At 40.6% G+C, this 143593-nt stretch overlaps 5 protein-coding genes and 2 long non-coding RNA genes across 14 annotated transcripts in view; 3 read left to right on the top strand and 4 right to left on the bottom strand.

The window, feature by feature from the left end:
• BMX (BMX non-receptor tyrosine kinase) overlaps positions 1–22600 on the top strand; it is a 27209-nt gene extending 4609 nt beyond the window's left edge. The window contains 16 exon segments of the mRNA XM_051795017.1: positions 2809–2888; positions 7374–7459; positions 8982–9025; positions 9515–9582; positions 10910–10969; positions 11741–11779; positions 14061–14146; positions 14149–14172; positions 14571–14657; positions 15387–15549; positions 16401–16518; positions 16520–16609; positions 18329–18392; positions 19307–19417; positions 21295–21447; positions 22447–22600. Coding sequence (XP_051650977.1) covers positions 2809–2888; positions 7374–7459; positions 8982–9025; positions 9515–9582; positions 10910–10969; positions 11741–11779; positions 14061–14146; positions 14149–14172; positions 14571–14657; positions 15387–15549; positions 16401–16518; positions 16520–16609; positions 18329–18392; positions 19307–19417; positions 21295–21447; positions 22447–22523 — 1350 coding nt within the window. The 3' untranslated portion in view covers positions 22524–22600.
• Positions 22601–25254: 2654 nt separating this feature from the next.
• On the bottom strand, positions 25255–50428 carry ACE2 (angiotensin converting enzyme 2). Of its 2 annotated transcripts, XM_051795028.1 has the most exons (19): positions 50098–50428; positions 47107–47265; positions 45109–45202; positions 44371–44514; positions 42929–43041; positions 42291–42399; positions 41498–41595; positions 39871–40040; positions 38599–38825; positions 37669–37813; positions 35991–36089; positions 35209–35331; positions 34681–34853; positions 33706–33764; positions 29326–29426; positions 28208–28324; positions 26755–26949; positions 25973–26098; positions 25255–25583 (listed from the first exon to the last, which is right to left on the bottom strand). In XM_051795028.1, exons 1-18 carry the CDS (start codon positions 50284–50286, stop codon positions 25978–25980), a joined length of 2436 nt encoding a protein of 811 aa, XP_051650988.1. In that variant the 5' UTR covers positions 50287–50428; the 3' UTR covers positions 25255–25583; positions 25973–25977. The 2 variants fall into 2 exon arrangements, with proteins under 2 accessions (XP_051650988.1, XP_051650987.1); XM_051795027.1 differs by having other exon boundaries at positions 25255–26098.
• A 9678-nt stretch (positions 50429–60106) lies between these two features.
• On the bottom strand, positions 60107–81636 carry CLTRN (collectrin, amino acid transport regulator). The gene is made up of 6 exons (XM_051795053.1): positions 81483–81636; positions 81061–81119; positions 75263–75348; positions 68621–68737; positions 65328–65522; positions 60107–61280 (listed from the first exon to the last, which is right to left on the bottom strand). Exons 1-6 carry the CDS (start codon positions 81547–81549, stop codon positions 61124–61126), a joined length of 681 nt encoding a protein of 226 aa, XP_051651013.1. The 5' UTR covers positions 81550–81636; the 3' UTR covers positions 60107–61123.
• A 6655-nt stretch (positions 81637–88291) lies between these two features.
• Positions 88292–107036, top strand: ZRSR2 (zinc finger CCCH-type, RNA binding motif and serine/arginine rich 2). The gene is made up of 11 exons (XM_051795041.1): positions 88292–88386; positions 90087–90166; positions 90315–90411; positions 90708–90816; positions 91131–91217; positions 93461–93499; positions 95596–95711; positions 98518–98731; positions 100972–101027; positions 101207–101316; positions 101971–107036. Exons 1-11 carry the CDS (start codon positions 88340–88342, stop codon positions 102450–102452), a joined length of 1437 nt encoding a protein of 478 aa, XP_051651001.1. The 5' UTR covers positions 88292–88339; the 3' UTR covers positions 102453–107036.
• LOC127474394 (uncharacterized) lies at positions 95725–99914 on the bottom strand. Its single transcript, XR_007905838.1, has 3 exons — positions 98989–99914; positions 98036–98086; positions 95725–97136 (listed from the first exon to the last, which is right to left on the bottom strand). It is a non-coding gene; the product is annotated as an uncharacterized LOC127474394 (long non-coding RNA).
• A 64-nt stretch (positions 107037–107100) lies between the features above and the next one.
• Positions 107101–138470, bottom strand: AP1S2 (adaptor related protein complex 1 subunit sigma 2). 6 transcript variants are annotated; one of them, XR_007905830.1, is made up of 6 exons: positions 138281–138469; positions 137108–137286; positions 129523–129631; positions 128474–128611; positions 120792–120886; positions 107101–109092 (listed from the first exon to the last, which is right to left on the bottom strand). XR_007905830.1 is itself a non-coding variant. In XM_051795054.1 (5 exons), exons 2-5 carry the CDS (start codon positions 137284–137286, stop codon positions 109045–109047), a joined length of 474 nt encoding a protein of 157 aa, XP_051651014.1. In that variant the 5' UTR covers positions 138281–138469; the 3' UTR covers positions 107101–109044. The 6 variants fall into 6 exon arrangements, 2 of the variants coding, with proteins under 2 accessions (XP_051651014.1, XP_051651015.1); XR_007905833.1 differs by lacking the exon at positions 107101–109092 and adding an exon at positions 109285–109467; XR_007905832.1 differs by lacking the exon at positions 107101–109092 and adding an exon at positions 112819–112841.
• A 2742-nt stretch (positions 138471–141212) lies between these two features.
• On the top strand, positions 141213–143045 carry LOC127474393 (uncharacterized). Of its 2 annotated transcripts, XR_007905837.1 has the most exons (4): positions 141213–141308; positions 141818–141863; positions 142217–142620; positions 142798–143045. It is a non-coding gene; the product is annotated as an uncharacterized LOC127474393 (long non-coding RNA). The 2 variants fall into 2 exon arrangements; XR_007905836.1 differs by having other exon boundaries at positions 142217–143045.
• Positions 143046–143593: the final 548 nt, after the last annotated feature.

Genomic DNA, 143593 nt, shown 5'->3' with positions numbered 1-143593 from the left:
GATGACTGAAAAGAATGTACATAAGGGAAATTAAACCCTAACCTAACACAGCCACATACACAGAGTCAGCCCAGTACTAAACAAGATCTAAAAAGCAAAGCAGATGTTAGTAATTATTCGGTAGGCATCAAAGGAAGATAGGAAGATAGCAAAGCAAGCTGACTATCCATATTGGGTAGTTAAGCTGCAGGACTACTTACTGAAGGATGTTATAGATACTAATTATTTGTTTAAAAAGGCAACTGAATGAATTAACAGAAGAAATATACCTCTCAAAGGGCATTAGGTATAACTGCATCACCTTTGGATCAGGATTCTCTGATTCTGTACAGCTGCCCTGAGCATATACTTTGCCTCAGTATTTGTTAGTGGATGCTGTCAGAGACAGGCTCCTGGACTTGGTGAGGAGTAACACAAGCTTGGTGTAAAACAAGCCAGAAACTGGAGGATGAACATGGAAAAACTGTAGTGGAAAGAAAGAGTTTACATGTGGACTCTAAGGTCTTTTGTACACAGATAATGGGAATATCCGGAAATATTTGATGCCATCCTTTGTTTCTGCAGCTTTTCTTTAGGACACTTTGATTAAGAAAGTACATAATTATATTATTTATATTTATACTTACACCTTCCCATGTATGTGCTAAGCTTCTTTTAACATCATAGCTGCTATACAATGTAGTTTACAGTATAACTGGGGGAAATAATACACTAAATTATATCTGCTGTATTTGATAAAAAAGTTAGTGATGTTTTTACCTACAAAATAAACTAGATGAAATTATTTTTGTCTTTATTCTTAATATCTCTAGCTAAATTCTAGTCTTTTGTTGTAAGACCATTCTAGTGATTATGTCCCATAAGCTGAGTGGGTAGCGATAATAGAAATTCAGCACAAGAGAATATATGGATGAGTGTAAAACAATACAATTTTACAAGCTAAGTCTTATATTAATATATTTTCTCTAAACAATGTTATTTCTTTTGCATAATTTATTATAACATGTTTTCCTGAAATATTTTCTGTAGAATTTAGTTGCAATTATTCCAGGATTTCAGTTTTTATCTGTAAAGACTGAGACAGGAAAATTTGTACAATAGTACCCTCCTAGGTGCAACTTTTTCAGAAGGGAATTCTCTCATATCTGTGTACATACTTGACAGTGAAAGACCGTGTTTGGTAGAGGGAACAGTAGTTTATGAGTGTTTGGGCTTCAACCTTTTAAGGCTTGATTTTTTTAAAGCTTGGTCTTAGTAATTTATAGTCAAAAATTAAAAAGTATGAACCCAAAATTAAAAATTAATCCAAAAATGTAGATGTGAGCAACCAGGAACCTAATTTAGAATTGTGAGACTGCCTGTATCAGGCATTTGTTTTGAAAATTTAAATTAATCATGAAGGCTTATCTACTACTACCACAGGTTTCATCATTATGGAACACTTAATAATGTACAGAATTATCAACTGATTTGTAACACTAATTTGAACACCTTCATGTAGCTTCAAAACCACTTGTCACAGCAGCAAAAGAGCCATGAAACCCCCAGCCAGTTGCAAGGACAAAGAAAATACCTTATTACCAGTCATGGATGGCTTAGTTGGGAGAAGACCTAAAAAGAGAATTTTTGTATATTGAACTCTTTGTTTATGTCAGATAACAACATGCATGATAATGTGCTGCATCTACTCTAAATTTGTTCCTAAATAAGTTCCTGATGTTGCTAACAGAGATGCATAGAGCACAGGGAGACTGTTTCTGTCGGCATGGATCCAAACAGCCTTGAACTTGTGACCACTGGGTAACTGAAAGAAGTATTTCTTAATAATTTCTTGATTCATAGACTAAAAGTGCCAATGAGAAAAACTTCAACAAAGTAGAAGCTGGCTGAACACAAGCCAGCAGTGTGCCCAGGTGGCCAAGAAGGCCAATGGCATCCTGGCCTGTATCAGCAACAGTGTGTCCAGCAGGACCAGGGAAGAGATTGTCCCCCTGTACTGGGCACGGGTGAGGCTGCACCTCGAGTCCTGTGTCCAGTTCCAGGCCTCTTGATGCAGGAAGGACATTGAGGTGCTGGAGCATGTCCAGAGAAGGGCAGTGGAGCTGGTGAAGGGTCTGGAGCACAAGTCTTATGAGGAGCAGCTGAGGGAGCTGGGGTTGTTTAGCCTGGAGAAAAGGAGGCTCAAGGGAGACCTCATTACTCTCTACAACTACCTGAAAGGAGCTTGTAGGCAAGTGGGGGTGAGTCTCTTCTTCCAGGTAACAAGTGACACAGTGAGAGGAAATTACCTCGAGTTGCACAAGGAGAGGTGTAGAGATGGATGTTAGGAAAAATTTCTTCATGGAAACGTTTGTCAAGCTGTGGAACAGGATGCCCAGGGAAGTGATGGAGTCACCATTCCTGGAGGTATTTAAAAGGCATGTAGATGTGGTGCTTAGGAACATGGTTTAATGGTGTACTTGGCAGTGCTGGGTTAGCAGTTGGATTTGATGATCTCAGAGGTCTTTTCCACCCTAAAATGTTCCATGATTCTAAATAAACTGGGAAAACCACAGAGCTAAATGCAACTGCAAATTTCCATGGATTATTTTTTGCATAAATGAAAACAATATTGATGGGGTTTGTAAAGATATTGAGATGGTGCTTAAATTAAAACAAGATTGGAAAATACAGAGTTAAAGTATGTTGATACCTCAGGGAGGTGAAATGTCAGCTGTCATGGTGCTGTTGCTGCCACTGTATAAATCTGCAAGAGAGACAACCTCAAGAGGTAAAGTATTACTTAAATTCCTGCTTTTTTTCTTTAAGTCTTCCTCTCTTCTAGATGGGATTCTGTGTTGTACAACTGGGTCTGTGAAACCACTGCCTCCAGTCCTTCAAACTCTCTTTATGTCAGCCATTGTAGAAGCGTCTATAAAGTAAAAGTCTTATGTCCAGTGGGATCAGGGAATACCAATAAAATTAGCTATCTAGTGTGTAGGAGGTCCCCATTCCAGGAGATCCTAGATCTTCCCTCCACCACCCTCCTCGGTGAAAACAGTGCTTGAGAAAACATGGTAACTGACAATATGAACAGATACACCTGCTCTGCCTGGGTGAGAAATGGTGATGAACTGCATTTTTCTCAGGCAAGTCCCAAGTTGTGCTGCTCTGGGGTTGGGTCAAGAGGTCAGATATCTATTTGGGAATGTCAGTTTAGCCCAGCTTCCCAGAGGCAGCCTCTAAGGTAATGAACTGGAAAGTGTTTCTGAGCTCTTTATGTGCTCCTGCTTATATCTTTATATCAGACAGAAAACCAAGAGTGTGGTGTCCCATCAGCACCCACTGGGCCTTACTGTCCATCTGAGAAAGGCAGGCTTTCACAGACCTAAAGAGACAAACAGGACATCAGGATGACAAAAAGTACTACTTGTGCTCAATTCAACCTGAGTCCTCTAGCACAGCAGTTGCTTGATAAAGAAGGTCAAGAGTTGTCAGGGTTAAGAATAAAGTAAACTGGAAGATCTGCTTCTATGTTTATTTACTCATCTATCTCCTCCTGGACAAATGCAACATCTGACCTTAGTTTTACTGCCCAACTTAATTATTGGCATTTGTAGGTGGGAAGGAGGTAACAACAACAATGACAAGAGAAGCCACCAAAGTGGTGTGAGTTTTTATGATATTTTTATCTCTCAAAAAAAAGGACTAGCAGTATGGTCTGACTGTGTATGCGCACGTTGTTACACAGCCTCTAACAAATTAAACCAAATTGTGTTTCAAATGATGAGATTTTTAAATCCATATTTCCTGCTTTATTTTGTCTTCTGTTCTATATCTTTAGATCTGGATCTATTTCCTAGTTTCTCTCTGTTAATCAGAAAGTAACTTAAAGGAAAAAGAAAGAAAAGCTCGAATTTTATGTATGGAGTTAATATGAACAGCCAGGGCTTTAAGAAACACATAGCTTGACAAGAGACAGAAGATACAAATCACAAGAGCTATGCAATGGAGCTTTAAGAAAAAATAATAATAAACCCTTGGAAAGAAGCTAGGAACAAAGAAGACTTTGACTTTTTTTCTGATGTTCAGATTTGAAAGCAATAGCATTGTGAACACGCAGCAGCATAACTTGTTTTGAATATCATGGTCTGTTATGCCTGGGTTTCATCAGGAGATGCTTTGTCTATATGGAGAGATCACCAGTCATGCAAATCTGCTGCTGAACATTCTGGGTTCCGTTAAGCCTTTATGATTTCTTTTTATTATGTGCTTCAGTTCAGAGAACATATTTTGAAGAGGAAATTTAAAAAGCAGGGCACAACAGTTTTCCGATGGGTACTTCTAAAAGAGGTTCAGTAAATGAAGATATAATTACCACATCTGGATAGAACAACTTGACTTCATTTTCCCAAGCCATATGATACGATCAGGTTAAGAAGGCCAATACTGACTTCTCACAGTGAGGAACAGTCTATATTTAGTCACAGAACTGCTTCTATAAGCTCTCAGCACGTTTTTACTTTTCCTTTCATGTACTCATTTTGATCATCAGAGGTATCACCATGCCCCCAGCCTTCTTTCTGCCTACCTCAGTTCATGTCACTCACCTCTCCAGCCTCTGCAAGGCTTTCTCCCTTCTTGCTTCCCAGCTGACTCGAGATATTACTTTTGCATGAGGCATTACCTTTGCACACTCATGTCCTGCACCTTTGATACCTCTATTTCTTTCATCAGTTCACCATTATACCTCTAGTCTCCCACAGAGGAGCTGGTTCCTGAAGCGTGATGCCATTATAAGGAATATTGGGCACAAAAGGTCACTTCATGGGAAGCAGAGGGCACTTCCTCTTGGCTTTGATAACAGCAGGAAGCAGGAGCTTTCTGCCTGAGAAATACTTTCACTTCTGCTGGTGCCTGACATCCACTGTCTTTGCACTGGAAAATGGCTCACGTAGGTCAGACCAACACTGCAGTAGATCAGATGGAAGATCACTGAGTGCACACACATATTCTCTCGTTAGTATGTATTGGACAAGCTTTATGGGAGCTGAAGTGATTTAGCACATGCCATACGATAGGGGTACAGTTTTGCAGATAGGAACTGTTCCTCATGTGCACATCACAGCTGAACCTCAGACCATCCCCTATGGCTCTCTTTAGATGATAGTGACACGATCATCAATACAAAACCCACAAAAATATCACTGCCAGCATAATGGAAATAATAAGATCCACTCAGTTACTCTTAGGAAGTGTTCTGGGGCTTTCAGCCAGTGTTGGACATGGAAAGCTGTATGTATGGACACAAATCAGGATAATAATCTCCACCAGATTACAGATGAAGTCTGTCTAAAATATTGCAACAGTTAAATATACATCCAGCAGTGAAACACAAACCTGATGTGCTCAACTTGGACTGGTTATTTTCCCTGGCAGATTGGACAAAGCAAAATTAATTTCCATGATAATAATTCATTTATTTTTGGCCAGTGCTTTGCAGTTTCTTCTGTTCATCCAAAAAGATGACAGCTCCATCAGAGGATGGCACTCTGATCACTTCACACAAAAAACCAGAAAAACAAAAAAAACCAAAACAAACAAAAACTCAAACAAAACAAAACAAACAAAACCCCAAACAAACAAAAACCAAACCAAACCAAACCAAGCAAAACAAAAAAAAACACAAAAAAAAAAAAATCAGGAAATGAAGGAGCAATTTAATCTCCAAAATTACCAAGACCAAATGTCAGAGGTACACACCAGCTCATAAGCATGTTACTGCATATCAGTTTGGTCTAACATCACTAGATGCACTAAAGAGAGAAGAGCTTAATCTCTGTACTATATTTTTTCCCCATCTTTCTGAAATCTGCAGGCAACTATAGTTCTGTCATTATTCCACAAAGCAAATGGATAGTGTAAAACTTGAATCCTGCCTAACTCAGACCATCAAACTATAAGCTTCTCTCCACTAAAATCAGATACAGCCAATAGAAAGCACCAAAAAGTATAACAGAACTACTTCTCGTCAAATGAAGAGGACTGTTCTGTGACTGACACCTCTTTAAGGAATGGAGCTCAGACTGACGTGTTTTGTGTGTGCAGAAGAGATCATATATGTCTTCTGGCTCAGTGGATTTAATAAGGTGGTTCTGTGTTTTCTTCTTGTTTAAATTAAGGAATGCCAATATATAGAAAACAAGTAAACACACAATGACATGGTCACTTGGACTTGATTTAAAGGAATCATAGCCTGCTTCAGGACACTTGCCATTATTTACTGACATTGAATTACAGTGGTTTTCAGTAATACGTAAATAAATAGGTGCCATTTGCAGCCTTTTCTTATAAGTCGTTTTTATTTTTCCTTATCCTTAGTTGTCAGTGTTTCAAGTGTATCTTTCTCTCTTCTTAATTAAAGAATTGTGATGTCCAGATTTTCTCAGTTATGACATTCCCTGATTTCTAAACACATTTCAGTGCCTTAATTTTAGATACTCTTCTGTCCATGATCTGATTGTTGTCACCTAATTTTAATGCCAGGCTTCTCATCCAAGTAATTTTGCAGACATCCTCAACAACCCATGATGAGAGGTAGACACTCCTGTAGGATGACATATTTCACGTGAAGACATGGGTTAAAACCTGATAAGATGAATCCCATGGTTGCATACCTACACGTGTTCAGCTCTCCACAGGGAAAGTGAGGCACCAAGGAGTGAGATTACATATATCCAACATGCTTAGCTGAGAAACATCAAAAAAGTATGTTAGGAAAAAGGAATAATTTAGAATTAGCATAGCTTTTATTTTGCTTTCAGTGATTAGTAGTAACAGTTGACTAATGTTTGTTGTGCTTGATGGTAACGTTACTATTGATCAAAAGCCATTAAAAAGAACCTCAAAGTTATTTTTAAAATACTGTGATGGGATCTTTTGATACAACAGGACATTAGTTACAGTAAAAAACAACTTGGTCAAGTGGTGTCCAAAGCCCAGGAATTGCATCTGTTCATTAAGCAGTATCAGCTTCAGAGAGGTGTCAGGATTTTGATACAAGTCAGGTCTATCATGTAATTCTGGTAATGAGAGCTTCCTATTACAGCAGTGTCAGCCTCCACTCAGAGTTAATTGCTGCTGGTGTCCTTATCACAGAACTTGGCTCTGTTCTCACCTGTCTCTCAAATGTGGACAACAGTGTCTAGGCTGTCCTTTTAAATGGATGAGAAAAAACTGCCTGTCTGTGCCTTGAGCTTCTGAGCTTTGATTAATTTGCCTAATATCACTATAAATGTTCAAGATATAACTGATTACATAAATGCCATGTGTTATTTCTTACTGTAGTCTGTTCTACATCTCCTTATCATTTATTTCCTCTGTCTTCAAAAACGGAAGCGTGGAAGCCTGCCCCAGAGACTATCACCAGAGAAGTCAGTCCCGAATGTGGCTGTGGCCCAAGGCAACTACAAACCTGAAGGTAATTCAGCTATCCAGCTTGTCAGAAGCAATAAATATTGTGTATCACAAGAAAAATACTCTGACTGGTGGAAAATAATGGATTGGGAAGGGTAAGTATGCCCTGCAGAATGCTTTTGTTCCATGATCATGGTCTTCCACATATCTCATCTTTGAAGACAAGACTGCAGGCAGTCCTGGTGTCTTTCAGGATCTATGTTAGAATTACCTTGGTAACTTTTAAACATTACTCTAAAAGCCTCGTTGTCTCTGTACAACTCCGTTTTCATTACCATCCCTGGCTGGCAGGTTGAATAAAATTTACAGCAGTCACTGCCTAGTATAATAGCTAAGATAGTATTCAGTGGCCTTAATTATTGTATGTGCCTGAAGAAGGGCTTGTGTACACAGAAGCTATCCATTTTTTTCAGTATTTAGTTTAAGTGACAAAAAGATAAAATCTCTCCTAACAAATGTTGTCTCTCGTGTATGCACAAACCTTCTTTAGACCACCACCATCACAGATACAATAGCAGTGACACCATGGGAGACCAGTGTGAAGTGCTGCAGTACAAATCCCTTATCACTTCAGTCTCTCCTCAGCTTTAGTAATACTTTTGCACAAAGACAGGGCAGCCCCATCCTGCATAGGGTTTAATTATTCTTTTTGAGTTTTACAAGCAGAGAAATCTTCTTAAGCAACCAAAGATATTTTTCATTAATATCAAGTTGGAGCAGAAAAAAAACACCTCTTCCCAAGTCATTAAATGAGAAATGGTTTTAGGAGGTACTGGAGGTGAAGGCAGTGCAACAAACAGGAGTTGTCTGGAAGAGATAAGATTCCTTGTCTGTCTCATGATTAATACTAGATGAGTTTGATTTTATGTACTTGATAGAAGTGTAGAAGGGAAGAATTTTTGAGATAGGGATGCCCAAATTACTTTGGAACAGACTGAAATTACTTATCTACTGTTACAACTGTAAGAAAATCAACAAATAAAGCAACCTTAACTTGACGTAAAGTGTTTGCAATTTATAACTAAGGAGATCACACACTGTTCTGGATGAAGAAAGCAGCACACAACCCCAGCAACTTGAAGAAAATAGTAAATTGGTAAGCTGAGATATGGACCTGAATGCCCTCACTTATGATTATGTAAAAACATACAATACAGGCAGCTCTTCTTATAGAGCCTGAGCAGAGGGCTCTATCATGAATAAAAAAGCAGAGGGAATCTAGAAAAGGGAGGGACATTTACGGGTTTTTCCCTTTGGGTTGAGAAACTGAGACTTTTGTAGTATTGCTTCTGTAAGGACAAGTTACTTATGCATCTTAACAAAAGCTTTAAATTCTGCTTGAAAAAAAGAATGAAGATCTTCCTTTCTTGAATGTAACAGGAACAAATATCAGGAGTCATGTTTCTCCTGTTTTAATGCACTCTCAGTTTTCTTCTTCTGCTACTGAGATCTATGTTAAAGATTCCTTTCTTTGTCCATCCGTACTCAAATATACAATTTATTTCTCTCGTTTATTTTTCTGATAGGCACAACATACAGCCCACCACCTTACAACTACAGATGTCTGTTGGCCCCCATAACTTAATCCATCATGCCATGCTGTAAGTGGTATCTCAGCTGTCCGTGTTCACTTAGTTTAGCTTCTCAGTTTCATCTGGCATTGTGTCAGGAAGAGTGCTGAGCTTGGCTATTGACTCTGTGTTCGATCTTGGACAGTTTGCTGGCATCCATTAGTCTCTGGCATCCTTCATCACAGCAACTGAGACAGAATGTAATGATATTGTTGAACAGCTGCTCCAACCTTCCATAACATGAAACCAACCACGGAGGAAGAAACCATTTCAATGACTAGCAGAAAGAGTACTCCACTGAAATGTAATTTTCTCAAACAAATTGCTTCTGTGTTTTTCTGCGTGGTAAGTAAAAGCAGGAATGTTTTAATCATGAGCATTTCTGTTAGTGGCATTCTGAAAAGTGACTTTCCATTTAATCCCTTTTCCTAAGTGACCAAATTTAAGATGCAGTCATGTACAATAGCTAAACTGTGAACTATTTGTTTTGTGGGAATAAAGGATTTGTATTGAGCACTTACTTGAGAAAGCTGCTTCTGAATGATGATAAGCCCAGGTTAATCAATACGCAGCCATCCACTGCTTAAATGTTTTCCACACTAGCCTAGCAAAGATTAGGCAGTTTTTCTGGATTCTTTTTCTTTTTCAATAACATTCTGAGTACTAATCATAAGGTTTCCTGAAATGTATAAAATCAGATACAATTTGTCTTCTTGTCTCATACATTCATGTGAAAAACATACTGGTTTCATTTAAATCAAGTCAAGGGTTTTGTCACTGACTTCACTGATGCTGGTATTTCAATTTTTGTACTCTTATTTCAGCATTAAATCACCCTTCCTAGCACTCCTGGGCCTTTGTATGTCTGTGAGTAGTCTGGTACAGGATAAAGGGAGTCCAGGTCTGTCAAAGTGAGACATCAGATATATATTTCCCTTTTTAGTAAGATGACGTGACATTGTAAGCATTAAATGCATGCCAAGCTATTTGAATGAAAAATTCACAGAAATATAACATATTTTATCATAATACACCATACTGGACAAGATTCAGAGATTTCCTTAAAAAATCTCTACTTTTATAGTATTCTGTGAAAGGAACCATAAATAAGAATAATCATTATTTCTGTACAAGGGGTTATTTTAGAGGTTACTTTTTCTGCCATATGGACTCCTGTTGTCTCTCATGCTAAGAACATTTATTTGTAAAGTCTAGGGTTGTGCAGTTTTGGAAAGTTTCCATGTACATTTTGAAAATGTAGATGCAATCTCTGCATAAGGTCACTAAAGGCATATGTAGTTTCATTGCTTGTTACAGCATGCACAGAGAATATTTGGCTTTCTAACACATTGCACGGTGGAGGAGAAAGATTGTTTAAGTATTTACCAAGTGATTAAAAAATCCAGACAACTACATATGTCTCACATTTTTTAAATACTCATCTTAGATCACAGCATAGCTACTCAAAAAATACATGTAGCATGACTTTTAACCCAAGGAAGGAATTTTTCATAGAATCATCAAATCTTATAATGGTTTGTGTTGGATGGGACCTTAAAGATCATCTAGTCCCTACCATGGGCAGGGACGGTTTTCACTAGATCAGGTTGCTCAAAGCCCCATCTAACATGACTGAATACTTCCAGGGATGGGGGATCCAAAAGTTCTCTGGCAACCTGTTCCAGTGTCTCACCAACCTCCCCATGAAAAATATCTTCCTTGTGTCCAGTAAAAATCTACCAACTTTCAGTTTAAAACCATTGCTCCTTGTCCTATTACAATAGGCCTTGTACAAAGTATGTCTCCATCTGTCTTATAAGCCCCTTCAGTATTGAAAGGCCACTGGGTTTTCACAGTTTTATCATATTGTTTTGTCTTTGCAGGGAAAACTCCAGTGTCAGCAAACAGACATTGGCAGAAGAGCAGAGTATTGCCAAGCGTAAGTGAGTATGTAGAACAGGTCTTCTTGAGAACCAAAAGATTCTTTGGGCAGAGATTGTCTTTCCACCCTACATGTCCACTGTACCTGCAGCAATGGTATCCTACATATGGCCGTCATAATAATTATAATAAATATAGGTATTTTCTTCAGCAATATCATCTCCCACAGACTTCTGAAGGTATAAATATATTTACTTTCAGAGAAAAAAAAAAGTCATTTAGACAAATCAGTCTCTTGTATGTTAAAGTAATGCTTCATAAAAGGGAACTCTATTGAAACAGACTTCATTGGTACTCCCTGAACTGATCTGACAGAGCATGTTTGGCTTGTTTCATCCATCAGGGAACTCTCAGTTTACTTAAATATTATGAAAACAGAAGGTTCAAATTTAGAGGAGAATTATGTACCTCCCAGCTTTTGGGCAGACAACTACGTCATGGTCTGCATGAGACAGAGCAAACTACTTCTGATAGAGCTCCTGGCAGAACTTTAGGCAGTGGGATCCTCCTCTAAGGCGTTATTGTAAAAAGTCAGTGTTACAGAGTAGACCCAGCTATTTTGGGGCAATGAGAGCCACTGGACGAGAAAAAGCAGATAGGAACTAGTGGTTTCCCTGTTATCTCATGACCTATAATTACATATACAGGACAAGCCCAAGTCTATCCTCTGACTTTAAAAAGCAGTTTTTACAATGCTGGGATTTTTCATATGTCTACTGAATCTTATTCAGAAACCAGCCTGTGAATAACAAACCCAATATTTCTCTTTATAGTTGGGATGCTGATATCTCCTGTGCCCAGTCTGAGTAGCTGCTCTGTCTGAAGGTCCTACACATCCTTTATTGTTTGTATATCAACAACCACAGAAATGTTTCTGTGTCTGTTGTCTTTGCTATACAGTGTAGCTAGAGGATGCTGATGCTCTTCAAATAGCTGTAGTATTATAAAGTGCTAGAAATCCTTGTCCTAACTTGGTATGGATAAACAGATTTCAAAGAATGCCTCTTCCACATAAATGAGCAAACGACTCACCTCTAACATAGGCTTGGAACAAAGCCACACTGAGTGCATTTCCCCTCAAAGCTCTATTTTTCCCTTTTGCTAGTCCTGTGTTGTTTGCTCCACTGTGACTTTTTCTGCAGGTGAGTGTAGAGGAATCCTCAGTGGTGGTTTTACAGCTCACCCAGACAGGAACACAACCCTGAGCAAACTCAGTGTTATGCTCACTGAGTCTTGACTGGATGCAGCTGACTAGGAGCCAGGATGGATAGCACCATAGTCAGGGGTACAAGCAGATGACTGCAGAAATACTTGTCCATATACTTTCCTGGAGGAGACACAGCCCCACACATTTTTTCCTCTTGGATGTGCTGTGTAAACATTTTCCTCTTGTGGCTTGCTACTTTCTCACACTCAGTGTTATAGGTACCCAGCCACTAACAACTTTGATGGAACATGATCCTTTGGGAGCCTTGACTCAGTGTCCTTTCCCTTGGACCTGCACCATAGGTTCAGGAATGGAACTCAAGTGTGGATGAACTCTGGAGAAAGGCAGTTGTGTTTCAGTCCCCAAGTGTGCTGGATAACACTTAGTCCAGTTAACTTAGGGGACATGAAATTTCCTTCAAACTTCACAGCAGTGAACCTCTAGATGTCTTCCTTTACTCCCTGCAATATAGAGGTGTAGCTGTTTAAGGAACTCTGAAAGTCAGAATTTCCAGCCCAGTATGGTAATCATTAAGAGAAGTAAAACTGGAGAGTAAAAGTTAAGACTGGAGTACCACATAGACTAAAAATAGTGCAACTATAATAGAGTGCAGTGAAAATCTTTTTATTTGCTCAGCAATGCAGAAATACTTTGGCAATAAAAATATATCAGTCTAATTCTTCATGTAAAGGAACTGAGTGTGGTGGGTAGAACTCTTTTTCAGATAGGAAATGTGTGTGTCAGTGTTAGGGTCTTATGACACATAGAGCCTCTGGAAGGGACATGAGGAAGGAGGTGGGGTTAACAACTCTCAATCTCCCCAGTTATAAATCTGCACCAAAACAGAATTGCAGATGACTGGCTTCATGTCTGGGCTGGAGTAGAACTCACCTAATTTTAAATATTTATAGTGGGATACCACAACCTGTTACCTAAACCCTCTTTTTACTGGAAAGAAAGATTTCTCATGCATTATTCATCTTGTTCTAATGAAGTCCTTAAAGGAGTTCAGATGAGTCATATCTCCTTTCTGGACATTACAGTGTAAAAGGCTAAAGTTCACTGAAATTAATCCCAACCTTCTTGCTTCTTGGAAATTATTCATTCTTTTTTAATTTTTTTTTTATTTAACTGGGGAAAAGAAGGTGCTTTTATCGTTTGAAGTTTAGCCAAATGTATTACAAAGCAGGAATGTGTATTACATCTGTATTCAGCAAGGTTCCTGAGAGGATATCCCAAGAAAGTGTCACATTTCTATGAGCATGCTATGGACATGCTGCTTGCTGTGACAGGTCAACAACAATCTCTACATTGTGTTAAAAAATGAACCTTGGGCACATTCAGCTCATATTGGTTCTTTGAATTCATAGATGGCAGTGGCTCCCTGAGTGGGGGAACAGAGGTCCAGAATCTTCTCATCTGAACAATGCCGTGTAACAGGCACATAATCCAGGGGAACAGCAGAGATTCAAGTGTGAGAGAGAAGGAAGAGAGTGGAAAAGGGAATGGGAGAGGGAATGGGAAGGAGTAGGGGAAGATGTTCCAAAGTGGATGTAAGAACTATTGCAGGGGCAGAATATGAAAGTCTTTTGCTTAAGATGTAACTGTTGGGAGACAAGTCCTAACCATCAGACTACATTAAAGTGTATCACAGAAGTCTCCAATGGGTTGAGCCTGTACTGCATAGCCAGGGGGGGCTAAGGAGAGGAAAGTAGGTTGAGGCAAATGTAACAATTTTCCTGGAGACATTTACTACATATTTTGTTATTTGGCCAGTTGAAGTGTTGTAGCTCATGACAACTATTCTATTAACACTTGGACTGGAAGGCACTTTGCAAGGTCTTGACATATACTGCATATTGTGATGTTTTTAATAAGTAAAAAAGGAACAGTCAAATATTACATGTGTATAAAACCCCTGAGCACAAGTATTACCTTGCTGAAAATTATTGTTTTGAATCAATTCCTAAACTGACTACCATCAGCACAACTTCACCAGTTATCCTATGTACTCTTTCTACTTGATTGGTTTTGGCTTAGGCATCTGGCCTTCTCAGCATTATGGTGAATCTCTTCCAATACTGAACGTTCCAAATACTGAACCATCTTTTGGGAGAGTTTAGGTGTAACTTGATCTAACATATTCACAATCAATGTAGTTGCTTAACTTTGCTGTACAATGGTTTTTTGGTATTGAACTACCCCATCTGCTGAAACAGCCCTTAAGCACAGAAAATTTTCAATCTGGTGTCACGATGCAGCGGCTGCTGAATATTGAATATTGACTCTCTGTCATTACCTGGATGGTTGTAATATGGTAGGGAGAGGGAGGTATTTGTTTCCCTTTATTTTCTTTTATTTCAGAAAACCCATGTATATACTGTGACCTTTAACAGTTTTTCTTTATAAATATGTGACAAGGTTCCAGCATGCAGTATCTACAAAAGTAAATAAGGTCCCAACCACAGCTTCATCAGGAAATTGTATGAAGATAATTTTCCTTTTTGAAACTGGTGTCTTGGCCGCCAAGAAAAGAATAACCAGAGAACAATGACCCTCACTGCTTTCAGTCTTGCAGTTACAGTCAGGAGGTTACAGAATCTTTGTTTGGTGGCCATTTCTGCTTGTCCATGCAAGAGGCAATGGGAGAATTTGGTGAAATTGGTCTTTCAGTCAATAGTTCCTTCTGAAATTTTCTCTTGCAGAGAGTAACATTGAGATTTTATGGTTCTATGAAATAGTGTATCCCTTCCTACAAGTGCATTTTGTCCACATTCAGGGCATTTTGTACAAAGGCATTTTGTAGCAGCTTTTATGTTGTGCCCTTTTTAAGGCATTTTATGCCACGTCTTATGTCAACTGTGCAAGTCCTTGCAAGGTTCCTTCCCCAGCCCATCTGAGCCATGGCCATTCTTTCCCTTTGCCACATCACCTGGCACAGTAATATTTGTTCTCCGATATCCTGTATGAAAACACATTGTGATTTCATGCATAAATCTTGTTCAAATCTATAGACGTAAGCTTAAATTTAAGCACTAGCAAACAACACTCTTAGGAAATTTCCATAACTCAAACACAAAACTGAGAGACAGGTATGTTACTCCAGTGCTGCAACTCTCCAGGGAAAACAGCATTGCCTGGGAGGGATGCTGCACCTGCATTTGTCCATTGTTTGTTGTTTTTTCACTAAAGGAATTTTTTTTTCCCACTAGGAATTTGGGAGTTGAAATGAGAAAAAATTGTCCTGTTGAGAGAGCTAGAGAGTGCTCAGTTTGGAGTGGTGCTTCAGGGAAAGTGGAAGGAAAAATATGAAGTGGCTATAAAGAGGATTAAAGAGGGAGCAGAAGATGAACTCATAGAAGCTCAGGCCATGATGTAAGCTATGGCATTGCTTAATAATTTGGAAATAATGATCTCTCCAAACATTAATCAGTAATGTATAACACACACAGGAAAGAGTTCTTAAAAATAGCATTAAGTAATGGTGAGTACATTAGAAACAGGCTAAAAGGAGTCACAAAGGATATTTGAAGTATTATCAAAGGAACTTTCAAAGATCAATAGGGTAATCTACAAAGTTTTCAATTAACATCTCTTTCATAATTTCAGAGCTTTCACATATGCCACGTAAAACTATGCTTCATTAGCATTTATACATAAACAGTTAGAAAGCTGTTCCTGCAATCCCACAGGCAGGAATGAGATCCCACAGGTAGGAATGAGAGACCAACAAATAACCAGGAAACACCAGAAACAAAACCATGGGACTTGAAGTTTCAGTCTCTGACTCCAAAGAGTTAAAGATGTTAGAATTTCCAGTGAAGTCCCACAAGATGATAGTTGAAGCATATGAATTCAAGAATATTTTGGATATCCTGTATCCTGAAAGAAGGCACTACATTCCTGACAATTAACTAGTTGATAGGATCTGGATTCTGAATGTGAAAATTTTGTAAGGCCACACTTTTGTGCTGCTAAATCCTATTTCAGGTTTTGGCTACAATACTGTCTTTTCATCAATACTTTTGTTTGTCATCAATACCAAGTTTCAAAATAATAATAAGAAGGACGCTCAGTCCTTCTTGAAATGGAGTATTTGAAGGCTGAGCTGGGACTGTATCCAGTTTCAATAATTTCTTTCAATACATTATATTGATATTTGAAGAACAAAACTTAGAGAAATGTACAGTAATATCTATTTATTAATTATTTTTTCTTTATTTCAGGAAAATTAATAATAATCCCAAACACTTTTGACTGTACAATGTACGCTCAAAATTATATCCTGCCTATTTAGTGACTGACTATTTGATCAGCCACCTAAGGAGTCATGGAAAGGAACCCTTCCTACCCTTTAGCTTTTTTGAAAGTATGTTATGATGTTTCTGATGCTATGGCATTTCTGGAGATCTGTCAGTTCATACATGGAGACTTGGTAATCTATCCCACAGGAGAAGTGGAACAGGGAAAGCAGGGGCATGACCCGACATTAATCAGTTCTACGCCTCAGTATCAGCCACAGATGCACTGGCTCTGTTGGCACTCACCCCAAAAAGCATTGTGGTGTGCTGAACAGAGACACAAAGCTGGCTCAATACAAGGCAGCTCTGGAGAAGCAGCACTAAAGTCACATGTAAACAGCACTGCCCATGTGGGTCCCTTCCAACTCAGGCTATTATATACTCAAAGGTGCTCTGCTTCAGGGCAGAGCCGACAGGTTCTAGAGCACTGCATACTGTGCTGCCTGCATTTATGGGCTCTGGGCTCAAGCATTAATGTGTACACAGCACAGACATCCAACTGGAAAATTTGCCCACTGAAATAAAGGGTTCTGTCCAATGATGCTGTAGTCCTCCAGGAGAAAGAAATGCAATGTTAAAGATTTGGGTCACTTACATTGTTTCTAATGAGTTAGGGATTTATCTAATTGGGAACTATTTCTGCTAGAATAAAACGAGTGTGAACACTACTAGGATAAACTGGAATTTGATGCATTATAAGCAGGAACAGAAATTGAAAGTCTGCAACTGCCCAGCTCTTTAAAATACATTTATCTGCCAGATTTCAAGCAAGTATTTCAAGTTGCTTTTGATTAGGGGATCAGTCCTTTCATGGACTTGTACCTAAAATTTATGCAAAACTTACCTTTCAAGAATGCTGCCATTCTTTGGGGAAACAAGCTGGTTTTTTATTGGCCTATTAACAGTGAACCTAACTAAATTTCTGGTGCACTGTGCTTCAGAGTCAGTAGCAATATTTTGCCTTCTAACTCTAGATAAAAATATGTTGGTAGATTTTTGACTATTTATGTTACAGACTTGTTTCATTTTCCAATGGGGAAATGGAAGTTTAGTTGCACTTTAACTGTCTTGTTGATGCTTTCAAAGAATTGTCTTTATTTGTAAACACAGTTGTTAAATCCATACCTCACCAATTTTCACAGCTCAATTCAGAAATCAGGAATATCAGACAAATTAAGTAGCAGAATTCAAGTTTTAAATATAAAGTCAGTTTCCTGAAAACATGGGAAACCATGGGAAAACAGATATAAAACTGGAGCTTGATTTCAGATTGAAAACTGTAGATACAAACAGTATCACAGAAGTTAACAAGCATGCATGCAGAGAATACAGCCTTAGATAAATGTTCTCAAGTGATCATTTACACAACTAGGCTTCTATTGAACTTTTCATAAATCAAGCTGTTACAGTCCCCTTTCATTGCTCCACTCTGTTTTTAGTGCATTGCAAATAATCCAATCAATGTTTTCCACTTTTTGATGCCTTGGTAAATTCCGAGACGACTGAAAAGGGCCCAGGTTAGGAAGCCGTTTGAAAGACAGAGTTTAATTCCTGGCTCTGTTGCTGTTTTCCTAGGTGAATGTGGATTTCTCACCTGTTTCCTCATCCCTCAAAGTCCTTATTTGTAAAGCTGGGATAATGGTACAGAATGTTTTTCAATCAATAGTCAAAAAGTGAAACAAGAGAGCCACTTACTGTTCCCTTACCATTTCAAACTTAATTGTGTCAATCAAAGATGTCATTATTCACTGAAATGCTAGAGGGCAGACATTATTAGCAAACACCAAATACCTGATGTTATTTGCTCCTCTTTAGGTTCTTTCCATTCACCTCTTCTCATTTCTCCAATAAAGGCTGCTAGGAACTGTTTGGTTGACAGCAAAATTACTGTGAAAATATCTGACTTCAAGATGACTCGGTAAGTGAGAGAACTGGTGAAGCTCTGATGTTAGTTTACTAGCATTGATCAGCTGGCTGATAGGAAAGTTAAGCCGAAGAGTGTGATACAGCTCTTTGTGTCTCCTTTCCATTAATGACTGTAAGACATTTTAGAAGAAGAATAGGGTCTCTCTGCTGTCTCAAAAAGTTAAGTTTTAAAGGCAAATCACAGCTGAGAGGTTTCACTAGTCATGTTTGTAAAGAAATCTCAAAGTTTATTTTGTGTATGAGGTTTTCACCTAATTTGGGGACCAAATAGCTTAATCAGATAAAGTGATTAATAGCTGCCTCAATGGCAAGGGTGAGCAGCCTACAGAGCATGTCCTCTGAGAAGAGGCCGAGGGGAGCAAGCTGCTTAGCCTGGAGAAGAGGAAGATAAGAGGGTATCTAAAAGCTGCCTGTAACTACTTAAAGTTACAAAGCCAATGAAGCAAATAAGTCTTATCTGTGCCAGGTGATATAACAGCATATACAGGCCACAGGCTGCAGCTCAGGAACTTCAAGCTGGATAGTAAGAGAAGTTGTTTTTCCAGGAAAGTGATGGAACACTGAAATGTGCTGGTCAGGGAGACTACAAGATGGTAATCTTTGGAGGCTTTTAAGACTTAGCAACACAGAGTCATGGCTGACCTGCTCTCATGCTATTTGAGCAGGAGGCCAGGAGGCCAGGCTAGATGGCCTGACAACAGGTGTTTCTATGATTCTGAGTTATTTCTCTAGTAAGTTGGTAGCAATGATCTGTTCTAGATTATAGCTAATGCCTCTATGAGGTATTCTTTGGAAATTTAAGATTCTGCCTAGGGTTTTCTTAGGAACATTGTGGTGTACAAGAAAGAAGCAGTAAAGTTTTTCACTGTAACTCAATCACAACCAAGTTTGGTTCTTGTCTTGTGGATATGTTCTGGATGATCTGCATATAAGGTCTCTAGGAACCAAGTTTCCAGTGAAGTGGTCAGCATCCAAAGTTTTTCATTACACGAAGTCAGATGTATGGGCCTTTGGTATGTATGGAATTTGACACATGAATTTGTATGTATATATGGCATTACATTTGGATTTCATCAGCTTATTAAGCAGAAATTCTAGACATTTAACACACTGAAAGATTGTAAAAAGCAGTTACAGCTTGTGTTCTTGTTTAATATTTTTATGCAAACAAGCCCTATCCTATTTGGAATTTTTTAGCCCTTAGATTTTTCTTTAAGGCAAATAGAAACTCTGCCCACTCCCCATTTGCTACATATGTGTTTAATATAGTAAAGTAAATTTTGGCAGTGGAGATCAAGTGTAATCTTTGGTGTCTTTAGACCATAAATCAGTGCCGCCCAAGTCAAAAGGGCTTTTCTGTTTGTCCCAGAGGTCAGAGTGGACTCTCTACATAAGCCGTCTGTGGGAGACAGCCTGTGTGAGCTGGGACTCTGTATCTCAGCAAAAAGTATATCTGTTTGCAGATCACTTTCTAGCCAGGAATTTTGAACATTTGAACTTCTACTTCAGTGGTTTCAAGCTATGATTTACAAATCCCTGAGGTCTGTTCAGTGTTTCTTAAAGTCTGCAGAAAGTGTCAAAGGAAAGGGAACCTTTTGTGAACAGGCTTGAATTCCACTTATCTGGGTCTGCTCCTCCAGCAGGAAAATTTTGGCAGCTATCAGGTTGATGAAAGATTGGCAACCCTCTGTTCTTGACATTGAACAATGGTGAATAAAGCAGATAGAAGTGTTTCCAAATGCTGGGCTGCTTCTTATCTTTAACCTCAGCTAGTCTCCCAGTATTAATGACTCTGGCAGAGAAAGAGTTCCTTCATGCCCTTTACAAGTTGTTTATACATTTATACAAATATATCAGAAGTTGGATTTTCTGGTGATAATGTTTTCTTTTTGCTCTTATCGATTAAATTCTGGCCCCAGGCTTTACTGTCATTAACTTCAATATTGGCATTAACTTCAATGAGAAATGTTATTTTTCCGTAGAAGATTTTTTTGTCATTTTAATGCTATCCATTGATGCAATGGAAGCAAGGGGAGAGTGGGATCTCAGTTCTTGTTTGGTTGTTATTAATTAATCAGTCTTTAAAAACTGAACTGATGTATTCATATCCCAAAAGCAGATGTCAAAGAAGAAAGAATCTTGGGGGTTTTAATGTTCTCATCAAGGAAAGCTGGGATTCATGTTCCATTTTATTCTGATCTCACTGTGGCACTACAATGCTTCAGTCTTCAAGCTGGAGGGAAGTCAAAGATCCCAAAAATTTCTAAGAAAAAAAAATGCAGCTCGTATTATATATCATTTTAAAATAAATATTTCACCGTTTGTTTTTTACTTTAGGCTAGGCATGAGTCTCACACATGTTCAGTTACAACCAAAATTGTTTCTTGAAAAGCTTTAATTATGAATTGATGATTATGGTATTATCCAGTGTTTCTATTGCTTCAGTATAACCAGTTTTTAAAGGTATGTGCAGCTGACACTTTAAAGTATTTGGAAAACTTTCTGATACCAAAGGGATATGTCCCACTCAGAAAACACAGTAAACTTTTTCTTATTATTTTATAAAAACATGGATACCTGTAGTTGTCATTTTGTTTTTCCTTCCCTCTCTGTGCACACACAGGCATATATAAGAAGATGTTTACGCATATTCTGTAAAAAATTCAGTCCATCATTGTCCACATTAAATATATTTTATAGCTAACTTTATAACCTAGCGTCATCTTCCCCTGCAGTAGGAGTTGTTTTACATTTGTGTATAGAATCACACTTTTCAGTTACCTCGATACTTTTCTTTGGACAATATTCTCTGAGTCTGATCAGTTGTATCTTGCATGTGTATCTTGTTCTGTGAAAAGGGACTTACCTTGCATTTCTTGACTTTCATTTCATGTCTTAATGTGGGAGGTGTTCACTTTGGGAAAGCAGCCCTATGAGCTTTAATATAGTATGCCAGTGATTGAGAAAGTTTCTCATGGATACAGATTTTATAGACCACAACAGGTTTCAAACACCATCTGCTAGATAATGGACAACTGCTGGAATGAGGTATGTATATCTGCTCATACAAAGTAGAGAAAACAAAATAATAGGAACCACTAGGAGTCCCTGCTGACAGCTGAACTGAATTTCACAGGGAAAAATATCCTTTTTAAAAGCCACTGCTTGTATGTAGAACATTCTATATCGTATCTAGCTCAGGAAATTGTCAATACAGGAAACAGGTCATAAAGGAAGATTGACTTCATTTCAGAAGCGTGTATTTAATCATAATACCCTTCAACATCAACAAAATAAACATGATGAGATTCTTCTCACCTAATTTTAATGGATTAAAAATTGTGACTGAGCTAAACTAACTGTCCAAATTTCTTCCATGATTACAGGACCATTACTGGTACATCTCCATGGTCATTTGTCCTTTCTCTCTTAGCCACCACAGAATAAAAGATATTTGCCTTCCTATACAGAGATCTTAAACAGCAGATGTAGAAGAGACCTCCACCTTTTTAGATAGGTAAGGTGTAAAATAACTCTGCCCTTAGAAGGAGAAGAAATGTGTTACCTCACCCATGAGTCTAGGAGCTGTGAGTCAAATGCTGATTATGCTCATTTTATTTTGAGAGATCTGCTTCTTTTGTGCCAAAAATGATCCTGATTTATTGTTCCTCTTCATGTAAATTTTAATCACCTGTCTGTAGACCATGACTTGTTTCTCACCAGCAACAAAGAACTGTTTTACACATTATTGATGATACCATGAAATGACCATGATGCTTTATTGGGTTTTTTAATATAATTGTCAGGAAAATGAGAAAAGTGACTTATATTTGAGGGCATGTTAGTGCAAGTAAAGCAGATTAAATTATCACGACATAAGATATATATAAAAAGTAACTTTAATTTTATTTTAGCATGCAGAAATTCATAGCAACATCACTGTCTACAAATTTTTGCATGCTAAAATCAAGAGAAGCCAATGCAAATTACAGTACTTGAATTATTTTAAAATGAAACAACTATATCCATCATCTTCGCTTCATTTAACTACCAGAAAAGCGCCCTACCTTTTATCAGCTCTTACCATTTTTTGAGGCATTGAGAGAAGGCAACAGAGGTTGAAAAAGAAGATTCAGAAACAGATGACTGTGCATACTGGTTCCATATCACCTGCCTTCTGTACGAGAGCTACATCTGAAATCTGCCTGACATTAGCCATGCCTATTATGCTATATTTTAGTGTTCTTCTCATTTAATCAGGGAGTTGACCAAGAAGCATATGGAGAAAGCTTTCATGACACTCTGTGGGTGGCAGAGTTTGGAAGGATACTGTGGAAGAATATAATTCATGTCGTTAGCATTTTTTCAAAAGAATTCTCAGGCATTGAGACGTATACATACCAATTATGTGCACTCCTTCAGTGCTTCCAAGCTGTCATTATTTGGCCTTAACTGGTAATGTAAACAGGGAAATACATGCTTGTTAGGTTTTCTGATTATCATAACTCATCTGAATGTGTTTTTTCTTCATAATCACTTGAAGTTGACACCTGAAGTCAAACTTAGAACTGCTGCAAGTGACAGCGACATAAATAGATATAGTCTCACTTTCAATTACTTAGAAATTACCACTGGTGAAATATTATATCTGTTTTCTCACCAGTATTATTGACTTTAGTTTTGGCCCTCAGGGTGTACATTTGATTTGGAATTCATTCTGAGCTACATATCAAGGATATTTGCAATTTAGCAACATATGTGGCATCTACTAGAGTGTTATTGCTTTCTGCTACAGGTAAAAGAGAAAAATAGTCATTGCAATAGTAAACGGTAAATTTGCTGATCGCTATAAAACCTGAAGAGCAAAAATTTGAAGATAACTGAAAATGCTATTAATATAATTGCTTAGCCAAATAATTTACTACTGAGGATCTGAAATTCAGCTCCTCATGTTAGCATTTAAATAAGAACACCTAACTTTCAAATGTGCATAGCAGTACGAAAATTAGTGCTAACTTCAGCAAATCTAGAGATACCAGATACATCTGAAGCTACATAATTATGACAGAGGCATTTAGACACAGAGAGCTGTAAAACGCTGCTCTAATATGTATAAAATAAAGAAGGTTTAAAATAAAGTAAGCTCTGAAAAAAATAATCCTTTTCTCTCTCCTTATATTTGAGCTAGTTCAGCATGCAGTGTCTCTTAGAGTCCAAGTGGTGCCTGCTTGCCCTTTCCCTGGTGGAGCTGGCCCAGCCCTAGCAGGGACCCCTCTGCAGCTCTGGTTCAAGCTCACCTGAACCTAAGGAGTAAGAAATCCAGGGGGCAGACATAGGGGAAAAGGGGAGAAAGAAATGAAGGTCTCTGGCCAGCTAGAGCTAACTGTGCTTGCTGGCACTGCCTGGTCCCAGCACTGGAAGATGGCTCGGAGAGCACGTCCTTGTCTACGTGGGGAGCTGTGTGTGTGTTTGAGGCAAAGCAGCATTTGGGGTCATGCAAATGACTGTGGGAATCTATGCAGGCCTGGGGGCCACGGGAGGCTATGCAGGAGGGAGAGATAGGGCATGGTATGATGCTGCCTGAGGACCAGGCTGGGTCAGGGAGTGCTGACCCAGAGAAAGGGTCAAGAAGGAGTGCAGACACAGAGAAAGTAGGAGACAGAGGGAGCCCCTATCACAGAGGGTGTGAGCTGTGGGTGGGGCTAATGCATGTAGCTGACCTTTTTCATATAAATGCTGTCTTTTTATTTATGTTCTTCCAACATTCCACTGTATTTTTTTAGTGGCTTTATATGTTGACAATTGTGAATGGTGTTTTTTGATTCATAACACAACTTTTAAAATTAATTGGATTGAAATGAAGGCTTTGTCATAATGGAAAAGTTAATCTTAACAACCAATCTGAAGATGGATGGCATGACTAATTGCATTATTTGATTGTTTCAGGCTTTGCCATTCCCTTTTTGTGTTACTGCACAGTAAGTAGGAAGGAAGACCACATAGACTTGAATTACTTATCCCAAAAGTTCAGCTAAAGCACTAAGGTTTGGGGTTATTAAGGCAATAGAATATGTGGTACAAGATAGTCAACTTAAAAGAAAAAGTATTTTCATTCCTGTCTAGTTTGCAGTTAATCAGTATCATCTGACTTCCATTTTGAACTGCTTCATTTAAGGGTCTTGTCTCAAACAGGAAATGAATGCGGAGCATTATGATAGTGTTTTGTGGTCCTGTATAGTCCAACTGTATGTTTTTAGATATATATTTGACTACTTTCTGCAGATTCTGATCATGTTGGAGGCCCATGATTTTAGGAGTCCCTGCATTTGCTGGACATTTTTCGTGCAGGTTCATGTTTGCTACTGGCTCTTTGTCACAATCCAGGACTGAGTATCACATCCTTGTGACTTTCAGTCACACTGGTGTGTCCAGAAAAAACACACAGGCAAGGTGGCAGCTATGGTATGGGACCTTAGACTTAGAATCATAAAAAACCTGAGTAAAAGGGTCCTCTGGAGGTCATCTAGCCAAATTGCTCCCTTGCAGTGCAATTATCCTCACTGCTCCATCAGCCATACATTTTTCTACCTGATCTCTAAACACTTCTAAATGTGGAGATCCTACAACCTCTCCTAGAGAATAGAAGAGGCAACCTGTTCAAGCGCTGCACTGTCCTCCTTGTGAACAGGTTTTATTTTTCATGTGCAATCACAACATCCCAAACCTGAATCTACTTCCCCTTGTATGTAACAGCACAGTTGTATTTGTTGTATGCAGCATTTGTAATGCAGTATTTGTAGCAGTGAAGGCAATGACTAATATATAGAAAGAAAAACCAACAAATTTGATCATATAGTATTAAGGAGTTTTATTCCATTTTTAATGACAACATAACGCAGCGATATTTTAACTTTTTTTCTGAGGGAGCATGGGCTATTTGGTCTCTACAATACTTATCAAGCAAACAGTTAGAAAAATAATTTATGTTACAACTTCCTAATAAAGTTCCAGTACTTGTTAGTCTTCATCCAGTATCCATTTTGCATTGATACGGATTTCTTGAAGGTGCAAAAATTGCAGTTATTTCATATCAAATTGAGTTCTTTATCACTAAAGTTCTTCTGGTGGTCAGGTGGTTTTCTTTTCCTCACTGCCTATCAGATCCACTTTTGAGGTCTCCATCTGGAAAGATCAAGATGTTCCTCAGGAGTATATGAGTTATTTTCATGTGTGTATTGATCTCTATACAGCCATATACTTCCAAGCTGTCATATCTCATTACAGAGGAAACAAGGAGAAGTTGGCACACTTATGAAAAGCAGCACGAAGAGTGTGTAATGTTATGTACATAATTCATAGAAAAGCCACAAGACATATATATCTTCAACTTTTGCATGTTTTCTAGTTACCACATAAACAGCAGATTTAGTTGCTACTGGCCATGAATCAGTAGATTAATGGTCAACCAGAAGACATTATGTTTGAAGATATCCCATAGTGTTTTAGTCCTTTGCTAGGCACTATTGTTAAAAGTGAAATGAAAAAAAAACAGAAACCCTTAGTGTACCCACATCTTTCAAAATGATGTTTGTGTCTCTTCAGATGGCTCAAAGCCCAGGTTGCTTTTTCCCTCTTCAGCATAAGGGTTCACTGCTTCAGGGTTTGATCCTGCTTCAACTCTACTTTCTCTTGCTCTCCTGTAAGGAAAATTCATTTTATAGTAGAGGTCTCTGTTCTGTTCAAGTCCTTCTGAATACCCACAATCAACCCCCAGTGTCAATAATACTGTGTTTAACTGGGAATATTTATATAAAAAGAATTGTGTTGGCTTTAAAGAGGAACTGTAGTAAAACTACTGTGTTCTTGGAAACCCTATTAATGGAGAGACATGAAAACCAATCAAGCTTTATTCCTGCTAATGCAATAATATTTAAGGAAAATGACATTACTGGACAGCCTGCAATAAGATTATAGAAAACTGGAGGTGCTGATGAATGTGGACAACTTTGCTGTTAGAGAAGGCACTGTGTTCCCAGCAGGACATCCCATCCACCTTGCAGCAGGGTTGGCAGAAGCCTGTCCACCCTGCAGCTCCCTGTGGCCACAGCATCCAGCTGCCTTGGTTAAACTGCTCATGATGGGGGAATTGCACTGAGCTGCCAAAGCTGTCGTGCAGTGAAAGGCAGGGGGCTGAACCTTTAGCTATCCCTGTTGATGGGAGAGGGATAATAAGCTTTCATTCTTTAGCTTGTTTCAGTTAGATTTGTCAGCCCAGTTTGTAAGAATCCCAATGATTCAATTATTGGGACATCTCCCAGTCGTCATAATCGTAGTATCAAAATATATTACTCACTTTTTGCGATCTCTTTGGCCAGTGATGATCAAGGCAATAACTCCAATGACAACCAGACCAATGACCACCCCAAATACAATTAACCAGATGGTGACTGGTGGTTCATAAGGTGCGGCCAGGGTTGGAAGTATGCCCACAAACTCCAGCGTGTTATCATCCAACCTGAAAGCCTCATTGATTCGTCCCCGAGACATCCTGCCATCAAATGCAAATTCAAAGAGTTTCACACACTTATTGGAAGAAAAGAAAGTTTTCAGTTGTTTTCTAAATCTCTAGTGTGCCAAGCATCCTCTGAACTGCTCAATTGAAAAGGCTGCACAGGAGGTACTGCTAAATCTATATTGCTTCTGGCATGGGGTGGTGAGTGACAACCACAGTAACTTAAACCCTTAACCTATTGCAGCTTCACTGACATGATCAGACACTGTATGGACTCTTAAACTCAGTCTTAACATTTATCAAAATGAGGCAAACAGCCTTGTGGTCTCCCTCTCTATTTGCATTTTGCTCTTCATTCTCTTTACCCTAAGTTTTTTGGCTATCCAAAAGTGTCTTAGATGTGTGACATAAAACCACAGCTTTGACATTTTTTTACCTGTTTCCCCCCTACAGTTTTCTGCAGTTTTGAATCTTGTGTTTTTCACTGCCCTAAACACCCTTTCCTTGGTGTATCTTCTGTGCCCTGTTTTTCCCCGAACTTCCACATCTGCTATTGAGTGCTAACTGGACAGTGACTTTCACAGGCATATTCTTCTTCCTTGGCTCACCAACTTGTCTCACTGCTTTCTCAACTCCATTTCATGTTGCTGCTGCTTTTAGATATGTGCCCTCTTCATTTCCCACTGTACATTATTCATGTTCATCTGCAGAGTTACAGTTTTACTTATCGTTTTTATAGCAATGACTTACAGTGGTGTCACACTGTGCTATAAAAGAGCTGTTCATTGGCCTGTAAGTGGGAACTAGCTCCTGCTCTGACCTCTTCTGTATAATCAAATACATCTGGCTGTCCTAGTACACCATTATTCTGGAGTCCTTGCTAACAATAATTCCTTCACTGAATTTTCATTATTGAGAGGAAGAAAACACGTGTGCATGCACACACCACTACTGTATTCTGTATTTCAGAATATAACATAGTTCCTGTTAAAGTTTGAGCAATGATATTTTCCAGCAAGGTGTGATGCAATGAGATGTGTTATGGCAATTTTACATGCCCCCTGAAGCATTTTACATTGGCTGTTGTCCAAGACACATCAGATAGATGGACTGTTTTCTTTCTATCATAACAGTTCTCATCCTAGTTTCTCTCATCCCACTATTTCTATTTTAACTATATAACTGACTTTCTTGTCATCCCTTCTGTCTCAGCTGACTTGAGCACTGCTTCCCCTTCCCCCCTCTCGTCTGGTTGTTTTGTTGGGGTTTTTTTTCCCAGAGAGGAAAATCTCACCTGATGGCATTTTCCACGTCAGCTTTGGGCACAGTATCACTGATGTTACCTGGCATGCTGACAGTCAGATAGAAAGAGATCCTTTGTGTTTGTTCCCCAACATGAACGTCTGTAATCCTGAAGGAGGAAGAGAAGAGAAAGGTTACTTTCATTGTTAAGATACATTAGCTTTAAATTCAGGCAAGTGAACAGTTGTGTTTGATTGGCAGTACCAGGGGCTTAGTTTATGCTGAGGGAATACTTTCTAGTGAAATCAACCAGGAAGTGAAATCAATTTTCCTGACAGAATTTCTTTTTCTACGTGTTAATTTGTAACTTTAGTTGGAGAGCATCTACTCCATACCTAAGATAATCCTTGGTGTAATTTTCCTCAGCACATAATCCCCTGCAGAACAGAAAGTGTTTGGGGTTGGTCTCACGAATTAGGTGATTTATGAAGTACCAAGTGGAAAAAAAAGTGTTCTTCCTTATTTTCTTCTGGGAGTAGATTCTAGATATAACATGACTGATGTTCTATAAAGTAATATCTAGATATTACATGACTGATGTTCTATAGAATAATATCTAATAGTTTAAGTAGATAGCTTCTGGAAATTTTTGAAGATACTTAATAAAAAGGACTGGTTTTCGTACCAAAATCAATTTCACGTGAAAGATTTTGTGTTTGTAACTGAATCTAGATAAGATTAGTAACTGCACCAAATTCTAGTATTTTTTAATCAACAAGTTTATCTTTTCTTGGCCCAAAACCTCTTGGATATCCAGTATCAAACACATACATTGCTAGAGATTTTTATTTCCAATCAATGTACCTTCCCTGATATTCCCATGCAGGTGCTGGGCACAAATTCTCAAGGCTCACCTGCACTGCTGATACACTGTGGGAGTCAAAGCTTTCTTATCTAACTTTAGCACATTACTCCTAAACTTCAGACTCTTCAGTGAAAAGACACCATGTACCCAAGCTGGCATCTTGCCTTTTGCAACCAGCTGGTGTTTGACATTGTTTGCTATCACCTTACATTTGACAGAAGGCACAATTAATTCCACCAGTCCATGCTGTTTAGTGAACCAGAAGCAATGTAGACATAGCTGGCATAATTAAGCAAGCCACTCACTGGAAGTTAACGTTCTCTTTCATCACATCTGCATAGTATTTTCTCATGGCATAGGCGATGGATGACTTGAACAGGAAGAGCTCGTTGTCATCCCATTCATACTGCAGAAACAGCACAAGAGAAATTCATCAGATGGCAAGTTATCTGACACTAAGAAATCATTCTAAAAAGAAATAGCAATTGTAAGGCTTGGCATGCACTTCAGTATTATTTATTTGTACCATTATAGCACATCAGAAACCTACCCAAACACTTTAGCTCTGTTAATCTTGGCTCTCTGTAGGAGAATAACCAAGCAGGCATCCCTGCTGCCAGACATCATGGTGGCCCTCTGCAATTTCTGGTAAGTTTACATGGGGCTGCTGAAGATGCTGCAGTGCCAGCACATCTCCCTGCCTTACAAGGAGAAAAGGCGTCAGGAGCAACACTATTCCTAACAAATATTGTGAATTCTCTTTGAAGTCTAATGATTTCATAATTTAGATTCTTTTATTCTGTTCTTTTAAGGAGGAGAATCTTTGGGGTGGAGGTGTCATACGAAGGTGGCTCATTTATTTGCTTGATGAGCTTGGATTTTTTGGGAGGGTTTGTTCTGGTAAAAAAATTCATTGCATCTGTATTTCTGCAGCAGGCACCAATTTCTTGTTTTTCCCTGGAGAATAGATAGGTGATATAAAAAATGTACTGCCTGTGTGCAGGCTTCTCCTGGCCTACCTTATGAGTCCAAAGTTATTTGCAGTGGAAGTCAAAAATAGCTTCTCTGAAGCAGGAACTAAGAGCTGTACAGGGGGCAAAAACCACCACAGGAGCTGATAATTCAGCCTGGTCTGTTGTGCAACAGTGAATGTGCACAAAGGGGAAATTCCCAACTGAAATTGTGGCAATTTTTTTTATCCCCCTAAGGCCTAGATTTGATTATGTTTATGGTACCTGGGCAGGAATGCCTATAAATGCTGTCATTGATAGTTTTACACAGCTCCTGACCTTATTAAGTATCATTCAGGAAGGTGTGGTAGAAGGCAGCTCTGTTGTAACAGGCTTTATAAAAATCAGCTACATTTTTCAATCCTATCCTCCTCTTGATACTGATATAAAATGACGAGAGAGAAATATGTATAAACATAAAAAAAACAGGGATAAACGTTTTAGTAGGGTCTGTTGCAACAGGACAAGGAGTAAGATTTTTAGACTAAAAGAGAATTGATTTAGTTACTGGATGAAATTCTTTACTGTGAGGGAGGTGAAGCAGTGGGACAGGTTGCCCAGAGAGGTGGTGGATGCTCAGTCCCTGGAAACATTCAAGGTCAGTCTGGGTGAGGCTCTGAGCAACCTGATCTAATGGAAGATATCCCTGCTTATTGCAGGGGGTCTGGACTAGATGATCTTTAAAGGTTCTTCACAACCGAAACTATTCTGTGATTCTACAAATACAGGGGAGGAAAGAGCAGAAAGAGCCTGGTATTGTCAGTCCATGCAGGATCACGCTCCAGGAAAGAAAGGTGCAGGTGACCCAAAGCCACTGCAATCAGAGCAGTCCCCGTGGCATTCAGAGGGCAGGGCTGTGCCAGCCCTGGCTTCTCCCACCAGCAAGGGCTGAGGCTGTGAGTCACCTTTGCCAGGCAAATGCCCCTGGCTTTCTCCTGCTTTCACAGCCCTGCACTGAAGCACTTCTTGTTACCTCTGCTGTCTCCGGCAGCTGGCACTGTTCACCATAACAGCCTATGATGCTGTCGTGGGGGTTTCTCAAATTTCTATTTATGCCCAGACATTATGGGCTGTGTGGATGGGAAGTACCTGGCTGGCTTCTGATCTGTGTTTGAGTAAAAACTATCCACACTCCTTCCCTAGGCATCTCAGAAACACACCTTACGCTGTTTGTTACAGAAGCTGCTTTGCTTTCAGAGAGAAAGAAACTCTGCCAAGTGCCTCTGCTCTTTCCTACTGTTTTCCCTCCAATATCCCACGTGTGACTTGAAAGACCGTGTAACTCTGGCCTCTGATTCAAAAAGGATTTTTCATTGTAAAATACATCTAAATGCCTGCAGGCAGACAGCTTTCCATTCCCTAATGCTGTCTTGTGTGCCAGCCTTTTACAATGTAATCACATGTATGGCATTGATCCAGTGGGGAATTTTGAATTAATGCTTGATGAGGAGTCCTGTTTTCAGGACTGATGGTCGGTGGACTGATCCTCCTGGAAACTTTTATTTTAAATAAGACATAACCCAAGAGATTTAGTGGGGATCCTGTAGCAGATTCCTTTAGGAGGACACTTCCATAAAGCCCCAGCTGAAGCAAAGCCATGGGTGTTTCAGACTCATCAGCTACACTGGTGATCCAGTGATGCAGCTCTAATCTCATCGGCCTGGAAACAATTAGCAGGGTAATTGCGGCAGCGCACGCTCTGGTACAGCTGGCATTAAGCCCATCCATGAGTCTGGATGCTTAATTTGCCAGAACTTTGGGCTATTGAAACTCTCCTGCTGGTAGCAGCCAGGGTCGAGATCTGTAGCTGAGAGGCACAGAACTGCCTGCATGAGCTGCAGCTCCCCCGCGGCCGCCCCAGCGCAGCTCTGCCTCTGCTCAAGGGGGGAATGGTTCCCTTTCTGCTCTCTCCAGAGCAGAAATACAAATAGGTTTACCAGCATACTCAGAGTGCTTTCTACTGCCCTGACAGTGCAAAGCAACTCGAAATTCATCTTAGACAAATGATTGCACTGGGTTCACAGCTTCTGTGCACTGTGAGCCATGTAAAGCAGCCAAAACATATTGCTCTGTGTAGCTGGGCTGAGATTCCTAACCGAGATTCCCCCTGCCTTTTCTCTGTGCCAGTTCATGCATGTACCACTACCTGCTCCTGACATACCAGCATTCAGTCATGTCCCCAGGGGCCCAGCATAAGGGAAAATCATGAGGAGGTAGAAAGAAATGGAATGGAAAAGGTTTTTTGCAAGTTGGTGATGTGGACAGGCTCTGAGAGGAAAATGTATGGCTTGCTTTTCAGAGCTTAAGAACCTACTGCCCATACAAGAATTCAAATTAAGTAATCTGTATGAGATTGTTTTACAGCTGCTCAATTGCACAACAAAAGACTATGATGGCAAAAGGCAGGCATAAAAATGGTATTAAGCTAAACATTAACCATAATGACTAATAAATGTCTTTTAATATGGAACCTTTTCATGCTGTTGATATCAGTTTTGAATTGTATCTAACTCAACTCAGCAGTCTAGGAAGCAATAAAACTCCAGTAGGGCTTACATATGAGAGAGCGATAGAAGCAAGAGCACCAATTCATATGAAAAATGAGCCCATGTTATTGTGTCCTAGTTAGTGCAATAGGTTCCAACACGCAGGTCTAAATAACCTGCTGGATGACATACTCATTCTTGGAAAATTACTAATTTTCTGCAAGGTGAAAATGGCTCTTAAGAGGAATGAAGTGTCTCCACTTAAGCCTTCTACACTGCCTCCCTGAGATTAGCATATAAAGGAACAGCTAGAATAAGGAGCAAATTTTCAGCCTGGGTTAAGCAGATGGGCTAAGCCAATGCTCTGTTAAAATTGTAAAAGCCATCTTTGGCTTTGATGAGTTTTTTTGGTTGCTCTAATACATTTTATTGGACCAGCTGGTATAATTGGGAAAAGCAGACAAGCTCTTGGGAATGAAAGCCCTTCTTCTCATCTGAAAGAGAAGCAGCTGCACTGCACTCTCCCCCTCTCAATAACAAAGCTGTCTCTGCATAAGGGGTTGGAGGGCAGGGAGGCAGTCGAATATATCAGGGCCCAGAAAGATTACAGCAAACAGGCAAAGAAAAATCTACAAAGAAAGGCTGACAGCAGTGTTTTAGTTTGAAGTCAAGAGCATTTAAGAATAGAGTGTTGTAATCAACCCCTCTGCTTTAGCCCCACATTAAATGTGAAGTAGCGGCTGTAATAACTTCTGAAGTCAGACACCATAGCCACGATAACTAATATTAGAAGAAATTAGGTAGAGGCCTTATTAGACAAATCAACATAGCTGGGAAAAACACAGCCCTTTTCAGGCTTACAGGTTTCCCTATGTTAGCCCTCCAGGCCTGTCCTGTAGCAGGTGAATAACTGTGATTGGTATCTCCATGGAGTAACTCATCTAGCCGAGATGTCTCTCTTAAAATGGGTGAAATCACTTTCTGGAGAAAGTCCCTTCACTGATTCTAGAGGGAGCCTTGACCAGAAACTCAGACAAGACATCTTGTATGTGATAAGTTTTCACCTGAGATGATGCCACTCTTCAGACACAAAGATCAGCTATATCCTGCCTTGTTTTCCAAGAGCCATTAGTACACCACCCCTGTTGCCTGAGCAATGGGAAGGGTGCCACAGCACAAACACACTCACCGCCTGGTCCCCCAGTGCTGACTTCAGGCTGATGCGCACTTTGATGGCATCACTGGAATCTGGTTTAAAAAGAAACAAGGGCCTTGTTAGAGCTGCATTAACAGAAAGTCTGTCCCTGGGAAACACTGGGGTGGCTAAAGTTTCCTTATGGGTTCCCCTGCTTCTCCTAGAGAGCTTGGTGGGATTGATCTTGTTTCCTTTCAGTTACCACTACTGCAAACATGCATGTGAGCTGTTCAGTCCCCAAGCTTGGCTTTGCAGCAGACAGAAGAAAAATTCCTATTTCCCACCACTGGGGAGGAACAGCTTAGATGCAGATGTTGATGTCTGGTTAGGTGAATCCCAGCATTAGAGACTAGCACAGCACTGTAAGAATTATGGTACTCTCAAGTACAGATAGTGATTACACACATATAACCTGGGTGGTTCAACAATTATTGTCTCCACAATAGGCTGAAAAATGCATTTTTCTCCTTTTCCTCCCCTTGAGCTCCCCTCTTTGACTAAGACATGACAGTAAAAAAACACAGTACTAATTATTTTTGCACTGGTTTGTCCCTATGCCCCCAGGTCAGGGTCTGCTGGCTCCCAGGATCAGTGGTTGCCAGCCCTACCAAACAGGCCCGCTGCTTTCAGGCAAGTGCCACAGAAGTCCAAGCCTCTGATCTTTCTTCCTTTTGTACAGCCATCCCACACTCTGAGAGCTGCCTCTATGACAAAAAAAAAAACCAAATCCACCTCAATTTCTGAAAACTGGGTGGGGCTCTGACAAACCTCGTGATGACTTCTCCAGCTCTGGCCATGAGGAAGCCAGTCCATTTTCCTGTGAGTAAAACTTACTGCTTGGTTTGTACTTCCCATAACCCTCTTCCCTATGGAGAAGAGCCTTCAACAGCTACAAGAGAGAGGGACTTTGCTAATCAAGAATTGTGAGGACTAACAGGAGTCCTTAAATCACTCACAAGCCATACGTACATGGAGCCCAGTCTGTTTTCCAACCAATGAATCTTCCAGAATTGTTTTTTGTCAGCCATTCATATAAAGGTTCGAAGTAGTGGAGCAAAGGTGTTGCATTCATGTATTTCTCTCCTGTTACACTTTCCAGTGCTTCAGTCCAGGGCTTGGATCTGCCTAATGACAGCAATTGCCTGTGTATTTGAAATGAGAGGTAATATATGTTATTGCCACATCCCATCTAGAATAGCAAAATACTCTGTGATGGCTATAAAAGTTTTCTTATTTGCTTCTGAATTCCCTCTTTTCTCCTCTTATTCCTATTAATAAAAATATTTTATTTCCATTAACAGCTAATTAAACCTTCAATGTTTAGAACATCAGTGTACATAAATCTAGTCAACTTGTCCAAATGAACTGAGCAAATACATGCTAAATTTCCAAGCTAGGTTCATTCTTGATGCAACCCCATTAACTCTAGAAGCTTTCAAGGATGACTTAGGCTTTGTTATACTCTGATTTACACGTGTGAGAAATTTGCTTCATTACCTCAGCTTCTCACCAGCTGCAGTGGAGTTGGTTATATCACATTTGTGAAGAGGGCCAGTATGGTTAGCTGCCTTGCAAAGTGCCTCCTGAAACTGGAACTGATAGATGGTCCGGGTGTAATACCTAAAGGAAGGGCAAGGAAAAGGGAGGCACAGGTTTTGTTAGTTGTCTGGCAAGGAAGCCCGCAGGCCCTTGGCCTTCGAGAAGCTCTGCTGTGTCAGCCATCACTCCTACGTGGGGGGCTGCACTGCAGGGAGAGAGGCCAGCTGATATTATAGGCTAAGCTTGCTCAAATCTAACAAAATGCCACGATCAAATGCAGCAGAAGAGCCCCAGATCTGTTTGTTGCCACAAAAAACAGGAGAGAGTAAGGTTTTTAAGCCCAGCTCTCCACTCTGGCTGAACCCTCTAAAATGTAATGGATGGGACACAGAGGGATGTTCAGAGTTAGTTGCTTCAGGGCTGCATGTGCGTGGTCCAAGTGACACAAAGCACTGTGACTCCCCAAGAGGTAAACACCTCATACAGAAATGCTTCTGCTGGTTTGATGGCAGCATGAAGCTTCTCTGCTCGGCAAGAAGCTCAGCAGCCTCCTCACTGCTCAGAGATTATTGTGGAGCAGCCCTTGATGTCCACAGAAACACTTCCACTGAAATCAGTGACCTTCAGCCTGGACTTTAAACAAAATAAGATTCAGCCCCGAGACTTTCCAGTAGATGTTTCAGGTAGCTGGGGCTTGTTCTGTAGCCAGAATTTAAGTAATAAATTAAACATTGCACTACCTTATGAAGGAGTAATCATTGGCCACATGGAACAGTGCTGCAGGGTCGCAATAGGTTTCATCATGAGGGACTGGTTCCACAACACCAACTATTTGTCTCCTGGGGATGAAGGAAAAACACAGGGTTTTTGTTAAGAGACAATAAAGAAAAATAATCTAACTCAGCTTTTCTTCTGTTTTGTCTGATACATATGGGCACCTCTCTCATTTCCAAACAGAAGAATTCCATACAGCTTCCAGTAACCCCAAGCAAGTTTTGCTCCACAGCTGGAGACCACAGAGAGGAAGCTGCTTTGAAACTAAGAGTGCAAGGAAACTATTTGTATAATAGCAGGGTGTGCAGGAGAAATTAGTGGTATAAAAGAATCTACAAGATGAGATTCACACACACATCTCATGCCCTGGGCCATCCCAAGTTGAGACCTGTGTTTTTGCTCTGGGTAAGTGCATGCAGAGACTGGGCGACCCAAAAGGTGGATGGCCTCCTGTGCCACTGGGCTGTAGAGGAGGTTTCTCTTTATTTTCCTCTCCTGAGAGTGTGTTTCCTGAGCAGCACTACAGAAACAAACCCGTGCTCTAAGTTCTGAAAATGGTAGTAAGCTTTCACGGAAATACGTTCTGTAAGCTCATATTTCAAGTTCTTGTTCCAGCAGAGCTTTGCGGTGCCACTGCAACAGATGTGATAAGCTTCCCTGAACAATTTATCATTCTCTGTTTATCTGACATCTCTGCTACTTTTGAATACATTGAAGCTGATTGATTTTTACAGTAGGTCAGGAAGCTTGCATATATCAAGTTTTATTATAGATTCTGTTTGCTGACAGAGGCTTAGTGTTCATGTTCATGTCAGAGGGCAAGCTCCATTTTCAGTGTGGGGCTTGTTTGGTTTTTTCATCTTTTTCTGTCCCCATATTATAACCAACCTGGGAAATTCCAAAATGTAGTCTGAATCAAACTACTTTTAAATCTTGAGCTCCAAGGTGGTGAAAATAGATTGACTGGTGGGCGTAATCTGATAATGCACTTTTGGATGTTATTTGCCAAGGGAACTGTATTTTCTTGACAAATAAAGCTGGGATCTTAATATATAAGAAAGGAAAGAATCAGTCTGGAACCTTTCAGACAATTTGTCTCCAAACCCACTAGACAGTGGGGAGGAAACACAAAGCAAAGAAGTGTGCACAGATAGTTGGTAGATTGAGATCTGCATGCTTCTCAGGCTGACAAGTGTGATGAACTTCATTTTCCACTTGTCTTGAAGATGTGGGGAGCACACCAGAACACATGATCAATGAGACTTAGGGAAGGGCTGTACTTAAGCACTTAAGCTACAAAGATGTCTTGGGGCATGAATCAGGGGGACAGCAGTGTTGATCTGGAACATCCCGTGTGCTGTCTTTATCAGGAAACTGACATTAAAAATGGTGGGGAAAGTATTTTGAGAGGCAAGGTAAATGGCCTGGGGCTGTACACAGTCATAATGGGGATATGTGGCTTGTGAGATATTGTGTGAACCACACTGGGTGTTTCTAGCTGGCACTCTACAGAGATTTGTAGAAACACCCAGAAAAACAGATCCTGCCCTATGGGGGCACAAACTCCTCAATATGTTGAGTAACTATGAAGGGTTGGTTTTGCAGGTTCATTTGAAAAAAATCCTCTTTGTTTCACAAACTTACTTCATCTCCCACCACCGTTTTGTCCATTCCTCCTTTGTAATGTCACCCCTAAACACCATCCACCTCCACTTCTCAAGCATGTAAGTAAAAGGCATTGTTCCAACAATTGTTAGTGCTTGCTTGAGCAGAAAGTTGATTTCAGTTTCTGAAGAGAGAAGCAGTTAAGGTAATGGTTATGGTAACAATTAGTATCTGATTTGATGGCTAAAGTTGCTTCCTTTTACAGCTAATGCTTACATCTTGTTTGAATCACAGATTTTCACTAAAGAAAACATGGAAGGAAGAATACAACTGAAAAAACATAAGGTAAAATCCTTAGGTATTGTATGCAGTTTTATCCCTCTTTCTTTCACCCAGCCTCTTAAATAACCTTGGTCTTTGGCATTTGCATTTCATTATCCTTCACTGAGAGCCTTCCCAGGCTCTGGGGAATTTTGAGTTGAAGACATCTAAAAATGTCAAAAATGTACATCATCATTCTAAGGCAATACTCAGGGAAGCCAGACAAACTGCATTATAACAAGGGCTGACATATGTTATCACTCAATATTCACTCAAATGGGAGATGTAAATCTCAAGGTTGCAGTTTCATTTGAACTGCTAAATACATACCTTGATAGAGATATGTACAGATTCATGCAACAAAAATTGAAAAGTGTTGTGGAGACTCATCTAAATGAACTATGAAGATTTAAGGACGAATTCAGTACCAAAGATAATGAAGTGCTAACTATTTGTTTCTGAATTATGTAGCATCATTGTAAAGCCATGATCCTTGCTCTACAATGTGATTTGGGGAAAAAATAGTATTTTTGGCAAATTAGTGTAATAAGATTTTCAGAAACTTCTCAGCTGATTGCTGAGTTCACAGGCATAATAAGGCCTGCAAGTCCTTTCACTTAAATACATAATATTTATGCATTTATTTACCTTCATCCTCTTGGAAGGTTGGCTCTAGGAGATCAAGAGATTTCAAGTGCTCAGGAGTGGCTGCAGAAAGTGACATAATTTCCCCTACTGCTTCATGGAAGCCCTCGTTGGCACCACTTCTCAGCAGGTAGGGCTGTGCAGAGTATGCCATGTCGTACTCGATGTGGCCCATCTCATGGTGTGCAGTCAGGAAGTCATCCATGGTCACTTTGGTGCACATCTTGATCCTGCACACCGGAACAAAGTCTTGTGGTTAGAGAGACAGTGGCCTAGGCAGTGGCTGCCTCAGCCCTGTCTGCCACAGCCATGGGGCAAAGCCCCTCCAGAGCTTGCTAATGCCCCTTGCCCCTCACAAAACCTGGGCTGCTACCTCCTGCTATGCAGTGCAGTTCCTCCTGCAAGAGTGAGACTTTGAGGGGAACTCGGTAGAACACCTTCAGTCACCTTGAAATTGTGCAGAGAGTAAGAGAAAATCGCTGTTTTGTGAGAAAGCAGCTGCTTCCTGAAACCTAGCAATAAACTCACTGTGTGTGTGGGAATGAGTAAGCACCACCAATCTTAGGAAGATAGTAGTGTGAAAAACCCTGTGTGTTGGTGACTCCTGCTACTTCATCCTCTTGTAGGTACTTTTTAATAAAGGAATTTCTTCCAAATCAGGTTTCTTTTCACCTTCCCCAGAGTGCCAAGGTGTGAGGCTGATGACTTTCACTAAGGCTTTGCTGGGGACCAGGCTCTTTCCCTGGGTAACTGTGGGGACTGCAAGAGGGGACAGAACTCCTGCCAAAAAACTTCATTGTGTGGGGACTTTTCGTCCTTCTCCTTTCCCAAACATGGAAGAGATTGATGGATTTTTATGAAACTGGATCTCTCTGCTAAAGAATGACAGTGGGCCCTCAGGAGATTTTCTCTTGTTACCCAGGGACCTGGTGCCATTGATGCAGAATATGCAGTTGTCTGCAAATCTCACTCGTATCCACAAGCACCTGCTTTTCTGCTTATTCCTTAAGCCCTAGAATATAGTCATTATTTCTCTAAATCATATAAATAATAGTCACTTCTCAGCTAAAATTTGAGAGTAGTTCTTAGACCTTCATGGAAAAAGTTACACAGAAAAGTTAACAGTCCTACAGGATCGTCTTCCTTTCCCCTCTTATCAACCAGAAAAAAAATAAAGTAGGAGAAATTATAACTTAAACCAGGATGTTGCACCTTTAGTGAAAATATGTTTATTCTAGGAGATGGTATAAAAGGGGATCATAGCAATTTCAGTACCTGTAATCGTTATTCCCCAGATCCCATGCCGTTGGGTGGCAGACAACCTTCCTGCCATCAGTCGGCTCTGTGAGCATAGAGTTTGTCCAGAAGCCCTCAGTCATGTTATAAAGGCCAACGGAGCTGAAGAAGGCCTCAGCGGCTTGGAATATTTTATTTGCATTCCATCCCTGAAAGAGAAAATGCCACCAATACCCACTGCTTCTTCATGGAGCCTGTTCCCAATGGCCTCCTTAATGCAGGGCAGCTGACTTTATCTCCCAGGAACTTCAGATCAGCACCTGGTTTACTGAGAGTAAGATAGTAGTGTCTGCCTTTGGCACTTCTGGAAATTCTGCTTGGAACTGGAATTAAGTGTTTTCCCTGAGAACAAAATAGGTTTCTGCACTCAGAGGTTCAGCTGATAGCACCTGACCCAGACCAGAGAAGTTCTCAATAAAAGATAAGGTAAGATAAGAAAGACATTCCTGTCAGTAGCATGCCAGATCTGGGATCTGACCCTTCAGCCACTTCAGTCAACTTGGTCAACTTGGGTCAACTCGTTTGAGGGAGTGGAGCTACATTCCCAGAAGACGAGCATGACAGATTTCAGCCAGAACTATAAAACCTGGCAAATGTGTCTGTGGGAGTTGCTTATCAGATTGTGACTGTGTGGTAATGCCCAAGATATTTTTGCCATTCAGCAGTTTTATTATCCTACATATCAGAAGCTCTGCATTTACTGGACTTTAGCTTTCACAGAGATCTAGGTGGCAAACAGCTCAGGTGGATGAGAATTCTTAACTGGGGACATCAACCAACAAGGATGAGCTCAGCCTTTGCCCCTCCTTGTGGTGATACTTCAACAGATACAGATTTTTGACGGGGGATCAGCAGCATAAAATAGAGGTGAGAATGATGCAGACTTGTGCAAACTGCTAATGAATCACCTTTAGCTGTTTCTTTTCTTTTATCAGCATAACATCTGCATGGAGTGCTCCCTATGACAGAAGGTTAGATTCCAGGTGAATAAGCACATTTCAAAAATCAAATTCCACCTATCATTGTTTATTTTTTAAAAGAAGTGAAGCTTAGGTAAGACTGAAGAGAGTTGTCTTCACCCCTATTCTTGGTCTGGTAAAGGTGCCATCACAGCTTTTAGCACTACAGATCTCAAACACAGACCTTATGGTGCTATGCAGTTATCAAAAGATAACAGGCAGCATTGCAGTTTCCTAGATGTATGCAAATAAACAAGACTGACAAAAATGAAACAAACTGTGATGTACAAACTATTTTATTATGGTAATGACTGGCAAAGGTCATATTTGATACTGGCCAACTCCAGGAGTCCTGAAATATTTATATGTTCAAAATATATCTCTTAATGGATAGATGTCTCAGAGGAAAATAGACTTGGAGCCTTGGGTGTAGGAAAAAAGAGAACAGCTAAGGGGAAAGGTACAGTGAAAAATGCATAAACACATTAAGGTGAAAAGCAAAAAAAGGATGCAGAAAGCAATGTTTTGTTGGCAGTGTGTCTGCCTGAGGGAAGCCAGGGTTTTCTAGAGAGCAGCTGACACTTGGTGCATAATTTTTATACTGTCTAGATTTGTTACACAATGCAATGCATAAATGCATGTCTTACCTTTTGAACCATTGCATCAGTTACGTCAATGTTGGGTTTGGCTGGATAGGGAACAGTCAAGGCATACAGATTTGTCCAAAACCTACCCCACATATCACCTTCATAAAAAGAGAGAAACATAGAAATACTTTCAATTATTTATTATGTATTGTCCAAAAGTGCCAGACAGCTCTATAAATTGTGCAGTGTCATAAATAGTGATTTCTATATATCTAAACTGGTCTGATCCAGATGTGGAGGGGAGCAGTTCTGGGAAGTCACGCATAGGTCAAACTCACATCAAAGATGCTTTTATTACCCAATGTCAGATATTCTTGTACAATATAGTTTCAGAACTGAACATCCACGTTGTTAGTCTATGTGATTCCCGTGCTATATTCAAGTACACAACAATTACAGCAGCTTGATGCTGCATGCTTTGAAAGCAAAGTCGTGAAATGCGGGAGTTTAAGATTTGAAAGGAAAAACAACTCTCTCTGAAACTCTCATTTCTAAGGATGACCAGTGCTGCAAAGGGGAGGGAAATGCCCCAGCCCAATGCTAGAGTTCTGAGCTGTGTGTTGCCAGCTCTGGTGAGGATGAGGACAACTTGCCTTCTCTTCCTGCCTCTGCTGCTAAGCACTTGTGTCATCTCTGCCAGGAATTTCTCCATTTCTCCTCTCCCCTTCTCTTATCTGTAACCTTTTTGCTACTATCGTGATTAAACAATCAAATTACTCTCTTCCCTCATGCCTTGAAGGTGATTGTCCTGAGTATAAAGTCAGGCTTGCGTGACATGGACATGTTGACATACCCAGCAAGTGAGCAGGGAGGCATCCTGTGGAGCTGATGAGCTTGGGGCCGTACACTCGCTCCAGGTGGTGTCTCACGTAGGCATGCAGCTGCTGGTACAGAGGTTTTATCTGGGGACAGAGAAGGAGAAGGAAACTAATTATTTTCACTTTGCTCTATGCCACTCATCACTCCTAAACAGAAAGCCTTGAAGATGCCTCTGACAAAATTGTCCTGGCAGATAAGTGCACCCCAAACCTGCAGCAGAGCTTTGCCCCCTGCCTCAGGGCTCAAGCACTGAGTCCAGAAGTCATGTTCAGGTATGAGGAAGGGAGCATTGCTAACCTTAAATGCAGAGTATCAAGGATGCCATCTACCCCACAGGAGACATACCTCCTGCCATGGGCCCTACCTGGATGAGAGACACAGACTTACAGAGCTCCCTCTCTCAGCCTTCGGGGACAATGCAGCCCAAGGGGACCAAGCTGGTCCTAGAATGGCTGCAGAGATAAAAATCTCATGTGTGTCTCCCAACATCTGTTAAACCCAGGTAGACTGCAATCAGCCAGTTTAGAGGTGGTCTCATCATTTTTCATAACATCAACATCTGAGCCCACCATTTCAAAACACAACCCAGGTGAGAGCTTCTTCTGCCTCTACCTGCTCAAATGTCTTCTCCACATCTTCTATCAGCTGGTCACGGCTGTATTCATAATCTCTTGGAAAATTTGCTTCATAATTTGCTCTCCAGTAATCTCCATAGTCAGAATAATCTGCAAAGCATGGATGCATCACATCAGGACACCACATGTGGCACTGCTTAGGTCTGCAGCTCCCTTCTGATCCCATGGTGACCTGCAGCCTTCCCCCAAAGCAAAAAGGCAAAGTGCAAGATAGTTTGGGTCTAGCAGGAAGTAGAGAGCTCCCTGAGGCTTTGTCCCATGAACATGCAGGTATGGGAGGTTTCCAAGAAATTCAGAAATTGCAGTCACGGTTATCTGCTAATTAGGGTCATTCCATCTGGAGATGGAGGTCAGAGGAAATCATCACTCCTGACTGAAGCTCCTGAGGGACAACAGCCTCTGCTCAGGCTGGATATCAAGGGGTTTGTTCTCACCAAAGGTATAGGCTGGTGAACATTAAATATGGGCCTCCTCTTCCAGCAACTAATCCACCAGGACAGATGGAGATACCACAACTGAAATTGAGCTCCCAGTTCCACTAAATCTTCCTGTCCACAGAGCTCCATCAAGCCTGGAGTAGAAGTGGCTCATTGCTGAAGTTTCTTCCTTAGTGGTATGAAGGAAAGTCATAATGACCATTTCTTAATATTTTGGGGGTTTCCCTGTCTAACTATTTGGACTATATTTTCTTATCCCTTGTCTCTAGCTCCATCTTGACAAGTTTTGCAACACAAGGAGTATAGGAAAGCAGGTGATACAGCTGCAGTTTGTCCAAAAGACAGATGATGTAGCCACTTCAGAAGGTATCTTAGAAGACCCCAAAAGAAAATTAGCAGCCACCTGCCATTGTTCCTTGAAAAGACAGTTTCCTATGATTTGTGTGGAGATCTCAGACTGGAAGCACACTTAGTCCAAAATCCTTTTTAAACACCCAGCTGCATATGCTGGCCCAGGCCTACCAAATCTGATCATTCCAGCTCAGGAATAATGCTTATAAATGCTACCAATGATTGTGGCTCCAGAAAGAAGGTCAAGGCCCATAGGAAAGAGGAGATGTTCCCAAAACTCAACAGCACTCAGAAGTTGTTCAAATCAAGTATGCTTAGCCATAAGTTACAAGCAGTGCAGTTCTGGGTAAGACAGTATGTAATGAAGGGCGCTGATATGTTATGGCCTTTGGAAAAAGTGCCACAAAGAAGGGTGCCAACAAAAAGGTGCCTGGTGTTCCAGGCTGGTAAGAAACCTCTGATCTGGTCAATGGCATCTGTCAACATTGCGTCCTACTTTGGGACGTGCATACCAAGAGCAAATTATGTGCAAATTATATACGAGTTTTGAATTCCTGGGCAAATTGTGCAAGACTGCAGTATGTTTGCTAGTTTATGGAAAACAGAAATTATTAAAAAAAAAATTACTTACTATTAAGCTTTGCAACCTCGTTTTCAAGCTCAACATACTCTTCGTATAATGGTCTCATCATCCTGCCAACATCAGCTCTCCAGCCTTCCCAGGCCCACAGTCTCTCATGATAATCAGTGCTGTCAGCCATAATAGCATCCAGACCTGTCAGAATGAAAAATAAGTACTGGGCCTTAAAAAAGCAGAATTTTTCTTTCACAGCAGGCAAATGAACCCAAGTGAAATATATGTCATGAACTGAGAAGAAAGCACTTTGTGTTTGATATACTGAAATATCCCATTATTTTATTGTATCCTTCTCTCATTTAAGGTTTTTCCCTTCTTTTTAAGAAGCATGGAGCAGATCATGAGTGTCTTAAATGCTCTCTCTGCATTGCCCTCCCTTGAGTTGGTAGAGTTCTTGGGACTGGCCTCAACATAGCATTGATTGCAGGGGAAAAAAATTTAATTTTCTGTGATGTAGGCAAACCCCAGGTGACAGGCAGGCTGCCAAACAAACTGAGGAGCCCTCTCCAAATTTTGTCTACTACAAGGAGCAACAGTATGTCTCGTGGGCAGCAGGCCCACTGGAGTTCCCTGAACTGCAAGGTGCAATTAAATTATGACTAAGCTTTAGATAGCAGGATATATCTATTGAAATTACTGCCTGTCCTCTTGCAGTCAGGAGCCACCCTTGGGCTTTCTCTTTGTGCACCCTCAGGGTAAAGGACACAGTAGGGGCAGTGGTTAGTACTGTACCTGGTTCCAGCACCAAACACTCAGATGGATCATTGATTTTACAGACGGTCCCAGTGCTGTAGATGGTACTCATTGTACTTAGCACAGTGCCCAGCTGCAAGTTAGATGCAAGACAGTCTGTTAGAAACCCACTCTGTGCAAAATAACAGCCAATTATGCTAATTCCTTAAGAGCTTGATTCAACACTTCACCCACCAGCTTAGCATTGAAGAATATGTTTAAGCTCAGTAGATTTTAATGAAAGAATTTGCCTAAATGCATTAGTGAACCAGACCTAGCTGGAGAAGACAGATAATCTCCCAAATATATGATGTAACCTACAGGTTCTGAATATCCAGTCAAACAGATCGCTGGATTTAATGAGCACTGACTGTCACAGGAAAGCTATAAATACACAGCAGCAATAAAACAATAAAAGTTTAGCAATGTGGTTCCATAAGCATGAACCCACATTAACTTCCTAGGGAGATCATGGCTTTGAATGGCAGCAAAAGGGCCCCTTCTGCAGATGCTGCCAGGCTGACTGTTGCTTGTGGTTTTAATGTCACATCACACTGATTGCATAGATCTGCTTATACATCATCACAGAGAAGTTATGGCTCATGTCTTGGCTCAGCTGAAGGCCAAAACCCACCTGAAATCACCTCAGAACCTATGCTATGTAGCTTTGTTTTTTTGGGTTTATTTTAATGTTTTCATGTTTTCATGCCTCAAGAAATATATGTACCACTTTCAGCTTTTCCTTTAGGACTATGCAATTTTTCATTTAGAGCTCTAAATCAGAACTATAAACAGCTGTCAGTGGGAGGGGTAGTTAGTGATTAGCTCTGACTTTATCTCTGTCAGCATTAAAATGGTGCCCAGGGAAATTTTTGTATCAGTGAAGAATACCTAAATATTTCTATGGAATCCCATCAGACTCTACAAAAAGTCACTTTTCAAGAAAGAATCAACAACTTCAGCCTCAAAGGCCATTATCTAGGAAACTCTAAATATCTGAACAGGGAGGGTACTGAAGAAAATACCTCCTCAACTGACACAGCATTACCACCAGTGCACTGTTGTGCTCCAAAATAAATATAAGTTTGTATAAACTGTCAGCATTCCTGCCAACGTAATGTGTCTTTCGAGAAACACATCTCATTTGGAGATACAAGAGATTCAGCCAATCCGCCGTTTTTCTTCTATGGTGGTTAGCACTGCTAGCACTTAGCAGAAAAATCTACGGATCCTTCAATAATTAGGATTGTAGGATCCCGGACTGTAGGTTCCCATGACTCAATGCTATGTTTCAATTCAATCTCCAGCAAAATGAAACTAATTTGACTCTCAAGTGTTTGGTTATGATTGGCTATAAATCCCTTTTGAGTCTGCATAGCTGCTCACTCCAATTTCACAAATAGTCATTATCTATACACCTGCCTCTTACATGAACTTGCCAGTGCAAATGTCAAATCTCGTTATGAGTCTTGCTAAATCTTGTTGGCCTTCAGTGGCTTTCTGTGGAAGGAGGTCACCAACCCTCCCCAGTTTCAGGCATCCCAAGGTGCCCACTGCAACAGAACATCCTCTCTTTTTCACAGTTTGATAATGCACCATGTGCACCTTTTTGACTCAATGGATGTCCTTTCACCCATCTCTTTCTCTTCACTGCCCTAGGTCTGGACTTCACCAAGAACTTACCATAGGTCTTTTTTTTCTCTTATGACTAATCCTGTCATTTGTGCAAGGACAACTCTGAGGCGTGCTCGTGTGTGCGTGTGCTTGAAATTCATTCGATGGCAAAACTGCTGACTTGAATGGCAATCAGCTTCCTAGGCTAGACCCCCCCTTCCAGTCCTGTATTCCTACAAACACCTAGAACAGGTACACTTCCCTATCACACACAGCATCATCGCAAGACAAGCAGAGTGGCAACAGCACTATGCTTTCACTTGAGGGTGTTGTGGGAGGCAGCTCAACTCACCCAACATAAATGAGGTACATTCAGCAACTTACTCTGTTATATTTTTCTGGTGACAGCACAGATGATCCTCTGTCCTGGAGAATCTGGATCTGGAGCTTGATGAGGTTATCGTCAATGCTGTCTACTGGGAAGCTGCTGGCGTTCCCAGAGGCCTCGTCGTAAAATGCAGACCACTTGGCACTTGCCTCGTTCTGCAAGGGGTTCAAACAAACCCTGAATTATTCCCTCCCAAAGAGTGCAGTAGCCCAATGTACTCAGTGGGCAAAAATATTACTTCTGTAGAGAACTTCATTTGTAGAGAACACTTGTGGATTGCGGATGGAGCACTTGCACTGCACAGTGAAATGGAGAGCTTTTTGACCTTGTTTTACTCACACATCCAGATAACCACTTTTCTTTGGAAATAACAAAAAGCATGACTGTCTCCTCACACCTTGCTTGTTATAATTGATCCAGTGTCACTTTTCTGTGTTCCCTGCTACTCTAAATCACCACCTATTCTTCCTTTAGCGCTTTTCTTTGCCCACCTGCGAGGAAACAAGAAAGGGCACAAACAGGTTGGTAACACAGATGTCACTTCCTATTTTTGCTGCAGTAGCAGTGGCGGAGAAGCAGCCAACAGCAACAGCAGAAGATATTGATACTGACTCTTTTCATTATTCAAATATCACTTTCTTCTGAAATATTGATAAATAAATTTTCTTTTATTTTATACTTGGGCATAGGAGGCTCTAGGCAATTGCCTAAATTGGGTATGCAAAACCTCAATATTTTATGAGATTGCTTTTACCACTGCTGCAATTATGCACATACATGTGAAACTCCCACATTTCAGTGCACAAAGTAGCACCATAAGAGCATTATTTGGATTTGGGAATGTCTTATTCACCTTTTTCTAGTGTATTTGTACACAGTTTAGCACATCAGTACCCATTCCAAATGGCAACAAGAACAGCACTGATTGACCTGGGTCCTTCAGACATTTTAATTGATTGTGCTTATTACCGATGCTTCCCAGGTTGTGGAGAGGACACCTGTAACACCCATCCCTCCCTTCTGAGGAATCAGGAAACACAAATGTCATACTGTGCCTGAAGAGCTCTTTCAGTCACCTTTCACCCCTGTACAAACACACAGCAAGGTCAAGGCTTTTGCCAGGGCTCTGCCCGGGCTGTCCAACCCCAGGCATGCCGTGTGTGCAGTACCCACTGTACCTGCCCTAGGCTCCAGCAGAGAGAAGCAGTGGCAGATGAAAGCCCTTGGCAGTCCTGTCCCTGCATCTCCCCTGCCCATGCAGCCCCTCTGCAGGACAGCAGCCACCACTGGGAGATTTTCCAAACTCTCCCTTTCATGGGAGCATGCAAAGCTAAGTGGGCAAGAGCTTGATAAGCACCCAGAGGAAGAGCATCACTGTGAAAATGTGTTCCTGAGCTCCTCCTAAGCAGGGACAGAGAGGTGCCTTAGGAGTGGCGGGGCAGAAGGGGGGGCTCTTTGGCTACAAAAGCCAGAGGAAAGAAGTTAACTTGCTGTCTTATATTTCCACAATTAGAGGAACTGATTGGTAACTCAGAGGAATAGTTATAGGGTTTGTGACATGATTTACAAGGAAAATGGATGGAAAGGAGCCAGAAGGGACAGTATTCATTAACTCTCTTCCAGCAGAAAAGGAAAAGAGGAATCAGTGGGTTTCTTACCAGTGCTGCTGAAGAGATCAAGCAAGAGAAAACATTCTCTCTGAGCAATGGACTAATTGGTTCTTATTGCTGGTATCTTCTCATGTATTTTATTATCATCTCATTAATGCTGGAAATACTATATGAGGCTTTCATTTTATGTGTTTGGAAACGTTACAGTTTAAGCACCTGGTGCCTTGGAAAGCATTCCAGATTGACAATGATTAGTCATTTGAATTTCTTCCAGCAACCAGTCTCCTTGCTTTAATTAAGAAATATGATAATTAAACCATGTTTCAATTAAGCTATATGACCACAAAGTGGAAGACAAGCCATTACACAAAAATAGATGTACAGTGTTCAGCTTCATTTTTATGCCCTAAATTCTTTTCTCTAAAGCTTGAGTTAACTTTAAAATACACACAGCTACAAAATTCAAGGTGTTTTTGTGCATTTTGAGAGGGTCTGAGCTCACAAGATGCTGGGCTGAGGCATGGCAATATCAGTAACCAGCCAGGCCATAGATGCCTGCTCTCAAAAAGCCCTATTCTTGCCTAGAGCTCCTGTTGTCTGGGAAAACCAGAGGCTAGTGTTGAGAAGCAAGAACTGTTTTGCAAGACAGTATAGGTATAAATGCCATGGTCCTTCCTGCAGATAGAAATTGACTTTCAAACCCATATACTAGACCACTGTACTACAAACTCCACTGCTGCCAATTGGTAGTCGATGATCTCGATTCATTTTTCCCAATTTAATACCTCCAGGCAGCATAGCAACAGCCCTGACTATGAGAAGAGTGATGGAGGTAGGGGGAAAAGTCCCCCACTGGAAAACTGGTGTGGACCACCATATAAACCCATCAGCAAAAATTTAATAGAATACCTACATTCAGAAAATATTTGCATATTCACTGAGAAGCAAAACAATTTCAGGACCAGAGAAGAGAGAGCGTTGGCTGTGCCAGTAAAAAGCCCGGCGTAAATTCAGTCACATCTCTCTCCATTCAACACAGATTTTGGGAACGAACATGCAGAGCATCCTTGCCTTTTCCCTCCACTCACTGGGGTGACTCCAAGTGATGGCTAGGGACAAGCCCAGGCTCCAGCCATCCCTGTGCAGTGCAAAGGCAGTCCAGGTACCAACCCAAGGCTGTAGAGGCTGGTAGTGGCCCCGGCACATCCAGTGAGGCATTGCTATGTTAAAGCAAGCCCCTCTACCCCCCTCAAACTAAACCACAGATATCAAGTAACACTCTAATTTCAGCCAAGCTTGGTGGAACACCAGAATAAACCAGAAAGTAGCTGTCAGATTCCTAAGACAACAGTAAAACCCATGGGATGGAGCACTTACCATTTTCTTGGCATTCTCCTCAGTGATGTTCGTGTTGTAGTTCCATGAGGCAATGGAGCTCTCGTAGCTGATATTTTCTGCCATCCTGTTAAACTGTTCTAGAAAATTTTGGGCTTGTTGGTTGACATTTTGAGGGGTCACAGCAGTGATCAGACCACAGAGAAGCCAGAGGTGGACCAACATATTCATGTCCAGGCTGAGAACCTCTCAATGAAGTAGGTTTCCTCCAGTAAGCTTCTCTGTCAGCCTTTGTCTCATCAGCCTTCAAGCATGGCCAGCATGAAGAAGAAAGGCTGAATCCAATTTGCTGGACCTTTTATAGGTTTTATTCCTTACAGGAGAGAAAGGAAAAAGTTTTTTATAAAAAGTCAAATAAACAAAAGTCAATGATTAACTTTGGAAAAACATAATTACTCCTGCCCATTTTATGGCCTTCTTATAAAAGGCTTTTACTTTTGGTTAATGTTTCCCAAATGTGCTGTCAATGATACAGCTGATCACTTTATCTATAGCCTACCCGAGTCTTTGGTAGCTCAGAGTCTGTGAATCCTTTAACAGGTTGGTGATGAGCTGTAAAAATATTTAGAAACTTCACTGAAACACTAAGCCAAGAACCTTAATTCCCATGCAGAAGGAAACCCCAGTTAGCCTGAGATAGGGTACCTAGTTGCATGTTTAGGTCCATGTTTTAAAAGGCTTTTCAAAGCCCAGGTGATTTGGAGAACAGACCTCCTTTTCAAAGCAATCAAGGCATATAAACCCAGAAATTTAAATGTGCTCACTTCACGGGATCACATCCTGCATAGAGACCTAATCTGAACTATAAATCAACTGGATTTAAGTACTAAGGTGACTAAGACTACTAAAATGACTCCATCTTAAGATCTAAATACCTTTGCTAATCTAGCCAGGAACCTTGTGGTTACTGAAAATCAGTGGGAAAATCAATGCATGAATTAGCTCTGGAAATGCAGGTTGGGTTGAGCTTATCGATCAGACAGTGCCTTAGTACTTTTTAAATTAGCCTATTTCTTCTCAGGATCACTTGGTTAGTTCTGTTTTGCATCTTGTGGGGGAGATTTTGAGATGCAACTCTGTAGCCACATCCATAGGGCTGTTTTCCAACCAGAGGAGAGCTTCTCCAAAACCACTATGAGTCTGCCTACGTGGGAGCAACAGCAATCAGTGCATTCATTGCCAAACCCTGGGAAAGGAGCTCCAGCCCTCACACCTACGATGGGCTGAACACAGGACGGCCTCAGCAGGGCCACCAGCCACAGACATCCCCAGCAAGCACAGCCAGAAAACAGGGACCTTGAGGAAGCACCTTGCTTCAGTATCTTCTGGGATCCATGTCCTGTGGACAAGTGATCTCTGTCATCCATGTCCAATCCTCTAACAATCTTTTTCTTCAAGGGAAAATAACATTCACTCAACCTTCTCATAGAGATCATGTTCCATAAATTTTTTGTTACTCTTCTTGGTGCCATCCAGACTTGCCACATTTTGTGCTTCCTCAGCAATGGTGTCCACATCTGAACATAACTGAAACCTTACCAATGACCAGCAGTGCAATCACTGGAGCATCTTGCATGCTGTTCCTCAGTGATATGCACCTTCTTTCTGGTGAGATTAGCCACCATCAACTCATATTCTAGTTGAAACCTTTCTGGTAGTGCTACTTGCTCAGCCATTCCCTTTTTTGTCTCTGTACATCTGGTTCTAGGGTGGCATTAATTACTGCATTTTGAATCTGTCTGGGCTGAAGTTCCATCACACTGATTTCAGACCACTTTTCAAAATTTTATGACTGTTTGGAATTGTAATCCTTCAAAGGACCTCCAGCTTCACAATGCCTGCAAACCTGTTAACACATAGGTTTTCTCCTCCTACATGCAGACCATATGGGAAACACTAAGGCCCAGGAGAGGTCTCACTTAAAATGACCCACCTTCTTGAATGAGAACCATGAAGCCTGTACTTAAGTAATTACATGCCTTCTGTGATTCTTGTCTTGCTCATAATTTCTCAATTTGCCAGTGAGACTGTCACCTGGTGAAATGTTGAATGGTTCTTCTTGTGTTGTTGTTTTAGCTGTTGTATGTCAGAGCAGAGAGTTATGTCTATTTTTACCTTGATATGATTTCTTCTTCTTCAGTAGAGAACAGGGATTATGATGACTCTTCATTTCTTTTATTTTCTCTTCTATGGTGTCAAGTTAACTGCATAATCATTGAAACAGTACTTTTTAGGGTACTGAAACAGGGTTGGCTGAAGACAAAATGCCTTTTTACACGCAGGTGCAATTTTTTCCCCCTTCACAGTGCTCTGGTGCCTTCCTCAGGGGCAGCTCTGATAGTTGTCACCTCCCTGCCATGATGCAGGAGTCACCTCTGCTCCTTGTCCAGTCTGCCACTATCACATGCCCATGTACAGCTCTAAAAACCCCAAGGGATGCCTGCAGGACCCAGGGGACCCTAAACAGTGGAATTCTTGTGGAATATCTGAAGGGGAGAGAAGGGTGTCACCTCATTTCATATAGGGAGTGCATCTGCACCTGCATTTGAGTGTGTGTGCAAATGATGTGGTGAGCTGAAAACGTAACAAGCAGAGTCATGTTGAATTGTGCTGCAAATTTTTAGACCTATTTCTAAGTTCTTTTCTATTGCATATCTAAATGCAAACCTTGATATTATATCTGAGGAATAATGCAATAATTACATTCCACCTTTCTTGCCATTGCCTTTACGCAAGAGAAAAAAAATCAAGATGTGAGATTAGCACGAAGTTATGTTTTGAAAAATAGTGCTACAACAGTGAGGAGTCACTGGACTCTACAAACATCAAACTTTCATGGATGGATTTGTTCCCATTAAGCAGACACATGGGAGACCACTGGATACATAGGATCATAGAATCTTAGAATATCCCGACTTGGAAGGGACCCACAAGGATCATCCAAGTCCAACTCCTGGCCCTGCACAGGACACCCCAAGAGTCACACCATGTGCCTGAGAGCATTGTTCAAATGTTTCTTGAACTCTGTCAGGCTTGGTGCTGTGACCACTCCCCTGGGGAGCCTGTTCTGGTGCCCAACCACCCTCTGGAGTGAGTGTGTCAGCCTTACTACCATGGCAGGCTTTCTGCAGGATGGCCAGGCTCAGTTGAGAGTGATTTATGTTGCTCAAGATGGTGATGGCCATCCATTCTTGGATAAGCTGGGAGTATTTCTTGGGGTGGACCTTCATGTTGGTCCAGAAGGCTGGTGAGAGCATGGAGACAGTTTGTGCCACAGCAAAAAGGAAAGAGTAAACAGCTGAGAAAGGAAAGTACCTTGAGCCTTTTCAGGAAATTCAAACCTCCAGCCAGGGCAGCAAGGCAGAAGCCAATGGATTTGGGTGATAGAAGAAGAGCAACTGGGAGTTTAAACCTGATCTCAACCAAGTATGTTGTCATATGAGGTGGCAACCAGCCTGCTTTCCTTGGAGCAAAGCAACGCTCAGCTTGCTGCCGTTACAGAACAAAGGCTGCAGGTAACCTGACGTGCTAATATAGGCTCCTTCTCCTCCAGTGTGCCGGTCCTCCCCTCCACCCCCTAGGCTGCAGTGTGAGTTGTGGCTCCCAGCTCCTACCTGATACTCCCAGTCCCGTCCCCAGGGTCCAAGTTGTCTGACATCTGCTTAGATTGCTCCCCACCAATGTTCATCCATACCCTGGCTCTGTTCGAGCAGTTTTCTGCCTCATCACTCATGTTGGCTAAGCTGTGCTATGAAACTAGGACTGCAATAACAGAGAATTACATTTCGGACATGCCTCAATAAGAAACCTCTATGTTGTGTATTGGGCGCCACACACCCTTAAAATGACTTAAAACACCATTATCAGGCCATTTTTTTCCACACAGCAGCACTGTTTAAGCTCTCTGCTACACTATGTCATTCTGCCTAGTGCATAAAGGACAGACATAAGCATTACTCAGTGATCAGTTTGTGAAGAGGGGCTCTGAAGGGCTGTGGCTGCACAGCCTGGAGCATCCCCAGGGAAGATGAGCTGCTGTGGGACAGCCACCCCACTGCCTGCACAGTGCTGCAGCTGCCCCGCTCTCTGCCACTGCTCTGCCGCTTGCCAAAGAGCAGCGTACATCAGTTAAATACCTGGCAAATCCTTGCTCTGAGGACTCCCGTAAAGTGGCTTTATGGAGGCAGTGGACAGCCCAGGGGCGGCTTCAGCCCCTCCACACATCTCCCTGCAGCAGTGCTGGGAGAGGGGCCGTGCTGCCCCAGCTGCACCTGGGCATCACTGGGGGGCAATCCCTGATCCTCTTCCTCTTTCTCGTTCTTCAGACTGGGGGCTGGGCAAATAGTCCTTTTAATCCCCCGAACAGCCTTTTTCCCACATGATTAACTCTTCTGCATGCGTGACATCCGCCTTTTCTCGGATGAAAGCCCTCCTGCCAGTGCTGGGACTGGGGAGCTGGCTCCCTGGCTTACCAGCTGCCCTCAGCCCATGCAACCCAGGCTTTCCTGCTGGGAACACTCCTACGAGAGGAGGCTTTCATGAGATCCTTGTGTCCGATCTCTAGGTGGGGAGCGGAGCTGTGTGGCAGCAAGGAGGGTGGATATCTCTACTCTTCTGCAGGCAGGCACAGCCTGTCCTGCTCGACAGCTGTGAGCTCCCATGGAAAAGGCATGTACCAGCAGACAGTCTCAGCTTGAGCATCAGCAGTTTGGGCTCAGCTGGCTCTTCCTCTGCAGGAACGACACAGGGCAGATGAGTGGCTGGTCAGATTAATTCTCTGTTGCCCAGCATGAATGGAGGTCAAGGCGGCGAGTGCAGGGCACAGAGACTCTGCTCCTGCTGCCCCACTCAGGACATCCACCTCAGAGGGGAGAAGGGAAGGGAGGTTTCCACTTGGCTGGCACCCACCTCCTGCAGCTGGTTCAACCACACAGCCATATCCCAGTGACATCCTGGAGCAGGGAGGGGTTTGTATGCCACTGGTCCGAGGCTGGGGCCAGTGCCTTTGACAACAAATCCGTACCTCTCCATAACCTCCTGTTCCAAGGCAGGCTGATCCACTCCCTGTTTTTCAGACAGAAAAGCTGTCACTTCTACACAACAACTTTGCACTCAAAGGTTGCCAACAGGCTAGTGGCTGTTTTCCAAGTCAGAGTGCTCAGCATCACCAAGGGAGAAAGTGCCCTCTAGGCAGGGGCAAGCCTCTCATCTGAAGACAACATCAGGAGCTGTGTAAAGATGCTGTCAGCTGCCCGAAGCATCGGGAAACCAAAGTGTTTTTGCAAGGTTTAGGAGAAAGCTTTGAAGTTGAACGATCTTCAGGAAGGTGATGAGTGTACAAACTGGCAGGTTAAATTAGGATATCATGAAGTGTTATTTTTGAAGGCTACAGTCAAAATCAAGACCATGTTGAGAAGGCAGAAGAAAGGCAACGACTCAGGGGCATGGTGTTCTGTATTCCTTACACCTTGTCTATTACAAAAAGCCACCTTGCCCCACCAGTGAAGGGAAGGGTATTGATCCTGTGAAACATGGCTTTTCATCCAGGCAACCCACATTTCTCGTTTCAGTTTTACTAAGGTGGGAGTGAGCAGTCTCAGTTCATTTACAGTGACCGTGTGTTCGCACATCAGCACCTGCAGAGTTGTTTATATACAAGATCATAAAGAATATTAGTCCAAGGTCTAAAATTCCTGTTGGTCCACAACTGATAAAAGCTACATACTGTAATTTGTAGCAATTACAATTTAAATTATAGGAGAGAGGCAGAAGCTGATGAAGAGATAATGCCGGCTCACTCTTGCAGTTTCTCTGAAATTAAATGTTTTCCATTTAGCCATTGCTGTAGCTGATAAGATGCTTTGATACCTTCAAATTGCCACCTCTAAGGGAAAGGGAAACACAGTAGGAAGGAAGAGGACAGACCAGCAAAATCAAACTTTACCTTTTGATCTTGGGTCAAATTCGGTTCCTACTGAACCTGCTGACTTTACTCAGAACAAAGTCGAATTTGTGCTATAAAGGTGGAATTCCTCTGAACTGATGCAAACATCAATCCAGCCACAAAATATCCAGTTAAAATGCAAGTCTATTATGCTAAGTGCATTCACAGTGCTTAATGTATTCATAAAACTGAACATACTGACATATTTGTGCTGGCAAGTGTGTACCACTCATCACTGTCAATGTACTTTAGCTTTATGTGATTTTAAAACTAGCAAGTTCAGTCTGTGAAATTAGGCATATCTAACTGCAAATTTTTCATTAGCAATTGTCTGTTAGTGTAGGAAGCTGTGGTGTCATTTTGTTGCACACATCCCTTCTTGCATGCCACATTAAAAGGAAACAAAAACCAAGAGAGGCCAAAAGGATCTACTTGTAGAAAGTCAAGCACAGATTACTCATTGTGGACAGCTGGTCACTGCATTTTCCATAAAAACTAGACATATTTAAAACAGCTCATTTCATGAGTCACAGTCACTGCACTGATGAACTAACCAAATTTCTGAGGGCATCTGAGCCTCAGAAATTTGGTCAGTTTAAGAGTATCTAGAATCACAGACTCCTACTTTTCACTGAGTTATTCCATGTCTTTGTTGTGCTTCTGCCCTTAGCTTGAAAGTAATTTCTTTTGTTTTCCCACATGTGGGAGCTTACACATGAAAAACTCTTCTGTCAAGATGTGATAACATTCCTTGCTTGGTCAAAACTGATGCCCAGTTCTTGAAAAAAATTATCAAAACAGAAGCTCCTGTGCTAAAACTGTGATTTGTATTAATTTGGGAATTATTTCATTCTCACAGTGATGAAGCAACAAGAGTTGAATCCTGCTCTGAGGCTCCTTGTGCCCACTTCACCCTTCTCTTTTGTGAACAACAGCAGAAACAATAGACTGGCTTTCCTCAAAATGTAGAACAAAGGTGGCCCTTTATGAAGGCACAGCCAGGAAAGGGTTCTCCATGAAGATCAATGTGACAGAAGCAAACATTGCACCCAGACAGAGAAATGGGTATATATAGTCTGCACAAGGCCCATGAGGTCACCCCTCCAGGTTCTTCAGCACCAGCAGAGCCCCAGGAGAATACTGGGTGCAGTTGTGAGTACCAGGCTTCAAGGTAGGCTGACAGGGAGATGCTTAGGGGTAAATACCACAGACAGACTCTGTCGAGACTTTGTGCACTGTCCTGGAAGAGAAGAGGCAAATGCTGCTGTGACAGAACAAGCTTCAGTGTAGTTTTTTTTCCACACAGAGTAAGCATTAGTTTGCAGGACAGAGTGATTGGCTTTCCTTAAAGCAAGTGGCAGAATAGCGTGAGTAAGGACTTCAGCATCTGCCCACAGTTTGCAATATTCCCTAAATAAATATTGATAAACAAGGACTACTAATTTCATTTACAATGCCAGTCTGTGGTTGGTACAACTCTGAAGGTTGTGCACAGCAAATGGTTGTGGCACCACTAATGTGGTCCCTAATTTAAAGAGGGCACTGCAGAGTTCCCAATGTTCTTCAGCACTCTAAATGTGTAGCTAATAACTGACAGCATAAACAACTTACTTATGCATGATTTGTGCTCATTCTAGCTTAGACATCAATGCTCCCTCTCAAGTAAACTGAACAGAACGGTAATGTCCCTTCTGAAATGTCAGCTTGCTGGGGATGTGGAGCTAGTGATAAACGTTGCAGATTTTCTTAAATCAGAACTTCTCTGGGTTTATCGCTTCATTTCATTGAATTTTCTTTTCTCCTCTCTTTTCTCAAACACAGCTCTTGTAAATGAAACAGTTCAGTCTCGAGCACACCATGTACCATTTTCAAAATTCATTGGCACAGCACAAACGTAACTGAAAGCAAAAGCAACTCATTTTTTGAGGAAGCAATTCCCCTTATAGTCTATATTGCTTATTACTCACTCTCCTGTTTGTTATCAGGTGTTGCATGGCAGGTGGTTTAGAGGAAAAAAAAGGTGAAAGTACATAAAAAATATCTTGGCCACATCCTCCAGGGATATACATTGTCATCGTACCATTTGCAGGCTCTGGAGACAGGCTTTACCAAATAAAAGTGCTCTTTTTTTTACAATATGATCCTGCTGCACAGACTAGAGATTTATTTCTTCCGTATAGCACTATGCCCTTGATTAACCTCATTCGTGGTATCTATTTCAGTGAAAGAGCTAATACCAACACTGACTTCAAAGTGTTGCTAAGTGTGGTATCTGCCCGTTCATGTATCATTTGCTTCTCTCAAGCCATTTTCTGTCAGCAGAGAGTAAGCAAGATGTATGCTCTGGGTGAATCCCATATCATCATTAGCAGAAAATTATGCCAAACTGCTGTAAAGTAATTATGCAGCTACAAGGTGAGCTGGGAGGAAGACAGTGATTAAAAACTTACCTCAGAGTCAGCCCACATTGCATAATGTTTTGTTCAGAGGCTTTCAATCTATTTTCAAGTTGCTAGCCAGTGCCATAGGCTGAACAGAACCTTCTTTCAGGCCTTGAGAAGTATGCTCAGATAAGCTTGGCCCTTTTTCATCTCAAGTGCATTTTATTTCGATATCATATAGTACAATACAGGATAACAGTAAATCTTACTGGGTAGCTCGAGGTTACTCTTGCATTGCTAAGCTGTTCTCACTGAAATCTTTCACAGGTTCTTGCAGAGATGCTGCAGTTACAACGATCCATTGTGGTTGCACCGAGATGTGGCTATCTGTCATAGAAAGGATGTGAAAAGTGTGAAGGTTTAGAAATTATGGGATCTGAATTACCTCAATAAAACTGCCTGAGTGAGAGACCTTGGAGCAACGACTGAGGAAGCAATAGCAACACTGTATCCCCTGTATGTTCCCTTCAGCGCTGGCAAGCTTCATCTTTGACATTCCTGTGAGAAATACTTACATGTTGTGAATGGTAATTTTGAAGCACTGAGATATTATCACTCATAACTAACTTTATTAATCCTTTTCCAGAATGAAGCAGTACACCTCTCAGATCCAGAGAAGATGCAGTCCTTGTCCAGAGGGACTTACCAGCAGGACATCAAAGATAACTGTGACAGATGAAACCATGTGAGGCAAATGATCAGAGAGTTCCATAGTTTTATTTTGCATTTAGCTTTCCTTTTCCCTGCCTCCCCTAGCCTCAAGCTTCCCCTGCTCAGCTTTCTCCCTTTACTTCACTGCTTCTCCTTCCCATTCCTCCCCTTCTGCTCAGTGTTCCCAAGAGCCAGTGCTGAGTCAAGTGGATAGCCAAAGGTGCTCAATACAGACAAAATGCTGAAGGATTGTATGCTGGGAAACAAACCAGTACCCTTCAGGATGTCCTTTAGGATGGTCCTTTAGCAACTTTTACTCTATTTAAGCCTATTCCTGTTGGTGAGGAGTCTAATGGAATAATCCTAATAAGTAAATGAGTTTTCTAATATTGACCCTAAACATGACACTGAAAACAGGATGCTTAATGATCAAATACTGCCTTCAGTGATGTGGGCAGCTGTTTGGTAACTGCAAATATTGTATTTTCCTTCAACACACTTCCATTCTCTGTGTACAGTTACCCACATACACAACTCCCCTTTTCTGAGGCCCAGTTCTTCTGAAAACAGGTAGAATGTTTTCACCAATGTAAATGGGAATGGGATCAGGGCACAGATAGCACTGTTTGCATGCACGACTGACTTCAAAGTAATCCACCCATGCAGTGTAGAGTCTGGCACTATTTGATGTCCTCTACTCCCAGCCAGATAGGAAACACAGGTCTGACTGGTCTCTGCTGACTTAGCACTGCCTACATGTTGTCATCTGGGTCAGGTGCACCAAACCCAGGAGCTGGTGTTTCACATATTGAATCCCTACAAAAGCTATCCTGCAGTCACATGAAGGTTCATCCGACCCCATGTTGGCCATGCCTTGGAAATCTACTCTAGTTTTATTGTTAAAAAATGTAAGGAAGGTTTTTTCAAAGAGTTGTGAAAGACTGTCTACAAGGGCACATAGTGACAGGACAAGGGAGAAAAACTGAGAGTAGGTTTAGATTAGATATTAGGAAAAAAATCTTTACTGTGAAGGTGATGAGGTACCAGAACAGGTTTCTGGAGAAGTTGTGATTGTCCCACCCCTGAAAGCATTCAAGGTTAGACTGGACAGAGCTCTGAGCAACCTGGTCTAGTGGGAGGTGTCCCTGTCCACAGCAGGGGGGTTGGAATTAGACAATCTTTAAGGTCCCTTCCAACGCAGGCCATTCTTTGATTCTGTGATTTAATGAGAGCTGGGCTGCTAAACACAGACTGTACCTTTGGAAAATCTGCTCTTTGTCACAACTTTTAATTTCTACAAATTTTAGAGTTTTGGAAGTTTTTATTTCCAGGTCATATATTCTGTGACTTTGTGAAGTGAAAAACACTTCTAGTACCAGATGTTTCTTAGCCTCAAAGCTACATATATCCCACATGCTTTTTGACCTGGTCTTACAGAGGCTGTGAAAGCTCACTTTTTTGTTTCTCAATAAATGAAAACTTTCATGCACTGATCATTGTTCCATCCAAAGGCACACTACATATCAGCAAACAAAAGTAATTTTACAGAGAAACTTTTGCATATGGCTTGAAAGAAAACCCATCAAGAATTGACAATGATAGATGATCTCCCCAGCGACATTCAGGAATAATGCAGTTTCACATTTACATCAGGGACAAAAAGCAACGGACACATTTAAATAATCATTAAAAATTAAATGCCTGACACACGGTAGGTTTCAACCCTGTTCTGTCACACATCTTCTGGAAATCTTTTCTGGATATTATCTGAGGCCTTCTCATTTGCGTTGTTCATGAACAAAAGCTTTGTAATGGAGGTTCAAGTGTATGTATTATCAGCACAAGGTTCTCTCCAGGGAAATTAAGTGAAAGGATGTTTTTCTTGTCTTCATGTTTGACATTCAGGAGTAGTGACGAGATAAGGTAGGCACAGGAGTCTCTCAGAAAACGACCAGATAGCAATCGCAGCATTTCATAAGGATGTGAACCGTTCATCATCTGCTGGAAAGACACCATTAATGTGGCCTGCTTTTAAATCCAGCACTTCACAAGGCAGCCCATTTTCTAATGTTACTGTCACTTCAACTTTCTCTTCTAAATTTTCTCTCTCTGTTGACTCTTTATTCTTTCTAAAAACAAGAAAGAAAAAATCATCTTATTCTGTTGACCTGCATCACTCATCACGATTCCACAGACAGAAAACTGTATGTTTAGTCAGAAGTTTGTGGTAGCTTAAAGGCATAATCTTGTGCACATCTTTGCTGTTGTAAATACTACACCATGGAAGATGGGAGGCCCAGATTGGAAGCCCTGGTTTAGTGGTTTGACCTCAGGATTGGGAAAGAGAAAACCCAAAGTAAACATGTTGTAAGTATGTTTTAAATATCATTTCACCTTCTTATTCTGTAAAGTGACTGGAGGGTGCCGAAGGAAAAGCTGGTGCAAAACAAAAATCAAAAAAATCCCTAAATCTGTTTTTATTTTACATCAGGAAGGAATGGACTAAACATCTAATCTGACCCTGTAATGTATGTCATAGATCTCACCTCATAATGTGTACAAATTAAAGCATACATTTTAGAAACAGATCAGCTTCAGACTAACTATAGTCTCCAAATGTGTAGGCTTGGGTGCCCTCACACTCCAGGATTATCTTCTCCAGAAGTTAGGCACTCTTAATGCTGCAAATCTTTTTTTTCTTCAAACTTCATTAACATCCACATTCCTACCCAATATTTTATACTTTTATTTTCTAGATCAAACAATTGCACAGCTTTCACTTTTTCAGGCTTCACTTCTCCCAGAAAACATATTAAAATAGTTGCTGAATAAAATTATCTAAATTAAAAAAAATCTAAACCAGAAAATATAAAAATACAACCATAAGAAGATGTAATAGAGAAATATCAGTCAATATGTCACAACATTCCTTTAATTCCAGATTTATTTTGACCTTGAGAACTACTAGTTCATAGTTGAAAAACCTGATGTACTTTCCAGCCTGCGGCATCAGCGGTTTCAGAGGATAAGAAACTCAAAGGTCAGCTGCACTGCTTCTTCCTATCCCACAGCATGTACTGTAACAATCTGACTCAGGACAATCATAAAAATCTGACTCAGTGTAACTGCTAATAACAGTGATATTAACAATAATAAAATTTTATTGGCCTTTGGAAGATTCTTGGTATTACAGACTTGCTAAAATAAACCTGGGGTGTAGTAGCGGAAACCTCTGACCTCTGGTTGCTGTATCTGCTCTTACACTGATAAAAGGAATGTTCTTGAATACAAAACTGTGGGGACAGAACATAAAAGTTCCTAAAAAGCAGGTTCAAAAGAAATGAGAGGAGTAGAAGATGTGTGGAATTCATTGCCAGAGGAATTAAGAGAAGCAAAAAATTTCTATGAATCCAAGAGGAGACTCAGCAAGAAGTTAAGGGAAGAGAAAACATTGTAGATAACTCAATACATGAAGACCAAATCCAGCTCAGGAAGGCCCGCAGCTGCAAGTTAGATGCTGGAAAACTAATAGAGGGAAAGACTGTGTGCTTACTCTTTTTTCACTCTTCCCAAGGCAAATGTTTATGGCCTCTGCTGCAGATGGGATTTTGTGGGGGTAGGAGTAGACTTCAGGTTACTTCAGGATAGACAGCAGAGGATGGTCCTGCCCTGGGCATGTGGCAATTCTATTACTGGAGAGGGAGGTGTCCTATCACTGCAATGGCAGGAGAACAAACACAAGGCTGGGAGACAGTGTGTCTGATCCAGCCCACTGGAGAGACAAGGGCTACAGTCACGTGGAGCTCTTCAATCTGCAGGCAGCTGCACTTGCAATTTTACATGTTGGCAGTGATGCACAGTGAAGACCTAATTAAGTTCAAGAAATGACACATGAGTTTAACTCAATATCCTTTACAGGTCAACCATGCTTCCCTGCTACCCTGAGCATAAACAGCCTGAAGCACCTACTTTTGAGCTTATCTGAACTGAGGTATTTAACTGCTACTTTAAAGGCCTTTAAAGATAAAATGCCAGATTTATGAGAAGTCACTGCCATCCTTGGGGCCAGCTGTCCAACACAGATCACCAGGCAACAGAGTTCCCATTATGTAAGCTCTGGTTGGGTTTCCAAGAAAACTAATTACTGGACATGCTCAAGTCTTTGACAACCTGATCAGTTACTTCAGTGTCTGAAAAAGAGATCAGCACTTCTGAAATTCTTTTCTCCCTGTCTGGCTCTTTTTCTCAGGAAACCAAATCACCCAGACCATCCTTTGTTACCACTCCAGTCTTTGCAACAGTAGATGGAAGAAATATGTGCTCACCCTCTCTCTCATTCCACCGTCCCTGCTTGCAGATGTTATTGATGTGAAAGGAGGGTTAGAGTTCAGCCACAGACAAATCTGCTCTGAGGAAAGGTTATATATAGAGGTAGAGTAGGGAAACAGAGGAATAAGTGAAAAGAAGCGTAACAACTAAAAGGACAAGAGCATGAGACAAAGAGGGTGCCAAGTGACCTCAGGCAGGCAGCAGCAAGCCTGGTGATATGCCATGTAATTTACACCACACTGAGGGGAAGTGCTCAAATTCTGCTGAGTTATTTTGAAAACACAGGGAGGAAACTTTGTGTTTCAGCATGATATGAAGCATAAATTATTATTTTAGCTAAAAAAATCATAGCTATTTAGCACAGTTTATTTATATCACACTTATTTGAAATGTTCAAAGAATCCCTTTAAGTCAGGCACTATAAGGACACACAGAGCCATGACATGACACGGAGGGCAGGTATAGGCTTCAGGTAGCAACATTATTCTCTGTTTTTTCAGAAGAGGTTTCCTATGTTCAAGGTATGAAATAACTCAGTCCATACAACGTGGTTGTGACAGGGCTAAAACTATCCATATACTCCAAGTCCCTGCCCAGACTCTTTCCCCAACAGCATCTTTCATCTATTCTTTTTTGAATTTTGGGGCTTTTTGAAAATGGAAGGAGATTTTGGAAGTTCATGCAACTCCTGTGAATGCAATACATAACTGAAGGGATTCTGGCTACACTACTAAAGGTTGTCTATGAGAAGCACTTAACCTTCACAATAAGTGTCGTTTTTCTGAGGTCTTTTAACGTTCTTCAAGGTAATAAGGAGGCAGAAAGCAAAAGTCTCTGCAACACACAACTTTTCATATATTAATCCTTTGTTCTGATATATTTGAGGATGCAATCTATCATAGTCAATGATTTTAACACTATCTAGTTGTCATCAGAAATTTACCTTTTCAGTTCTTCTGCTGTTCCTGTATGAATCTATTGCTGAAGACATAATTTTGTGGTAACCTAACCTCTGTGGCAGCCAAAAGCATGGAAGAAGTTGAACTTCTCAACTCAGTTGAGAAATTTCTATTCCTTATGCCCAACTCAGAGCCAAAAGAGATGGCAGGATCAAAACTCCACCTACTCTGTGTTGCTCCAACATGCTCACACTAAGGAAGCATGAATAGTCTTCTCTTTTTCACCAGTGCCACCACAAGGCAGAAACTGAGAGGAAAAGAGATTCTCTCTCTCCTACCCAGACCGCAAATACCTAAACTCATGGGGAGATCTGCCCATGAACCTGTGAAGGGCTGGGTGCTTCGGATTCATCAGGTGATGAATGGTAGGTGAGACCCACTGACTGTTCCGTTGAGCAGGCCCTCTTTGGCCATACATTAATCATTATTGTGTTCTCTACTGGGTCTTCTCAAGCTGCAGTAGCAAAAATTTTTTTAGGCCTGCCAGCTTTTGGCACTACTGCCCTGGAAGGAGCTCAGTCACTGCCAGCCCTCTCCCACCTGGTAACTACGTGGGTAGACTGTGAGAGGAGGTTCCCTGTGGCACAACAGACCTTTGGAATAATCACATCAAATGTCTTTGTAAAGCTCATCTCTAGTTAGGTGGCCTCCAGGATCATATTCTGACAGTCCCCATTTCCTCATTACATCCCAGCATTACTAAGGCATCTATACTTCACAGTTAAAAATTTTAACCCCTTTCCTCAGAAAAGGACTGTGTTGTCTTTACCTAGAAGGGAAGGGGGCACAGCTACAATTTCTCTGAGGCTGCTCTGAAACACAAAACCAGCTCAGCTGACCTAACTAGCCAATATTCCATTAAAATAGAAGAAAGGCTAAGCCGCTTACTTCTTGTGTTTCTGAATCCCTGAAACAATGAGGAAAACAATCCCAGCCACAATGAGACAAAGAACAACACCAAATACAATAAGCCAGACAGGCGTAGAGGGTTCAACGGGAGGTGATAAGGTTGAGGTTATCTTCAGGAACTGCAGTGTTTTGTCACTCAGTAGAAAGGCACTGTTGATTCTGTTCCGGTTCATCCTTCATTAAAAAAAAAAAAAAAAAGACTATCACAACTCTTTATAAAGATATTGGATAAGCTAAAGACACAGAAGAAAATAAAAGAATTTTTCATTAATGTGCTGCAAGTCTGGCAGGACTGAATTTGGTCCAGCATGATGATTTAAAGGCTGTGGATGTCGTCTACCTTTAGTGGGGGTTGGCCACTTCTACCAGGCAACTAGCAATAGGACAAGAGGACACAGCCTCAAGTTGTACCAGGGGAGGTTCAGGGTGAATAACAGGAAGAATTTCTTCACTGGAAGGGTGGTTAAGCACTGGAATGGGCTGCCCAGGGAGGTGGTGGAGTCACCATCCCTGGAGGTGTTTAAAAAATGACCGGACGTGGCACTTAGTTCCATGGTCTAGTTGATCAGTCAGAGGTTGAACTTGATGATCTTGGAGGTCTTTTCCAACCTAACTGATTCTGTGATTCTATGATTTTATGATTCTGTGCTGTTGGTAGGATTACACAGACCTTCACTTTAACATAGACCTTGTCAGTAATCCATAAACACCCACCCACTTCCAACATTTTGAACACCAGATTGTCATACGTATTTATCTGAAAAACTAGGAAATATAGATGATATCTGAAGTACAGAATTATTATTTATTTCTGGTTTGGACCATGTGCTGAAGACATAGCAGGCTGCAATTGGTAAGGTTGTCTCCCTTGTCTTGCTCATGCAGCATTCAAGATTAGAATGGGAGTGGCAGATATACCCTGCAATGCTCAGGGGATTTACTTATAGTGCCCCTTGGTCTCTCAAACTGAACCATCCTGCATGTTATGGGCCAGTACATCTGCCCCTGCTGCTGTAGATTTTCTTAGATCCATGAGGGACAGGATACAGCTGGGTCCAAAAGAATCCACTCCTATTGTCAATATGTCCTTCTTCTCTGCAGGATGCAGCTAAAGGGATTTGTATTTTGCACATTTTTCCCATTATGAGAAACTGTAAGTCTGAGAAATACACTTTTTCACGAGTAGTACAATTGCTACCCTGTAATGGGGTATCTTCACGCATTTTCACTACCTGTAATCATTTGCAGGTATTTCTGGATCTGAATCTAAGCAGCCTTAAGAGACTTAAGCAGTATCTTCCATTAGCTGTTTCGAAATATTAAAGATTTTTGAGAAAATGTGTTACACGTATTGGTCCTGAGAAATTCTTTTTGATTGCAGTTGTATGAATTAAGGCAGCTCTTTTTTGTATAAAATTAAATTTATTTACCATACAGAAAGTATTTCCTAAGAAAAGATGTATGGGAAATACAGGTAAGATTTTTCAAAGTTCTTTTCCTGGAAATCATAATGTTTGGCTGTCCCTTAGACAGGAAGTTCTTAGCCTTAATGGAAAGCCAACATTCCTGGAGGGGACTGAAAGCCATGGCATGTTATAAGACTCATTATACGGTAAGCTGTGTGTCATTTAGAAAAGATTTCCATCCTTACTGATATGAAAGGGTCATTGTGAACAGATGAAATAAGCATTGTTCACCCTCATCTAATGGCTGGAGTTTCAGAATTATATACACATGCAGGCACCTACAAGTGCATTTCACGTGTGTATATGCATCACTATATCTTGTGTATATTTATGTAAGATCTTGACTCTCATAAAGAGCTCTGAAATGGTTTACCTTCCTCTTTATTCTTACTTTGTAGAGACTATCATACAAAAAATTCTGGTTCACAGCTAGTGAATTAGAGTAAAGGTTTAGTGTGGAAGCCTGCAATCAGAAGCAATTGAACAAAAAGTATTTTAGTTTTATAGACCATTTTATTTCTTGCTTCTAAATTAGATAGGAATTAAAACTTTTCATAAATAGCATATTGTTTATCGAGTGACAGACAACAGTTAAAAAACCAAACAATAATAGCATCCAATTTCTGTGCCAAACAGGGCACATAAAAGACTTAAATAAATCAGCTTATGCTACTGAATGTATCAAAGAATAACAGAAATGCAAAAACCCCGCATTCCAGCACTCTTACAGAGAGCTTCAGTGAATAAATAATCTGCTTTCTCCACTAATGCTATGAAGCTATTGTTTGGTGTCTCTGTAGGAAATAGTTTAATCTGCTCATAAGCTTAAATTAATCTTTCCAAAAGAAGGCATACTCATTCATCAGGAATTAGGCATTACACCTCCACAGAGATAACATGAATTTTCAAGACAGAGCACAGAATGCCTTAAAACAAAGAGGTCCATTTTCCACCCTGTGCTTGAGAAACGTACATGAGTTATGCTGCTTGTGGGACTCATCCCTATAAACCCCTTGTGAAGGTTTGGTGGACAACTGAAGTCAGACTACCTACTTTTTCTTTTCCCTCATCAGTTCCACATTCTTGCTTTTATTTGCTATAGAGTGTGATTTTTTAGTAGAAATCAAACCAATTTGTACCACACAGTACTTTGTACAAGCAATGCTCAGCTATGATATTGACTGGCATTCCAGAACCAGCTGGTATGAAAAGAATGTGAGCATAAGATTGTTTAAGCCAGGCTGGGACACAGCCAGCTCTGCTAGGAGTTCACATGAGCTCTTCTCATGTGAAAGCTCAACTTCTAAATTAAATCAGTTGAACTGTTAGTGAGAAGCACTGAAAGGGAGTCTACAGTCATTAGTCCAGGTATAGATGTGCATGTAGCATGAAGTGAAAGTTAAATTACATTAATTCCACCCAGAAAGTGTGTAATTCCATCATCTGAGGGAGAAGGCTCTCTTGCTGGGAAATGTAGCAGTTGGATGAGAGCACTGTATATGCCACACACCGAAGGGTAAATCACAGGTAGGGCTCTGAAAAGGGGCTAAATTTCTTCTGAGCCCTCCAGCATTAACAGAGACTCTTTCCAAAGTTATAATCCCAAGGCTCACATGCTCTGCATTCTGTGGGACTGTTAAAAATTCTCTGATCTTACATTCATGAAAGAGTACTGACCCCTTGGTGTTTTAACTACTTGGATTAATTCATCCTTAAAGAGGAAGTGTGCTCATTCAAACAAGGCCTAGAGAGAGAAAGCATCCTCAGTAAGCAAGGAAGAAAAGGTTGCAGAAGCAGTGATTGTACCTGATGGCTGCCTCTACCACACTTCCAGGAACAGTTGTCACATTTTTGGAAGAATCTGTGACCACAAACCAAAATGACACCCGATCTGTCACATTGCAGAGCAGCACATTGGAAATTCTGCAGGTATTAAAAAAAAAAAATAAATTAAAGACGCATGAAAGGAATTATTGAAATATTTTAGATTTTCTTAAAATGTTGCTCTCATCTAAGCCCCCTTGGAAATCTCATTTTTAAAAAAGTTAACACTTAATGATCAAGAAAGAAATATCACTCACAGCATTTCCCATTTCCCAATATGACAAAAAAAATTAAGCTTATTAAGACCAAATGAGTCTTCAAATAAATTTTTGAATCTATTACAAACTTGTATGGTCTTGGACATACATTTAGCATAATCAAATGGAAAAATACATATTTGAACATTAATCATCAGGGCTGTGACAAAGACCATATAATGAGGCAAATGCATTGGTGGACTAGAAATATTGGTTTTGACAGCAAGCACCTGAGCAACCAGGCATTGGAAATTCCCTACATGATTGTCAAGTGAGTGCAGTTCTTCTACAAGACACATTTTGTTGGAAGGAAGATTAGTGGAATTGATGATGAGTTTTTCAACATCTTTGTTCACAGAGCCAGGTAGAGTGGAGGGAACAAGCTCAATTTAGTCATTCTACTGGCCTATGCCTTTTATCTTATGCTGCAAAAAATTATGCATATTATATATTTTAAAGGAAGATTGCTCAGCTTTATGTGAAGTTATTAGTGGAAGGGCATAGGCACAGAGCTTCTCATGGCATACGACGTAAACGGTGTGCGAAACGCCTTTTTTCAGATTCTTACAAACGGGGTTTCTGACGCTAACACTAGTAAGTGGCGGAACTACCAGAAAATCCTCCTGGAATGACATCACCGTGAGTATTTAAGCTCGGGAAGCGAAGGCTCAGACGCGGCGGGGTCACGGCCGTGCCTGAGGGCCGCCACTGACCCCGCCCGGCCCGCGCCCTGCTGGGCAGCGCCACCTGCCGGCCAGCGCCGGCACCGCCCGCGCCCGGCGGCGGGAACGGGGAGCGGGCCTGAGGGATGGATGGGGCTTGGGCGGGAAGGGATCCTGGAGGTCATCTAGTTCCAACCCCTCTGCGCGCACAGGGAAACCTTTCACTAAACCAGGTTGCTCAAAGCCGCATCCAGCCCGGCCGTGAACACTTCCAGGGACAGGGCATGCACGATTTCTCTTGGACTACATGATGCTGTATCTCACCATCCTCATTGTAAAAAATTTGTAATAACTAATCTAAATCTATCCCTTTACAGTTTATAACTGTTACCCCTTGTCCTGTCACTACAGACCTTAGTAAAAAGTCCCTCAATCTCTTTCTTGTAGGCTCCCTTCAGGTACTGGAAGGTGCTACAAGGTCAGCCCAGGGCTTTCTCTTCTCCAGGCTGAACAAAATACTCTCAGCTTTTCCTCATAGGAGAGGTGCTCCATCCCACTAATCATCTTGTTGGCCCTACTCTGGACTCACTCGAACAGGTCCATGTCTCTCCTGTGTTCAGGACCCCACAGCTGGATGCAGTACTCAAGGTGGGGTGTCACCAGAGCAGAGCAGAGGTGCAGAATTCCCAACCTCAACTTGCTGGTCGCACCTCTTTTAATGCAGCCCAGGATATGGTTGGCCTTCTGAGCTGCAAGTGCATATTCCCGAGAGATATGCAATAAAATGGAAAGCAGTGATTTTGCAGAGCTGAAATATTCACTTTTACCTCTCTGGAACTGTATCAATTTGGCAAATACAAAGAATTTTTACGGATAAAAGAGGAAAGCCATCCTCTGGAATTTGAAAAGATGTTCACGTGAGTTTGCTGGCAACAGTCAGAAGATAAAAGCAGATTTATTCTTCACAAAACAAAAGCAAAGCACAAAATATACAGGAGGGGAGGGGAAAAGCGTTTACTTTTGGCTGGTGGCTGGCAAACTTTTGTTGACTTCACAGAATATCTAAAACTGTATCTACAGAGGAAATGTACAATCAGGGAAATTTATAACAGTAGGACCCAAAACTTTATGCCATAGTTCCTAAAGCTGCAATTACTGTGGCACAATCAAATACTGGGCCGGGGGGAAAATTTGGGGGTGTGTTGCCCTACAGACGTTCTTGAAATGGCATCAGTAAGGAAAGTTTGATCCCCAAAGAGAAAGATAAATTTGGTAGAGAAGGACTGGCAGAATGCCCTGTCTTTCTCACTCTCTTTCAGAGACTCTTCAGCCTGGGGTCTTTCCTCAGTGCCAAGGCTTTCAGAATGAGACAGGGCAGTCAGTCACCAGAGGGGTAGCATCTCTCTCTCTCTAGAACAAACAGCACTGAATCAATTGGGCAGCAGGGATTGCACTAGGATACGTAAATTTTGCTGCCTTTCTGCTCCCTGTTGTGTCTAAAATCCTTGCTCAACTACAAGCATCCAAAACTTGGCTTCACTTGGCGCCACTTTTTCATCAGCGGAATCTGAATGCTGTAAATCCTTCCAGGCCCCAAAAAGAATAATACAGCTCACAAGAAATTCAAAGGGGATTGAGTAAACAGCAAAACAGACTGGTTCAACAAGCACCAATGTGGCAATGTCTGTGCAGCAGGTGCACCTTTTTTTTTCTCCTGCAGTATTTGCTTGCAGGTCTGATTCACAACATACAGAAGCATTGCAACTGTGCAGTCACACTGTACAGATCTGAGAAACATGGCTTCTTCATGTACTAATCCACTGCATTTGTAAACATATATGTAGACATCTTTTTTTTCCTTAGCAGTTGATAGACTTTTTACATGGAGATTACGGGAGACTGTTATCATCAAAATGACAAGATCCTGGTTTGGTCTTATGGCATCACGGCAAAAGTCCAAAATTGCATTTCCTTTAATATACGCAAGTGAACACCAGTGAGTAGAGTAGAGGAAATCCTGGCAGTTCCTTGCACTAAAACACCACCATTGTTCCTTATGGAGATTTAAAGGAATGTTTAGGGGTAAGAAAGAGCTACTAAAGAGCCAAAGGGAGCCAGGTGCCTACAGTGGCCATTAGGTCATGAAAGAACCACAGTCCTATGGCTTGAGTGCCTGTCTCCAGCTCTCTCAAAAGCATCACAGCTCTTCCAACCCAGGGCTGTGCAGCTACTTCTGCAAACGAATGTTATTTTCTTCCCTTTCATGAGCAGCAGCCACAGAATCACCTTGATGTAACAGTTTTAACTCTAGCAGCTTATTTTGTTGTTATAAATGGTCACAATATTTTTAGTATCAAAAATAGATGGTTTTAGGAAGATGAATAATGTTGATGAATTTTTTGCTGGTCACTTTGGAAGAAAACTGCAGGTTTTTTAATCTATAAATGAGAGGAAGATGTACCAAAAGTAGATTCTGTTACTTGAATGAAAGCAAATGCCATTACATTCTTTCTGCTCTAAAGATTAACTGGTCTCACACCCAAAAGAGATGCATATTATTTCAAATGAGTCACAGATTAGAGAAACACAGACTACAGACAATAATTTTTTAACACTGAGAGATCAAAGGTTGGCTGACGTAGTTCATGACTATATGTATTAAGAATCAATTGAAAGCCCATATGTAAAAGGAAATAAAGGGGGTTTAATTCTCCACTGAAAAAGAAGTATTTATTTGATCTGTATTAATAGTTTCTGAGTTATTTGATGGATCGTGTCTTTCTTCTGTTTCACACAAACTTGAAAATTTGACAAGCCTTTCAAACATTAAACACTGCTCCGTGATTTATTAAATTTCAGTTTAGAAATTAACTTTAGAGAACTCGAGGTGTAACATGCCATTCTGTCCATTCTGCATTGGGTCACTCAGTGGTTACACAAGGGCAACAACAGCATCAACTGCTGTTTGTGGCAACACATTCAAATGTTTGTCATCACCAGTTGGCTTTTATCCAGCTTCAGAAGCCTCACAAAATATCAAATACCTTTGAATATCAAAAACTATGGGACAGACTGCAACAATGGTTATCCTGATCCACCAGACAAATTATTCTGGGGCCTGATCCAGTTTGCTGAAGTTAATGGCAGTTGGTCTCGTGGGATATAGTCGTGGCTGTGAGTTACTTGAGGGCTGTGGGTGTGTTAGAAATTAAGGGGATATTAAAGAGGAAGTTTGTCACATCCTGGCTATGGCCATGTGCATAATGTATATCCTGGCAGAACCAGTATTTAGTTATGTAAAATAATGGTGAATTTTTCAAAATCTTCAATTAAGCAGATGCAAAATTTGGGTAAGTTTAAATGCTACCAGAATGTAGTCACAGGCAATTTGTTCTTTTATGACAGAATAATTGGTCACTGGTCTTTTACGGCTCCTGAAGAAAATATGTTGGCATTTGCCTGCAAAAGCTCCTGTAGTGAAATGCAATTTATTTGCCAGTAGTGTAATGTAATTTATTTGCCACAAGCTCCTGCTTCTGCCTCCCTCTTCAGCACACTGCAAGCCCCTGCCGCTATCCTCACCAGCTATGCCACAGTGCCATTCCTGTGCACAGCATGCTGCTGTGTCCTGAGTGCCCCCACACCTCCATGCCCACTGCAGAGGGGATGGAGAGGGAGGGCACTCCTGCCTTCCAGCTGTCAGCCACACGGGTGGGGAAAGGGGGGTGTTATTTCCAGCACATCTAACAGGATGGAGGTTTTCACAGCCTTCCTGCTCCCATGTAACAGGCAGATTATTTGAGGTGTATCGGGAGGTTCATCTGGCCTCTCTGTCCCTGAACTGGGGCTCTGGGGTCCCTTGGGATTTGGGAAAGATCTGTGAATAGGATACTCCTCAATCTGTTGCCTAGAAGTTGTACCAGATCTCAGAGCTGCACAACTGCCCTTCAGTTGACATGCTGTCTATACTGCTGACTGTAAAGGCATCTCTAAGTCCTAGAGGAGTTATCAGTTATACCTCCAAGGTATACCTCAACAAGTTATACCCCATGAGGAAGTCAATGCCATCTTAAAAAGAGCTAAAGATGCCCAAAGCTGGCTTCTTCTGAACTGAAGACTTACTGACTTCTTTTCCAAACAACTTAGTAGCAGGAAATTATTTATGTGTGCAAGACCACCTCCAAACTGGAGTAACACTGATTCATCATATTTGTCCATAGGAAAAACTGTCTGGGTGGAAAATTGAATTAAGTGAGTATTCTATGATTTTCCAGAGTGGGTACAGATAACTGCCATTAAAAATTTAACTCCTTTCATACCGGCTTGATTTTTTTTCCATTCCTGCATCAACCCTTCTAGTATTATTTGAGTCTGCAGAAAACCACGGTGCTTGAAGAAGAATAAGATCACTGGCTTCTGACACAGGTTTTTTGCTTTGTGAAAGTACCATGACTTTGAAAGAAGAGAATAATTTAAAAAAAGGACCCAGGACTACAGTAAGTATACAAAAGCAAATCTTTATGGATCAGATGCTGGATGAAAATGCTGCTAATTTGAAAACCTGAGAAAAAGCCCTACAGAATAATTTGTAATTAGCTTGTATCTTGAACTAATTTTTTAAAGTGTTAATTTAATTGGTTTAGTAGCACACTTGGCTGTTTTTGTTAAGCTTGGTGGAATGGCTCTCTTGCTCAAAGGAGACCACTTCTGACGAATTAAAATGAAACAGCAAGGAATCAAATATTCCTGTGACATGGAGGGGGAAATCCCCTTCCATTTAACAGAAGTGCAGCAGCCACAATAATCATCATGTGACTAAAGTTAACTAATATCTTTGCAAATGTGCAGCATGTTTCATCTGATGCAATGACATCCTGAAGGAGTTTTATTTTTAAGTAAATTGAGAACCTTATCCTCATTAGCCTACCAGAACCCCAAGTCTTTTGTTTCAAACTGAAAAATGATGAAAAACACTAATGGAAATGCACTTACAAGGTTTTTCATTTAAGAAAGATAAGAACACACTGAAAATACACCTAGCTACTAAATGGTCCGTCTAATCTGGTATCTAATTTCATAGAGTAGCAAGGATCAGAAGCCTGAGAAGAATATTCAATACTTCAGGGTAGATTTAGTCCCAAAATCAATTAAAGGCTGATTTATATCTGAACTGCAACATCTGAAACTTCTTGATGCCAAGTAACTCAACCGCTGTGATCCTGGGGATAGAAACACCCGGCAGAGCACAGCACTGGCAGAGCTGTCCACCTTCTGGGTCTCTGAGTCAGCTCATCTTCAGCATCCTACTGAACCTGAGCTCTAAGATAGCGTGCACCAAAGCTGCTTAGTCAAAGATCTGCACTGTCTCTCTTCACCTTCCAACATGTCCCTTCGCCTCCTCTAAGTACGGTCCCCAGAAGGTGTCAAATTTTACTGCCAGGTTCTTCTTAAAGTGAATAGGCACCACCCCACTGAGATCCACAGCTGTGTCATTTCACATCAACTGGGATACTGGTTCAAAGATTGAACATTGCTTAAGACAGAGAAAGTGTGATGTTTAACATATATCAGGGTGTCAAAGAAATATACTGGAACAGTCTGCTTTTAGAATCTCTATAATGATTTCTACAGTTCAGCACAGCAGAGAACAGTCACTACATGCAGCATTGTTCATATGCAAAAGGCAAATCTGAATAGATGCTTACTGAGTTGTGCTCTTGCTGGAATATCTTCTCATTGCAAAAGCCACCATTGCTTTGAAGAGGTACTCTTCATTAGCATCCCAGGCATACTGTAAAGCAAGATGGAAAATAATTAGTTTCAGCACCAGTGCTGGCAGTACAGGGAGGCAAAAGAGTCATTGAACTTGAAATGCTGTATCGATCAAGAAAGTTAATAAATTCTCTGGTTGTGCTAAGAAAATAAATGCCCATTATTTAGTATGCACAAAGGACTTTTTCTAGCAGAAAAAAAAAAGCACAACATAAACTGTAATATAAATAATATAAACTGTAAAGAATGTTTCCAAAAACTGAATTAATCAAATGTTTCTGAAAGCTGACCAAACCAGAGATGTAAAGTTTCTTGTACCAAAGACTAGGTATATTACTAGAATTCTCCCCACACAGCTGCACCCACGGCCTAGCCTCTTTTGCTGGATAAACTCAGTTAAAGTAGAAGGCTTAAATCCACTCTCAAGGACTATTTGGCTCTGCCTAAGAATAAGTTAAAAAAACCCTAGTGTTGAAGGTAGTCTCTGGGAGTTGGACACCAGGACACCAGGATTTACAATGAGATTGCTGCAGGCGGTCCTTGTAACAAGAGGACTCAAGTACATTACAAATTGCTACATTGTATATGAGACAAAAGAAAGAAAATAGCATCCTTACTACTTCAATAAGTAAAATACAGGCTCCAAAAACTGGTCTCTGTTGTCTTGATGAAAAATCACGCTTCCGTAATTTAAGTTTTTTGAGACAGCTTCACTGGGTTCCCCTGGGCTTTCACTCACATATGCAATTCTAATGACCTGTAAGAACTGCATCTATTACATTTTTATAGCAGGAGCCATGACTGAGGGATACTGATTGAATTCCCCCTTTCACCTTTCAGCAGATTACAAAGATTATTAGTTCCTTGGAATTATATTAATGGAGGTTAGAAACAGCTTTCCTCAGTCAATCAGAACACAAATCTAATCTTTAATTTTCAGCATTAAAAAGTCTGATCTGTAATCGTCCAAACCAAAACCAAATGGTGTGGATACTTAACTCTGTTGACATCATGAACCTACTTTTTTTATGGTCCTTTATTACATTTTCAAAAAACAACAGTGTACTTTAAAAAGCAGTAAACAGCATTGCCAAATCTTAATTCTGGTTTTTAAATTCTGATTTTGGATGCATGGAGCTGCAATCTCTCCACAGAAAAAAAGGGAATCCAACTTTCAGGTATCAGCAGCCCTCATTTTACACTGTCAAACTGTGGACTGGGAACCTAGGCAGGGCCATCATTTAAATGGCAGAAAGTCATACTGATCATGTTTATCATCCTTAGACAAAGGAAGAGTTGTGAAATGGGCTCTCTGAGATGTGGTAAGACAGGGGCAACAAAGCTGAGGCAAGAGACAGCTTGAGCAGCACTAAAATCCAGCTGCAGTGCTGAGAACCTGGGTTCTGACTCACCCCTCTTGTCTTGTGAATGGAGCTGTGATCATATTGTGATAATGCATGCCAGCCTGGGAACTTCGACTGAAAAAAACCCCAGAAACTCTTTGGAAAAAATTATAAAAGCCTGTACTTTGATCCCACTGCTCTGAAGAAAACGTGACAGTAATGAGAGCAACTATTACTAAAAGAAAAAGAGATCATTTAATAGAGGAATTAATACAGATGGGAGCCATAAAACTATTTATCATCATTTTAAAGACATCTGTATTTAAACCATGAAGCACAATTTGCAGCACTAAAAGGGAAGATCTTTTTTTCTGCATGTGGCACTATTGACTGAATCCCTACATGCCATCTGCAGTCTTTGAGAACAAGTCCAGAAGGACAAAAACAAATCATTTGTTACCCAGTGGATTAAAACAGCTGTAGAGATAATTTAATCAGTTGTCTTGAAAATGGATGATGACGAAGCACACTTCATTTCATGCTTACATGGACACAAATGCAATGCAGCACTACCAAGTACATGTACTTGATATGTTTATGTTTAGTGCAATGCATATATACATGCACAATTTGTCACAGTCTAGTATTCCGTTTTCATGAATAATGTGTTTGCCTAGGACTTCTTCAAGTCAGAGTAACAAACAGGGTATCTCAGAACAAGGAAAATAATTTGCAGTGAGGAATTCAACCCCGAGCTGAAAGAGTAAGCACTTGAAAAAAAAGACAGAATAAACAGAAAGCTGCATGAAATGGGGGGAGGAGACTGGCAGAGAAAGCTCAGAAGAAATCGGGGGTCTGCCTGAGTGAGGAGAAGATGCTGCAGACAACCTTCTGGGTAGAGGGGCAAGAAGCCCCAGGTAAATGGAAATTAGACAGGAAGTAAAGGAGATGGAGATGGCTGTGGGCTCCATATGAACAAGAACTTCTATACATGACTGCATGAAGTAATATGCACAGAGGAGGCAAAATAATGAAGAGGAAAAGTAAGGCAAGAGCACCTTAAGCTAACAAACTGTATGAACTCAGGATAAGTGGGCATGAATTGCCAGAAACAAGTTTCTAATCAGTAGCTTTCTCCAGTCAGAGAGGTGTAAAGAAATCTAGAATTATTTGTGTTGGAAGGGACCCCAAAGATCATCTAGTTCCAATCCCCCTGCCATGGCCAGGGACACCTTCCACTACACCTGATTCGTTCTAATAAGGGGCTTTATATCCTCCAAATGCAAAGGCCTGGACTGCAGCTGATGACTGAGGATGTTCCTATGCAGTGCAGCTACTGCTGCACACTTTCTGCTGATATACAGGAAATATTAAATATCACTTGCAACCACACGCTATAAACATAACTGTTATCAATGAAACATTACATGATGGTACCAGAACTATTAATGTTTACCATCTTCATTGCTCTACGAAGGAACCAATGCAAAGAGCTTGGCTCAGTTGCACTTGCCATCCTTTACACATTAAGAAGGAGCAGAATTAGACATAGTTGACTGTGAAAGCCAGTCTTAAATGCCTGTTACTGAAAGAAGAAGATGATGAGGTAATGGGTGAAAGACAATGAGTGTAGATTGTTGATGGGGTGAAATGCTATAGTAGTGCTTTGAGGAAGACAAAATTTGAGTAGAATGAGATTATAAGATTGCTCTGAGCAACCTGATCTGATTTCAGTGCTGACCTGGCTTTGAGCAACAGAGGACTAGGGACCCTTTAAGATCCCTTCCCTCCTGAATGGTTCTGTGTTTTAACTAGACAGCCATTCAGACTGCAGTGTGGCTACGGACACATGGACACACGAACACACTTCCAGGTCCCATCTGGCAGCAAGACACAAGGTGTGTGTCAGCCTTTCTCCTCTTCTCCCCTACGCTAGAAACAGCCTGAATACATGAGCCAAGAGGGAAGTGCACCTTCTACTTCACCTGGCTGTGTCCCCTGAGGTGCCAGCTCTTCAACTCTTACAGTTAAAATGAGTGGTGACACCAAGGTACACATCAGTACACATCACTTCTTCTCACTCCCTAGTTGCATCTGTCCCTTTTGACTTAATTCTCCACCCCTCTGCTGACTCCATGAGTAGGAAGCAACTAGTCACTAGTGGCTAATCCAGAAGCCACTCATAAAGTTAAAACCATCCTCAGAGAGATTCATAAATCACTTTCCATTTAGGCCTAGAGGCACTATGTTTCCTCTCATCGATCAGCAAGCAATGCTCTGTCAAGTACACCCATCATTTGCAAATAAAATTATAGTAACTGAACACTTACTGCATTTGAGTTGCTCTTTCCAGCTCCATTGTGATAAGACCTAAATAAATACACTAAATGGAACTCCCTGCCTCAAAGTACAGCCTACCTTGTGAACAAATTAAAAAATTGTGTCCTGTTTTCATCAGCCTCACACAAAGCAGATGGAGTGCACTAAACCATGTGAAAAGCTGCACTAACTGATTTCCTATGCCTCTGAATGTACATTGGAGCTATCCTGCCAGCCCTGGAGCAAAATTCCCACAGTATCAGGGCTTTCTGTTATTGTGTAGCTTGAAGTAACTTGGAAATGAACGAAGCTGGGCATGTCCTACTGTGACAGTATTACACTTTTCTTTGCTAAAATAAATAAATAACATTAAAAAAAGTAAGGTGTCCCAAATTCCAAAATGAATTTCAGTTTCATAGTAGTTTCAGTTTTCACTTTCAGTCATTCACAGAGAAGTTTGCAACGGCTATGAAAAGGAACTGCTACTACCTGTGCATTTTATAAACTTCATTATTTGTGGGTGATCTTGTATGGCATCATACAACTTTCAACTAGTTGGTGTTCTAAAATGCTGTTCTTGATTGTCCCATTCTTAGCACTTTCACACACTTTGTGAAACTCTGTTATATGAAATAAATGACTCTCCACAAAAAAAATAGACTCCTCAGTTATTGCTTTTTTTCTTGCAATATAAAGGGCCTTTAAAGGTAATGATTTGTTTCATACCCTTTTTGAAAAAAAAATTTAAAAATGACAAATGATCAAACAAACTCCCCTTATTTTACTAGAGCTAGAGAAGTAAAAAGCACTAAAAAGGACATTACTGGGAACTGCAATTTTCATTCTTTGCTACTATGTTGAACCAAGATTAAAATATTAGCAGTTATCTTTAAAAGGAGCTTCAATAATTTTTTGACATATTTTCAGCCATAGTATTATACTATTTTTAATAATTTTTTAAACAAACCAGTCTTGTATTACTGTTTAATTGAACTCTCTCCAACTAAGAGAACTGATTTCAATACAAATTTCCAGACATTTAATTTAGCAGGTATCTTGAATAAATCTTTGCTATTTGTGTGGTTTATAAAGTTATCAGTGAAACTTAGGTCCCTGCTAATGTTACTTTAAATTACCTGATACTTCAGGGTAATTTTAGAACAGCTTCTATAGTCATAGGGAGTTTCTCATATCACCAATCTCTTATAACATGTAACCTACTGTTTTTTGTTTCCCAGGCCTCATAACACAATCAGACACCACACTTCCAGTGGAGATGACTGTCCAAGACATTTCATATCTAATTTTATGCTGAGCCTGTTAACATGCTGCAGATTTGTCCTAAGTATTCAAAACTACCAGCAAAGTACTGGGATCTGACATATTAAACAGTGCCTTAGATCAGGAAGGATCATTCTGTTAACTAATGTCTCAATCTCTTACATATATCTCCTAGTACTCACACCAGTACTTCTGCATTAAGCCCAAAGATCTGAATTAAGCCAAAGCAGTTCAGTCCTCATGAGACAAGCCTGTGCACCACAGGCAGGGAAGAAAGGCCACTATCCAAAGCCCTCCATTAGTAGGGAATTGATGAGACATGCTTGAATGAGCTCTACAGTTAATGCTTCTCTGAAAGCCTGATATAAAGTCCCATTTCATAAAGACCTAAAAATCTTTTCCTGCTTCTCTTCCCAGACATGCTTGACTTTACAAGTAGCACTCTCTAGCAGAAGTGCTTTTCCCAAAATACAGACTTACATTTACGCAGCACCTCTCATGCATAAGGTGTAACATTCCTACTGCTTTTCCAGAGGAAAAAAAAATCTTTGACAGAAAATTATCTTTATGAACAGGCGAGCTTTATACTTCTCTTAAAGGATGACATTTTAAGGAATGGGTTAGTCAAATGTCAAGAAATGGATCCCTGGATCATGATTTCAGCAAGCTATAACAATTAACACTGTAAAACAATTTGCTTGTGTTGCCTCCAGAAATTTTACAGTATATATTACTTCTATTTTGGCAGATATTCAGTTAGGAAGAATATGTGAAGATGCTTTACTTACTGCATTGTCCCCCAAAGCTGTTTTGATGCTAATCCGTACTTTGAAAGCATTCTGTGCATCTGACACAAAGAGAAAAAAGCAAACATATATTGATAGTCAGCAAAAATAGGATTTTAAATAATTTACTTCCCTAATTATTTCATGAATGGCAGCTTCTAAATGTGTCTTAACAGATCACCTGTATAAGAGAACAGAAGTTACTAGCATAAAAAAAGCCCTACAGAGATTTACCATGACCTCTTTAAGTGAGATCAACTTCCATACTTAATTTGCAAACTCCTAAAAGAAGTGAATGCTCAGCATTTCAATCCTCAAATTGAAGACTATAGTTAAAATAAAAATCTGAGAAGCTGGCAGCTTTGTAGTCATAAAGGGATACCTACTTTACTTGGGGAACGACAGGAATCAGCTCCAAATCTTACCTGGTTTGCAGAGCTCAGCATGAGCAATAGCAACTACAGAGAGCATAAGCAGCAAAGCCCGTAACATTCCGTCAGCATGGAAAGGTTGAGGCAAAAAGAAGTCGAGTCTCCCCTGTAAAGCACTCTTAAACTTTCTGTGACCCAGGATTAAAGCATCAGGAGCACAAGTGAGCAACCAAGTAAAAGGTTTAATAATTAACCCCCGTTATCTTAGCTAAAAACAGGCACTAGAAACAACTGTCTTCTCCTAGTTATTTACTACGTTTCTCTGTAACAAAAAAAAAAAAGACATAAGTTTTTAAATTTCCTTCTTTCTTTTTAGAAAAATACAGAATGTCACAGGGTGCTCCAGGTCAACCTTTTTTTTCCCACAGCTGCAATGTCAGACAGACACACAAGATGTCTGTGGGATGTCACACCAGAGGAGCCAGCAAATGTGACCCACAGCAGCTGGATCGGAAAGTTGCCTGCCACCTGATCCCAAAGGAAGCTGCCACCTGTCTTTCATGGGAAACTGTCTGGCCCCACAGAAGGTCCTTGAGGATAAAGGAAGACTGGGCACCCTTTTCACTCCTCCAAAAGAAAGGTGTGATGAATGCAGAACCCTCAGCCCCAAAAAACAGGGCTCTGGATTTGCCCCTCACTTGCCTTTGAACTCACAGCACTTCTGAAGGGTCACTCTGGTGGGCACAGTGCTGTGTTCCCCCATTCCCACCCTGGTCCCACTCCTGCATCCTGGTTCAGGAGCTGGTCTGAGCCAAGCAAAGCAAATACCTTGTTCTACTCAAAAACAGCCCGCATCTGAGGCATAGCTTTGCATGAAAAGAGCTGTTATACATATGGAGAAATACGTCACAGGCTTGTTACAGTAGGAACGAGAACAAGAAAAGGTGCAATAAAAGGACATGAGAAACATGTTGAATAGGGACATGTTCTTGTTTTGTAGACATGATATGCTGTGTATACATATAAACACACGCATGGAAATATTTTGATTATGCACTCCACACTATTAATCAAATGTTTACCAAGACAAATAAACAAATGTGGAGGAGAAACAATGCAGAAACTGAAATGCATTGCAGGTACTTGAACAGTCTTTGCAATCTAGGCAGCCAGACAGGATTATTTTATTCCACTCTGCTGCTGTACTCCCCCTGTAGCCATTTGATTAATGATTAGTTCCTAAATTGAAGATTGCTTCAGAATTACTTTCAGTTGGTCCTTTAGCACTTAGAAGTGTGTCTGGAGACTGCAAGCCCAAAGACCTCCACATGAATGACAAACAGTGAGAAAATTTGACTTTACTGTTGGACTGAATTTATGGAAAACAATAACCAGTATTTACTACGTTAGAATAGCTGGACTTTCAGGTAACAGAGAACTTAACTGTTTCAGTAATTTAATCTTATTTTTAGAAGCCACTGTTAAAGGACTTGATATCCCATCTTTAAAAGTCATTACACCAAGCTGATTCCCAGGTACCTCTTCGGTCTCACTAGGCAACCAGTTCTGAGTACAAAACTATTGGATATATTATCTACTTAGATGTTCAGTCTATGCCTATGAAAACAAAAAAGTGATGCATTAATTTCTAATGACACCTTAAATTAACATGTTGTATGTACACACATCAAAAGGAGAGCACTGAAAAATGTACAGATGTATGAAAGACTATCCTGTAACATTTGTAACTTAAAAAAACTTAAAAGAATGTGAATGCAATCAGTTTCATGGTAAATTCATTTGCATTGCTTCAATAACGAGCATGAAAACTTTTTACCTTTGGGGAAAACACTGAAGAACTTGGGAAGAGAGGAGAAATGCCAAGTACTCTTTCCCTGTTGCCAGAAGGCAAATGGAACCGAGTGTCAATACAGAACATCACTTCTTTTCCCCCCTGTAAAACACCATAAATCAGTTCTTTCCCTCAGAATCACATGGAGCCGGTGTCAAAGTACATCGAAGGCACACAACGCCCGGCAGGAACAACGCAGAGGACATGACTGGATTCCCTGATCAGGGCTGCTGACTTCCAGCCCGGATGGCTGATTTTCCCCAATTTATCTTGCTGGCAAGAAGCAAGACAAATGATTTTTTCCAGCAGAGAGGGGAGGAGGCCAGGGGAAGCAGCAGTGTGATAAACACCCTAGCTCAGAGCTCACAGGGTGCACATCGTGCAGATGATATATATGTGCACAGCAACTTGGATGTGTGCCAAATGCATCCAGCTGAAGGGCCCTGTGCTTATCCAGCTGTATTTGCACAGAGCACTGCACATGAGCAACTGATTGCTGCACATCTGTAAATTGTTTTTGAAAGCCAGCATGTTTCTTAAACAAGACAGGTGGACATGCAAGGTGTTAGTAAGAAAATAACTTTTCTTCAAGTGGAAATGGTATTTTTAAGTACTGTCTTAAAAAGCACTGTAACTTTTCAGGCTACAAATGGAGTATATCTGCATAATCTAAAAAGACAGACAGTTTGTATCTCTGTAATAAATGTACCTGCATGGATAACCTTCTGCCCAGCCTCTCTGCTCCCATTTTGGCCAGATATGGAGCACTGTTAAAGGATGTTTGCATTTGTTTGCCACTGATTAATCAATCAGGCATCGGTTTGCTCGAACAAATAATCTACATGCACATATGCAATGTATGTTTTCAGCTCTCTACTTTGTGAGGTACTAGATTTTTAAGTAGTTCCTCTTTTATAGTACCTTTGTTTCTCCTAACTGCTGTTGAGCTACAGGTCATAGCCATGAAGAATTTCATACACAATTTGCATTCCAGAAACATCACTGAACTAGTGCAAAGAACTATTTCCCTTGTTGTGCTAAATGTATTTTTCTGCCTGGTTGAAAATAAGAGTATCTCTATAATTTTTTTCAGCACTTGTGGCCTCCAGAAGTTCATCTATTATCTGTACATATATATTTAGTAGCATATATACCTAACTACCAAACAAATCAGGAGAGGACTGAAATTTCAAGAAACATGTGACTCGGTAAAGCAAACAAACAGACCCCTTCCATCTTCCCCATGTGATTAGCAAAGTACTTTTTCTGCTCCTTTCAATGTCTTTGAAATGGAAAATCCCAGGCAAGTAAAATATTGATAGCTATCCTATAAGTTAATTAACAGCTATGGCCAAACTTAACCTCAGTTTTCAAATTTGACAAATTAACAGTTTTAAACTCTGAGGAAGTTAATCTTTAGTCTTAAATAGTTGTGTTCAACTCTTATGAGGCAGGAGTCAATGTGTGTCATTCATGGAAATGTACCTGGAGAACTGCAGACCCAGTTGTGCAGAGCACTGTGCAGTTCCCCAGGGGCAATGGAAATGACAAACACTGTATGTCTTCTGCAGGCTGCAGAAAGTGATGAGATTGGGATCTAAGCAAATCTCAGTATCATCTGATAGACCAGGCTGGCAGACAAAGGTCCAGCCTGTCTCATTAAATGTGAATTTTTCCAAAAGGTTTTAGGGGAACAGGGTGTTGAAGGAGGACTGCCACCACTGTAATCACTGTAACAGTGCAAAAGTGACTTAAGTTGTCACAGAGTTTTTATCAGTGCTCACAGAAGCAGACAACACGTGAGAAATTGTTAACCCCTTGAGACAGTCATGCTGGGGGGGGGGAAGGACGTGCTCTCCAGCATTCACATGTATCACCTTGGAAAGGGCACTTGGCAGTGGAAAGCACTCAGAACAGCCTACAGTGGGGCTGGCATTGAGAGTGAGCAAACAGAGGGGGTGGGGAAGGGTGGTGCTGCCACTTCACTATTGTGTTTATAGTACAACCTACAGCTCTGAAGTGTCAATGAAAACTGTCGCATCCCAAACCCACACTTCCTGGATGTTTCCTAGTTAACATGTATTTTCTGAGTCAGACTGCCATATCCCACATGTTCTCTTATGTTCATTTTCTTCAGCTCGAAAAAAAAGAGATGTACAATTCCATGAGGAAAGTACCACTCTTCTCCTGAAGCATACAGCAAATATTATGTAAGGCGAGGACAACTTTTACATAATCTATATGCTTATAAAATGTATCTTTCCTTTTTCCACACAGGGCTTGGGTAAACAAGAGTGAACACTTCTTATCTGCTTATGCCAGTCCACAGTGATGGAAATACACGAAATGGAAACCAGAAGAAGCACATGGAAAGGAAGTGCAAATGTGTGCCAGATGGAGTCTCTGCACTCTCGCTCAGATCTGCTCTACTACACATGTAGAGTTCAGTGCACACATCTTGAAAGACATACAGAGATTTATAATGCAACGTGGTAAGTAACTTCAAGTTGTAAGATAAAAGTTTCTCTGCTCTGGGCTATTCCATGAAGTATAATCTGTACATCCAGTACCGACCTTGTCATGAGGAGGTTCACGTGACACTGTACCATGCAAGCGTATTTTTGTTTAGGAAATACAGAAGAATAAGTTCCACAAACTTCTTGAAGGTGTTCACCAAAATAAACTATGCTTGTAAAGGACTGTGGTCTGTAATTCCAGTGCAAGGACTAACAGCTACGGACAGGAATGCTACATTACTTTGGATATGTGAATGGCTCTTGCCTGGAACGGTCATATGTTTTTCTTTCTTACACTGTATCAATTAAATTGTATGAAAGTCTGTGCCTGGACTTGAACATAAAGCTGCTGTATGTGTATAAATTAATAATAAACAAAACGGAAACAAATGTAATTATACCGTATTCCTATTTTGAAGAGGATGACAGCTTTTTTCAGAATCATTATGGATATTTGTAATAGCTGTTTTGTGTTTTCTTAAAAAGAGATCCCATTTTTCACTATTGAAATATATAAGCTCAGATGGTGTCTTCCCCAAGTACATTGGGAAAATGCCATGATGAAATGTAGCACACCAATCAAAGGAATGATTGAATTTCTCAATTTTGACTCATACATAGTTTAAGGGAAGGTTAATATTATGGCACTTACTCTGTTGAAAGGAGGATGAAAAGTTATAGTTGCAATTTCCTAATGAAATAAGATTATGGAAAACATCTGGTTGCTTTTGCCAAAATTTTCATGGGTGTCAATGGTTCAACAGTTGTAAAATGCACAATACTGCCATCTTCTGTATCCAAGAAGCAGCAAATTGTATGTTATTTTACATGTATGTTCTGCATAAGAAACAGTAAAAGTAATAGTGGTAACTCCTTAACATTTTAAGACAGTCTGGGATCTGACACGTGGTTCAGTAATAGCAGAGAGGTCACAGGCTGAATATTCATTGGTCAGGTAGCAAATATAACTGCTGACTATAGCAGTCACATGCTTGCTTTGAATAACCTCACCGAGCTTCAGAATAAGTAAGAGGATACTCATTATGCTGTTAATGAACAGCACAGTCAATTAGTCAGATTTTGACAAAGCCTGCTGTGGTGTGCTTCACCACCAGCAGCTCAGATGGTTTATGCAATATACTACCCCCAGGATATAGGAAAGAAGATCCTACATTGTGGTTTAGGACAATAATTTAGACATTAATCAACAATGTACATTATTAATAGCTATGCAAAACATGCCCAAATAAAACCTACAAATACTCTGTCTCTGAAGGCTGCAATCTATCACTGTGTCATTGAGGAATTGATTACTGACAACTGGCATATTTCCACCCATTGTATCCACAACGGTCTGTGAGGAGTAACTCTTGTTTCCTGCCATGAAATATATTTATAATCAAGTCAGGTGTATGCCTCAGAGACAATGATGGGAGTGTATCAGCAGTGTGAGTTCAGTTGATCCATGTACCAGTCCAGTTTGCTGCCACTGCTGCATTAGAGCTGTGACTTCCCTCACCTCTGACAGGCTGTGGGCCAGGGCAGCCATTTATCCCCCACGTTCATGGCAGCCAAGAGACACACTGGAAACTCACCTCGTGACAGGCAGTGTTAGTTAAACTGAACAATGTACCAGTCCAGTGTGCTAATGCTGCTGCACTGGAGCCATGACTTCCCTCAACTCTGGAATGTGTGGGAACACCCCACATTCCCACAACTCCCAACACAACCAAGATAGCTCACAGAGCACAAGTTGTTGGCAGCCAGGACAATCACCCAGCACAGGCACTGCCATGTGCAGCAACACCTCAGGCGAGCTCGGGCACTGCACCACTGGCACCCAGTTACTCCACACAGCTGAGAAAACGACACATCACCAGAAAATCAGGAAGCCTGTTCAACCTTGAGAAGAGACAACTGAGAGGGGATCTCATCAGTGTCTATAAATATCTGAAGGTGGGGTGCCAGGAAGATGGAGCCAGGCTCTTCTCAGTGGTGTCAACCATAATGACACGAGGCAACAGGCAGCAACTTACGCACAGGAAATTCCACCTGAATATAGGGAATAACTTCTTTACTGCATGGGTGACCGTGCACTGAACAGATTGCCCAGAGAGGCTGTGGAGTCTCCTTCATCGGAGCTACTCAAGAAACATCTGGATGCAATCCCGTGGCACGTGCTCTGGGACGACCCTGCCTGATCAGGGAGGTTGGACCAGGTGACCCCCTGCGCTCCCTTCCGGCCTGACCCGTTCTGTGATTCTGTGATCCCTGGGGCACCGAAACACTCAGTGCACTCCACCGCTTCTGGTCTTTAGGAAAGCTTGGTAAACTGGAATTTAAAGTGGTACTTTCCCACGCACTCCTGTCTCGTGAATGCTCCCTACAGGAGGGCTCACAGGAATTCCGTCCCCCCTCCCACCCCTCGGCCCCGGCCGAGGCCGCCCGGCCCCGCCCCCCCCCCCCACTGCTCGCGCCGCTGCCGGAAGGGATTTCTCGCCCTTCCGCCGCGGGGTCACGTGACGCCCCATCGGCCCCGCAAGATGGCGGCGCCCATGTTGGTGCCCGAGCCCCCCCTGGGGAAGCCGAGGTGAGGCCGCGGCCGGGCCGGGCCGGGACCCCCCGGGGGCAGGGGAAGAGCCCGCGGGTCCCCGCAGAGGGTCGCGGCCCCGCCCCGGCCGAGCCCGCCCGGGCGCACGGGGGGCGCGGCTGAGGCCGCCCCGCGGCCGGGGCCGGCAGTGGCGCAGCTCGGCGCGGCCGTGGCCCCGCGGGGCGGGGGGAACCGGGGCCGGGAGGCGCGGGGCGGGAGCGCGGCCGTGCAGGGGCAGCGAGCGGGGCCGTGGGGGCAGCCGGCAGGCGGGGCGGGGGGCGCTGCCGGGGCCGCTCCCTGCCGGTCCCGGGGCAGCGGGGCCGCCGTGCCCGCCCGAGCCGCGCGGGGCGGGGACTGCCCGATGGAGCGGCGGCCGTGGCGATGAGAGGCGCGGGGAGGCTGCGGGATGTGCGTGCCCGGGCTGAGCCCCATCCGGCCCCGCCGCAGGGATGGGAGCCCCCGGCCCGGGTGTCCAGCTCTTTGCCAAGGCCGTGCTCCAATGCCATTCGGCTCGAGGGGGAGACGAAGCCCAGCCCTGGAGCTATTGGGGCGGTACTGCTCCGTGCGCCTCAGCGGTGTGCTGTGCTGGCCCCGGAGTGAGGGGAGTTGTTCTCCCCCTTCCTGCCTTGGGCTTCAGGAGTGCCTAAGGAAGCGTGGGAACTGGGAAGGAGGTTCTTGCTTTCATCTCCAGGCACCTGCTGAGGGATGCAGTCCATTTCAGGCAGAGACACGGAGTGTCCAGGCTGACCAGGTCAGAGGGCCCATGTAGGGACAGTGCTTTTGAGGGCAGTGCTGCTCCCGGGACAGCCACCCTGGTGTCACCATGGCACCCCTGCAGGTGGTGACCATGTGAGCAGCCCTGAACAGAAGGATTGGGGATGCTGGTGAAGTTCTGAGTTATGCTTGTGGAATCTTTTAAAATTACACACTGCAAAATGGGAAGGTTTTAATGTCCCGGCAGTGTTTGGTGTGGCACAATGACAGAAGTTGGAGATCGTCCCTCCCTCCTATTTTTCCAGTATGAACTGGCATGGAAGAGGGACCTTGAATGAAAATTGCCAGAAAAGCAGTTGATGTGAAAAGGTTTTAGATACTTAGAGGGGTTTTAACCACAGTGCAAACATGGTGCTGGTTATAGGCAGCCATGCAGAGCTGTCAGACAAGCAAGGGAGAGTCTGGCCAAGCTTCTGCAGCAGAAGAGCAGAGCTGAGCATTGGGGGGGGTGTGGTGTGTGTTTTGTTATCTGTGCATTGAGATTGTTGCCAGTGGAGAGTATCAAGGGAGATGAGAGAAAACTTGTAATTTCAGAAAAAGACTAGAATGTGCTGAAAGGTATGCCAAAATTGGAGGGTAGAAGATCCCCAAGTTTTGCTCCCTGATCTGACCTAGTGACCAAGTTTCAGGAGCTGAGAGAGATTTCATGAAGTTGGTGATAATGTCAAACACTGCAGAGCTCAAGAAGGATGAGACCCTGTGTGGTGTCTTGTTGCTGCTGTCCATGTGTACCTCTAAGAGCACAGCCACAGATCTACAGATTTCATTGTCATGTCAGATGCCGCTGCAGAGTTACTGTTTCATACGAGTGGCTGTTAATTTTGCATTTTGTGGGATTTTTTTCTGCTGAAGGAAATTAATTGCATGTATGACAGTAAAAATTAGTTGTTTGGCTGTTTTCTCATCTTCATGTTCCTCATCTTCAGCCATCAAAAGTACAGAGCTATTCTGAAGAAAGAGAAGAGGAAAAAAAAGCGGCAGGCGCTTGCCAAACTAAGGGACTCAGGTAACTGTGAAGTGCTTGATGCTGTCAGTGGAACTAGAAGTGATTGGGGTTTTTCTTTTTTTTTTTTTTTAAGGATATAATTCTGTGTATCCTTTGCTGGCTGTAGCATCCAGTTATGTAGATGCATTGTTTTGTGTTTTTTTCTCAGAAGCTACAGAAAAAGATGAATCTGTGTCTGAGGAAGAAGAGGAGGAAGTGGAGAAAGAGGAGGAAGAAGAAGAAGAAAAAAAACTTGAGGCAGAAAGGTGAAAAATCTTGGAAATGGCATATATGCAGTAGACACTTAAGTAGTCAATTCCATTTTTATACTTTGAAAAGTTTGAATATATTCTGTAAAACAGAATATTTTTTAATATTTCAGGTTACACCATTATTTTCTCTAATGCCTGAATAATTCCATTTGAATTTTCTCTTTTAAGGAAGATTAGATAAGCTGCAGTTATTGCTGGAGCAATAAATTTTAATTGTGTACATGACAATCGTGTCAGTTCTGGATACTCATTAAATGGAGGGTCTGAGTAGTGTCTGGTTTCCTTGGTAGACAAAAACTACATGAGCAGTGGTTGCTGAGAGAAGAAAAGGCCCAAGAAGAGTTCAAGCTAAAGAAAGAAAAAGAAGAGGCTGCAAGAAAACGACAAGAAGAAGAAGAGGTGATGTATAAACTGACTGTTACTGTTGTGCCTGGAAATAAGGTAGACTTAGGGTAATATTCTTACTGTTTTATCATGGACCTGTTTTTCTTGATCCTTGTGTGTTTGAAAGCACAAGCTCTTCTGTCTTTCATTTAGAAGAGCAAAATTGAAAAGGAAAACAGCAACTCTTTAAAAGTTTTTGTCCAGAGATTTAGTTGCTTGTGATTGGATGGAAACTTAATGATCAAAGAGTTGTTTTGGTCAAACAAGATAGTTTTGACTTGGATTATAAAGCACTATTTCCTTAAATAATTAATTTTTTTATCATAAAGAGGAAGATCAAAGAAGAATGGGAAGAGCAGCAAAGAAAAGAGAGAGAAGTGGCCCAGCAGAAGCAACAGGAGAAGAAAGAGAGAGAGGTGATTCCTGGTGGTGGGAGGATAAACATGTTACATATCCTGTTACATGACGAAATGCAACAGTTATGCATGTTGAAGAGGGATTTTGTTATAATTAGCAAATGTATAAATGTGTTGGTTACTCCATTCTTTTTGATTTCCTGAAACTGTTAATCACTGTTAAAGAGCATCTAATGGATCCATATAAAGGGTAACTTGTTTTAACACATCTGGTTGTCCAGAGTATGTAGTTGCTTACATAATTAAATATGAAGGCACACTGCCAATGCAGGTTCTGATCTGTGCACTTTCTGCATCATGTGTTAAAGATGGTCCTTCCTTAATGTCTCAGTTGAACATACTCAGTGCTGAAGAAAATGCCCAAAGAGGATATGGAATATGGAAGTACATTGCTGCTGTTCCTTAACACAGTTCTTAATCAAAAGATGTGTTACAGCTCTTCTTTACCTGACTCATCCAACAGGACGTATCTTTTTTCAGAGCTCCTTGGGTGGAATAAAAAATTATACGGAAGATACAAGTCATTGATGACGTTTCTGTTAATGATACATTCTTCTTAAGTTTTAGAAGTTCAATGACCTGGATGTAAGATGTCCTGTACAGAAATCCAGTGTGAGGACTGGCCTGCTATTCCCAGTGAAGGGTGACTGCAGCTTTCTAGGATTTGGTCATTTTTGATTCTCCACAATCACAAAAGTTTCCAGTCATTTCACTGGGAGATGTCTTGCTACTGTGTCTGGTAACCACAGCAGGAGAGGAGCCATGAGCAGATAGTTCTGTCTCCCGCAGTTAATAGCTGGTTGTGCCACTGATGATGTAACACTTGCACAAGGAATGCCAAAGAACAGCAGTTGTTGTATTTCCTGTCTTACTTCCTCTAGTGTTGAGTCCATTTCTCTCTTTGCAGAATAGGGAGAGAAAAGGATGCTCATGTCCTTGATTTAAGGTTGAGATATAGTTCAAAGAGAGTTGAACCATGGTAACAGCAGGATTTTGTTCCTTCTCTCTCTCCTAGTGCCTGGGTTTGCCCAAGCCCTCAGTGGGATAATTTGGTTCTCTGAACTAGATGGAAGCTGCTTTCTTTTTTGCTTCCTTGTTGGCTTGTTTGCTTTGTGTTTTTCTGAGTTTACTGTGTTAGTGAGTTAAATTGGCTCATAGAGGGCACTGACAGGCAGCCAGAGGGAAACTGATTACCCAGCTAGGAGTGGAGCCACCCATTCCAGCAACAGAAAGTTGTTTCATTGATTTTGCCTGTGTCTTGAAACAGCAGTTTATTCAAATTCTAACAGTGATTTAAAAAAGAAACTGATTTCCCTCCCTAAGATGAAAAAATAGATTTTTTGATTTCGTGACTGGTGGTAGTTTGGGGCTTTATTTGTGTTTTTTGTTTTGACTTGTTTTTCTGTTTATGTGGTTTGGTTTTTTGTTTGTTTGTTCTGTTTTGGTTTTCTTTAATAGGATGGATAAAATCTGACATTCTTCATGATTAGTACCAGATGCTCTCTGCGTTCTCATCTTGGATTGCATTTTTTAATTTTTATTTGCTCTTTTTTAATTTAATTAATTCTCTTCCAAATTAGAACAGTGCTAGCATATTTTCTTGTTTTGATTATGTTTAAATGTCTTTTTTTTCTTTGAACTTCTTAGAATAATTTGTTAGAACCAATTTCCAGCCAGATTTGGAGAGTGATATAGTTTTGCTCAGCCCAGTTAGAAGAAGTAAGGGAAAGAATATCCTCATTGTCTTCCTGTATTTGGAAGGCTAAATACAGTTAACTTATGATGTTTAGGTTTCTTAAGAGTTACATCTTTTGCTTTAACAGAGACTCACTGAGCATTGTGTTTTTCTGTGTGTTACATAGAATGCTTGAGTTAAAAAGTTTAGTGCAACTAAACAATTATGGACTTACCTGTAACCAGGCTGTGTGCTAGAGCAGGAGATACATTTAAATATTCAGTAGTTCAATGACAGTTTTAAAAAAGAAAATTAAACTTCTAAGATGTCCATTGTTTACTTTAGAAAATCATCTACATAAGGGTCTTGTCTGATGTATCCTTTAACAACTTTGTAGTACATGAATTGCTACAGAGCCAAAGTAAATCTCCTGTTTTTAAAGCAAACCCCATCAAACTTTCATTGTGCATAATCATTGAGTATTGTAAATTAGGTTCTTAACTAAAGACAACAGATGTTTTGCGTGTCCTCAGGGTTTTCACTAGTCCTGTGTTTGCACCATTTATAGGCAGCTGTGCAGAGGATGCTGGATCAAGCTGAAAGCCAGGTATGCTCAGAGACTTTTTGAAAAAGAACTGAAAAGTAATTTAATTTCCATCCGGTGTTTGTCTTCTAGCATGCTGTCCATCTGCTCTTGAGAACCTAATGGCCTGAATAAATTTAATATATAGTGGCTTGCATGAGCTGTAAACAATTATTTACTGGGTGGAACATAATTAAGCATATTTCTGGCTGGTTGGTGGCAGTGCAGCTGTGCATGCTGATGACTGTTCAGGAGATCTGAGTCAAAATGAACCTGGAAATACTGCTGTATGCTGTTAAAAAACACTGTGCATGATGATTTATTTGTGAATTGTAATTCTAAATAAATCTGTCAGTCCTGGGTGGCAAGACAAACTTGTCTTTTTAAGCAGATGGCAGGCTCTAAATAAGAGGATTCAGTGGTAGAGAAGGGCACAGATTCTTAAGGAAAAGAAAAAGGTAGGGGAGGAAGAAGCTGACTGTTCAGATGCCTGGAAGAGCATGGATCACAAGCTGGCAGTGTGTAGCGAAGAAAACTGCAGTTTTCATTTGAATCTTAGAAATTGCCTTAAAGAATAATTTGGCTTTTTATCTCTGTCATAAAATTAAACTCGTGAGGATTCTAGCTCTGTTTAAACCACTGCATGAATCTGAAAAATAAGTTTTAACCTAGTTAATCCATTGTGTGTTGATCGCCATAATTACATTTGGTTCCAAATCATGTTTAAACAGTTCCTTAGGTAGGGATCTAACTCTATTTTGTAATATGGGTAGAAGAATGCTCTGAACTGCTACCTGTCCAGAGCTCAAGATGTATTAGCAGCCATGTCTGCAAAGGAATAGGCAGAAATGTGGTATGTTAAGAGATTGCATTATAGTATCAGTTCAGGGTTCAGTTACTGCTGAAGTAACAGTGCTGTTCTAGTGAGAGAAAATTGTGGCTGCAAGTCATGAACAGAACTGGTCGCAGGGTCAAATGCTGCTTGTAAATAAACAGTTTTCAGTTGATTAATAAGGAGAACTGTAAAGCCACTCAGCTTTACAGATTACTTGGTTAGAATGAAAATTCCCTTTTTAAAATGTGTGTCTTGGTTGTAGTCAGTCAAGGCTTGCAACTTGGTATGCCCATTTGGAATGATAGAAATCTTAATGGACCAAAATGACCGGTATGGGCACTTTTACTTCCAGTGCTAACTATGAATTTAATTTTTTTAAATTCTGGCCTTTGGCATGTTGTTTTTATTTTAGCCTTTTCTAGATGCACAGAACAGCAATAATGCGAAGCTTGCTGAGCTTTCAGCTATTGCTCAAACAAGTAAATAGTCCTAGCTTTCTATCTCCCAGTTGTGCTGGTTTTGGCTGGTTAATGTTCTTCATGGTGGCCAGTGCGTGGCTGTGGTTTGGATTTGCACTGAAAATAGGGTTGATAACATAGAGATGTTTTTGTTATTAATGAGCAGGGCTTACACAGAGCCAAGGCCTTTTGTGCTTTCCATGCTGCCACACTGGCAAGGAAGTTGGCGATACATGGGAGGTTGGGAGGAGACACAGCCAGGACAGGTGACCCAAACTCACCAAAGGGATATTCCAGACCATATGACACCATGATCAGTATATAAACCTGGGGGAAGAAAAGGGAGGAAGGGCATGGGCTTCTGGAGTGATGGTGTTTGTCTTCCCAAGTCACTGTTACACATGATGGTGCCCTGCTCTCCTAGAGATGGCTGAACACCTGCCTGCCTTTGGGAAGCAGTGAATTAATTCCTTGTTTTGCTTTGCTTGTGTACCTGGCTTTTGCTTTCCCTATTAAACTGTCTTTATCTCAACCCATGGGTTTTCCAGCTTTTACCTTTCTTGCTTTCTCCCTGATCTCGCTGGTGGGGCAGTGAATGAGTGGCTGTGTGGGGCTTGGTGTCTGGCTGGGGCTAAAGCATGGCACAGGTGTATAAAGCTGCCCAAGGCACTGGGCAGCTTTGAAAACAATGCTTTAAATAGATTCAGCTTGCCTTGTAGCAGCCCAGTGCTCATAATTGCACGTGAATTCAGTTGTCAGTTTTATTTTTGACATTCCCTTTCTTTATTCATTTCTAACTTCTGTGTATTTTAATGTTTTTTCCACAGCTGGAGAATGGTGTGAGTTGGCATAACCCAGAGCCCCCAGAGAATCTGGGAACAGAGAAGGATAGAGCGAATTGCCCCTTCTATATTAAAACAGGTTCCTGCCGATTTGGAGACAGGTAATCAATTGAATATTTACCAGCATAGAAGTGTTTTGGGGAGATGAAAGGGAGGCAATTTCATTAGGTCATAAGCAAACTGAAGAAAAATTGCTGTATAAAATACTTTCATATATTTGGATGTGGATTGAGAGCAGAAGCATTGCCTGGCTGGATTGAGCTATTTTTTATGGCATATTATTGCTGGTGCATTCTGGTTACATTGGTCAGACTTAGTTTTCCTTAGCTCCGACACATGCACAGATATATTCAGACAGAGTATATTTGGTTTATTCTTAGTACAGGCCTGAAATGTCAGATTTCATTTTTTTATGTTGTCTACTTTGCATACGTTGCATTGTCTAAAAGATAAAATCAAATCTCAAATGGACTAAAGCAAGTTAAGGTAAATCTGCACTGTTGTGAAAGCTTCCAGAATTCTCACTATTTAAGTGTGTGATACATTAGTTCTTGAGTCTTGTACACTGATAGGGGAGGGAAGTATAGTAAAAGGCAAGACCAGAGAAGGACAACAAGATGATGAGAGATGAGCAACAGCTCTGTAGGAGAAGTCACTGAGTCTAGACTCTTTTGAAAGAAGGGATGGAAGAGGGCTGTGGTAGATGAACAGGAAATTCATGGTAGGATGGAAAGGATTATTTGCAGTTTCATCAGGTGTTTCTGAGTGTTTACCGGCTTCAAAAAAGAAAGGACTTCTCATATGAAACAAATGGCAAAACCTGTTGCCTGAGGACATAGAGAAAGCCAAAAGTGCAAACAGATTCATGGAGTACGAGTTCATGTTCATCAGTGACCAGGAACAATGATGACCCAAATGCAGCATCTGACTAGAAAATACCTGATTTTTTTTGTTGTTGTTGTGTTTAGGAGGAATAACATCTTAGCAGGGAAGGACACTGATATCTATTACATGAATCTTCAGCATAAACTAATAAGGCTATTTTACTAACTTGTATCACTGAAATGTGTGTGGTCCAGCTATCATAGTTTTCTTTATCCTTGGAGTAATTTGTTTCAGTGTGATGTATATTGTGGATAATTATGTGATAATTCAACTGTATGAAAGCTTCAAGTCCACATCTTTTTTTTCTATTTTGAAATATGTGTTTAATTCCATAATAAAGATTTGGCCAGCTATTTCACTGCAGACACCATTTTTGCTTTTCAAATGTCTAGGTCTTTGCAGTATTTTTGTTTCAGTGGTTTTTAATAGAGGTAACCTCCGTGGATTATTTATGGATTGCACAGAATTCAGCTTTGCTTTGAACTGTGAATAATGCTTGGAAAACAAATACTGAGAAACATCATATTCTGCCCTTCTTCTTTCATCCATAGTTGTTGATCTCAGATACCTCTCCATCTTCCTTCTTTCTCCTCCCATACCTGCTTCCTTCATATTCTGGTCATTTTAACCACTGGTGCTGTCTGTAAGTTGAAGGACAGGTACAGCCAGGGTAAGGACTGGAAGGATGGGTTGGAAGCAGTTGGGGTAAACTAAGAGCCAGTGTTACCAATAAATAATTGCTGAATCTTGTCAAAGCTCACTGTATCTTGAAGAAGCTAAAACTGGCTGAGTTCACTATTACCCATTTCCTCTAATTCAAACCCTAATATTTTGCAGTAATACTGGATTTTTGGGTCATTAATTTCCTTTTGTTCTGTCACGTGCTGTAGTCATTTTGTGTACAGGCAGTATTGGTTGGATTTAGTATTTTGAGTTCTATTATTCAAATTGGACAGGAAAAGGAGGCAGCTTCTCAAATGTAAAAAAATAATAATCATCAAATTAATTGTCTCCTGGTTTAGTTTTGGGTTTGGAGATAGGGTGCTTTTTTTTTAAAGTCTAAAGTGTCAACCAGAAGGTGACTGACTGACTGACTGGGTGCAGAAAGACACTTTGTAGCCGAAGCCTAGGTTGGAATTGCCCATTTTGAGACCTGACCTCCCTGCAGTTTGTCTGTGCTGTGCCAGTGCCAGACGAAGAGGGCAGACTAGTCTGGATATTTTTCTGAGCATGTCTTGAAAAGGAGAAATGTGTTGGAGAGTGCATGACCCAGTTGCTTGGGGAAGTATGAAATGGAGATCATAGAGCACAGTGAAATAAACGTGGAGGCCAACATCTGTGTTCTTAGTGGATCTAAAGGTGTCTGGGGGAGAACTGTATTTCAGCATGTGAGGGAGGTAGCTTGAATATGATGGATGGTGAGGGAGACCTAATAGTTTTATGGCTGCCAAGAGGATGCAGACTAAGATAAGACTGACTTTAAAGAGTTTTTTTATTTTATGTTTTTTTTAGAAGTGGAAAATAGCAGTCTTGTACTTACCCAACCACAGGTCTAAACACGCTGTCCTTCCCTCACGCCCTCTCTCCCTCCCTACATGATGAGAACAATTTCAGTAAAAGTTATTTAGTTTGTGGAAAGAAGAGCAGGGATTTGCTTTAGGATGAATTTGTAGAAAGAATACTGGCAATCTTTTAAGCCCTTCAGAAATTGGGAACACATTTAACCCTAGTAGCCTAAAAGAAATTACTTTAGCTCTCATTGTGACACTGATATCTATAGCTTTTATAGATACACTTTCTTAAGCAACGATGTATTTGTGCATGGCAGGAAGCATCAAGATTATGTGCAAACTCACTCCAAAAGATTTGGTTTACTAATTGAAATACGCTGATCTCCCACTAATGGATTTTCTTTTATAATAACTGTAACTGAAAATGGCAAGTGTTTGAAGCTTCAACAAATGCATTTTCTGCGGTACGTGCCAATCCTTCCACTTTTCTTTCTTCTCTACTACTCTCCAGGTGTTCTCGCAAGCATAACTACCCAACATCCAGCAAGACACTCCTCGTCCGAGGGATGTTCATCACCTTTGGCATGGAGCAGTGCCGGAGGGATGACTATGACACAGATGCAAGTCTTGAGTACAGTGATGAGGAGACCTACCAGCAGTTCCTGGAGTTCTATGAGGACGTGCTCCCTGAATTTCAGAATGTGGGGAAGGTTGTTCAGTTCAAGGTATGCATCTAAGTGTGGTTTACAAGCCTTAAGAAAAATTCTGTCCAGTGTGCCCCAGCTAAATCCTGTGTGTGTTAGGAAACTACAGTGTCCTTACAGCAAACTGTACATCTCTCATGTCACCTGTAAACTTGCCATTGCTGTTACAGAGCACTGTCTTCCTCTGGGTGAATCTTCTCTCCCATTCCCCTGAACTGTTAATAAAAGCTTGTGCTTTTATATTGCAAGTTCTTCACACTGCTCAACAGCCCACTTACCTCACAGTCCTTTCTTTATCCTGTGCTAAGCCCCAGAGGGTCCACTGAGATGGTTAGACAGTATAAATACATCTGAGCTACTGTATTTGTGCCTAAGGAATGAAATAGTGGGGGTATGAAGTGTATTTGGAGTGTACACCCAAACAATGTCATTTTAGGACTGGCTGGATAAAATAAAATCAGATTACAAAGAACTGAAAAGCTAGTAGGTATTCCAGTAGGAAGAATTATAAAAAGGTAAGTTATGTAAATGGTGTTTAGATTTGTCATCCATCCTTAGTTTGTGTATTTTGTTTGCTGAATGTTTTGTACTGAATTTTTCCCACTTATATTGTGATTTCTTATGGGGAAAAACAGGGATCTGTAAATGGAGACCACTGAGATCAACGATGTGTGTTAACAGTCCCATGTTGCCCCAAATTATGCAGCTGGGATGGTGAAATCTCCTCGTATCAGAATCTATTGCAGCATCCCTTTCTGCTTGCCATTCTTGAGAGTTTTCTTGCAGTCACCAGGAGGCACATGGTGCCTTTTCTCCTTTTGTTTCCATCTACTGACAGCTGCCTTGGGACTGAGGTGGTATTAGCATTTCAAGAAAGAGGAAAGTAGAGTGAATTTTCAATAGTTGTGTAATGAGCTTTATAAGTAAGAAACCTTCACTTGTTTGGAGGAGTATCCCCTCCATATTTTGACTCATGGGCTATCAGCAAGCTGTAGTCCGTGCTAGAAGATGGGATGTAGATTCCCTATGGAGGTGGGTTAAAATGTCTTACCAGCAAAGTCAGGTCCTTGACTTTGTATCATCGTTCTGTGTGGCTCTGCTAAGCTGCACCTTCTTGGGTCCCTATGACTGTTTGTGTGGCATTCCATGGCTTCCAAGGCAATTGTGCAATCACAAGGTGATTCTTATGGACATTTTCATTACATTAGATATGCTTCAGAATGACATGTTGGCTGCAGGGATCTTAACTGTGAGTGAGCTGAGTCTCTGCAACTGTTTAGAATCAGATTATACACACCCCTCTTTCAGCTGATTTCTTTTTCCAGTGTAGCCCAAGGTTTTATTCTTGTTGTTCTTTCTGGGAAGCTGCTCCAGAGTCTGGGAGATCCTAATAAAACACTCTTCCTACCCAAAAATGTCTACGCCAAAATCATTCTCTCTTGTTCTTGTGTTGACATTGTTTATCTCAAATAGTTTGACTCCTTCCTGTAATATTTAATTATACAACTGCTTGTTGTTGTGACTGAAGCCCTTTCCTGATCCAGTGCACAAAGAAATATTTCCTGAGGATCAGTCAGGGTTCAGGGATGAAAGGAGCTGCTAGCCTCATTTGTGTAGATATTGGAAGAGGCCTGGGGGCAACAGAGGTTGGGATCACAGTTCTGCCCTGGGGAACTGTGTTCCACCTGCCTGGGCCTGCCCATCAGAATCTTTTGTAATTAGCAGCAAGCTTTCTGGAAGGTAATTTGTGTATTTTTTAAGAGCTTTAGTTATACTCTGAATGCTAAATTATTACAAAAAATGGTGTTTTAGAACCTATACAGTGAAAGCTGGTGACTTCAGCTTTTCTAACCAATCTCATGGGGATGCTGTGAAGGTAAATTGCTCTAAAGAGTCTCTTACTGTAATGAATCCCACATTTCCACATGAGGATACTACTAATTGTTTTCAGAGCAGATTTGTCTGTTGCACAGAAGGGTTGGCCCAGACAAGTGCAAGACAATGGAGTATAAACTGTCTTGTGGGCTAAGTGAAGCCGATGTCCCAGAGTTAATCAAAGCATAATGCTGGAAACAGTCAAACATAAGCCAGAAGGGCTTTTTTCTTTTTTTTTTTTTTTGGTTAAAACTAAGTGTTCAGAAGAAAATCATATCTAAGTTGATATGGATGAGCTCTCATAAATGAATGGCCCATCAGAATGCAGGAGCTGCTGTACAGCATAAACCTTCCACTGCACTGACTTTGTGTTTCCATCCCCTCAGGTCAGCTGCAACTATGAGCCTCACCTGCGAGGAAATGTCTACGTCCAGTACCAGTCGTAAGTACTCGCAGTCGTACTCAGTGCTAGAACTAAACTCCAGCGCTGAGTAATGAATAAGAAGTGTTTATATAATGCATGTGATTCATTTTCATACTGTAACGGGAGGCCAGAATTGGTAAGTGATGTCTGAAGTGATTGTGTGATGGTAATGCTGTGTGTCGTTTCACTTTTTAAAGAGAGAAGGACTGTCAGGCAGCCCTGGCCCTGTTCAGTGGACGATGGTATGCAGGCAGACAGCTTCATTGTGAATTCTGTCCTGTGACGAGGTGGAAAACTGCTATTTGTGGTGAGTCATGTAAACACTTGGAAAAGAGGAGTGTTACTCAAAGAGTACTAATGGAAGTGAAATAGAAGGATTAGTCTGCAGCTTTCAGATCTGCCTAATGTTGTAGTTCATGTCCGTTCGGAAGACACATGTGCTAACTTGCTTGTGTAGATCTAGGAAAGAAAAGGAATATTATACCATGGCATGTAAGTGCCTGAATTGTTTTAGTGGATTTACCTTGGACTGGAAAAGAAAGTTTAGATTCTAGCTTTGGAAATAATAATCTTAAGATGAAACTACACGAAGTACTACTTTATCTCTCGAAAAGCAGCAGCAGTTTCTGAACTATCAACAGTTCTTAGCAGTAGCTATCACATTTAACTTATCTAGATTTACACCCTTAGATTAAGATAAATGAAATTTAATTAAATGAAAAATGAAATTTGTTCTAAGGTAAAACCCAACCTTCATAGCTGTTAAAAAGTTAATTCCAAGAAAAGTACACAAGGAAAATTAATCTTGTGTGAATTAAATTGATAGGTGGTCAGAGGCATGTTTTTCTGTTTGGAGAAGCAAAATTCGGTTTATTAAGTTTCCCCTCAGTAGGTACATAATGAAGAAAGAGATTTAATAGATGATCTGGTTCATAAAAAATCAAACCCTAATCTGTTGCAGGCTTATTTGAAAGGCAGAAGTGTCCAAGAGGGAAACACTGCAACTTTCTTCACGTATTCAAAAACCCAAACAATGAGTTTTGGGAGGCCAACAGAGACATACGTATTTCTCCTGAACGGACTAATCAGTTGTCTAAAAACTCTGAAAGGAGAAACAGATCAAGCCATCGTGATGACTATTACAGCCGGTCCAGGAGAAGGGGCAGCCCGAGCCCAGATCATTCTTACCGGAGAAATGGAGAGTCCGAGAGAAAAAAGAACCGCCGCAAAAACAAGAGGCGGCGCCGCTCGGGGCGGTCGAGGAGCCGGGAGAGGAGGAGGTCTCACAGCAGGGGGAGAAAGAGGAGAGGCCGCAGTCGCAGCAGAAGTCACAGTCGAACTCGCAGTCGGAGCAGAAGCCGGAGTTCCTCTCGATCCAGGAGCAGGGGTAAAAAGAGATCAAGCAGCAGAGGAAAAAATAGTGAAACTCCCAAAACAAAGTGAGAGTTACTTTTAGAAAGCGGTAATTGAACAGAAATAGATCTGACAGAGAAATCTTTACAACAGGGCACCAGATATATTTTGAGTTTCAAATAAAGTGTTCTTGCACATTAAAATGTTTCTTCCTAATAAAGGAACCTAGTTTATTGTGTGCTAAGCTTCAGAAAATGAAAAGTTTTAAGTCCTATAGAAGGTGTGAACGTCAAGTACTCTAGCTACTCTGTCCCTCTGAACTGCTGCAACACCTGGATACACACTGAGTACAAATAGAGAAGTAAAGCCTCTTTGGTATATGCTTATTTCTGTTTTGTGTGTGTTAAGTGTTTCCTGTCCCTGTAGGGAGTTAGTACAGAACAGCCAGTGTGCAGTAAATTCACACCCCTGCACGCTGCAGACCGAGGTCTGTGTAGACAACTGCCGTTTGTATTTTTCATCTGTTTATGGGAAATCTTTCTAGACAAAGTAAATATAATAGTATTATGAGTTTGAGTAAAGGGATCTCAAAGACATCACTGTTTGATTGTACAGTACTTGCCCAGTAGGAGCTTTGTGGTCATGAGTGTTGGATTTTTCTCTCTCCCCTGACTTGAGCTGCTGGACTAATTGCCTGTAGGGATTGCAGTAGACTAAAACCGAGTGGGAAGCACACAGAGAAACAATCGTTTTATTCAGTACCTTAATCCCCAAGTAAGAGTGAAAACCATGCAACTGTAATCCTTGAGTGAGGATAGAAAATACTTCACATACTTCTTGGCTGCACACCATTTGTAGGTGAAAACAACTTGCCTAACCTGTGCTGGAGGGGTGGAAGTGTCCCATCTGGGAACCAAAGATGCAAATGTGATTGTGAAGGCTCGATCAAAACAGTTGCACAGTGGCTGAAGAAACTGAAGGTTTTATACCTGAAAGAATACTTTGTTTTTGGTATAGGAGGACTTGACTTTTTATGGTTTTTAGGTTTATTTTACAAACAATTTTAGGCACCCTACTGCCTCGCTTTCCTACAGCCAAGGTGGAGAGTAGGGTACATAAAAATGAAGTTACAGGGACAAAACCTTTTTGAAATGACAGCTGTATTAGTAAAGTACCTGCAGTTAGATAAATCCTTATAAATATTTTTTCACTTTTAAATGAAAGATTTGTGCTGTTAGATGGACTGTACTTCTTACAGCTTAACTTCAGGTATTTAACGTGGGCACCTCAGATGCTTGGAGAGAGGAGTTTGTGGGGCTGAAGGTGCAGGTCTGCAGAGATACCTCCCTCTCTTTAGCTTCTCCAAAGAACTTGTGCTCCTGCCCTTAGAATACAGATCAGACCCCAGGAGTTAGAAGCCTGAAGTAGGTGTGAAGTGCTCCCAAATAGGAATTCATTAAGATTCCAATGATGTAACATGCACTACCATAGAAAATCTGGATTATCCAAACTTTACCAATAGCATTCCTCACAGCAAGAATTTTTTTTTCCCCCCAGGATAGTTAAGAGTGAGTGAACATTGCTTCTGGATATAATATATATATTTTTGCTTTTCTAAATGCATACTGCACCTAGCATGCTGATTATACATTTTTCCTTCTTTCTTCATGTGTAACTGTTGTCCAATATGGAGTAATACAACAAAAGTGCTATATATTGATGTTCAGTTCAAACCCAACTTTCACTATATATTGTCATAACTGTAGGCAGAGCTGTAGCTTAGTTAATTTGATTAAATGTTTTAGTTATTAACAGATGTAGGAGCTGTAATAGCATAACTTTTAAAATAATAACTTTGAAAGGTGTATTTCAAAGGATAGACAGCACTAATTTTAAATTCCATTTGAGAAATTTGTGACCACCAGTTTCTCATAACATACCTTTTTCTGACTAGACCTTACAGACAGATTTTTCCTGAGGTTTCTGTTTTTCTGTAGATGCTCAATTGTCTCAGTGGTCACTTGTGCAGCATGTGGCAAACTCTGGTTCAGTTCCCTGGAGCAGAACTGAACTGGCATTTCCCACGTGCAGAGATGTCACCAGCAGGCTGGTATCTTTCTTTCCCTGGGGATGCCTTGCTTCCCACAGCTCGTGCTGCTGACCCAGCCTGCTGGCCAAGGCTCTCCAGTGGGAGAGCTGCCTTGGGACATCTGCAGATGCTGTGCATCCCGTGTCACGCGGCTGGGCTGTGGTGGAGCATTATCCCAGCAAAATCAATTATGGAGCTCAAGTAGTGGAGTGAGTGGTGGGAACCTGTGACCTGTTGGGTGAAATAAGCAAACCAGGTCTCTGTGGGATTAGAAGCTAAGTACAAACTCTCACCCATGTGAGAATTCCACAGGTAATTAGGCTCCTTGTCCCTACAGTTTTATAACCGCATCTGGGAACATGAGTGGCTGTATGTTTCTTTTTTAAAAAAAAGGTTCTTGTAATTAAAAAAAGAAAAAAGGCTTGCTCAGAGATGCATGTAAAATTTAAATATACTTTATTTCTGCTACTACCATGGCTGAAGCTTCAGCTTGTTTTTCTTGAGGTCTGGACCCAACCATGCTGGCTGTACCTGTGCAGTGTAGGACTGGTACCTGTGATTACCCTTCACTGTCACCCGCAGTCTGTTTATTACACAGAATTTGAGTGCTGTAGATCTGACATTTAGCTTGCATTTGTCAGCATGAAACCTGGGATCCAACCAGTTTTCTAACTTCAGAGTTCTTATTTTTCAGTATTGTTTCTCTGCTTCATAGCCTTAAGTAGTGTTCTATGCATGGTTTTGTGTTTCTTTATTATTAGCTGAGTAAGCTATTTATTCTGGAGAGACAAAGAGACTACAAGTTTTTTAATGTTTAATTCTTTTCTCTCCCAAAGGGGTGAAGCCCCAGAAAAACACAGAAAGGATTTAAATTTGCAATGAATAGCCTGTTCCCACTGTGTTATTCTGCATATTCCACAGAAAAGGACCTTATAAAGTGAACTAATATTGGCCAAGTTTGGGTTTGTTTTTTAATGACTGCTTAAAAGCAGCAGCTTTCAAAATAGTTTTTTTCACTTGTGAATTCTGCAGGGATCACAGAGGTGCTTTGGTGTGATTCTGAGAGCGGGTGTTTATGCAGAGGTTGGGGGTGGCAGTGCCAGAGCCTGCCAGACACCCTGTTTCAGTCAGGATGGGTAGCAAGCTCTGCTCCTGCCCATCTGTGGGAATAGGAACAGCCCACCTGGCAGCAAGGCTGCCTTGTTCCAGCAGCACGAGGGGAATAGTGGCAGCATGGTGGGAATTCCCATAGGCACAGGCACTGTTGCTGCCCAGCAGAGTTAAGGCATCAGGTAACTGGGCTTGCCCCCTCGCAGCACTGCCTTTCCTCCAGCTGCAGCTGGCCCCCTCTGTGGGATTTCATTCCCTGCCTGCCTGTCCAGAGTAGCAAACACCCATCACAGGGTGAGGAGGGGTAGCACATGTCTGTGTGTTGAATGCATGGCATTTCTTATGGAAGGGGAACAAGCGTACCCAGAAAGGCCTTCCCTCTCTGGCCCCTTCCTTTGTGTATAGGGCACATTGTCCAAAATGCATCCCAAGGGACTCCTCTCCCAGCTTTATGCCCTGTGGTGGCAGCATGGCTCTCTTGGATCCAGTTTTGTGTTAGCACGTTCACTGTATCAGAAACTGCTCTCAAGTGTACCAGTGACATTCCTGTGTGCTGAATAACTTGAGGTTTTTTCTAAAGACATGCAAGAGCCTGCTCAAAGATGCTATTGCTTCCTGTCCTGGATCAGCACTTCTTTCAAAACATGAAAGATGAGAGTCTATGCTAGTTAGTAACCTAACAACCTAACTTATTTTCTTACATCATCTGAAGAGTGCAGCTCCTTTTGCTTTCACTGTCAGCTTGTTGTAATTAAAATAAACCCCAATATATCAGCTGAATTCAGTATCTATGGTTAAAAACCAAAAACAATGAAACATTGACAGTCTTTGTCAAGCCATGAGACAGACTGCAAAGCAAGCTGTACAAGCATAATCCATGGCACAAGGTAAAGACTTAAGTCAGTGAAGTTGAAGACACTCAAGCCAACAATCAACTTGCCTAAACAATCCAGAAATTCCAATTGATTCTTTAGCTCCCCCCACCCCTTCCCCACAAGACAGAAAATTCAAGAAACAAAATTTTATTTCAAATAACTTCAGAAATGCCCAAAGATGGTAAGTTTTCCCCATGCTTTGCTGACATCATCAACCAGTTCAGTTCTTTTAGAAAGGTGAACAGATTCGTCTGAGAAATTTTTGGTTGAGACCACAACTGTGAATGTTGCGTTGACTTGCTCAGAATTCCATGAAAGGAACTGAATATTCAGTCTGTATTATCTAGAATTCTCTCTGAACATGTGGTTTCTTTTAATTTCCAAATGAAGTGGTACTACCCCATCAATTTAACATCCACTTTAATAAATTTCATGTTTAATGTGGTAAGCCTTCCAAAAACTTGCTAATTTATTGCTTTCTGTACAATTTAAATGGATGTAAATAACTAATCTTGGACACAGTATACTCAACATTTTTTAATGAAGTGCTCAAGAACAGGTTAAGCACTGTAATAAAATTTCCCTTTTTTTTTTAAGCCAGCACTGAGTAGCCTCTTCTTTTCTCTGCAAACACCAGCACTAATTACATATAAACACAGAGCAATGGTGTAAAAATGGACATTTATTACAACTAAACCAATGTGACAGACAGAGGTCAAACAGTTTATCACAATCACAAGAAAGCTTAATTCAGCCAAGCACATACAAGTGACAGTGTAAACTTTAAAAACATGTTTAATACATATAAAATTGTTTCTGGTTTGAAGTAAAATTACCTTAATTTAAGTCAATCTCACACACAGGATCATTCCACTGCGATTTCACCCTCATCTATTCCTGCCCACTGTGCACTGGGGAGATGCCCTGGGACAAAAACAGTCTCCTGCAATCTGGAATCTCTAAGTGTAAATCCTAGAACGGGCGTAAGTAGACAACCTCTAATGCCCCGAGTTCACAGGCACCACCCCGGTACTGCCACAGGAGTAGCACACACAGCCCTGCCCTGGCTGGCCTTTCTGTTGCCACAAGCATTTATGCTGGGATCTGGATCAGGGGCCTTGAAAGTGGCAACACTGCACTTTTCCTGCTGGGTGCCACTTAACTGTGATCCCATCGAGCCCACAGCCCAGCTCTCCAGCTGGCCACGGAAGTGCTGCTGCCATCAGCACTGCCAGAGCCAAGCTTTGTGAAAATGTGGCACTATGCAGTGAACGAGCCACAACTCCTGGAGTGAGATTCCTGGGGAGGGAGGGGATGATCCCACCTCCACGGGGAGCAGGAAGACACACAGCAGAACCTGGCAGCTCCCAAGTGCAGCCCTACCTCCTCAAAACCACATGTCAGTGGAATTTCCTCAGTCAAAGCAGGTTTAGTCTATAATTACTGAAAGTCTGCTCAAAGTGTCAAAATATTACTGGATATCAGTTTACATTTGCAATGAATATACTATACAAATCTAATACCTAAGAGCTCTCACTGCAAATTAGTTGGTTCAACTGTACATCACGCAGGAGTTTCCTAAGGGATGTGCCATGTTTAAGGTGTAAATCAAGAAAAGCAGTTAAATGACATTGACACTTAGTGTGGCCTTTTCTTTTTCCTACAGGTACCTATACACCCATTGAAGCTTAACTATAAAACACTAAAAATACAAGTAATTGGTAAACTTGGAAAGAAAATAATAAAAAGTCCCTTTTGTAAAACTCCATCTTCCCCATCTTTGAAAGTATTCGATTTTCATCATGCAAATCCCTCTATTCAGTCAGAAAGCTGACCTCCTTTCCTGTGTTCGTGGTCAGAGAAAGCTAATATCAGACCTAAAAACAGTTTCCTTATTTGAGTTTTTTTCCTTCTTTCCTCCATGCATTCCCTTTTGAGTATAGTAACTTGTACAGTTTTGCTAAAGGTAGCTACGCTAAAATACACCCTCACGTCTAGTGAGCGAATCACTTTGCAGTTTTCTTGCAAAAAGCAGTTATCACCTTAACAGTGTTTACCAGTTTGATATGCAGATCCTGGCAGGATTCTTTGGTATAATGAAAAATTCAGTAGTTAACAGATATTTCCATTCTTTATGCAACAACTGAAATAAGCAGAATTATCATAAGTGGTGACTAAAATGTAGATGAACAAATTCTTTGGTTGCATAAACACAATTTCCACACCATGACATTTCATATTTGGAGTTGTCTGTGTAGTTTCTTTTCATTTAGATATGCTATGCTATGTCATAATAATACATTTATTTCCTGAAGTCAAGTTTCCTTATAAAAAACAGTACACTTATCGAAGTCAAATGCAATTTTCCTATAAATGCAGTGAAGGGAGACACTGAGTCAATTTAAATCTAATTCCCTTTCATTATAAATTTTGAACTTCGGTTTCTTGTTCCCTTTTTAAAAAGAATATTTTTTCTTGTAGGCCTGAAAGAAGCAGCTTAGCAAAACAGTAATACTGACAAACAGCATCTTACACCATTAGCTAAACATTACAATGATGGCAGTGAACATTTACAGTATGAAACACTGAGATGGCATCAGCTGAAGATTTATGTCAATCCGATTTCTTCAAGTACACTACGAGGGGTCTCTGCTTCCTACGGAGGGAAAATTTGAGACAGTAGTAAATGAACCCTGTGTTTCTATTGAGGAGCACTGAACATGGGTTAGTATGGAAGATGCTGAATTAAAACAGAAAAGCTGAAAGACACGAAAACATACAAGGACTGCTATTTGCAAACACGGTATTAGCTGCACTTTTCACAGAGCTGTTAATTAGATTGTCATGGTTCACAGGAATAGCTGGTAGATTTTATTGCCCTTAAGCGCAATAAAAATAAAACAATTCAGATGTATCAGCAGGGAACAAATCACAACCAAGTAAAAGAGAAAAGAATTGGGGAGGGATAGGGAAGCATCTTGCAATGGAGTCAGTGATTTTTGTGGTGAATTGTTTCACAGGTCTCAAAAATCTGTTAGGGAATAATGAATAAATGTATGAATGAAACTACTGATGCAACTAAGATACAGTATCCCTTAAGCTCTTTATAAAGAGTCTGGGTTTTTTACAGTGATCCCATGCTTAATTCATAAAACCAGGTCAAGGTACCTTGGTATGCCTGGTGTCAAATAAATTCACCCCTTTTAGAAGCAGAGGAATTTCTAAGACAGGAATTTTATTATTCCACACCAGGCATAATGTTTTAGGTTAATTATAATAGTAAAAAGCTTTTTTTAGATTCAGAGCAAGTTGTTTAATACCAAATTCCAAAGGGTTATCATCAGTTTTATATTCATTATTTCCACAGTATCTCAACAGAAATTGTTTACACTAGGAACATTAGGCTGACCTTTTCCATAATTATTAACAATGTCATAGTAAATACAAGGGGATACTGTGTCCGTATGGAAACAAACAGTTTCAATAACAAGAGTATGAATAACTTACTTTAGCATCCTAAAACAAGACATGTCATGCAGCAGAAAAAAAGGCAGATAACAGTTAAGGCAGCCAACAAATTATTTTTCAACTCTTTGTAAATATTTATTAGAAAAAAGTCAGTAAAATACATAATGAAACACTTCAAATCTTGCAAATAACATCCAAACATTGTCTCTCTCTCAACCTTGACTATGTAGCACAAAATGATCAAGTTTAGTTTCCTTATTCATGTATAAGGTGATTCAGCAGAGAAGGAACAAGCTCTGATACTTTAAAGGCAACTTAATTTAAAAGTCAGTCAGAGCTTGGAACAGGCCTCCTCTGAACACTTTTAGATGGCTTCCAAAATCCAGCAGCAAGTAAGAAATTGCAAGAAAAAGGCAAGTTAAATCTGGAAACAAGATACTTGGTGTATTAAAGATGTAGTGATGGTTTGTTTTTTTTTCCCCTCACTGATGCAATACTTAAATATTCTTAGAACTGCAGTGACCTTGATAAAGCCAGACAGGATAGCAGGATTAAAGATTTACATGTGTATTTTAACACAAATCCCCCAAAAGGAGACACTGATTGAAGAAATGGCTATGTAGCATTTTTAATATAACTTGTTCTATTATATTCCCAGATTACTTTGTTGCATTCGTTTTAGAAGACACACATCTCCTCTATCCACCAACCTAAGGGTTTTACTCAAGAAATCCTACATTGCTAACTAACTATGGCAACAGAACTTAGGGTATTCTAACAGAACATACCTTCTCAAGCATTTTAGGGTCTTGAAAATATTTGTAATAGATCCACTTTTCAGTTTTAAATTGATTAGACAGCAGTGGACACTTGAGTTACTGAGGGGTGAAACGGTATTTACAAAATTGCCTCAAAACAAACTTCTCAATAGCTATGAAGAAATACAGAGCATTGCTGCTGCTGTCTTTAGAGCAGTTTAGTATTGTTGTCTCCACTGCCAATTCAAAGTCATAGGTGATTTTCAGCAGGCATATACTTAAATGACTAAATTTCTTCAAGTAAATCAAGGTCATTGGCTAACAATTGAAAGCAACCTATTTCAAGGACATTGGCTACTTGTCCGCAGATATCTCACCCATAAAAGACAGTAATATTTTAATTTTTTTAATACTACAGCAGTAACCTTGAAGCAGTATTGCCTTCTTATAGGCTCATCAACAATATAATCCCAAGGAACACCTAAAGGGTAATGTGTTTTGCTAGAGGAATAATTTCATCAATTATGACTTTTAAGAAACAAACAGAATGAATTATATTATGTTTTGTTCACATTATTTGTTTTAGTAAGTGTCAAACATCTCATCCAACTCTTATGGAAAATGTTCCGCAGTATTATACACTACCTGCAGCTCAAAATCACCCAAGGCAAACAATGCAAATTTGAAATATCAGAACACAGATGAGGAAAAAAGTCATTCACATGAGACAAAAGTGCATGCAATACTTTATTTCAAACATGCCAGAAAAGCCAATTCATTACCTAGTCATTTAGAAGCAAGCAGCTGTATACAGATAACAAGAAAAACAGCATCTCATTACAGCTCAATGCACAGCATTTTAAGCCAACAGGCATGAAATAATGCAGGCTAAAGCAGCATTAACCAGACATCCAAACACATTGTTAATGGCTTACAGAAAAAAAGGCAAACTTGGAAATGGAAAACCACTCCTATGATCTTGTTTTCTAAGATTCCAGAATGCTGCAAATCCAATTCAAATCTTTTGTCTAATCCCCTAAATCTCCCATTTTTATGTCAGTTTAACATTTGGAAGGTAGTGCATTACCACATATAGAACTACTGTTCGTGGTTAATCTCAGTAACCACTTCCTTGTTAATTACACTAAAACAATTTTCAAAACCAGCATTGGTTTTAGGTTACAAATAGAGGATGCAATACATGCCCTCTCACTCTGCCTACTTTTCAATGGAATGCACTTATGTGCAGTGGCAGTTCTCGGATACACAAGGCAGCCTGCACTTAAATCTGGAAATACCAATTTAAGAAGATATATTTCAAGTATACTGTTAATGGACTTAGATTCTTTCCAACCCTAACCATTAATGGTTGGACTCAGTGATCTTAGAGGTCTTTTCCAACTTTGATGATTCTATGATTCTATTATTCATTTGTAAAGCAATGATCTTATTCTCACCTTCAGTGGCAGCAACTGTTTAACTACTCACAAGAGTGTTTTGAACATTTAAATACAAATGTTCTAGCTTCAAATTTATCTAAGTTATTCTCTTTGACCTAATCAATTCTGCCTTTCTCCTCTTTGTAAAGTCAGTCACACTATTGTGCCAGTCTTCAGAAGAGTATTGGTGTTTGCATCTTTGCGATATCGGTCTGTGTAGAACTGTGTATAACACCATGTAATACTTGTGTGTATACACATTTCACATGATACTACTCCCTCACTGGTTTCTCTGTTAAGTGTGAACCTCACCAACAGGTTTTAAGTGTATGTTTAAATACCACCACAACCTATTTGAAAGATAAACACAGGTTGAGTAATGTTACAGTAAGGTGTTACAGTATATAGATGTTTAGCTCAGAAAATGCTACAGAACTTTTAAGCATAAGACTTCAAGCTTACACACAATAAAAAAGTTAAACAAGCACAATATGCCAACAAGCACAAGTTTTGTTGAAATGAGACATGAAGAGACAACACTGTAAAACAGAGGGGGAAGAGGAAAGTACAACAGCAGAGAATGGTTGTGGCATTCTATTAGATTCAAGATGACTGGATTCAGCAAGCTGATGATAATGTTCTGTCATGAGTAAGTCACAGGTCTATCTCCTCTGAAACTCTGCATGCATGATGAATGAAGCCATTTAGTACACTGGTACATTAAAGTATTCATGTCGTGGCTACAAAAGAAACGTACATATTCTTATACAGAATAAAACTGTGAACAGATATGCAAGAAAACAAAAGTATTATCTCATTATTGTATCTCTGACATTAAAAGGACATTTCATACAGAAATACAATATTGCATTTTTGGCTACTCTAAATTTCCTGGGGGGAGAACCATCATTTTACCCCCCTCTAATTTGCATGCTGGGTCTGACAACACACAGAACAAGTTCACATCATAGTTACTGCATAACATAAGCTCAGAGTTTCTTCTCAGCCAAAAAATGTTTGAAGCAGAAAGACTGCTCAAGAGATGGATCACTCTCTCTATTATTTGCACAATTCTTGTCTCTATGGAGACATCAACTGTTGGCCTCTGTCAGAGACACGCACTGGGCTAAGTGACATCTGACATCACCCACCACAGCTGCTCCAATAAACACACCTTTAGAGGCACCAGGCCTCTCAAACATGGCTGTGAGCAGCACCATGCCAGGGCAGTACAGCTGTGGCACTACTGGTGACAAAAATTACATTTTATAGAAACAGTGTCTGTTTTAAAAACAGGAGGTGTCTGATACACCCCTCACAGCAGGCAAAGTTGTCTTTGCTTTTGAATTATGCTGCTGAATTCAATACACTCTTGTATGATTAGCATACAACGTTAGTACACAATTTGGTGAAAGATGAGCTAGAAATAAAGCAACACTCAGTTTTCTGTATTAAAAATCAGTGCCCTGAAGACAGATGAGGACATTTTTAATGCAGTAATAGCAATTTAGGAGTATCAGCCCCACATATGCCCATTACACATCTTCTGAGAAGAAAACAAAACACACAAAACTCAACTCTCTCATATTAGTTACCATCTTTCATGTGCCCATTATAATCTTCAATCTATTTCAGTATTCCACTCCTCAGAATTACAGAAGTCTTACAACAGAACTGAGAAAGTTCCCATGACTTCTAAACCTGTCTCCTCTGTTTATTCACATGTCAGTTTATTCACATGTTCAAGCTTGTGTATTTTTAAATTCTAATCTCAAATTACAAAAAAGAGCACAACAAAAATATCCTAGGAGTTTTACAATATTTATACTGCTTTTCAGTATCAGTAATCCGAAGATTATCCCACAGTAGTTAGAATTATTCTGACCAAACTAACTACAAATCCAGTAGTTCAAAAAATAACAGCACCTATATCACTCATATAACTCAGTGACAGTTGCAAATAAGTTCTAGTCTGCTGTGATTTTTGGTAGAATTCAAAAGAATCTGGTATATAATACAGAATTACACACGTGAATTTTAACTCTTAAAACCTCTCATACTGCACAAGTCAGAATTGTCAGCCCACATTAAAAACAAAATGCTGAGGCATATTCCTAACTGGAAAAGGAATTGCATGACAGTAGTGTACTCCTCAAGGAGTAGAAGTTTTGACTAAAACCAAGAAAGTACTAACTTTAGAACTCCTGGAGCCTCCACAGACAACAGACTCCCAGAGAGATTCTTACAGAAAACTTTGCTTTACAGAAAACACTGCTTTACTTACATTGCTGGCATGATATAGATCCATGAAGACAACTGAAAAACAGGCATATTGTAACACTCTAAAATGCCCAATTTTTACCTGGAAATATATGTACACATGTGATTCCCCTCCTCCTTGAAAATAACACTTATGTCTTCCAGTGTTTCGCCCTTGGAAACCTGGAGCCATCAGTGTCTTCACTGAAATGCCTATCAAATCTCAGAACATATTTAATTTTACATTAGTTCTCTGGACAGAAAGAAGAAGGAGAGCAGTTAATTTTCTAGCAGTCTTATGAGGCTGATTATAATCCGCTGTTGTTGTGTTCAAAGATTATCCCAGGCTGCACACATTCTTTAGCACACTCTTTGGCCCAGAAACAGTGATCATGTCCCCTTTTACATAACTGGTATCAACTAATAAGGACATGGAAGTGTTCATTTCATGTTTATCTACTTGTTACCTTTTCAGTACTTTCCAAGATTCTACTCTCCCATGCAGTCCTGGGTTCCCCACCCTGTTTGTATTTTCAGTGGTTTATAACTTGAGGAATTCACTGTCTTTGCCATGAAAAACATGGTACAGAAAATTATATGACTGACTCAAGTCACTATGAAATTAGTGTCTCATCTTGACAGAAACTTCTTATCTACTGATAAAGCAAGATAGATTGTCAGAAAACAACAGGACAAAAGTGGTTATTTGGCTCCTGGCAGCTTTTTAGTTTACAGGACATGTAAACACCACCTGCAACTAAACTAGATAAACAAACTTTGTAGAGGTGAAGCTAAAGGATTAAATGGAAGGCAACAAGTAACAGAGATATGAAGGATAACACAGCAATAATGAGAAGGAAAACACTGCAGTTTCAGGGAGACCTCTGTACCCCACCAAGGACATCTTGGACCATTCTACACAGAGGGCCTGGCATTATGGGCAGCCTGACAAACAACTGAAAGGAAAATAAAGTTTAGACAAATTTTTTGCCATCAGAGAACTAGTTTCAAGTTTCAACTGACTTTTTCCTTTTTTTTGGTGTTCCCTGCTACACTGTCTCCAGAGCAGTTGGCCTGCTGGTCTGAAGACCAGAACAGAGTGGGTAAGGGACAAATGTCAAATTCCACAGCCAGTATCTATGCTACCTTGCCTTCCTTTGGTGGGACTGTGCAGACCTCAGGGATATGCTTCACAGGCTCAGATGTTGTCTAAGATAACAATCTAGATCTAAAGAGTTTATAAATTAGTTGAAATGGTGTCCTTACAGCACAATACACAATGGCAAACTAACATGAAATATTACCTCTGAAAAATCATCACTTATTTAAAAATGTGAATGTAAACTGTTTATCTGACTTTAACACATAGGTCTTAAATCCCAGTTCTGCCAAAGCAGTAACAGCTCTACAATACAGGCTGCACATTGCAATTCCTCAATGTTTTAAAGTTACTAGAATTCATCTTTTTCAAACTGACATCTGTGTTTACAACTCATTTTAAAAAGCTAAAAATACTCTCTGAAATTGCCAGCCTGAGTCATTAGAGATTTTTAAATTAGAAAAATGGTAGAGTTGATTTGAGTAAACAGAACTATTCAGTCAGTCCAACTCAACTGATATTTTCTCAGCCAACTTTGTCATGACCCAATCTAATTAAAAATCATAACCAAAATCAAATTAGAAGGGGCTTCATTTAATCCAGTCCTCCAAACAGCATACTTATAACTTTCCTGAGAAATATTCAATCTGTTAAAAGCATCCAGTGATGCCTTTTTACTGTGCCCCAGGCAATCTACTTAAATGCTATATTATCATCACTACTGCAAAATTTGCCTAACATCTATTTTGAAATTATTTTCTTGCTGCAATTTAAGGTATTTTAAGTCTGTAGTGGACAAGAAAACACTTATTTCCTCAGGCAAGAGAGAGATAAATTATTTATGCCTACACCAAACTGTCTTAAGTTTAGTGTTTTGCAGTGCTGCCATTTTACTGACAACATCTCATGGCAGTGAGACTTCATGAATACTTGGTATAACTTCTTTTTCAGGGAATATTTAGGTTATTGTTTTAACTTATTTCCCATTAAACCCAGGACAAAGCCTATGAAGGCAAGCCATGTTAAACTGCAGGAAAAAATTTTAACTGCTACCTTTCGATAAAGACCTGGCTTCCCCCCTCACCCAAGCATTTAAAAAAACCCTAGTAAGACCAAGAAGATGCAGGACCATGGAACATATGGAAGTTTTCGAAGAATTCTACAGGAACAGGCTGTGGGAAAGTGGGGGGATGAGGGCTTCTGTTTAGAAACATGAAGTTCTTACAGCAGGAAAAGATTAACATTTAACAAGCCCTTCTTTAGCAATGCTTCAGAAGCACTTACTTTTACACTCTACTTCTGAATCTTTTTTAGGAAATATTTCTAATGAAAGGTTGCTTTAGGAAATTGATGCTGTTTACTTGCCCTTTCAAGAATTTCAAAACAGGGGAGTATCTGTTTCCTAATCTGTGGTTAGCCAGCTATTTAATAACTCCAATTAGATAGAAGGGTTTGGGTTGGAAGGGACCTTTTAGATCTAGTTCCAAACCTCTTGCCATGGGCAGGGACACCCTCCACTATACCAGGTTGTTTAGTACCCCATCCAGCCTGACCTTGAATACGTCCAGGGATGGAACATTGGGAAAATTCTATTTTACTCTTAAAGGAGAACAAAGTGTTTTCTCAGAGAACCTAGAAACACCCATAAGGTTTTGAACATCTTCAAAGACAAGTATTAACTATGGTGCTCTTCAAAAACAAAAAACAATCCTATATCAATAACAACTCCAAATTAAGATCTTGTCTGCAGCTTCCTATACAGACAAAAAAAATAAAAACATCTTCAAAACTGGTGTAAATTTGTCAACACAATTCTCAACTAGAGTCTTAAACAGCAACAGTTATCACACAAGTGTTATTCAGCAGAACATCCTAGCATATGCACACCCTTTGGCTCTAAAACATCACCTCAACACACCAGAGCAGATACGACATAAGATCAGCAGTGGCCTTCCTGCCTCCCTGCCAAAAGCAGAAGTAAAAATATCAGTGGAAACTTCATGTACTGTAACTGGATAATAGTGGGTTGGTTCTTCCTGCTTCTGAGCTGCTATTCTGATCTGCTGGATCAGGGGTGATAATCGCTCTGGGAGGCTGTGCTCTGTACGTGCCAATCAGCTGCTACGCAGTGAGCTATGAAGAATCAACAGCCTAACCCTTCAGGACAAGGATGGTTCCCAGAATCCACCAGAGGCTCCTCTCTGCCATCATAAAAACACAAATGCTTTAAGCACATACTGTGGCTGAATACTTTGTATTGTGAAATTAGAGCCACAATCATTAAAGATCACAGAGTTCTCTAGCAGATAATCCCACAGTGTCTGTATGTTTGGCAAACTGCCAAACCACGCACATAAGGATTCAGTAATGTTTGCTTCCAGCACTGCAGATACTGGTTTGCACTACTTAGTCTCCGTTACTTAAGAAAGCATTTCTTAAACTGCAGGGCTGTACCTTTGAAGGGATGACCACATATACTGCTGCAACAAGCCACGTCACATCCAATATCATTTGGCTTCCATGGCAATGGCATTTAAGCATTTCCCTTCCTTCCTGGTCCTGCAGCACTTTGCCTTCTTATAATTGTTTGGACAGATGTTTGCAGCACGAGTTATAAACATGGAAAAGAAAAGCTGCTGACTATATGTTTTTAGACATGAGCAATTTAAATTGGATCAGTTTAAATGGATCTGAAATCCAGTTCTAGAATGGTCATATAAATAGTTCTTCTGGCACAAAGGAAAGAGGGAAAGGAGAACCGAAAACTCCCTAAGTCAACACTGCTGCTAAAGCTCCTTGCTACACTCCTATGACTCAGGCCAAAAGCAGGGGTGCAGCATCAGACAGATAAATTAGAATTTACATATGCTGGCTGACTTTGGGGTTCACAGCAGACACTGAGTCAGGACAAGAGATGCGTGGAACAGTGGCTTTTTAAAACACTTAGATACTGGAACTTTTAAAAATAAGATGTAATTTAAGTTACACTACTAGCTTTAGCAAAAGTCCTGGACTGCAAAAGCAGTTGCCTTTTTTCTTCCCTTTTCAATGCCACTGCTTTCTTCCTCCTGGCACTTCCCTCATGCTGCCCTACATGTGTTCAAATTTTAGCAAACAAACTGGGAGCCACATAACCACAGGGCAAGTGGATCAATACAACACAAAGGTGGCAGTAGGAACGGATCTGGTCTTCTCAACAAGAGTTACTGCCAGCATGGTTTTGGGTGATGAGGAAACTGCACCTGACTTCACTACCTGTGAGTCGTTCTCAATAAAACCCAAAGTTCTACACAGCAGAACTTAAATGTTCAATATAAAGATTTTACCTAGTCTAGATGTGTACCACATAGGTTTTTCAGTATTATACAAGGCTTACCTTAAACTTCCCCAAATTCTGTATGCAGTTGACTGCTTCTGAATACGTGGATTATTACAACTGCCACACAGTACATATAGAACTTGACACCCTCGTTTACAAGCAAATTTCTCTGAAACAGCTCTCAAAAACTCCACATTCTAGTCATTCAGAAACACTGCTTGTTTATGCCTCAGAGAGTAACAAGGATTAAGTAATTTGAAGATGTATAACCTATCAGTTAAATATCAGGTTAATCCAAGCACCAAAGCTATGAGTCAAACTCCTCCCCTTGTCTGAAGACAACCTCCTTTACCTCAAGAGATCTTTCTTTAAGACAGATGATCTTCATTCCTCTATACAAGCTGCAGTTCCTTATGGCAGGCAAACTATCCCCCATCTCTTGTTATGTGTAACATTTATCTGTCCTCTTCACTTACCCCAGCAGACACCATCTCCATTTCTCCATATTCTGAGGAGTCATAACAGCCTTGTAAATTAGTTCTGAACAGAGCAACTACTCCTTCACTCCTTCCAGAGAACAGTACAGGCCAAGAAGTAACATCTCATGGGCATCAGATAATGCCACTGTGTTTAGCTTAGTGGGGACAAAAGCACAATTCTTCAACACTGAGCCCATACATAGAATTCATCTGGGACACAGTCTAGGTCAGTAAACTGGAGTCACACAGAATTCTCTACGCCTGAGCTTGTATGTGCTAGAATTGGTCTTTGTAGCCATCTAAGACAACAACAATAGAAAGATTAAGACTCATAAGTAAAAGCTCTGTTCTTAGCACAGGCTCCAAACAACACAGATAACTTTTTAAGTTTTTAATCACAAGAAATGTTTTACAGTTGCAGTATTAATACTAACCTCACCATGAGAATCACACTGTTTGTACATGAATTTATCGTGAAGAGGAGAGAAAAAGGAATAAACATGGGGGGAAATGTGGAAAGTATCCAGCTTGAGCATTTAGTTTTTTCCTAGTTGTTTTAGGATATGTCCAAGCTCATATAAGAAATTCTGTTTTCAACAAATGACTTGTTGGCTGCTCTAGTTCTACAGGTCCAATCAAAAGCAGATTATTGGTTACTCCCCACTTCCAAACACAGATCAATGGCTGTATGACATACTAGGAAACTCTTAAATGGTAAAAACACCCATATACCAACAGTGAATTTGATTTTGAACATGTAACATATATTTTTGTGTACTATAATTATTTTCTTTTAACTAGAAACTAAATCCTGACATTTATAAAGCGGTGTATGAAATCAGATCTATTACTGCAGTTCTGCATTACAAAAGCTATTTTGTTTACTCAACTACTTGTTTATCATTATATCAAATAAGCAGCAGACTAATTAAGTTTTCACCAGCAAATCATTTTCATGTGTTTTGAACTTGCCTTATGCAAAATAAAATCTTACCTTTATTAGTAGGACTGCCACAATGTATTCCACTTACGCTTTGGATAAAAATATGTTGCAATGCACTATGTATGCAAATAAGCTTTGTTCTGTCATGCAGCATCCGGCACTTGATATACAGTCAATTGCAGCAGCACCCAGTCTTTTTAGGGCCCATTTTCTTTGCATAGCAGATGTAAACAGCTCATTTTCCAATAAATACATGTTTACATGGGCTGATTGTAAGTAAACAAAGCCAAACATCTGTTTAGGTATTAGTTTTGGTATCCATTTCTCTAACTTGCATTATCCCACTTAATTATTAACACCAAAGAAAGCCAGTAGAAGTCAGACACTTCAAGTTGATGCGGTTAGTACATGAAAGGAAAATAAAAGGAAACACTCAAAGCACTCTTCAAAGATCATCATGCAAGTGTTGCAGAAAGTTAAGCCCATCACCCATTTTCTGTTTACCCTTGCAAGGACTTAATTACACGTGCAGCAGTTTTTGCATAGCACCCATTTAATCCATGCCACCAAAATGGTAAACTTGGTAGTTACCAATCATTTAGATGGGGGTCAAAAAGGCTAATGCCTTAGAATGCTCTTAATCATAAGATATCCTCAGACAAACCTCCCCAGTCTTCATTCTGGCTCTACAAACACAAAATCAAGCAGCAATGAAAATATAATACCAACTACTAAATTAAAAAAAAGAAAACAAACAAACAAACAAAACCCCAACATCCACCAATCATGTACAGCTTATTTCCATTTACAGTAAGACTTAGAAATATTCTAAACTATATAAAAAAATTCAGTTATTACACTCAAATCTGTTTCACTTATTGTTATTCTTTAACTTAATACAATTTTAAGTCTTCCTAAAGGTCCACTGCTAAGAAAGCAAACAGAAATGCATCAGTAGAAAACATCTGTTCAAAGACTCCAAGCAGATGCATTAAAAAACCTCTTAAGTTTATTTTTCATTTCTCAACCAGATAAAGGATACCAGTACCTTAAAAGAATAAGTTGTAGAGAGTTGTTTAGAAAGCTTCACCTGTGCTTGAAAGAATATTAATTCAAAGACTTTTTTGTAAAGGGAACTTAAGATCAGTTGTTCATTATTATAACAGATTGAGAGTATAATAGAATAGGATGCTACAAAATTTACATATATTTAATTCAGTGATTAACTGTCACACAGTATTATTACTAACATTGATATTAAATAATACTTGTTCCATGAAGAAAAATAAGTATCATTCAACATATCTACCTACTGTCCTTGAAGTAATTTAAACAATTTAATTCAAGAGCTACAAAATCATGTCTATTAAGTCACATTGCTGAGCAGTCACCTACATGTAGTAATGCTTAGAGCAAAAAGTTGGACATTTTCATTTTCTTCAATCCATCTGTTAATCAAACAGTTTTCTCAAAGAACTGGGAACAATAGGTCTTCTCAGACTTTTTTTGCTTTTTAATATCAAATTTTCAGTGTAAAATTTAATATATATACTTTCATTGTATCTTGATATCCATCACCAGAACTATTTCTGTTGCTAGACAACTTGGCAACAAAAAACATAGCTTCTCCCTTAAAAATAACAAATAAAAGCCCCCAAACACATACCAACAACGTGCCCGACATCTGTAGAACACACAGATAAGACCACAAAGAAATGAGAATCTAAAACCAAACACAACAGAATGCCTCCGAGGGGCATTCTTATTCTTTTCACCTAATATTCTCTAGCACTCTACAACCATCCTCACAGGTAGTGAAAATTCTAGGAAAGGGTAGTAGCACTGCAACATGACACATCATCTCAGACACCAGGGTAAAAATGGAATTTTCTCCTCACAATCTCAAGGTCCAAACATTAGCATTGCTCTTTTCAGCATTCTGCCACATCCAATGAACTTGTTCTATTAAAATGCAGATTAATGTGCACATTTAGAAAGCACCTAATTTTGAAGATAAGATACTCCTTACTGTCAAGCAGCCTTCTGCAATTGTTCATTGAATTTGCTATGTTTATTGACGAGAAGCACGTGACTAAACTCCTGAAAACAGCTATGGCATATGGAGCAGTGCTAAAATTTTCATCATATCACCCTGACACAGTGCTTCTACTGCCAACAACAGAAGAATATCTCTGGAGAGGAATCTATCAGTTCAGTGTACAGATAATAAATATGACCTAAACAGAATTATAATCTACAAAGAGTCTGGTGTGCTGTTAATATACCATCAACAGCTCTACAGGAATTGGTCATATCAATGAATGATCAAATTCCCAGGTAGGTTTGTGAATTGATCACAACAGAGAAGGTACTGAACAGTTATGAGACAGCAAGGACCTCCCTTACGCTAATTTGTCTTATAATTGAAACTTTCTAATGTTTCAATTTGCAAAGCTCAATGAATGCGTATTTAACACTTATATGAAAGACTCCTTCCTCAACTTGTTGAGTCTTAAGAACTTCTAGTTTTTATTTATTTTGATTTCTTTAATGTAAAAAGATTAATCACATCTTACGTGCATACACACAAACAAAACAGCCCAAAAGAGGGAGAACATTATGGACACAGATTTAGTAAAATGATATTTTTAAAGGTCTGAAGAAAAGCTGCTCAGGTGAAAAGTGGACTGCTTTCTATCATTTTCAATTCATAAAGATAAGGATAGATTAAGATTTGACAACATGTTTTTGGAAAGACAACCGGATTTCTAAAGCATTTAGAAATCACAGCCTGCAAATCTATGGTAAGTCCTAAACATCATGACACATCCAGAAAAGCAAGAAACTTGACAAGACACTGAACTGCATTTTTCCAAAAAGAATCAAACAACTCACATACAAATCAGAAAAATATTCAAGTTACCAGGAATAAAAAACCACAAAAAGCAGATTGAGAATGGGAAGAGGTTGAAGCATGATACAGTAACTTCCTGGATACTCAATGCTACATTTTCAAGAAGACACTTAAACCTGGAAAAATTAACTTCTCCTCCCCAAATTACTATTTTGGAAAAAGAGATACAGGTTCTACTATTCATTTTCTGGAATAATTCCTTTTTCTTTAAACATAAGAGTATGATTTGGTAAGTATTTGCAGGAAAGCCTACTTCAACAGCACAAGAAGGACAGTTCAAAAAGATCTATTAAAAATACGGAAATGTATCTGATATCAAGGTTTACAGAGCTGTCTGTTACTGTTAAATCTACAGTTGGTTGTTATAGAGGGTTGTTCCTTGGAGCTGGATGCAGCACTCCAGGTGGGGTCTCATAAGAGCAGAGCAGAGGGGCAGAATGACACTCTTGACCTGCTGCCCACACTACTTTGGATGTAGCCCAGGACACGTTTGGCGTTCTGTTCCATGAGCGCACATTGCTGGCTCATGTCCAGCCTCTCATCCACCAGCACCCTCAAGTCCTTCTCAGTTGCTCTTTATCTGTTCACCCCCAGCCTGTATTGATACTGGGGGTTGCCCCAAACCAGGTACAGCACCTTGCACTTGGTCTTACTGAACTTCATCAGTTTCCCACGGGTCCACTTCTCAAGCTTGTCCAGGTCCCCCTGGATGGTATTCCATCTTTCAGGTGTCTACCACACCACTCAGCTTGGTGTCACCTACAAACTTATGAAGGGTGCACTCAATCCCTCTCTCTGTGTCATTAATGAAGACATTAAACAGCACTAGTCCCATTACAGACCTCTGGGGAACCCCACTTGTCACTGATATTCACTGGGACACCAAGTCATTGACCACTACCCTCTGGCTGTAACTGTCCAACCACTTCTTTATCTACTGAACAGTCCACGCATCAAACAATGAACTAACAACATATCCCTTTCTCGTTCATGGTGCCTCTCAAAGGTCCCTGTACGTATCTTCTAAAATATTAGTGTAGATCATTGTCTGTGCTTAAAATCAAGCACATACAATCTAAAGAACTGACCAACCAAGCTGACTGCCTGAAGCTGAGGCAGAAGTTACACAAGAAGAGCAGAGAGAAATCATGGCAGGCAGCTCTCCATTATAAAAAAGATTCCACTATTCATTCTTGTTTCACACTGAGCAAGACACAGGTATAGCCAAGGTAAATAATGCCACTGCCAAATGAAGAAGGCACTCTATTTCAATAGTCTATATTTAAGAGATAACATTAAGTGAAAACTGAATTAATTGCATTAATTATGGTAAGTTTCTCAGGCAACTACTATGAAACAGCTGCTCACAAAGGATGTTTCCTAAAGCAGACAAAACCCCTTATACTCCCACCTACTGAAGGCTTAAGTATCAGATTTTTTTTGTTACTGATAATACCAACATTATCGTATCTCGAGGACAACCTAATACCTACTATTACGCATACCTTCAAACATAGTTTCCAACCAGTACATTTCATCCTCAAGAAGAAAATTTTCATGGCACAAGCTGAAAACTCAATGAATTTTCATTTCCAAAGATGCTCATTCTAAAACCAAAAGCTTAAATCTACACAGCAACCCTAAGCATCTAGCACAAGTCAGTCAACATGAACACCTTAAGCACCCTTCTGGACACAGGATGAGGCAAGGGTTTGAAACAGCAAAGAAAGTAAAGTTAATTGATAGCCTATCTCTTATTCTTCATTTGGAAGGACTAGTAAATACTGCCTGAGGCCAAAATGCAAGAGCATAAGAAAAAAAACATTCACATAGCTTTTAGATTTTTATTGCCAAAATAGTGATGGAAACAAGTGTGATTTGTTGACAGAACCATTGGCCTTTTTATTATGATGCTTCTAAAAATATATATATTTTTAAGTATTCAGATGTTCTGCAATCAACTACTAAAAAAATACATAAACACCCTACAAAAGAATAGCAGTGGACAAAAACAGGGATAATTTCCAAAACACTTTTATAAAATTTACATAGGATAATCAACAAGAAGAATTTTCACTCAAAGCCAATGTTTAGGAACTTTTTCCTATTTCAAATGAAGATGAGCGTTTCTGTATAGATTTACTTTAAAATATATATATGACTGCTTGTTTTAGATATTAGAATTATTAACTCCTTGATTTTAGTGCTTTAGCACAGTAAATGAAAACAAACTTCCAAGCACCACACTGAATTATTCAAACCATCAAATAAAACCACAGCAATTAGACTTTTGAGAGAAATAAATCAAATCCCCTCTTTTGCATAGAAGATCTATTGTTGGTAGTTTCATGCCTTAAAAAATTTAAATATCATAAAATTATGCACAGGGTTACCTTTTAGCTGTTCTATACACCACACGTGTGTATATACATATAAAAACATATGTAAGGCGTGCAACAACATACTGCATCTGCCTATTTTCTTCTCTCAGTATAATTGAGTTGTTCAGACAGGTAAAAACCACCTTTACAGCAGTGAATGGTTTAAATGTTAGTGGGAATGGTTTAAAAAGTTAGTGTGTTTCAGTCACACAAACTCTACCAGTTAGCAAGTGCACCACACAGCATCAAGAACTTAAAGACAAACTGAAGTAGGTGCTCAGGCACAGAAGTACATCCCAGAAAACCACCACAGAAAATACAAGTAGCCAAGGCTATTAAGAACTAATTCACTACTCAGCAATTTGGGCCTCCACATATTTCCTTTCAACATCACACAAGTAGCCACTTAATGTATTTGTAATGATTTTCCTTTGTCTAAGTATTCTGTACAGCTCTTCATCTGTAAGGTACTTCATACTTTAATGTATGTGGCATTACTAATTAATAATGTTGTGCATTCAACACTGATTAATATATATATATTTAGCAATATGAGTATTCAAGGCCAAATAAAAGTCACTTTGCCCATAATTAAAATCTGACATGGTCAAAACCAAACTCATGACAACTGTGCTAGAAATATGTTTTGCATTTAGAATCACAGCATGTTTCATTCTCGTAGTTTTGAAGTATTCTGGGAAGCAGACACTAACTGAAAGTACCAGAAAGTCTCCAGATGTGACCAGCTGTTATTTTAACAACTCTCTTCATCAAACTCAGCATGCACATAGCAGCAGTTGATACAAAACCAAACTTCTGCAGAAAGAGTCCAAATGTATTGGAAGCTCAATATAAATATGACCCCAGACTTTTACAGGGCTTATAAACTAAAAACCAGACTTATGGAGTAGTTTTAGAATTGATCAACAGTCAATATAACTAAGAATAAAAAAATATAGAAGTCCGACATAGAACTACTGTGGTGCTGTGATAAACTGTTACATTCCAATTACTAAGAAATTATTTAATAAATCTTGAAAACAGGAAATCTCCCAGAGATGGGGAAGCCAGGGTAAAACTATCAGGGCAAGGGAAAAGTGGTATTTCCTTTTGAACAAAATTTTTAACTTGAAGTCATCATGGCCAGTCTTCGCGAACGAAGATTTGGGAAAGGTCATTACCCTTGGAGCCTGTGCAGTGGATTTTTTAGGTGAGACACAGTGTGTGCTGAACTGAGCCCACCCTCTAATCCTGAGGTTCATCTGCCAGGGCCGAGCGAGCTCGGACGGTGGCAGCGAGGTCCTGAGGATGTAGGTTTGTTTAGAGTGACCTTCTCTTAGATGGATGGCCTTACAGGGCTGACGAGCTCCATCTGCCCGGATAACTTGAAGTAATATCAATAATAAATTATATTCTCTGTAAAAAGTGAATGTTAGTTGCTTGGATAGAAAATCAGTAATGAATTCCTAGAAGTAGAATGCATTTTTTGCTTTAGAAGAGTGCTACAAAAATGGTGAAAATAAAAATTCAAGACCAGTAAGAATGAGAAAGAATACAGTAATTCTATAATTAACTGCATTTGCAGGAAATAGACTGGAATATACAGTTAATCTGTTATATCTGCTTTCATATAAAGAGCAAAAGATTTTAAGAGAATAAACAGATTATTTTTCTCCCCTCTTTGTAAAGTGCAACAGGACTTCTGGTTAAGATAATTCTTCTAAAAGTAAAGAAGAGCTTAACAAAAATTGAATTAGAACACAAAAAGTAAGTGCATGTATTTCCTTTCTAGAAAAATAGGGTGGCAAATCTGTGTGCAATGGCTGACCTTGTCCCTGACACTAAGCAGCTGTTGACAAACAAGAACTTTAATGTGCAGCAGATCTGCCTGCACTCTGAAAGGATTACAAACACAACTACAAGGGTAAAGAATGTTTCCCCATCCTATTAATACTACGCTCAACAAAGATTAACAAGTGAAACACAGAATGCTTATAAAAGAATTAAGCAATTAACTCATAGAACAAAATAGCAAATTGAAGGTTCACATTGGGGATAAAAAATAGAGCAGCTTAGATCAATATCAAATCTGAGCAGTGAACCTCAGTACATTTAAAAAAAATTAAGGTTCATCATGCCTGTTAAACTATATGTTCCACTGATTTGCACACAAGGCTGATGATTTCCCCAGTACACCAGTACTTTGTGACTTCCATTTAGATATTCAAGAGCCTCAACACTGAGCACAATTCAGTAAGAAAAAAAAAAACAAAACAAACACAAAGTAACAAGCATAGGATGGAGAAACGACACTAAGTTTTTCTATACCAATGAACTCCTTCACGTCACAAGTTTTTAAAAGAATCGTAGAGATGCAATCTTTCTTCTACAGTAGTAATAAAAAACAAAAGCATTCAAAGTGAAAAAACAATGTTCTTATACTTTATTCTGTATGTTTCTATGGCACTACTATTACTGCTTTGTCAACACAGAAGTTCTCCAGAGTAAGCAAACTATAGCAGAAAAGCAGGTCTAAGAACTAATAAGAACTATACCTGAATGAGTCTCAAAGAAGAGAGTCTACCTTCTGGATTTCAGCAATGAAACAGTAAAGAAGTGAACATGCATCAGGTATGAACAGAAAAACTAATGATTAATTAATAAAAGGAAGAAATGAAAGACACATGAACAACACTTAGTTAAACCAACATGAACTACAATTATCTAAGTATAAACATAAAATAGCCACTTGCAGTTACTAGCAGAACACAAAGTCACAGTGGGTTAAAACATACACGTGCCAAACAAAACAAAAAGAGCAGGATAACATCATCCTATTGCACAATTAGGACAACTAACTGGAAACTACATGCTAAGCATGCTAAAAAGTACCTTCTACAAGCTTAGAGAAACAGGAGTTTTTTTAGGTCACAGCCTACCATGCTGACATTTTGGCCAGAGAAGCTGAATTTGCTTACCTCCTGTAAAAGATCTGCTTGTTCGATGGCTTTAAGAACATTTTTCTTGGAAGTCTCCTGAACTTCCCCTCCTAAAAGGAACTCATCCAGAATGAAATAGGCTTTTTCAAAATTGAAGATGATATCAAGTTCACATACCTAAAAAGAACATCAAGTATTATTGCAAAGCGGGAGGATACTCTCACTTGAGGTTCATCCTCTCACAAAACTTAACTTGTTCACAGCTTCACCAAACTTCACCAAATCATTACCTAAGGCTATAGCCTTGTACAAAATGGGGCAATAATAAAAATCAGTCCTTGGAGGGGAAAAAAAAAAATAAAATTTTTTGTTTGAGTTAGAAACAGTTACAGCAACCTCTGAAAAACACTTCCATCATTGTTAAAAAGGGTTCAATTCACAACCATCTGTATTATGTGGCTCTTCAAGAGGCAAGAGAATATCCCTATAAAAGTTGTCTTCTTGACTGTAGTATCTAAAGGCAGGCCACGCAATCTTACAGAAAATTGTGAAGACAATAATCTCAAATTTTTTACTCATCCTGTGCATTCCCTAGTAAGAAGGACTAGGAAGGCAGAAGAACAAGCAGCAGTTTTTCTACAAGTGTCAATGTATAGTACGACAGTTTTTCTGTGTTTGCTGTTTGGGTAAGCAGATGTCTGTCTTGTCTTTCCTTACCGTTCCTGCTACTTCACAACCAAATGCCTCCTTTGGAAGCAGATGTAAGAAGTGCTCACACACTAGAGCAGTGCCAGAAGGAAAGCTGCCTAAACAGAAAGCTAAGAGTAAGATTTTATCTGACCTCAAGTGAAACTACTGTGAAATGAAATAAATACAGGCAATTACCACCAGATTAATAACAGCTCTTCTCCCAAATCCATAATTTAATTCCATATTTTAACAGTTATATAGGCAACCATCAGTTTGGCCAAGCAAGCCACATAAAATGTGTTTGCTAGATGCATCTTTTCAACAACTAGTTGGTTATGTTTTTACAAAAGTCCTGCGGGCATAAAACAAAATGACAAAATATAAAGAAGTTAACTCACACTGCCAAAATACTTGTCAAGAAGTTCTACATAGCGATGAATTATTTCCAGAGTTATTAGTTCATTGTCCTGATCTTCAATAGCACAGCAGAAATAGAGACTTGCATATCTGTAAAACAAAATAATCCTGATGTGAGCATAGGACCATGAGCAAAATGAATGTGCTTGAGGAGTATCGCATTCTCAGCTGCCTTTCATACTCAAGTTTCGCATATTGTTCCTTTAAATCAACAGCCAAGCAAGTCACAGAATCACAGAATATGAAGAGTTGGAAGGGACCTACAAGGCTCATCAAGTCCAACTTCTGGCCCTGCACAGGACCATCCCCAAGAGTCACACCCTGTGCCTGAGAACATCATCCAAACGCTTCTTGAATACTGTCAGGGTTGGTGCTGTGATCACTTCCTGGGGAGCCTGTTCCAGTGCCCAACCACCCTCCAGGTGAAGAACCTCTTTCTAATATCCAACCTAAACCTCCTACCAAAGAGCAGCTGAAAGACCAGAAGACATACACATGTACAAAAGGGATCTGTCTCCTTGAGTCCAGAATGACTTCAGTCTTCACTATCCTTGACGGAAATAAATTAGCCAAAGAAGTGGCTGGAAAAGGAAATGTATTTGATTTTCTGGTCTCCTGGCAGAGTTCTGAGGCATGATATTTTCTCCACTGTCTGTAACATCCAAGCACCAGTATACTAATCAACAGACTCAATCTGAAATCTTTATCACACAAGCTACACACAGAAATATCAAAAACTACAGAAAATGCCTTGAGAAAGACAAATTGAATTAGCAATTAGAATTTGGTCTTTAAAGAGAATTTAACAAATTCAAAAAACTCCAAAACCAACTCTTATGTCATATACCCCAATTACTATTAAGCCAACAACTAAATCAATACCAACTGTCCTGGCATCAGATTAATGAGAGGCCATCAAATAGTTTCCAACAATCCACTTCCATCTTGGAAGACAGAATTCTTCAGATATGATAGGGTTCCAGTTTAATAAAAAGACCAACCAATTCCACTGTGCCGACCATACATTTGTTCAAGTCACTTTTAAAAAAGCTGATAAAAAAACCAAAACAGGAATGAAAGCTGAAAACCCCATTTAGTCTTTTCTAAAGTGCCCAGACCATATGCTACTCAGTCACACATGGCACAAACCAGACTTCAAGTACCACCTATTGTAACTGCTAATTTACATGAATCAGAAACAGCTTTTGTTTGCCTCTTTAGAGGGGACAATTGGACACATTAAACAGTCTGAGAAGTCAGCCCTACCGAAGAAGAAGTCATTCAGATGTGAATGCCAAATTTAAGGTGCGTATCCGTTTCCCATACAGCGAAATCCATGCAGCTTTTAAACATTACATATATTTTATCAGGTGGAACTTTGTAAACCCCTAAAGAAATTGTCAAGAGTTTTTGGCTAGAAGTTCTGCAAAAAAATGCTGTATTTTGAGCTATGTTCAAATTTGTCTCTTAGACACTCATCCAGTACCATTTATCACCAAAAAGTGCTCCCCCCTCCCCCCCCCCACTGCTCTGAGTCAAATTGCCATGGCTTCATTATGAAGGATTAATCAGAATAACTTTTATACAAAAGCTTTAAACCATAATAAAATGTTACTGCCTGTGATTTTTCCATCCTACCACAAAACATGATGGGAGAAGAGACGAAGACACTTCCACTGAAGGACAACATTTTCATTACCTCGTTCCTTCATCTCTTCACCACAGGGACTTGTGAGCTCATCAGAAGTCCTATCTGAGCACAGTTCTTTTCATTTTACACTTTTTGTTTGTGCCCCACTTAATTTCAAGGACATTTACAAGTCACTGCAGTAGTTTGCAAGATTCAATCTGTACAAGAAATCGAAACTATTTTAAAGAGTACTGGGAAGCAATACTATACAGAAAAAACATGCTTTCAAACCTACTGAGGAATTCATTAGTCAAACTCCATGTTATCATATTTCGCTGTAGAAAAAAGAGCTTCGACACATTATTTGACATTTACACTAATCACCAGCACTCAGGCCAAATCCCTCTAAACAAAGCTTTCATCACCTTCAGATGAGCAGCACTGATTATGATGATGTGCAGTTAAACTGCTTCCTTACAGTGCTTAAACACAAGTTGAACCACATACCAGCAGACCCTATCAAATCAAATCTGACTCAAATATTTTAAGTTTATCCACATGGGACAGACCTTTTGTGCTTTCTATTACTTAAGAGTTAGTCTGATGCACAGAACTATTTTATGGGAAAAAAAAATCAAAACAAAAGAAGGGGGCTGGGGCGGTAAACTAACATAAAATACTTTCCCAGAAAGTAGCCTGCTCTCACTGTCCTCATTTAAAAGAGAATGCAACATACTTTGGAAAGCCTGTATTTGGCAGCTAGTGAGCAGACTACACATTCAAGCTCTGCCAACTGCAGTTCTAGAGAAATAATACTAAGAAACAAAAACTACTCAGAGGGTATCAACACAAAATGGAGGCCTGGGTATCTATTATTATATGCAGATAATATTTTTCCATGTATTTTTTAAGTACCAACCTTGACTAACAGATCACTACTCAACAAAAGAAAACAAATGCAGATTTAATAAGCCTAAATGGAAAACAGCAGAAGAGTATGAACAAGTCAGCCATCATTGCAAAGGGCATGAGCATACCACAAAGGAATGTTTCAGACCCAAATTCTCAGAGGCAATAGTTTATTGTAATTTTTTTCCCCCTGCAGGCCAGGGCTTCAGAAAAATGTGTCAACTTACAGTCTAGAGCAGACACCAAAAGTTTTGCCAAGTGCAGAAGTTTACATGGAGAGTACCCACACAAAAGTGAGTAAATTACTGTACTCGGGCTATAAAAGATTTCTGCTCTGCAGGAGCAGATTCTCCATTATGAGCCTGACAGAGACCTGTCTTTCATATGCATCCAATGAAAAGGCAAATTCTGATAGTAAAGCACACACCTACAAGCAAATACAGTGCAGTCTGGAAGAAAGATTCTGCCTTTTTTATTCCTATTGCAATTAGTCTTTTTTCCTCACTAAATACTATTAACAGAATCTTCAAGCTCAGCTCAGCGGCTTACCCTCATTTAGGAAAATATTTTATGATAAATATCCTTCATTTGTCAGAAAGGGAATGAAAACCAGAGAGACCAAAAGCAGTTTGGACAGAATCTCAGAAATTTTGACCTAAAATGTAATATGGAATTAAAGAACAAAAAGGTAACACAGTAGGTATAAGTACTTATACAAATTCCTGCCTTCAGACAGACGGCCTTAAGATTTTTTTTTGTGATAGGAAACAAATCCATGCATCTCCCTCTCAGTAGGTCAGTATTGGGAAGCCTCACAACAGGCAGGCAATGCTTCAGTAGAGTTCTCCACTACTCTGCTCACAGCCAAGTTCAGTAACTCTGCTGCAAGATCCCATCTCTGTGGGGCAGAGAAAATCCTGCCAGCTCAGTGGCATTCTCCTACTAGGTGAGACAACATCTGCTTAAAGTCATCCCTGGAAGTTTGTCACCAGGTAAACTTGCAAACAAACCATAAGTCTGTCAGCATCAGTCACTTTGCATGTAGATCCTAACTGCAGAAGTTTAAAGCTTAGAGAGTTTGGCACAATCAGAACCAAACTGTAAATGACAACCAAGGGGCAGATAGGTCCTTAAGGGAGCCCAAGGATCTGTGGTTTGGTGATAGCTGCCCAAATGAAAACTAGGACCACTAATATGTTGTGCCTAACAACAGATTTTTTCTCATCCCCAAAAATTTACGCATTTCTTTAATAACAAGAACTTCTGAGACTCCAGGACAGAGTCTACCAAAGCTAGGCATTTCTTTTACAATTTCTTATTTCAGCAAGGCTATACCCCCCAGTAGTTTTAAAAATGAACAAGAACATGATACTGATAGTTCTCTAAAAAAAAGCTGCTGTTTCTTGATGCTGAGGTCCTTCTAGTGCCACATGAACAAGAATCCTGTACTACGAAGGCCTAATCTAATTAAAATTATCAAACCCAAGTATCTAATTCACTATAAATGCTGCATTCAGCCAGTTTTACAAAGCTATCTAATCAACATCATAATAGCAATTTTAACAGATGCATCTGGCAGCTAAGTTGTACATAAAGTAGAACAGGGATCATGCCAACTGCTGGGCACATCCCGCTGGTCACATGGCTGTACCTTCCATTCATAATAATTAGAGTGAAAAGGCACAGACCTGCACAAGGGGCTCTTCCATTGCAACTTTCAGTGGAGAGAGGGTAGAAAGAAAGTTCTAAAACTCAATCTGCTGTAAGTCTTTAACATAAACTATGATATTGGTTATGTCATGCTAAAGTAAAAGGTAATTGCCACAACATCAAGGGCAGTAACGACAGTTTAATAATTTCATATTGCAAACACAGTTCCAAACTGACACATAAAAACGAAGCCACAATCCTTAATCAAATAACCAATCAACAATAACTAAATCCCAGGAACGCAATTAACCAAATGCTAACAAAGTAAAATTTATATAAAATCAGTTATTCTCTGATTTCTGATTTTGCCTGCATTATACTACACAATGAAAATAACTCATACTGCCAGATGCCAAAATAGTGAAGAGATGAGGTCTTCAAATAAAAAAAATTACATTCTAAGTTCCTTTTTTTTAGTAAAATTAGAAATTTTAACATTTAACACATTTTTTCTGCCACAGGGGGAATGTTTATAATTTGTTGTGTGCAGATGATTCCCCCCTATATTTTCATAAAGTGCAGTTGTTTTTGGTTTCCCATATTTATTTTATTTTCTTTTTCCCAGCAAGTCACTTAAAATCTCTCTGATTCTTCAAGTTAGAAGCTCACATCCTTTTTTAATCTTCTGTTGCCTATCTGCCTGAAAAACACTCTTCCAATCCAGCTACAGAATATGTATAACCCAATTCATGAAGCATGACAAAAGCAGGGTACCCTTCTGTCTTGTTTTGTAGTGTTAAAGGAAAAAAATTAAGAAGGCAATGACTGAGCCTATGTTGCAAATGTTATCAATGCTCACATATGAAACCAAGCAAAATAAAAGTTACGCCACACATGTTCAGATGGATTTTAAGTTCTGCTTTCTTGAAGATTCATTCAGAAAACATCCTATAAAAATGAAATGCTACAGAGCTAAGGAGGCTAATCAATATAGTTTAGCTGTCTTAATAAATGTTAAGTATCATAAGGAAGCTAAAGCTACAGACTTGCCAATTTTGCACTTGAGTTCATTCTGTTCTTGCAAAAAGGTACAATGATGAGACACTTGAGTATACTTCCAATAATGCCAACCATTCTTTGAGCAGCAATATCTAGGTCAATTCTCCTACATGTGGACAATAAATACACTCTAAAAAACAAAAACGGCACAAATTGCAGCAATTCAAGACTCATAACAGTAATATGCACATGCAACATGTACAATAGCACTGTGCACATACTTTTATAGATTATACTGAAAAACATTTGCACCAGCAGGTTCAGATCCTTCCCAGCAATAGAGCAGATCTCAGTAGAGACGCTCAAGAGGCTCTTGTCTGTAAGCAATTGGGTGCACCTTTTGCAATTTCTCAAAGCACACAAACTTCCAGCAGGTGTGTTTCTCTTTAAGCCACCCACCTTTTCAGCTACAAAAAATAACCCTTTTCAAAGAAATCACACTAGCTGGTACTCATCAACTTTAGTTATGGTGTGGTGATTGGAAGAAGTCCCACAAATGTAAAAGCTGTCAGTGTTAATCAGACACAGGAATCTAAACTATCACTTCTTATAGCTAGTCCTTTTGGTGACGGTTTAGAAAAAAAACCCCAAAACTAAAAGTAAGGCAAGATTTGAGATGTTCATTAGCTTGGTACAAGCTCATCTTTAGCAATTTCATAGGCTCCCTGTGCCAGATTGGTCTGCAGACAGTGAAATAAGCTACTGCAGTCAGCTGTGCACACCAGCAGTCCAGCAGACAGACTGCAGTCTACGTCCGGTCAAAAATGCTCTAAAAGCATCTCCCAGCAAATTTCTTTATTCTCCTTGACCACAGGATCCACAACACACTACTGAGATGCAAGAACACCACAATTTTCAGTAACTCAAATGGTCATACCCACCAGCTCCTTAGACACAAAAGGGCATGGCAAGTAGTTGTTAGCAACAATAAAAAGGGGGGGAAAGCAGTTGTGTGGAATCATCCCCAGAACAGCTACTGCTGTTCCACACTGGGCAAGGAAGGGAACAGACGGCCCTACTCATGCCTCATTTTTCTGATCTGGTCTCATGGAAGCCCAGCTGGAAAAGCACATCCAGGCATTATCACTGAAGGAAACATACCAAGTGTTTGAGCAAGCTGGTCTACACGTATGTACAAGAAGTTCCGTGAGGAAACTGAGAGGCAGAAGAAAAACCCTGTCCATGCTTCCTTCCAGCACAGCCTCATGCATTGCCCCTCTTTCCTCCTCGTGTTAAAAAACCACATGCAAGTAATATTCAGAGCAGCAATATTCACACGTGTGACATTACACACACCAATGTCTGTATGAAAACAGGACTTAAAACATCTAAACATATTTGACTCTACTCATTCCAACTCAGAATACCCTGTGATTCTGTGATTTATTACAGTGGAAAAGTTACAAACTCTTAATTTTGGCTCCAGTTCTCTCTGTCCTACCTACAGAGAATACAACAATGTTTATTGTAGGGCACAAATTACCTACCATTTCAAAGAGAAAACAAGAACACATAAACCTTATCAAGTTTATAACTAACTAGAGAATGAAGATAACTCAAGACCTCATAGCAGCAGCTTTACCTGGAAGAGATGTATCCCATCACATCAGGAGGTGGATTACTGCTTTGTGGAGAAAATTATGTTCACACTACCACATTTTGATACATTCTAAAGACCAGCACAAAGATAAAAAATGCATGCCAAATAGTCCTAGAAAGGTTAGAGAACAACTGAAAAATTAAACTACTGCAAAGAAACTGATAGAGTTTGTTTTAGTACTTGCACTAAAACACAGCTAGCCATGATTCCTTCAATTAGAAGAAATCCCTTTTTGTGTTCATAGCCAAAAAAAAAATAAAATTCAAATAAACCAAACTAAGTACTCTGAAAAATTTCCTTATTTCTATGAGCCTTAAAAAGCAAGTTATATTTTCATATGAAGTCACTGGTTGACATGCACATTTAGAAAATTCTCCTTTATCACTTATTACATCTGAAATGCCTACCAATATGAAGCATGTATGGACCGTGTGAACCTAAGCAGAGTACCAAGAACCGCCACTCCTTATGAAAGTAGAAGGAAAGCTCATTTCTTTTCTTCAGTACATTTCTAAATGCATGAGTGATTTTCCATACATGAATGATTCCTACTTGGTTATCAAATTAGATTCAAGGCAGAAGTCACTCTTCTCTGTAACCAGCAGAGGGAAGGGAAAAAAACCAACACCAAAACAAAACAAAACACAAACAACCTTCATTATTTTCCTGCTACTGTTTGTGATGTATGGCAATTACGAGGTTAGTGAGACAGAACAACCTTTTGTAGACAATCTTCAGGTCTCTCCATTCGAGGAAACTGCACATTTTCGGTTTGCGGGCTAATACCGTTTGAACAAGTTCCCTTGTGATTTTCTTCTTTTCTTTGTCGGATAATGGGACATACCACTTCTGGAGTCTCAGTTTCCCCTGGCGACTAAAAAGCAACATAAACTGCATCTGTTGAATTACAAGGAGGGAAAAAAAAAAAAGCATTAATCTCAGTCTCTGAGTTTTTAAAAGATATCTGTGAGAAAAAACAAACAGGAAGGAGGACAGACATCCAAAACCCCTAACAGTATTTCTATAGCACTGGCAGATGTTATACAAGATCTGGAAGTACCAATAATACAAAGGATTCCGCTGAGCAAGGTCAGTCAAGCCAAAGGCAGTAGAAAGCGCACACAAGTTTCAAAAGCAGATGTCAGAACCATCGGGTGGCGAGTGAATACACCCAGATTTCAGACAAGCCACGTCCAGCATTGGCACGGTTGCATTTCCGAAAACGACAGAAAAAACCCAGCACAGCAGTCTCTTCAAATACCCAAACTCATTTTCAATTCACCGGATCAGAGCCTTACAGCAGCAGCAATCTGCACCTAAGATCTTTCCGAAAAGCCTCGGAATACTTTAAAAGGTATTAAACATCCCAGCGGAGAGTCCTACGGCACAGAAAAGCCAAGTCTTTTCCCAGGTTACACAAAAGGAGGAGAGATTAAGTGCTTTCCCTGCGGTCCTATGTTCCAGGTCTCGCTTCCTCCAAAGGAGTGATGTTGCAATTATATTTTAAGAGGAACTCGCAGGGCTGTGTTTTTTTCAGCAGATGTAACATTAAAGGAAATGGGCTTTTTGGGGCTTTTTTTTGTCTTTTTTTTTTCTTTGCGTTTTTACTCAAAGTTGTATCGCGCTGGGGAAGTTTCCCAGGCAATGTGACAGATATGAAATAGGGCGAGAAAGCTCAGCCTGGTCCCGGGTGACAAGTGCGACCAAGCGCCAGCCGCGACGAGCGGCGGCCGCGCCCGCAGCGGGTCCGCGGGGCCGGGGCGGGGGCAGAGCCGCGCAGCCCCCTCAGCCCCACAACATCCCTCCCGCCCCACCCGCCGGCCACAGCACCGCCCCGGCTCCCCACGGGCGGAGAGGGAGGCGAGCCCAGCTCCGCGCGGCGAGTGCTCACCGTGCCCGGGGGATAGCGGAGCTGAGGAGGAAGAGGAGGATGAGGCAGCGCTACCCAGAGCGGCTCCGGCTCCGCGGGTGCTGCCGCGGCGGCCGCCGAGCGGGACTGAGGGAGGGGACGGCGGAGGACGGGAGGTGCCGCCGGCGCGAGCGCGCGCGCGCCCCAACGGCCGCCGCTCCCCCCCGCCCGCGCGGGCAGGGCGGGGGCGGGGCCGCGCTCGCGGGGGGGCGGGGCCGGGAGATGAAGGAGGCGTGGCCCGGGCGCCTCCGAACAAAACTTTATGAGCGGCCACCGCGGGGGGGACGAGGGCGGGGCTGTCACTCAGAGAGCTGGGCCATCACCCAATCAGAGCAGTGACGGGGGGCGGAGAGGAATGGGTACTGACCAATGGGAGGGAGGAAAACGCGGCGGCGGGCGGGGCCGGGCTGGAGGCGGGGCCAGGGACCCTAATCCGTGTGGCCCGAATTGGGATAGGCCGGCGGCCCGCGCGGCAACAGCCAACCAGGCGGCGCGGCGCACATAGCGGTCCGCGGGCAGCCAATGGGCGGGCGCGGCGCGGGGCCGGGGAAATGACATCAGTCAATCAGGCGCCCGGAGACCGAGACCCCGCCCGTGGCCCCTCCGGCCCCCAGCGGGGCGGGGGGAAGGGAGGGAGGGGCGGCCGGGCCGCGCATGCGCCGCGCGGTGTTTGCTTCCAGCACGTGCGCGCCCGGGGGGGCGGGGGCTCAGGGAGCGCGCGGGGGGTGGGGGCGCTGCCCGTGAGGGGACGGTCCCTGAGGGGCGACTGAGCCTGTGAGGGACCGGCCCCGGGAGGGGAAGGTGTGTCCCCTAAAGTCACCTTGATTACCAGCTGTAATTAGATCGGCAGGAGCAGCCGCCGACATAGACAGCGGTGTTGCGTTTCCCTAATGCTTTATGAAATTATCATTCATGTGTATCTACAGAGGTTTTCTGTGCCAAAACAGCCCCGATTTGGGGGTTTGATTGGCTGGTTGGCCGTTTGGGCATTCTTGTGGGTTGCTTTGGTGTTAAAATTCTAATGAAGATGGGGCTGAAAAGACATAGTGTTTCCACCGGTGTTAGGTGGAAGAAAGAGCGGTGTCCCTCCAAGCCGAAGTTGAAACACCTTATAATAAAAAAACCTTATTAAAAAAAACTTGTAATAAAAAATAAAAATAAAAAAAAAATAAAAAAAATAAAAATCAACCAAAGACCACAGACAGGAAAAAAAAAAAAAAAAACAAACAAAAAAAACCCCAACAAACACACAACCCCCCCCAAACCTAAAGCTCTCAGCGTCGTCTGTGTTCACCCCCCCCCCCAGAGTAAATGATCGGCAGCACTGACCCGACCGCGCTGATCCGATAATAGTGTGACAGGGATCGCCAGATCCCGGGAAAGGGTCGTGCTCCCGCCGCCGCTCCCTCAGGAGCAGCTCCCGGAGCCTCGGGATGTGTCACGCTTTTATTACTTTCTATTATTGACACTTAAAGAAAGAGCCCATTCTTTTGGCTGCGAAACGGCTGTGGCAGCAGAAACCGGCGATGGAAATGCTTTTGTGTAAAAAATGTGCATGGTCTGAAAGGAAAGCCAATTTTCTGGCGTTTCAAGGAATGCTGTAGTCAATTGTACTTGAGGAAAAGTGCAAATATATTCCTGATTTTATAGTAGAGATTATAAATGTAAGAGAAAAGTGACATGAGCACAAGGAGTGAAACCAAGCTGAATGGATAAGGCAATTGGTCTATTAGAGGTCGTGTAGAAAGTGAGAACTGCTGTTGTAGGGGCTTGTTCCTGTCACATTTAGTGTTTGTTGAGCAGCCGTCCCGTTCTCATCTGAACCTGCCTTCCATCAAGCACAGGAACAGATGTGTATGGATCTGATACCTCACAGAGTCTCCCCCTTACACCAGGGTGTTACTTTGTCCTCCGTAGTTGCCACGCATTGCAGTTCTGCTTGTTTCCTGTGAGGTCCAAAATATCCTGCTTTTCAGAAAGCTTTCATAAATTATCTCTTTCCTAAGCTGCCCACTGTTCTTGAATTCAGCATATCCCATGATTCTCCATGCATACACCCTTCAGAGGCTTTGAGATCTTCTAACTCATGATTTAAGCCAGCAGCCAACTTTTATTTCTGTTCATCTGAGTGACTTACAGTTTATTAGCATTGTTATGGTAATGGGAGCTCCAAAATTAATTTCTGAACGAGTCACATCAGACCTGTGCTATGATTTGTCACTTCCCATCTCAGTGAAATATTTCTCCATATGGATCAAACCACACATTCTGCAAACACAGTTGATTGGAATCAGGTGAACTACCCAGACGGTTCAAGAAATGTCTGTGTTTTGGTGGCATAAAGTCTCAAAGCTCCAGTGATTCTTTTTTTTTTTTTTTTTTTTTGATCTTGTATCTTTGTTCATTTTGGTCAGATTTTAGTGCTCATTTTCAGTGTATGGTTTCATGCAGTGATACAAGGGTAATTGTTCCACTTTTTTCCTCCCTCCTCTCTTTTACTTGGCTGGATTTCTTCAGACTGTAACTTGGAGTTTCTTCATTAAAATCGCCTGGGCAGAATCACTCTGCTATATGCAGTTTCAGGTGGTATGATAAGGCATGTGAGACCAGTGGTATGTCAGGTGTGCTGGAAAATGTGTCTAGCCAGATCCAACTGAGAGGAATCTTTCTGTCTTCCTCAGCCTGTCCTGCCTTCTTATCCCTGCTTCAGGCAGAGGGGGCAATGTTCTCAAGCCTGCCCGGATCACCACCCCCGCACTTCCTTAAGTCATTTCTCTCAAAATGACCTGGCTTATTTTAAGCAGTTTAAGGTGTGATTCCATGTCGGTTTCAGATGATCTAAATCCCGAGTTCTCCCACCCACTCCTCCCATTTCCAGCTCCATGTTCCCATCTCTTTTCCTGTGCAGGCACTGCTGCAGCTCACGTTGCCAACAAGGCTGGTTGCAGCTGTACAGGTGACTGAGGGAGTCAACTTCAGGACTGAGCTGTGTTGTGAGGCAGTGACAGAGGTAATGCTGTCTCTTCTGTTTGCCCTGTTTCTTTCAGGAACTTCAGAAGACTTACTGTTTGCTTTTTTTTTCAGTGTTGCAATTTGTACCAATTATACTGACTCCATCGTTTGTTCCTGTAAGAAATTATCCTGTCGCTTACCCATTGAACTAGCAATACACTGAACTAGCTGTATTTATCAAATTGATAAAGAGGTATATGATGCTTAAAACAATAATATAATAGCCTTTGAGTATTCCACAAACCCGTGACAATGCAGATGTCAATGCAGTCTAATTTTAGACATGACACAGTGAGTCTTCTGTTTGTTAGCTTTTGTTCGTTGCCTTATATCCAGCTTGATGATAACCCCTGGTTTATTTTGGATGGGTTTTTTTTTCAGCTGCTATAGTTGTAGAATCCTTGGTATTCCATTTTAGATGTAAGGCAAGTCTTCAGGGGATATATTCATTGACCATAAGACATTTGGGGTCCTCAGCCAAGACTTTGCTTTTTAAATTATTTCCAGCATGACTTCAGACACAGAAGAGAACTACCTGGAGCTGGGGAGAGAGGTAAGAAGGAAGCTTGTATCAAATAAGCTTATATCATTAAATTTTTGGGGATTTGATGGTATGGTTTATGTCAAATTTTGAGGTTTAGTTTGTTTGTTTTTAATTAATTAGACTACAGTTGGTTTGTCTGGAAAACTGGGTCTTAAAGAAAAATTAAGAAGGCCAACATCCTGGCATTTGGCACTTCATGCATGTTATTGCCAAATCTGAAGCTCATGAAAGAATTCTATTGTTTTCACTGTTAGCCAAAATGATTGGTAAACCAAAAGGCCTTTATAACATGAAATAGTCATTAATTCCAATGGAAAATTTGCTTACTAAATTTTAACAGCTTTTTTTGTTTCTTCACACAGTATTTAGTAAAGAAAGGGTTTGCTCCTGCCTCCCTTTCAGCCATCTCAGCAACTTAAAGAGGAGGGCAACATACTTTAAGAGTGCATGCTGTGTCTTTGCAGTCCACCACTGACGTAGGTGGATGTGTGAGTAAGACTCATTTTGTTGTTAATTTATCTTCTTGATGCTCAATATCAGACTCCATTTGCATTGACTAAATAACTGTGGAGTCGTTATGAAGGCTATACGAACTACATTACTACCCTTGGAAGTGATTACTGCTGAATTTTTGCCTCTTAAGCCTCCAAACAGGATATTGCATTATTATATGCAATTCTCTTCCCTGATGTACTGTCTGAGTATTGGCCAAACCATCAGTGTACCACTGTGATTCATGCAGAACAGTGATCTCTATGGAGCCGAAGTAAGTATACATAAGACTGTAAATGATTTTCATTGCTATGCCCCCCCTTTTTTTTTAACATGGAGCTCTCACTCTTGATGAAATACTATTAGGTGCAATGTAGCAGCCAGATTGCCAGATGCTACTAAATCATCAGATCATGGCTGGTGTCCTTACTCGCCCGTCTTTTCTGTGTAGGGATTACAGGTTTGCCTTTTGGAGACTTGTGGACATTGGAATTCTTTTAAACATGATTGGTTTCCAACAGACACGTATGGCTCTCAGACACATGGATATCAGTCCATATGTGTGATAGGTAGAACTACAGAACGAGTGTCGCGGATGTTCATCCCTGAAGTTGAATTTTCAGAGCTGGAGGAATAGTTCGAAGCTGAAGTTGGTCTTCCAACCTGGTTATGAGAATTACAGAGTATAAACCATGCCTTACATGCATCATTTGCTTTGGAAAATAAAAACCTGTTTTGAAAGTATTCGAATATGCAGCAATGAGGAGTGTGGTACATGCCAGTCAGTGAGGGCTTCCTCTTAGTTGCCGTGTTTATTAGCCTGAGCCTGGTGCAAGGCACAGCAGCCATTTGAATAAGACACGCACAAGCCAGCTGGTAGCATTGGGTGTGTTGGGCTAGTGAGCAGCAGATTTCTTTCTTACTTAGATCATGTTCTTATCTTTTGCTTGTCCATGTTTATATTGGAGTAGCGCTCAGAGGCCCCAGAACTGAAGAAAATAACCACACTGCAGACATTTATGAAGTTGTTATGACTGCTAACGCTTCTTCCTGCTCCGCTGCTACAAACTCTGCCATAGTGCAGCAAAGAACTGAATGGCTTCCGAAAGAAGTGTGTGAGGAAACATGAGGAAGTGGCTGGAAGGAATGGAGAGAGGAAAAGAGAGGAGGCTGGGATTTCTGAGAATGCATCAGTACTTTAAGGAGTTGTTGAATACAGCATCTCACATATATCTTGTTCATCCTGC

The sequence above is a fragment of the Manacus candei genome, unplaced genomic scaffold, assembly GCF_025592945.1.
Source record: "Manacus candei isolate 608988 ecotype Guabito, Panama unplaced genomic scaffold, ASM2559294v1 h1tg000041l, whole genome shotgun sequence".
Lineage (NCBI taxonomy): Eukaryota > Metazoa > Chordata > Aves > Passeriformes > Pipridae > Manacus > Manacus candei.
This window is presented reverse-complemented; position numbering and strand designations above follow the sequence as displayed.

What these genes read in the sequence shown, in the direction of transcription:
- ACE2 (XM_051795027.1), bottom strand. Translation starts at nt 50,286, where the DNA reads ATGAATATGTTGGTCCACCTCTGGCTTCTCTGTGGTCTGATCACTGCT. An exon ending in CTGATGCAATGGTTCAAAAG is followed by an intron (nt 40,041 to 41,497) that starts GTAAGACATGCA and finishes TTTCTCTTTCAG; the next exon opens with GGATGGAATGCAAATAAAAT. An exon ending in AAAGAGAACGTTAACTTCCA is followed by an intron (nt 28,325 to 29,325) that starts GTGAGTGGCTTG and finishes TTCCTCCTTCAG; the next exon opens with GATTACAGACGTTCATGTTG.
- CLTRN (XM_051795053.1), bottom strand. Translation starts at nt 81,549, where the DNA reads ATGTTACGGGCTTTGCTGCTTATGCTCTCTGTAGTTGCTATTGCTCAT. An exon ending in TGCTGAGCTCTGCAAACCAG is followed by an intron (nt 81,120 to 81,482) that starts GTAAGATTTGGA and finishes TCTTTGTGTCAG; the next exon opens with ATGCACAGAATGCTTTCAAA. An exon ending in GTGGTAGAGGCAGCCATCAG is followed by an intron (nt 65,523 to 68,620) that starts GTACAATCACTG and finishes TTTTTAATGAAG; the next exon opens with GATGAACCGGAACAGAATCA.
- ZRSR2 (XM_051795041.1), top strand. Translation starts at nt 88,340, where the DNA reads ATGGCGGCGCCCATGTTGGTGCCCGAGCCCCCCCTGGGGAAGCCGAG. An exon ending in CCCCCCCTGGGGAAGCCGAG is followed by an intron (nt 88,387 to 90,086) that starts GTGAGGCCGCGG and finishes CCTCATCTTCAG; the next exon opens with CCATCAAAAGTACAGAGCTA. An exon ending in TCCTGCCGATTTGGAGACAG is followed by an intron (nt 95,712 to 98,517) that starts GTAATCAATTGA and finishes ACTACTCTCCAG; the next exon opens with GTGTTCTCGCAAGCATAACT.
- AP1S2 (XM_051795054.1), bottom strand. Translation starts at nt 137,286, where the DNA reads ATGCAGTTTATGTTGCTTTTTAGTCGCCAGGGGAAACTGAGACTCCAG. An exon ending in TTGACAAGTATTTTGGCAGT is followed by an intron (nt 128,612 to 129,522) that starts GTGAGTTAACTT and finishes TGTTCTTTTTAG; the next exon opens with GTATGTGAACTTGATATCAT. An exon ending in AAGCAGATCTTTTACAGGAG is followed by an intron (nt 109,093 to 128,473) that starts GTAAGCAAATTC and finishes TTCCCTCCGTAG; the next exon opens with GAAGCAGAGACCCCTCGTAG.